General features: G+C 37.5%; 1 protein-coding gene across 2 annotated transcripts; it reads right to left on the reverse strand.

The window, feature by feature from the left end:
• Positions 1–24,256: 24,256 nt before the first annotated feature.
• LOC107092418 (cadherin-2-like) lies at positions 24,257–107,508 on the reverse strand. Of its 2 annotated transcripts, XM_015386899.1 has the most exons (21): positions 107,190–107,508; positions 105,034–105,142; positions 61,309–61,517; positions 54,911–55,078; positions 54,056–54,211; positions 52,952–53,096; positions 52,599–52,771; positions 51,433–51,570; positions 50,193–50,360; positions 45,739–45,894; positions 45,032–45,176; positions 44,679–44,851; positions 43,566–43,703; positions 42,946–43,131; positions 40,852–41,105; positions 39,300–39,442; positions 37,945–38,181; positions 36,801–37,034; positions 36,439–36,578; positions 28,094–28,258; positions 24,257–24,521 (listed from the first exon to the last, which is right to left on the reverse strand). In XM_015386899.1, exons 1-21 carry the CDS (start codon positions 107,247–107,249, stop codon positions 24,315–24,317), a joined length of 3,504 nt encoding a protein of 1,167 aa, XP_015242385.1. In that variant the 5' UTR covers positions 107,250–107,508; the 3' UTR covers positions 24,257–24,314. The 2 variants fall into 2 exon arrangements, with proteins under 2 accessions (XP_015242385.1, XP_015242386.1); XM_015386900.1 differs by lacking the exons at positions 51,433–51,570; positions 52,599–52,771; positions 52,952–53,096; positions 54,056–54,211; positions 54,911–55,078 and having other exon boundaries at positions 107,190–107,507.
• Between the last annotated feature and the right edge of the window lie 3,540 nt (positions 107,509–111,048).

Raw genomic sequence — 111,048 nt, forward strand, 5'->3', positions numbered from 1 at the left:
CTGCGCGATCCCAGAACCATTTTTGCATGGTATTTAGAAGCACAATTGCACTGCTTTGTTTAACTGATGTACTGAGGTTCTCTATTGAATTTTGGCTTTTAATCTAAGGAGTGTGGGTTATTATAAGACTAACTGTATCCCAGGACAAATGTATTGTGAATAACCTGATTGATTTTTACAGTAAACAGTCTTGTAATGAGTTTCATTATTATAGCAATAAATACCATTGTAATAAAGTTTTACGCACAAGTCTTCTTTACTTCATAGCTAATGTTCCAGACAATGAACCCTTTCATGGAAGCCGTTTACTTTAATGGCTTTTTTCACGGGATATTTTGAACTACCAATATTAAATAATATAGTAATGTTTGAGTATAGTAATGGGACTAAGGTTTCTCTTGACCTTAATTCATAGTTTTCAGTACAACTGATTATCTTTTAAACGTTATGGAAAAATTCTAAACCATGGATGCCCACATCCCAGGTTACAGGGCCTAAAAGATCTGCTGCTAACATATTTGTGTTGGATACCATAGTCCACAAATTGACTTGTCATGGCTATTTAGGGAGTAGGAGGAGGACCACACACTATCATGCACTATTGTTATATTAGCTTATTTTAATTAATCACAAAGCTCTACTTTTGTGCATAGGCTTTACAAATAAGGAAGCCCCATCAGATATTCATCAGGGTTAGGGAGGGTTAGGATCTAGCCTTAATAAGGCTGTGCTAAATGGTGTGCTTCACTGTAGCTCAGCAACAATGGAAGTTTACCCTCTACTAATGTGCCATGGAGGCTAGAAACATTAACAGTATCTGTTAGCATCGAGTGGTGTATGTTTGTAAGGTTTTTGACCTGATAGGAATACGTGACGGCACGATCTATAAAGTCAAACTCAATATGCCTTCCTGTTCTTGATTATTTGTTGGAAAATTTTAGAAACACTCGTGTAGTCTTTTATTAAATGTCATATCCAGTGTATTTTAAGGGGTTTCCCAGCCTGCATCAGGTTGGAGATAAGATTATCCTTGGTGGGTACAATGGCTCATTTTACAGCTAGTAGAGATATTGTCAAATGAGATTATATATGTAATCCCTTTTCCGACTCTCTTCTCCTGTAAGATACACAGAATATACACCGTGTGCTGAAATAAAAGAGCAAATATCTTTTTTTTTTTTTTTTAGGCTAAGCATCTTAAATGAGAATATACTACATGCTTACATGCACTTTCCTATGTGTATAAAATCTTCATAAGAAAGCGGATTCTATGCTCTTGTTATCTTCCTTTCTTGGTGTATCTTCTTGCTTTTTTAAATGAAAATGCTGAGTGACATCTTCCCTCAGGCTCTGACATAAAATGGACCTGCTGTGAAACTACACTGGGCTTCAAAAGCTGTACAGTGACAGGTCTTGGTTGCTAAAATGACATTAGCAACACAGAGAACCTCTATTTGCAAAAAATCTAGTCCAAAATGAAGCAACTGTAAGGACTTTTAGCACATGCAGGACAGCAGACAGATAACCCCACCCAACACATCTCAAAGTGGGAGAGCCAAACATGAAGTCTTTTGTATTCTGTGCTGTGTTTGGTTTCCTGTTTATCCCAATAGCAGAATTGGAGCCTAGATCAAGAAATGTAGCAAACAATGTGATCTCCTGCACAACTCAGCTGCATGACAGTTGGAAACATATAGTGTTGTGAAAAAGTATTTTCTGCCTTACAGATCGATCTAAGTCCAGGCTTTAAACAGGGCACTTCTAAGCTAATTTCATTTTTTGCAGTGTGTTTAAATCTGCTTTTATTTTCGAATTCCCAACTAATCTAATTTATCTACATGGTTAACAGCAGACACGGTTCCTAAAAACCGTCACTGGAAAATCAGAAATTCATGCCTTCACTCATCCAGTTATTGATTAATGTTATCTAATGATGTCTCCCTCTTCACTAAAATATCAGTGGATAGCAGCAGAGCTCAAGAAGTGGCTTGTTATATCTAAGAAAGATCATCTCAACCACATGTGCAGCTAGTATTTATTTCATTAGGTTTTTTGCTTTTGTTGTATTTTTAATCCAAGGCAGTCTTCAGAAAATCAGTCTGTGTAGCTTAAAATGCAGGTTTGTAATTGATACATAAATTAATCAAATCAAAAGGTTGCATCAATGATGTAGATGAGCTGCTAAATCCAATCCATCTCTGTTATAGTTATTGTGCAGCCTCCCAGTGAACAAAAAATTGTGTATCTGAAGAAATTCACAAGGCGAAGCAGCTTTTCCTGACATCTGTAATTTAAAGTTAACTGATCTTCACATAAATAAATGGCCACCTCTTTTCATTTAGCGCTTTGGCTTCCCACTGAGGAGCTGACCCAGTTGGCATGTCTGCACTCACTGTACTTCATCACTGTATGTTCACGCTACAGGGAAAATAGCATTGAAAGTGACTGGGCCCACTGCAGGCTTCATCTTTTCTTTGACTTGTTATATCGTTATTGTTTGTATCCACGAACGCTCCGAGTATGTAGCAAACGCCAATAATAAAGCCGCTTCGGATGTCTGAGCTCTGTGTTTGGGGCTTTGAAAGCATGAAGATAAATTATCCATTTTGGCAGGCGTGCATTTCTGCTTGTTTAAAAACTGAAGAGTTTATGGGCTTCTTAGTTTTGGCACCTCTATCCTTATCTGTGTTTTTTTTTTGTTCTTCTTTTCTTTTTCACAGATGAACTGATGTCTATATGAAGGGAAACCTCACAGCAGAATGCCTGGGTGTTTAGGGAAACATTTGATATACCATAAAAAAGCAGATAAATTCAGTGTTGGTGTTTCGCTCTAACAAGACAGCATTATAGAGAAAATGAGAATGCACACATAACTTATAAGCAATAAAAAACAAACTTTTCTGCAAAGCCATGTACATAGGTGTCACAGGGAGTTGGAGACAGGTCTGCAAAACCAAATCCTTGTGACATATTATGCTGTCATGCATCCTGCCTCTTATGGATGCTGTTAGTTGCTCACAAAACAGCATTTGCTCTGGCATCAGATACTGCTGTAGTCAGTGAATCAGTTTTTGCACAGGACACCTTGTACATACCTCAGAGACGCTAGCTACCAGCTGTGAGGGAACAGCCGTATTTATGCCCTTGGGAATGAAAACAAGTTGGCCTTTAAATGTCTGGAAAAATATGTGAAACAAACGCTGCAGCTTTGGAAGCTTCTGACAGGCTCATCAGCATCATTTGAGTCAACCCACCCTGACCTACATAAGTCTGGTTCAACTTTGAAAAACAGTTTACGAATGTCTTGAGGAACTATGTTTATCTTTGCAAACTGCACTCTATATACCACACAACTGTCACCTTAAAGCACATCTTGATAAAAAATGTTTGAATACATTTAAAATATTAAGATAAAGTAGCATTTGTAGGGGAAAAAGAAAACAAGAGGATTTACAATGATTAGATTTATACAGCTTAAACACAATGTCAGCAAGAAAATGTGATTTTGCTCCAAAGCTGGAACAAAAAGCATATTTTGATTCAGATAGGAGCTTGCAGATAGAATTATTAAATACTGTAAATCTTTGTCAATGATGAGTGCAGAGCTAATTGAACTGTTCTGATAATAATGACCATGATGAGGCATGCAGAGCGTGGCATCTAAGCTATGAAGTACATTACGTATAATGTTGTGGGGTAAGCTTAAAACTGGCAAGATTAAACATTAATTAAATAAAAATAATTTACAAATGTTAATTCTAGACACCAATAAGGAATAAGCTGAAAGAAGGTTGAAGAGGTCTTTTTTAAATTGGATGGTTATCCCTTATACCGTATTAGATGTGTTGCAAGATAAGCTGAAGATACTATGGTCAAGGTACTGGAGAAAACCTTTAAAAGCCCTGACCCAAGCCCAAATAAAAATCTCTGGTGACATCTCGGAAAAAAAAACAAACAGCTGCTTACGTTTCATCCATTCTAGCTGCAGGAATGCACCAAAGAGAGATGCTTTTGAAATGCTAATTTAAAAAAAAATTAAACACTGATGGAGTATTAAACGTTTAAAGGGCAATTGCACCAAGTAGCATTTATGATTCACTTAACATCCAGGACCTTTTATATATTATTACATATATTCAATATTTTTTTCATTCGTACATTGTAGGTGTTATATTACTTGTTTACACTTTACTAAATGTACAGGTTTCAGATGTTCATGAATCATGTTTCATACTTACCGCACCTGTCTCCAGCAGTCTACGCAGACATCTTAGGGAAATATAAGGACATCAATTAAGCTAATGGTCATGATTTTGAATGGGAGGAACCTGGAGTACCGAAAGAGAATCCATGCAAACATGGGAAGAACATGCAAAATCCATATAGGAAGATAATAGGTCATGGTTAATCTATTTTCAAAATCATCCTATCATCATCCAATCATCTGAATAGACATCTTATATCTTGAATTCAAATTAGTGTTTACATATATATCTTATATATCAGACTTAAATCTTTAACAAAATATATATGCAAATCAACCTTTTATGACCATATACCATTCAAATATAGATACTCCTATATACATTTAGGTATAATATTTCAAAAGAGAATTAACATTTATATGTAGCCTTTTTTCTATAGCTGTTAGGACAACAAGCACTAATTGAGAGGAAGGTACAAAATAATTCAATTTGTGGCAGTGAAATGTTTTTGTTAAATTTTTATATTTGGTGCTCCATACTGCATTTTGATTACAGTTGCTTCTGCCAAAGGCACAGCTAATTATTAGGTTCGACAAGGAATTCATGTTTTCGCTTTAGGCCAAATCAGTTTTGATAAGGATGCAACTAACAATGAATTTTGCAAACCGATAAATCTGTTGATTATTTTTTGAGTTATTAGTTCATAATCAGATAGCAAAAGGTGTCTTAAACAAGATACTGAGCAAAATTTAAAACAGGTGAAGCTAAAGCTTTTCTACTTAACAGAGCTTATTCATAGTGAAACGGTTTTTAATCTTAAAAGCTGTTCACATATATATGTTTTTAACTATTTTGGCATAATTACTGCCCTGAGTGGGCTGTTTTTTCAGCTGATGGCATGCATACTTCAGAAAATGATTAATCGATTAGTAAAATAGTCAACGAGTATTTCAATAATTGATTGAATACCAGTAATCTGATTAATGTATCATAAGTAAGTTTAAGTAAGTTTAGATAGCCTTTTTCTTGATAAATGACAAATACTCATTACAGAGTTTAACTACTCAGGTCTGATTTTTAGGAAGTCCATGCATCATACAGATGTCTTTTAACATTTTATTCTCTCTCTCTCTTATCGAAGACACCTTGAAAACTACAAAAATAAAGAATATAAAACATTTTAATCACGCATTCACTAAATTAAATGTCTCTAATTACACAGATTTTAATGGAAATTGCTCAAACTAGATTAAACAAGAGATGGATCCTGCATACTAAATTATCAATATAAAGCACTCAAAAATAAACACAATTTACCGAGTGTGCCTTTTAGACCAGAACAGAATAGTCTTTTTTCTCTTGTGTGGATCAGTAACGTTGATGCAATGTTGGCATGTGTCTCTGCAGCCATATTGGATTACCCACAATTCAGTTCAAATCCACTAACTGCACAAGTCATGTGACCTTTATTTACATTTAACTGAAAAACAGTAAATTAACTTTACTAATAATAATTAAATGAAATATTTATAAATTATATAACTATCCTACCCAAAGACAAAATGTTTAACCCTTAACTATAGAGCTCTATGTTTGTATAATGAAATTCTTGAAATACTATTAAAATTTTCAAACATGACCTTTTATTAAACAGTTAAATTTTCATAGATAATGACATCTGCTTTTATGTTACTCTTTAATGAGTTTAATGATACCAAGGTGATCCACAAGTAAGTGAGGTTGACCCTGGAGTGATTAACCTGCATTTCCCAACAGAGGAGTAAAAAATAATTGCATTCTTTACTTGAGTTTAAGTACAGATATCTATGTTAAGAGACTTGTAAAAGTAAAGGTACCAGCTGAACTTCTTATGATACAAAACAACTTTAAAAACTATTTTCTTGTTAAAAAAAAAAAAAAAAACAGTATTATGCACAGAACATTGCTAAAGTTTTTCCAGTTATCAATGAATAGTGTGTACACAGGTATACCTCAGTAAAGTGGAATTTGCAATCTGCTAAGGCCTGTATGTCAGAGTAGAAGTACTCTTTAAGTGGAAGATAAAATACATATTTTGATTATTTTCCTCTTTAGTTTCCTGTGTTGGAAGAGAATGCATTAAAAATACAGATTTTATTTTTGTTTTAAGTTAAATCTTTAGACAGGATAATATAGACTTAACAGCATAAGTCCCACATTAGCAGCTGAACACTTTTACAGTTCTGATATTCAAATTGTTTAGGTTTCAAATAGCGTCAAAAGTAAAATGAAAAGTAAAGCATTATCACAACAAGCAAATATAAAAATTACATAAAAGATGAACGGATGGGGAAAGCCATGTATATCAGACTCTAATTCATCATTGCAATGTTTTCCAGACCCCGTCCTATTCTACATCCCAATCTGTGCTTTAGTATAAACAAACTGTGCTCCAAATAGAGAGTATCTCTTTGCTATATCAGAACTTATCTTTGAGATTACAGATACTGAAAAAAACAACTTTAGCACAGTAACAAAGTACTTAATCATAATTACTTGACACCTCTGTATCAAAATAAATTGCTCCCTGAGCTTGTGTTTGTTTAGCTTTTTTGCTTTGTTTAAATATTAATGATGTTTCAGATGAAAATCAAAAATAAAGTTTTTTTCTGTTTAAAGTTAGAGAGACTTCCTGGTTCAAATAACCTTCACAGGATAATAAAGATGAATTGGAAAATAATCATCAGGTTTTATTTTCTATGTATTTAGTTATTTTTTGATAGAAGTTCAAAGTTATTTTGCTGCCTGTAAAGAGCAGTTTGGATCTGTTAATCTTACCTTTTTCTTTTATTCATATGGATGTAGATTGGTCTAATTTTTTAAGCAAATGTCCACTGCTTTGTAGCAAGTCCAGTGAAATAATAAGATTATAGATTATATATGTTTTTTTTTAATTAACAGCAAGCCTAGTCAGTTTATGAAAGCAAATTGTGGAAATCAATAGAAATCAGCCAACCTTAAAATGTGTCCTGCAATTGCCCTTGTCAGTGTGCATTTCTTTTACATAGTTTTATTTTATTTTAGGTTTTACTTTACACGGTAAGTTGATAGGCAAACATTTTTCAGGTTTGCATAAATTCAGCTGCAGGCACATGCAGCAAACCTTCCACAGCACAGCTGTACAAGGCAGCAGCTGGTCTTTCTGCCTGTGTGTGTGTTTGTTTGCCCATAATGTAATCTTTCCGTGAAATAAATAACTTTAGTGGGGGGAGTCCTTTCACTATTTCAGCTGAGCTTTTTCATTTGTTCTGCACATCACTCTTGTTCTGTTTGTTGTGCTAAAAATACACGCTTGGTCAAAAAATGGGAAAGAAGGAAATGCAAAAATCAAGTTTATTCTGCTAAAATGTGAGACATTTTTGAGAGGAAAATTCCAAAAGGGTTGAGCCATACTGTAAATTTAAGGTTTCTTACAGTCATAAAAAAGACAGAAAGTAGGTTTGCGCTTAAATGTTTTACGATTTTCAAGTTAATAAGTAGCTTGTATACAGAAAAAATCTCAGGAGATTTCTCTCAGGAGTAAGTGATGCAATGACTTTTGTTTTTGTTTTTTAGAATTGGTTTACAGTTTGAAGTGGAAGGTAAAAGAAACATTAATTTTAAAATTCTTCACAAATAAAAATCTTAAAACCTTAACATTTACTGCAGCTTCTCCAGATACCATCTTATATGTCTTCTGAATTTTACCTCCATCCAGCCTGTAGCTAGTTTCAGGGAGTAGCCATATCTCAAAAAGTTTAAAATTGCTCCACACTCATTCAGTTTTTAGAAGGATTAAGCAGTGCTCTGCAGATGTTCAAAGGCTTAATTTTTGCTTTAAAGCAAATCCGTGCTTAAATCTTCCCCGCAAACCAATGGCTGACCTGTCTTGTGTGTTCTTCTGTCTTCAGTAAACTATTTCATCACTATTTTGCTCTTACAATCCTTCAATGAAAAGCATCATTTTAAATTAATATAACATTAAAGCCTTAATTTGGAGGCATTACATGCATACATTACATACATACAATTGCACATCACAATTTATAGAGCTTTACTTGGGAACCAAAATAAAAAAGAAACCCATGTATTGTTTTTCTTCCACTTTACTATAATACATTGCATTGTTTAGGTCTATGGCATGGAAATTTAAATGAAATGCTCTAAAATTTATAAGTTTAATGTTACAAAATCTGGAGAGTTCGGGAAGGGAACCAAAAATGTTTGCAAGGTCCTGTAATTAATAAATCTACATTTGCATGGTTCTGTTTAGGAGTTCAAAAGGACACCAATGCGGGGTGAAGCTGCCACCACTGTGAGCCACACTGCTTTTGAAGCTTGTCCCTATTTAGCACTGAGGGCAAAGAGTGAAATCAAAAGGAAGCAGGCATTGATGAAAAGGTTGATCATGGAGGGAATTAGCCTATACAGAGTGAAAACCAATTTGATTTCATGCAGTCAGAAAAAAAAATTGCTTTACACCTTCTAAGGGCTATGGATGCAACTTTGGCAGAGAAAAATAACAGTTAGAGCTATTCAATAAATTATAGGAATTTGTTGAATTACATTTTAAAGAAGTAAATCAGACAAAAGGGATGTATAATTACCCATTTATGGCTGCTTAATGTTTTACCAGTTGACATTTGTCAGAGCCAACTGATGATTATTAGTTGCTGCTTTACAGTAATGAGCTGTTATTCATCCAATGAAAGACATTTTACAGATGTCAAACAAATAATAGGGTGATTAATACTCAGCTAAACTGATGCATGTCCCTGCATATCTTTGACAATATGTGACTAAAAACTAATTCTTTGAACCAACTGAGCTTTGGAGTTTTGTTCTCCACTTGGCTGATGACTTGTCACTCCAGCTCCAAGGCATCCACACATATGGCTGACTACAATGGAGTCAGCAGAAGGGAAAGAGAAAGGCCAGCCCTGTGGCCTCCTTTTTTGCTCCATACTGACAGTTATCTAGCAACCACCCTGTATAATCAGCTGCACATTGATCTGAAAGCTATATACCCTTCAGCACATTTATAAATCACTGATCATAGAAGTACTTTGCTGCAGTGTGCACAATACCACAGTAGCCCATTTGTTACTGGTTGGAGGAAATTATCTGGTAATAGTGCATATTTGACCAGAGGGGACCAAAAATTGTAACAAGGGCAGGGTGAAGAGATGTAAAGTGTTTAAAAGCATGAATACATCTTAAGACTTTCTTGCTTTTCCCACCCTGCTTTGACTTTCTTTTAGCATATTCAATTTCACAGGAGAATAGAAATATAAAAGTATTTCTCAGGATAGAACAGCTGCTTAATGTGAATGCTTGTCTTAGCCATTTCCAGCTTTGATAAAGAAAGGTTAGCCAGTTTGTGTGTGAGTAAAAAAGAAATGAGGAATAGAGATACACTCGGTGTCTTTAAATGTGTCTGCATGGTTTATGATTACATGTCCTTTTGTGGTGCAGATCAGCCATTCATGCAAGAGAAACCACAGCGAAATGAGAAATGCCTCGTGAGCACTCATGGGCGGCAGAAAGTGACATTGAACGTTGGTGTACAAGCTGAAAATCTCCTGCTTGGCTGATATGCATCTTCCAAGAGAAAGGGCGATCATCATTTTTTGTCTCTACACTCCTCACACCACCACTCTAGCCTCACTGCAAGCTCTGTGACCACAGCGTCAGGGGTTGTGTGCGGATGAAGACTAATAGCAAAGATGGGAGGGCCCTGATAAACGGGAGCTGATGAATCAGAGGGAGAACAATATCTACTGGAACAGAAGGTGAGCTCCTGGAGAGATATACGGCTGAAATCCACTGCAAAGCAAGCTGGGAGGTGGGATTATACAGGGCCTTGAAAAAGCATTGGTCTACTAAAGATTGATGGTTTAGTTTGTTTGTTAGTGTTTTAGGCAATTGAACAATACTAAGATTAAATGCAAAAACTAGATTTCAATAAATGATTTTAAGTATACGGAGAATAAAGCCATGCCAACCTTAATCACCCACATGAAAAAGTAAATGCCGCTCATTTTTAATTTCATATTGATATCATTTTTTATGTCATACAGTATATTAATCTACACTGCAAAAAAATAAAATCTAAGTAAGTCAGTTTCTCAAAATAAATGCCTTTTTTTTTTTACATTAAGTTGGTCAGTGAGTCACTTTGCCAAATAAAGAAATCAATTTATATCTAAAACAAGAAAAAAATGTATTGTCTTATTGAAAGTGCATAATATCTAATAATCTTATTTTATGAGTAAAACACACTCAACTTAAGGGTAAATATATTAATTTTAAGAATTTTTTTACTTATCTTTGGATAGTTTTTGAGGTGAATTCTCTCCGCCCACATATTGAGGTAGAGACAAGAATTTATTGATTTAACAGTTGTGATTTAGAAAAGCAGGCCCAGATCATCACACCATCTCCACCATGTCTGACACTTTTTACATTTTTTTTTTGTGGGATCCTATTGTTTTGGATAAAAAGAAGCATACATTAACCTTTTCCCTCCATTCTAGATTTTATTTTGGAGATAATACCTTTTAATGTAGAACACTGAGTTCCCAAAGCCTTAGAACAGGCTTTGCACTTTCAAGACTCATAGAACTCAGTTTATCTGTGTTTAAACTCACAACATATTATCAAATAACAACTATTTAGGTGATTCTTTAATTTTGTAGTAATCAGATTGCTGGCTAGTTGGGTGTTTTTTGTAAATTAGGTTCAGTTATTAAGAACATTAATCACAAGGGCTGCAATTGTATTTCAAATAGAAAGCTTTAAATAAACATATTTTTATACAAAGAAAATTTTTTTTAACCCAAACAGATAAGCATGAAATTTAAAAAATACTTTTGTACTCAAAGATTATTTGTGTGATATTAACACTGTGCGAAAAGGAAATAAAGAAAGACTTTTGTCAGGGGCAAAAAGCTTATTTGCAGTAAAGTAGACGGATCAAAACTGGATGGAATAAAAAAAAACTGATTTTAGAGCAAGTCTCCTTTCACTCCTTGTGTAGGGGAAATACAAACACACTGATCTAAAATTACTCTTGAGGACAGCCGTGTGGAAATCAAGTTGATTGATTTTACACAAGTGACTGGGTCTGCACACAAATGCATTAAGGAGTGCATGTGCCACGGTAAGCACTCGCTGTCATCTAGACTACTTACTTATTCATTCAAAAGTAGCATGCAGGGGCTGGGAATTCATATGAAATATGCTCTCGCTGCTCAGGGCCAGAAATTTCTATCGATGGCCTGGGCGACATCCATCTTTTCAAAGTCCACCAAAGGTCACACGCAGCATAACTCAGGAGGTGGTTTGCATTAGATCTGGTTTGTATTCTGCATGTTTACCGACATGCAGAATACATGCCTCCCCCTCCTCACACCCCCTAGAGAGAGCTAGGTGGCTCTGTCTGTAGCACTTGCTCAACCATCCACACGATCACACATTCTCACATACACACAGACTGGGAAGCTGAGGATGGCTGTCTTGTAAATCTGCTGTGGTGAGGAGTCACTGGTGGAAGCATTGTTTCACAGTCAATAAAAGCAGCCCTGGGGTGCTTGTAAGAACAGGCAATCTGCAGCCATTTTTCCCTGGAGAGCATCTCTGGAGTGCTCAGAGCATTACAAGTCGACTTTCTCCTCACATTTAAAGTTAATATCTTGAATGAAACCTGAAAAATAATGATGGTAAAAAATATCTGCCAGCACATATTGCAGCAACTAATGAAAAGATAGAGTAGTGAGCATCAGAGCCAGATTCCACTCTAGGAGAGACAACAAAGCCCATGGAGAGAGCTGGCAGCTGATAACACATTTATTATTTATTCATCGTTTTGTATCACCGAGGTGTTCACTTTCTTCTTTTTTTCCTTTTTTATTGTGCAGTTTGTATGTCGAAGTTATTCACAGATATTGGCAGAACAAAATGGTGTCATTCCTACCCCACTTAATTAGCCTGGCAAATAATTTTCTGCTTATTTAAACACGCATGACGTTCACTATTTTTATCCATTCTTCAGTGAACTGAAATGTGTAAATGAGACACCGTTTTGTGCAATTATATCACCCGACCTCACTGCACCATCTTGCAAATACATGACGAAAACGTGCTTCTCACACAATGGTCATTAATTACTGCTCAGGCTGTCAATTTCAGTGATTATTATCCTCAAAACATTTCACATTGTACTTTAATTCTCCATGTAATCTTTTCAAGCAGCTCTCTTGACTGAAGCAGCATCCATCCGTGCATTATTACAGCCTTTGCCAGTACATACCTATAAAGGGTAGAAAGCTGTATGTTTTAGTGTGGATATGGGGGAAGGTGTGCAGCAGTTGCCTTTATATGCTGGGCTCTCTTAGATTGCCAGAGTACCTTTGGGGATAATCCATGTTGTGAAATTGAAGTGGGGTGCTGGAATATCAACTCTTCCTCCACCTGCTGAGGTTGGAGAAAAAGAAGTAGAAAGAAAAAAAGACTTTCCTGTTAGGTGGATTTGAACAAGCTGGAGTGATTTCTACATTGTGGTGACAATGCAGCAGTGTAGGAGATGCTAGGGGCGAGTTTAAACCCAGGAAGATGAAGTTTTAACTATGTAGTATTTTGATGCAACAATAAGGCTGTGGCTCTTTTATGTTTTCAAGACAATGTTTAGCATTCAAACCTAAGTTAAACACAGATATGAGTTTTTAGAGCTTTCCTGTAAAAGCCACCACATTGGTCGGCCATTTGCTGGGGTAGGATATGCAAATTAACCTGACATTTTTGTAGCATTTTAAGAACATCTATAGCCTTTTCTATTGGTTAGCAGGCATTTGTAACAAGTGTTATACCAAACCTTTTTGGTATTGGACTGCAGCATATTAACTAAAAGCTTCCTTTCAAATAGATAAAAATTTGCACAACAGCCTTTGTGCAAATTATGAGATTTTCTACCTGTTTTTAAATAGTAAGTCATCAAATATCGAACAACTGCTGTTTTTAAAGCAAATCCATTTCAAGAAAGGCCGGAACTTAATACTGTGATTTTAACAAGGACAAAGGCAGCATAGGGAGTTGAAGTTAACCCCCCACTGTAAGCCAACAGGGGAGATTTATGGCCGAAGTGTTTGGTGCCACATTATATCCATCAACAGCAGCATTTGTGTAAACATGTATTTTCGGGGGATGTGGGTGATCTCAGTTCTTGGCTACTGAAATAGAAGCATATCTTTGCCACCACTCTGCAGACTCCAAATGTTGTCTACCGCATGATGAGTAACCAGTAATAAGTGATATGTTTTATGTTAGAAATTATACCCACTGGCACCTTTACTGGGTACACCTTGCTATTAATGAGTTGGGCCCAATTCTGTTTTTAGAATCTGCCTTAAGTTTTTGTGGCTTCAGTTAAACAATGTGTCTGAGTCAATTCTCAGAGTCTCTTTCTGTACTAAGATAAAAGCAATGTTCCACAAAATAATCTATTCAGTGAAATCTGGTGACTTTGGAGGACAGAGAACATCTACTATGCCATAAAAAAAAAAAAAAAAAAAAAAAAAAAAAAAAAACGGTTTGGGATGAGCTTTGTGACATGGTGCATTTTCCAGCTGCAAGTAGCAAGAATTGGATAAACACCCCATGCTTATAAAGGAATAGACATGGTGAACACCAATATGTATGTATGTATACTTGGAGTATGTATATAGTTAAAGTTGTTTTTCTAATTAGTACTATTGTTCTCAAAGAAAATGTCTCTACAGAATTACTAGACCCAGTAACATCAGCCTGGACCACTGATAAAAGGCAGGGTGGATCGACAGTTGGGCATAAAATATTTAGTTAGCCATTGATTTTTCAAGTTCTCCTACTTGGAGAGATGAGTGAGGTCTTTGATTTTTATTATTAATAATAATTTTGCTTTATTGATCTCACATTGGAGAATTTTACCTCTGCAGTCTGGGGTTAAGGATTATTAGAGTTGTACTTCAACTATGAGGTACAAAGTTAGCAAAAATAAGTCCAGGAAATTCCATTGTAGGAGTTTGTTAATTATAGTGGAAAATAAGTATTTGCTCACCTACACATAAGCATGATGTCTGGCCCTCATAGAACTTTAACTTCTATAAGAAGGTCAACCCGTCACTTGTAATAATGGCACCTGTTTGAACTCATCTGTATAAAATACCCCTGTCCACTTCCTCAGTCAGACTCCAAACTAATCAATGGCCAAGACCAAAGAGCAGTCAAAGGACACCAGGAAGAAAATTGCTGACTTGCAGCAGGCTGGGAGGAATGAATCTACAACAAATAAGCTCTTTAGTGTGAATAAGTCAACTGTGGGAACAATTGTAAGAAAATGGAAGACATACAAGACCACAATAATAATCCCCCTCAATCTGGGGCCCCTTGCAAGATCTGATCCCACGAGATCAAAGCAATCATAAAGACGGAGAGCAAAAATCAGAGAACTGCACAAAGGAACCTGATGAATGACCTTCAGAGAGCTGGGACCAAAGTAATAAAGTCTACCATCAGTAACACAGTACCTTGAGACTCACATCCTGAGGTGCTAGGCATGTCTGAAGTCTGAAGTTTGCTAGAGAGAGAAACCATGAGATCTTAGCCAGAACCAGCTTCAATTAAAGAGAGCAATGAAGATGGAATGCGGCTTGGTCTACCAGCATGACTAGGATTTCTAAAATACCACACAGACCATGAATGAGTGGCTCTGTTAAAAGCCTTTCAACGTCTTGGAGTGTCATAGCCAATCTCAAGACCTCAACCTCACAGAAAATTTGTGGATACAAAACACTGCTCTAGACGAGATCTACATGGAGGAATGGAACAAATTATCAGCAACTGGGAGAGCAGCTGAAGACTTACAGGCAGGCCAGCTGACAGCTTTTCTAGACCCCCTCTATACACCCACAAACATATACAAACACAAGCCAACTTAACTACATACTCCATTCATCCATCCAAGTCTTACACACTTATCCCAAGTAGGTCGCCTGTCTCCTGCAGTCATTGGGCAAGAGGCAGGGTACACCTTGGACAGGTCGCCAGTCCATCGCAGGGCAAAACAGACACGACAAACAACCATTCACAGACACACCTAAGGGGACTTTAGAGAAGCCAATTAATCTTTGGACTGTGGGAGGAAACCAGAGTACCCAGAGAGAACCCACACATGCTCAGGGAGAACATGCAAACTCCATGCAGAAAGACCCCGGGCCGGGAATCGAACCCAGAACCTTCTTGCTGCAAGGTGCAGTGCTACCCATAATACTTCATTCTCCTTTGCCAAATATTTTATTCAATAATCTGCTGTTTACAGAAATATGTTTTTGTCCTCCAAACAAGTCTTAGATGTCTTTACTTCATACATGTGGTTAGACATGGTCTCCAAACAGTGAACTTTTTGGTGGAAAAGTCTAATTTCATGGCAAGCTGATGCTCTACAGCATTGCCAGACCATTGAACCTTTCCTGGGACATCCTATAGCACAGGTAATATTTTATTATCTTCATTTTACTAAAGGCCTGCACACCTCCAGCCAGTCACAGGTACACTTAAAAAAATTCTAGATGACCTAAAAAGGCAACTTAGATAAAATTTTAAGTTGGGCAATTAAAATAAATATCTTAAGTTTTGCTTTAGAGTTTGCTCAACTCTGCATCAAACTTTTATCAACTGAACTGTGAGTTGTACTAACTTCTAACTTTACATTGTAATAACTTTAAATTCTTTATTCTACAAACTCTCCCATAAGTCTGATTTTAAATTGTAATATTTTTAACTTAATTATTCTAGTAATTATCCTGTAAGTCGTACTTACTTATCATATCTGAATAATTACAGAAATGTGTAAATTATTTTTTCATTTTTTTTCCAGCACGTGGTTAAATTTTTGGACACAGGCTGACAGGAAAGGGGGTATGAGCAATGGTGTAACAACACAACAATAGGTCTGTAAGGAACATTATCTGGGTGGGCCCCATATGAAGTACAACACGTGATAAAGGTTCAAGGTACGGCAACAGTTCCATTATTGGGCCAAGAAGATACAATTATGCAATTCTCAGTAGTATATGATCACAGAAATATAGTGACTGCGCACCTTGAATGGAAACACTGGTGACAGCGTACCACCACATGTTACAGACATCCCAAGTTCCAAAAACTCATTTCAGGGAGATGCTTATTGAACCCTGCTGCCCGGTTTGATACATATTATATGAGTGTATTTTTTTTACCAACCGTCTAATGAACTATACACAGTTATTAACATAGTAGTTTAAAGTACTACTGTCTGCTTTGCTGTTGGTGTCGTGTTTAAACAGCTCACTATCATGTAGAAAGCAACTGCAGTCTCTGCTTACCGATATTTACGCCATTGGGTATGAGAGGGGGAGAGACATGCGGTAAAGGACCATATGTCAGATTCAAACCTGGGTCGCCTGCATCGAGGACTAAGGCCTCCATACATGGGTCCTGTGCACCGACCACTGCACCACTAAAGCACCAGAAATGTATGAAATGAACTGTACCAGGATCAAAGCCCTTCCAACAGGGCCATGTAAATGCAGACTAATGAGACCAATTGTCCCAGTCAACTTGTGCTACATTGTGTTGGTAGTTCTTTTGTCATCTCGAAGAAACACTTCCTTTTTGCCATTGAACCCACAACATTTAGTCGATCACAGTCATTTTTGTTGGACATAGCACAGGATCATTGAAAATAAAGGTGCCGTCTCTGAGCCACTATGCTCAGACTCTCCCTGGTCGTGCAGCAGGCCCCTCCACCTGCACTGTCTCTCGGTAGGGATGGCTCGCTGTCTCCTCCTCAAACACACGCTCCCTCCGGCCCCCAAAGCTGCGACGCTTCAGTTGGCTCTCTCTGTCTTTCACACTGCACCTACAGTAGACCTCTGCAATCTTTCTGCTCTTTTGGTTATAAGCTCAAGGATTTCTGTAAAAGAAAATGTGTTTCCCCCCTTACACTAGCTAGCGGATGCTAAACTTTAAAATCACATTGATAAACACTTTGCTTCTTAACTGGCTCTGAATGTGCATCATTCTTCTACATTTCCATTCCTGGACCTGTTCCAGACTCATCCTGAGTTTATTTTAAATATTTACTCCTAAAATCTCTCAAGCCTTTTTGTGTCATCTTCCCTTTTTCAGTTTTTTTGTCTGTTTTGTTTTTTAAATCTGTGCTGGACTTCTGAAAATCTGACATTCTTAGTTTGCAGCGAAATGAACTTTAAAAGTTGCAGCCCGTCGTTGTCCTGGTCAAACCATTTTACATTGGGTTGGAGAAGTTCTAATGGCCCCTTATTTAAAGAAAACATATTAGATAAACGTAATGCAGATACATTTATATAATTAGTTACTCTAATATCAGATATTTTCTGAAAAAATAATTCTGCCTGTATTTTTATTGGTGAGAGTATCAATTTTGGGCCCCTCTCTGTCCTTGCCCTGGGACAATTGACCCCCTTGCTATTCCATTATTAAATACTGAAATGTAAAAAAGTATTTTCTAAATAAAGATTTAAAAACCAACAAACCAAAACTAACATAAATCTGATTATAAATATCTTCCCTAATCCTTTTTAAATTTGAATTTTCTTTTTGCTTTGCCCTTACCATTGACCTTTTCCTTGACCCTTTTGGTCCCAGGGCAAACCCCAAAACAAGTTAAACTCTCTCATTGGTTAGACTGCCACACTTTGTTCAGAAAATAACCAATAAAAGACCTGGTTTTATCTAAGGAGCAACTATGATTGGTTTAACTAGTTTTCAGTGTGCTCAGGGACTAGAAGGATCATGGAAAAGGTGAATTGAGAGAGGAAAGTAAAAATAAAATGCAATTTCAAAAATGATTTGAAAATAGAAGTTGGAAAAAGAAAATAGAAATGGATTAAGGAATTATCTTTTTGAATGTTTTATTTGGAAAGGTATTTATAATCAAAGTGATTAATTCTGGTCTTTCAATCTTCGTTTTTTCAAATAGATTTTAGATTTAGATTGCATGATTGAAATGTTGCATTTGGAATGACTGTCTTTTTCTGTGACTCCATGCATCCTCCATCCACTGTATGTGCCCTTTCATCTCATTTACATTAACTTTAAACCCTACCATCTAAATGCCAGCACTGAAATGGTGACCAATCAGATCAGGGGTTCTTTATTTGTTTATTTTTCATTCTGTTTAATTGCAGTTTTGGTGAACTTGTGTGTTTTACAGAGATGTCAAGTAACAAAGCGCAAATACTTAGTTACTCTACTTAAGTACACTTTATAGGTATCTATACCTTACTCCATTACTTATTTTTCTTCCTACTTCTGACTTCTACTCATTACATTTTCACACAAGTAATTGTACTTTCTATTCCTTACATCTTGAAAAGAAACGTTACTCGTTACTCTTGGCTTTGGTTTTATGTTTATAAATATTTATTTCACGTCATGTGCTCCATCCAGTGCAGATCATTGGCGCCATCCACATCTAGTGAAAACTAGTGTAATGATGAGTCATATAACGCAAACACTCATCGGTTAGCTAAAGGAGATCATCAGAAGCAAGCAGGTGTTCTTCAAACTGCAAACGTGAATTGTCTATGCCATGCTACAATCAGGGGCGGATTTAGGAAATTTGGGGCCCTAGGCAAAGACAGGCAGGGGGCCCTCTGAATTGAGAAGACAACACATAAAACAGACCCATTATCCAGATAGAGAAATGTTAATAGAATAGACATCAATTATTCGTTCTAGCATTTGTCCCTCTCTTCTTGTCCCTTTTCTTCTTGTTTTCCTCTCTATGTTTTGTTCTCAGCTGACTTTTCATGCTGTCTCTAAAGGAATTAAAGATTTTTTCAAGCACTAAGCTCACTTAGCTGATTGCTCCTTCCTGTGTTTCCAAAAAGGCGAAAGTAAATAACCCAGTCCTCCTTTTCACTGTAGACAAGCCATGATCGGCTTCTCTGTTCTCCATTTTTCATTTGGATGAAATAATAGCTGCATGAATCATGACAGCAGACAAGATAGAGGAGAACAGGAGGCGGGGTTACCAATCTACTCGCTCTGGAGAGCAGAGTTCGCTGCTTTTAGGTGTTGTCTCCAAAGTCTCCAGTAGCAGAAAAAAGTCACTAGATTTGGCGCTAGGCGCTTTTTTGAAATCAAAGTTCTAGAGGGGTCTGAAAAGTCGCTAAATGTAGCGACAAAAGCGCTAAGTTGACATCACAGCTCTTTGCATCGTTTGTTTTCAAATGGTTTGCTGCTGTCTGTTTGAACCTTTCTGAACATGTGCAGCAAATGGACTGATCCAATATGGTGGACACTGAAGGGGGGGCTGATATTATAAGCGTTCTGATGGAATTTTTGCCAAAGGATTTTATCTAAAACATAATTAATGTGCGCAAAAAAGTAATAGCTGTAATAGCCATACATGTAAACAGAGTTTTATGGGGCCCCCAGGAACTTGGGGCCCTAGGCAGCTGCCTAGTATTGCCTAATGGTAAATCCCCCTCTGGCTACAATGTAGGATTCCGAAAAAGACGTCGAAATGTCTGAAAGGTCGGAAACAGGCGAGAGCGTATCGGAAGATGGAGACCAACAAGACCTCCCTCATCCTTGGTCCTATCTCAAAGAATTTTTCAAAATAGTCGGAAAATTGAGCTTTCAATTCATATAGTGGCCTCTGGCTGTTTTTGTTAAAGGTTACTTTATACTTTAATACTTTAAGTAATTTTTGGAGCACATACTTTTTAACTTTTATTTGAGTAAAGAGGTGTGTTTTTAAACTGCAGTATCTATACTTCTACTTAAGCAACAAATGTGTGTAATTTTGACACCACTGGTGTTTTAAGGCTCTAGTTCCCTTTATCCTCCAGTGTGGATTTCCGCTTTACTTATCAGATCTGTTATTTAGTGTTTTGTGGGTTTAGTGATGGTTACATAGTGAGCTTTTATTTTCCTCCACAACACTGCCACTTCAGATATGTGATATACAGTATATTTGTGGCCATCCACTTGAAACGTGAAGAGAAGCTTGAGGATGGTATTGTGTGAAACTAATAGTAGAACAGCAGCTTCTGAAACATTTGAACCAACAGCCATGTCAGGTTAAATGTCATTAAAAGTGAAACTAACCCCAGGGTTAGTTTCCCTTACCCCTCAACCAGACAAATTTTGAAAAATTGCTACAAAAGGAGTCAGAACCAAGAGAGCCTGAGGGGCAGGGGTCTGGCTTCTCATTTTGAGGTGGAGGACTTTCACCCCCCTCTTCATCAGAGGTTGAAGGAGGCTTTGTGAAGCCAGTGGCTGGAGCCTTATCAGCTGCAGACGGTGATTCAGCAATACCTAAAGCCGGCACCGCAGAGGAGGACAGGATGACTTGTTACGGGGGCGTGTGTATTTATACCAGACTTTGGGGCTCTACTGAAGAAAGAACATTCAACTGCAATAGCCTCCCTGTAACCAAAAAAGGCCAGCACTAAAAAAGTTTTAAGACAAATTCTGCTAAACAATAAAAGCCCACATAATGTAAAAAAGAAATAAATGCAGTGTAACATTATAGTAGCACCCCATAAGTCTAGTTTATACAGTTCATCTATAAAACCTGTTGGTGCAGCAGGCTGATAGATTTCTATTCTGCTGAGGACTTTGAGAAAGTAATATCTAACTGCATATCTATTTTGACTGCTTGGTTAGCAGTTAGAATCTAAGTAACACTTGACCACACAGTTGATGGAAAAAGGTCCTACCACATCCATTACCTCTTTAAATTGAAGATTCTCATCCAGGTAACAATCCACTGGACTTTGTTTCTAAGTTTGAAGACGTTTAGCTTCCCATCTAGGAAGCTTTCTCAATTGAAAATGTCTAGGGTAGCATTGAGTTTCCAGCTTTCAGAGTGGCCCAAAGGCTTTGCTATGGCCTAGGAAACATGCAAGTTGAACCAAAAAAAAAAAAAAGGTCCAGCCATTAGTAATGGAGAGTCATTGTTGGCCTGCAAAACCACAATACTGGCCCATTACCTCTTTAGATTTGGGCTCTGACTTGTGGCATAGATTCAGTTGAAGCAGGTTAAAAGAGAAACAGATGTTACTAAACAGTCAAACCTTCAAGGTTTATGTTTTCTTTGTGAACGTAGACAGTTTTATTAAACATGGAACAACATTAGCATCAAAAAGTGTCAGGGATACATTTTGTTTGCTTCACAGTCAGCTTTGCTTCATCTCAGATGCTTCTTACTGATAACATCCTGTATAACCTTTCAGACATCAGGGAAGGTTCTCCTGCTCTCCATTTCAAAAAGAAAAAAAAAGGAAATTGTGGAGCAATGTTTTTTTATTATTTGACCAGAGCAGATGCTGTAAACAAGAATATCTCATAAAAAAAGATACTGCTAAACTAATAACTCTGGTTCAGAGATTTCTAGCTCTGATTTGAAGGTATTGGAAATGTGATTCTGTAATTTTTTCCTTTCCATTTCTGCACTCTGTGTGTGTTCTCCAGCTGGTGCCTATTGTTCTAAAGCAGACAGATGTGTGTATTTTAATAGCCTAAATTCACTCATCTTAGCCTTAAAAAGCAAACAAGAAGATGTCTAAAATGTCAAAGTACTTCTTTAATGGTGCAGAATCTCCTCAAAGCATTCTCTGCTTCAGTGCAAACACTGGAAACTTCTAAGCTTTAAAATGAAGCCCTTTTTTAAACGTTGAATCACTAAACACATGTCTGCTGGCTCAAGATCAAAGTCAGCAAGACGGGTTAGTCAAAAGTTAACCCCTTCCATTAGGGGGCAGAGACAAAAGGAAAGAGAAAATGAATTGCTTCTGTTTGGAAACCTCAAGGTAAAATGGAAGTAGCTCATTCCAGCAAACATGAATTAGTTGCAGTTGGAACAAAACCTGGAGGTCAGACTTTTTTTTTTTTCACTTTAAATTTGGCTCTGTAGTGTAATATTTTGTGTCAACTCTGGTAAATGGAGTGCAGAGCTGTGCACACTCAGAGATAAGCTCTGCACTCCACAAGGTCACTTGAAAACAAGGGCTCATTGGCTCTCCAAGGAGCAGGTTGAGAAATTTCAACAAAAACACCAGCGAACCAGACTTTAAGTCCAGTTTTACTCTGTCTTTATCGTGTCGACTTGGCTAAATGTTAAATACCCGGCTTTAAAACTGAGAAGAAGCAGGTGATGTCTGGAATGTTTACGACTGATTTTAACAACCAAAAAATAAAAAGTAACTTATGTCTTCAACCTGGAGCAAAAACAAAAGGGAGTCTCTTAAGAATAAGAAGCAGTGTTGGGATTAGCAGGAAATCTTCATCTCGAGGTCAAGTCTAATCTGACAGTGCAGCACTCAACTGAACAAATCCCTAAAAGCAGACCGGTGGGGGATGAATCTGTTTTCTGGAAGTTTCCTCCCTTCACTTGCGGCACAGATAGTGTTACATCCTGATTTTACTGTTTAGTTTTAAGCTCAAAAAGCAGCAAAACCTTAATGGATAAGGGTTTAAATATTGTTCTGTACAATCTCTATAAACAAAAAATAAAAGCATAAATGATGACACCTTTGACAAAATGGTCCAAGGAGTGCTATTTTATGCAAAAGCTATTGTTCTCAGAGAGTACAGAATTCACATTGTAATTAAGCCTCTGAAGTTATGCTGAGCAGGAAGAAATAAAGAAACGGGGGCTTTTAGCTCCAAAATCAGCCTTTTATTTGGATGATTGGGGGTCAGAGATGTATAATTTGTGTTCCAGTACACACCGTTATCCACAAGGCTCAAGTTCAAAACCCTTTCTAGTCTTAAAGCTGAATCAGTCAGTTCCCGTTAGCATTTTACCAAGCCCACTCTCCCTCTTTTTGGTACAAATTCAAATGTTGTGCGGACAAGATCACTACTTCTCAATGTTTTTCTTCATTTTATTTTTTTTTATTTCTTTTTTTATACAAAAAAACTTTAACTTCTACACATGTAATCTTACCAAGAATTGTATTTTCTTGTTGCTGTCACTAAATAAATTTGGGGAACAATTTTTTTTTTCTCAAATTTTTGTCATTATGAAAAGATAAAAACATGCAAAAAACTTTTAATTTGTCGTCCAAATTATACATGTACAAGTTTGGGACTTTTGCACTGTTTCATAATACCACATCAAAAAAAAGGAGAAAGGAAAAGATAACAGTATGTACACATCTTTTTTACAGCGAAATAAAAGTTGAAAACATCAGATAATAACTAAGGCAAATTAAGTGTACATAGATTAGACCAAAACAGTTTATTTTTCATTTTTTTGTAAAATACTACATCACCTCAAAAAAAAAAAAGAAAAAAAAAAAACTAAAGAAAATATTGCTACAAAAAGTGTGATTTATAACTCCCTTTATTTGCAACCAGCTGCATAATTTTAATTTTTTAGTGAGTAACTAAAAGTCTAGCATACTGTACAGTGCTGCTTTAAATCGCTTTTCCTTCCATCAGAGATTTATTTAAATATTATTTAAACAGGAGCATTGTGTAACCAAAAAAAAAAAGAAAAAAAAAGCACGTAGAAGCATAGTGTAACATACTTTGTTTGAAATCACTCCAAAAGTCAGTACCATTAAAGCCTTGAACATAAAACTAATCATTTAGATCCAAAAAAATGTACAAAAAGGCACATTATATCCCAGTGCTTCTGTACTGTGAAATTCAAGTTTAACTGAGCGCATTCAATACCGACAATCTGAGTGGTGACAGTCCGCCGAATGTTATCTCCCCACGTCCTTCACACTTGGAGCACAGGCTATGCCTAAGCTTTCAACAAGCATATGTATGCGTAGACTACAACAATAAGCCTAGGTTGGTTGTTTTTGTGTGTTTCCTTTTGAGAAAAGAAAAAAAAAAATAATTCTGAATCATTGTTTATCATTTGTATTTTTTCAGTCACGGTTCTATCACTCTCAGGGAATATCAGAAGCTGTCTGTGTCCTTCATTGGGAAATCTTTCCTTCTCTTCATTTTTTTTTTCTTCTTAAAAATCTTAACTTTTCATCCGTCGCGGTGTGCCTGTGCATCCTAGTCATCGCTTCCGCCGTACATGTCCGCCAGTTTTCTGAAACGAGGGCCCCAGTCGTTGAGATAATCGTAGTCCTGGTCGCCCCCGCTGCTGGAGGAATTGAGCGAGCTTAGGGAGCCGGCCGTGGAACCGCTGCCCTCGTAATCGAACACAAGCAGGGAGTCGTAGGGAGGAGCAGTGGGGTCGTTGTCGGCTGCCTTCAGGCCCTGTGCAGGACAAACAGAAAAAGAAAAAAAAAAATCATCACTTTTAGGCGGAGTTGTCAAATAAAGGTTACTTGGACTATTTAATATCCACAAAACTTGAACCCCAAAAGCTTTCTAATATCATATATAACTAAACATTTCCTCTTTTATGCCAGTAAGGATTTGTTTTGTACTTTCAAATGACTTATCTTCATATAAACATGTTTTCATACCTTTCATACAATTAAGCTCTTGAACATTGTGAGTTTTATTTCAGGTAATGATATTCCTCTCAGGCCATATTGGTACAGGGCTAATTTCACCACAGATAATGACACTTTACTGTTTTTTGTGCAGTTACTGCACATAATGTGCAGAGAGCAGGTTGGTCTCTGGGATACAACTACTCGATAGTGTAATGTCTGGAGACTCGCCATGTTTATTTTGTTTTTATCATATACTTGTATATAACTCAACAGATGAATGTGATACCTTCAGGCATCTGGAAATTGAGCTTTCATGAAACCCTGATGCACTCAACTGTAGGGGGGTTTTAACTCCTAGCCTACAGCGCTGTGGTGTTAAAGGCAGATTAGACAGTTTGTATTCAATAAGAAAAATATTTTTGCAATATTTGAGACTTTCAAGAGGTTTGACTTGTGAAGATTTCTGCTTCTGCTTTACACAAAAAAAGGCATGGACTGAGGATTGAGCCACATAAACATTGCTTCTCTCAACGTGCTGCTTCTAACAAACAAGCCAATTTACCGTAAAACCTTTCAGAGAATATCTCTCCACTTATTTAAGAAATGCGGTTCTTGTCCATATTCATCAGGCTCTCCTGCTCCTTTGAGGTTTCTCTGCTTTTAGTCAGATCTTCCCTATGTTTCTAGGATACAGAATTATCCACTTCTTGATCAGAAGTGGATTTTAAGCATGACTGGCAGCCTTAGATGCCCAGTAGAAACTCCTCTCCTCTCAACCCTTGTGACCGAGCCCCTTGCTCTCCCCTGCCATGCTAGTGCAGCTCTGATAGGATGTCGTCTGCCAGATAGCTCAAAACATCTTTAATATTTTATAGATATCCAGCTCAGTAAACCATACACCCCACGCAGGATGAGGGGTAGTGGCTTGTTTGCAGGCGCATGCGTATCGTCGTCATCACCAGCACGCTGCTTGGGAGTGGTTCTACTCTGAAGATTGTACTTGACATTCCCAGAATCCTCATAGCAGCACCAGAGGTCCTTATGGATTGTTATTGATTTCCAGCCTCATTCACTAACAGGACTCTGGAGACTTGATGGATTGCTAATCTAGGAGTTGAGATGTGCTTTGGCCATGAATCACTTTTGGAACCGAGCCTGGTTTCTCCCTCTTACCGCTGGAACTGAGGACACTCAACAAATAATATGTGAATTAAAAGAAGTACATGAACATAGCAGAGAAATGAGACTTCAGTTTGCTGAAACTCGTCAAAGATTTATGGTTTCTCTATATAGCCACTATAGTGTTGAAACGCTCTCAAACAAAGATAGCGTATTAAAGTGGCTGGGCACTTAGCCATTATTTTCCACTTGTTAGATTTTGCAAAGTATTTCCTCAGGGTTGTGACGCTGATCATTTTGTGGAAAATATGACAGATGGATAGTTCATTTCAATTACAACCATAATGGCTCTGCTGGAGATGGCCCTCTCCATCTAAGAGTGGCAGTTTCATAAAGTTAGTCAATAACTGAACTGGGCGTTGTAATAAAAGATTTCATTATAACAGAGTTATTCACTGTTGTAGAAACAATCACAGCCCGTAAGTATGAAATTATTAACTGCCTCCACTTTTTGGAGCCTCTCTGTCCCGCAGATAAAAAGAAGTGTAATCAAAGTGGCTGCTATCACAGAAAGCATGAGGGCTGAAAAGAGCCACTGTGCAAAACACTGAGTGCAATCACTTCAACTTTTGTCTTCTGCGTCCACCTGTGAGCCACAGTGATTTGGTCAGGTTGGTGCCAATGTTTTTAACTCTGCTGCTTTCCGTGAGAACAGGCCAAAGTTGATTAATGGAGCGCCGTTTGTCCAAATAAGGAGTTGAAATGCTTATGGTAGGCGTATGCTGGACTTTTTTTTTTTTTGTCCTTCTAATTTAATTAAGAGCTCCGAGGGAATGTGCACGATTCAGGATGGTGATGAGACACTCTCCCCCTTCCTCCCTCCCCTTCCCTACTCCTCTTTGTCTCCCCTCTCTGTTGGCAGCCAGCCCCATCAGTTAGGTCATTCCAGCTCAGTGGGTGTGCTGCAGCTACCATGACTTCGCTTTAGGTGCAGTCAATTTTAAGACTATGATCAGACCTACACTAGCTAGTTCGAGAGGAAACTTCGATCACATCAATAAGCTCTGATTTAAATCATTTTGTTGCATCTCTGGCTGTATGGTTAGGGTTGCTGTCTTCCTAGATGGTAAACATCTGCCAGTTTCCCCCTTCCTTTTTTTTTTCCAGACTCCATTTGGTAAGTCTTAAGTGTTGACCTATAATGAAGTCACATGTAATTTCTTGTACTGGTTCTAACCAGCTTCCCTCTCTAGGTTTGGAGAACTACTACTATAGGTAGTAGCCAGACTTTACAGTTTAGGCTGTTTTGAATTTTTCTAAGGAGAGTAAGAACACAGAAGGAAGTTTAAAAACGTCCATCACACTTTTGTGATTTATATTTGTAAAAAATTAAAATCAATGTAAAAGGAGAAGAAATTATGCATGACCTACTACTTTCTACTTAGATAACACATAAAACCCCAATGACCTTAAAAGCTGGTACACAATACAAAGTATGAAAAAAGTCCACGCCGTTTTTTTAACCACAAAATATTCCTCTTTATACTGGCGTTTGAGACAAGTTCATAACGTTTCTTTTGTGATTCATGATGTGAGAGGGTTGTGAATTGTACCCGGTTAAAAGGAAGCGAGAGATAAATGGCGGGGTAGCAGAGTCAAAAAGAGCTGGCTCTAATCTAAAAACATGGGCGCCGTCCAAAAACTAGGAGCGAACTTCATTTGTAATGCAGTGAAACTCCTGTCAGTGGGGGCTTGTGAAAAATATATGACTCCTCTTTTTATTTTACATTCTCCCTTCATGCCGGAGTCAATGATGGCCCCAGGCAAACGAGGGCACTCTGAGAAGTGCATGTGGAGAGAAAGCCAATGCACTGCTGCTCTCATCTTCTATTATTATGCTGACACATCTCTATCTCTACTTTACAGACAGAGGAAAACAATTATCTCTGAGCAAGTTAGTATCATATACATTTCTGGGTTTATACGAGTTACAGCAGATATGTGTGAAATTAGAAAGGGTTCTTCATCCCTACTGGTAAAACATTGAAACCCCCCCAAAAATAATAAATGAAAATGTTTTTCAGCTAAAAAGCAGTCCTTGATGCGTACTCATAAAAATAACACTGTTTAGCTTGATAGAATTGGGAAACTGATTCAACTTCAAAATAAAATGTTGGATTTTTTATTTGCATCGAGTCTCTCATGTTTAGTCTCTTCCTAGGATTTTATTCCAGCATGCAGTAACAGTTTCAGTAACTATGTTTTTACCTCATTGATGAAGTCTCCGATGTCTCCAGGATGGGGTGCTGCTGACCTTATTGGATACTGTGGCTCGGGGTGGAGGGGTCTCTCGTCTAGACGGCGGATTGCAAGTGGCTTGATGGCATCGGGCTCTAATGTGTCTGGCTGCTGAAGCTGACTCAGGTCATAATCCTGGGGAACATGCAAACAGATGGAGCTTAGCTGAGCTGTGTGACAAGACCCAGAACTGAGTGAGATTATTAAAACAGATAAACACATCCTGTGCTGTAAAGAGCGTGAAGAAGTTCAACTGAGGGAGGGAAGATTTTAAAGTTAAATTGCAGCAAGGAGAGTCGAGTGAACATGAGGGGGGACTTTAATCTTCTTTCCTGTAAAGGAACACACCAAGGAACAACTTGACACATAAAAAGAGCCAGAACTGAAGGGGTTCAAGCTGAGGAGCACATCATATGCTGCATACTTTCTGTACTTGTGCACGGTAAAGCAGGAAGGATGTGCAGCAACTATTTCGCTCTAATCAATGCCCAGACACGGGATGGTGGATATGCATAAGCCACCGCTAATCCTATTAACATTACCAAGGCAACCTGAATGGCTGGTGGTTTGTGCAAAGTCATGTGCGAGGGAGAGAGGACGAGAAGAGAGGGAGGAGGGGAAAGAACTGAAGAAAGAAGCTGTGATGGAGAGTGGAGCGAGTGAGCTGAATGACGGCTGGATGGCATCAGGGTGACGGCAGATATGATAAAGATAATACCATTTGAGAGGCAGTGTGTGCCTAATAGGCGTGCATGATGGATTGTCCCTCTTTAAGAGATTTTCAGTAATCCATCCATCTCTAATATCCCTCTTCAAAATTATCTTTGCTCAGTTGCAGATGTATATTCTAACACAGGCACTCTCAACAGGAACAGGGATGTTAAAATAAACATGAGGGCATGTAAATGCAGAAGGAAACCCAAACACAGGGAGGAAAGTATGCATGCTGTTATGCTGTTACAGGAGATTTACTGAACAATTATTGTATCAAAGAATGTAACCATTACAGTTATAAAATGTGTGATTGTTTATACAGTTTGTCTTTTTAACTTGTCACCAGCTGCTCTGATTTGTGAGTACCTAACAAACAGGCAAGAGTTTGCTTTTACTCAGCAGGACAGCCAAAATTACAGCAGGATGAATGCCTGAAGCATATAAATAGGGGCCTTATTAGTCTAAACAGCAAGTTTGGCCGATAAGCAAAGACAAAATTCTTTAAACCTTAACATTAAAAACCTTAAACAAACATGAGTTGATAATTTTCCCTTTAATGAACAAAGTGAGACTGCACCAGGAGAGGCCCATCCTGCGGCTATCAGTGTTAGAACGAAGCATGTGGCTAAGCATGAAATGTACCAGCATCCCTGAATTTAGCATATTATAATTTAGTCTATTTAAATGCTTGGTGAGTTATCATTATGGGCATGCTGTGTTTAATAATTGTGTTAAGAAACAGTTTTGAATGTGACCTAACCCTGTGTTTTAGTTTGACACATCATTCCCAGATAAAAATCCTCTACCTGGTGAACTAAGTTTACGTATTTTTTCACAAACTGTAGCCATTACATATGTGCTGCCCTACATCCGGTTTCAGTAGGTATTTTTTACACATGTATCACTCCTGTGAGCAACTGGTTAAGTCTCAAATTCATTAATCCGTCTTCTAGGTACCAGATCTGTTCATACTGACCCACACAGGCCAATAGACGATGATATTGGTGATATGCCCTGAACACACCGAATCCAATTTAGCATCTGATCCGATAGAATCATGTCAGACGAGGTTGTGGCGTTTAGCTCTCATTAGAAGCTAGTGGGGATGATCACACCCAACACGATTTTCTGCACGGGGTCTTGCAAAGCTCCGATTGAGGTATATGTTTTTCGGACCACACAGCAATTCAGCGGCAAATTCAGGGGCTGTTACAAAGTAAAACACTTCCGCTTTGGGGGAAAAACACAAAATAAAATATGTCAAAGGCAAGAGAAAACATGTTCGGAATTTCACGGACTATATAGAGCAGGCAGGACCGACTGGTGCATAAATGATTAATGAAACATTTCTGGTAAAAAGAATACTTTATCAATTTCTGTCCTCCTGAACTCCTATCTAAGATAAAGTAGTGATCATCTTAGGGCCTCGAAAAAGCAATCAGGGACACAAGAAAATACAGCTTATCACTCTCCTTGAGGAACAAAAAAAAACTTTGACAAACTTTAGGAGGACAAAAAACAGATATAGTAAATAGTAACCCTCTTAGAACCTCACAAAAACAAAACAACACGGGGCAGACAGTGCAGGTAAGCGCAGCTACTCTCTCTGCCCTATTGATGAAAAAATGAAATAAAATATTTGACAAACGTTCCTTGTTTTTTCCTTTTTATTTATTTATTTTTTTTAATTTTTTTTTTAATAACTTTTCATAATCTTTCCCAGTCAAATGTGGGAAATTGTTTCAATTTGGGTGGCACAGAGAAAGAAGTGAAAAAATTCTGCAATGATCTGCTCGCCCTGAGTAGTTGGAGCCTCTCTATATGCAGTCAGTGTGACATGAAAAAAAAATTATAATAAATTGGTTTGAAGATTAAAATAGTAGTACAGGCTTTAGTTATATACTTATAGTTCCTAGGTGGAATATTGTGGAAGTATTATTTAGTTTTTATTAAATAAAATAATGAATTTTTTAATAGCCAATACAACATCAACGCTGCTCTGAAAAATATAATTTCTGCAGCAATGTGGTTTCAACTGCAAATATGTCAAAACTAAAGTAAAACATCTTCTCTGCTCATAAAACAGAATAATTCATGTAATTCGTGGGTGATATAATTTAATACAGGTTAGTTGTCAGTTGTCATATTATTTGTTGCTTGTAAAAACAACCCTAATGCTATGGGTGGATCATGAGTAATGCTCAGCAGATGGACATTAGGCAGTTACTATGGCTTTGATGACATCTCTTGGTAAAAGATTCCACATTATTACATGAGTTTTATTGCAAAGCTTCATTTAGTAGCTGTCAGCATGTGAGTTTCTCTGGTAAATTAAGTCTAAGTGATTATTAAGGGCCCTGGCTATGAAGAAACATCTTTAAAGCTCAGCTTATTTTAAAATAAGGGAAGGAAGCAGCTTCTGCTTTGCCCTGCTGTGTAGACACCATCTGATCCTAAACTCTGAGATGACTGCAAGAAAACATTGACTAAACCTACCATTAGCCACTCACTGCACTAAATATGGCGTGTTCACCTTCCATGGTGCACTGAAGGGCCGTATTTTAAATGCATGGAACAGCAATTGTTATAGTCTTGGTATAATCTGAAGTTATTTGATACAACATAAATTGGTTAATTCCAGATCCCATCTTATCTGATCTTGTTCCTCCAATCTTCTATTACCTCATGGGCTGGAAATGGCATCATAACCATAGTGTTTCCATATTTGTTTATTTTTCAGTAGTAGTTGAATTCCTTGTAGATATTTCACAAAAAAAGTCATGTTTTTCACAAAAGTCTCTCATGCTGGTGGTAGATTTATTTCAGTTCATTAATTTCATTCCTCGTTAAAACCTTTTCATATTTTAACTGAATAATCCCTTGCTTGTAAAGCAACCCTAATGCTATAGGTACACCATGGGTAATGCTCAGCAGACAGAAATTAGGCAGTTATTATGGCTTTGACGAGATCTCTTGGCACACGATCCCACATTATTACACGAGTTTTATTACAAAGCTCTGTTTAGTTGCTGTCAGCATGTTAGTTCCTCTGTAAAAAATCAGTCCAATCAATTATTACTGACTACACCCCACCGACCCCCAATCAGCCTGTATGGCACGCTTAGAGCCCCCATGTGCATTTAGCTGTAAGGGACATATTATGAAAATAAATCCAATCTTTTGAACCAAGGCTAGGAGAAGCAGTTAAAAAGGTTAATGCTAAATGAAAGATATTTTGTGTGTTGGGGAACATTGACTAGATGTAAACTAATTGTAATAGTAATAATTTAGGGAATTTTGGGAGGAATGTTTTCACCGCAAAGCTTTAATTGTATTAATAGCCATAATTAAATATTTAATGTTACAGAAGCGTTATTTTAACATGATAGAAATTTCAAAGCTCATAAGAAAGGTTATAAAGTTTTAACCCATAATTTTCATAAACCAGAGGCTTCAGTTGGCATCTTTCTGACGTTATCCTAAATCAAATATAAGCAAATACATATATCTAAAACCAAATAACTTAAGGTGCCATTTTTAATATCTAAATTCTTTTGAAAATATCAATTTAAAATTTGAACCAAATCAAAACCATGCAGGCTCAATTCAATTTTCACCGGAAAGAGAATAATTGAAGCCAAGTTAGGAAATCCATTTGTGTGAATTTCTGTAAGGAGCTGGATGTCAAAGGAGCCCAATCCACCAAACCATAAATGACATAATGACATAGCAGCTCTAAGTGGTGAAGTGGCGTCTCCCTCGTATTCTGAAATGGTTGCCCATGGCATTCATAACCACGTTCAAACATAAGCATCTAAACATTCACATTCTATACACATCATTTGTGGTGAGTCAAATTCAAAAATGTCTTACCAAGTTAAGTGTTAAAGGCTGTGGTGATAACAGGATGAGATTAGTTTCAATAGTAAATTAAAATTGAAGCAAACTGCAGGACAAGAAAATTCAATCCAATTTGTCACTTTAATTTTGTCATGTTTAAATGTGCACAAGAATACAAATAATAAGAACAATGACTGAGGTCATTTTTGAATAAGTGCATACAAAAGACTTTAATGCTAATAGAGGAGAAGATGTCGCCATAATCATTTTGGATTAATAGCTTTTTTAAATATTCCAACTTTTCATATTATAGCACAGTAAAATAAGAAAACAAAAAGAGAAAAAGAGAAAGAAAAAGAACTAAATATTTTACATTGCTGCCGATTAGTGAGATTTTATAGTTCAATTTTCATCGTTTGCCAATTATTAGTTCAGAAATACATGTTTTAGAAACTATTCTAAACTGATTTTAACAGACTTTTTTTTTTACGTAAGGAAAGTAACGTTCATTTCAATTCGTGGAGTTAAATCTACCAATAGAGAGCAGTGCGTGAGGAGAACGAAGGATGACTGAGAAAGTAAAAGACTATTCGCCCATACGGTGATAAAGTGAAAGAACCTTCTTTCAGCAGAACAGACAACTGTTCATTCATGTCTTGATCAGTTTAATTTGCAGAAAAGTGAGTAAATGTTCAATTGTGCAACTTTTAATTTACTCCCTGCCCTGATTTGCTGTTAGGCTTTCCTTGTTTATCAACAATCATTAAGCGCAACTTCAGCATGACGAAGCCTCGCTATGCTCGATTCATTCACCAGTGCAAACAACAAACAAGTACGGTCAGATAGAGACTTAGAGGTTTCTTTATGGAGGATTTTTAAATGATGGGGTCAAAATCAAGTAGGGGAACTAAACCGCATCTCACATAAGCCCAATGCTAACATCTACATTAAACTATCATCGTCATACAACGGAGTATTCAATGTTTTATTGAAAATAAATCTAGTTATTTTATCATATTTTTCTTTCTTTTCATGTATGACCTAAAGGATCTTAACATTTCTCAAATATCCATGAGTGAAAGATAAGGGTGTGCACTCTGGTTGCTAGGCATTACCAGATTGGATGTCTTTAAGCAAGTTTTCCCCTCCTCCTTCCCCCTCTCCCTATTTTAAGGTTAAGTAGCTTAACTATGCAGTTCCACCTTTCTCATTTAAGTTTCAGTAATAACATTTGGATGTGGACAAGGCAATTACTCCCTTTGGTTCAGTGTTATTAGAATTAAAGTCACCACGACTGCAAAAATAGCTAATCTTGTTCTAAAACAAAATTAAAACAAATTCCTTTTAAATCGCTGTGAATGGAATGACATTTCAGTCTTCCCTTTAAAGGAAGAAAAAAAACTTTCAGAAAAGACTGATTGTTAAGCTGAAAGATTGGGGGAAAAAAAATAAAATATTGCCTTTTCTCACAGCTCGTCTCTCATCGCACTATTAAAAGGTAAATCTAAATCAAATCAGTCTAAGGTCGTTCTAAAGAGACAAACCTGCTTCCTCCTTTTCCCTTGCTCTAAGGAGAATCGTCAAACAACCACTTCTCAATTTTCTATTATTTCTGGTGGGTTTAGTTTTTTTTCTTTTGCCCAATTTACAGGGAACGAAAGCAGATCACCAGTCTAGCTTTGATGAAATGAAGCCTATTCAAATCCGTACAAACCAGGAAGATGACAGCAGCAACTAAAATCAAATTCAGTGAGAGCACCCAATGGTCTGACACTTCAATTTCCTCCTCAGTGGGAGATAGGGAGAACAGAGGTGAGCATTATAAAGACTACATCACTGGGAAAGTCAGGCCCATTTTTTACCCAACACGGACTGCTTCCCATTCCACAGACAAGACCATTTTCTCCTGATGCGGTGGCCTTTCTCCGCCAAACGGGAAGCTTGTTTTCCCTCAATAAATCGCTGCACCCACACGTTTGCCTTTGAGGGGTGTTATGTGCCACAGTCTCCCTTTTCAACATGTTCTGGTCCACAGGTCTGTGCATTTTATGAGTGAGACTGAGAATGTTAATAGACAAATGGATGTTCTCCCTCCTGCCTAATCACCAGCAGATGTGTAATGGCTTTCCAGTCATATTGTTACCTTAGACTGGGCTTCATTATTGCACCCCAGCAGATGTCTGTCTCTAAATGACATCAGCTCACCAATTACACGTCTCCGAGGCTAATTTGGCACTGCAATGGGTCAGGCTGGGGTCTGCCTCACATTTCTGTTATACCTAAGCCACCAAAGCACTTCAGCCAGCAGCAGGAAAATAGCCCATTTGCTATAATCCTGCCTTTTTTATGAAATGATTCCATCCTGCTAACAAGGGTTATTAGGACAATTGAATTCTGTGTGTGTCTGATCAGGATACCGAGATGGGGGCATTATTGATGCCTGTGGCATTGCGTTTCTATTGCTGCTGTGTGCATTAGAGCTGTGAAAGAGGAGGATGTTCCAGTTGACAAACCGTTTCCAATACTTTCAGAACCAATTGGATCAAAACGTATTTGCCTTATTGATTCCAGTCTTTGATTCCCAGCTTTTTTTGAGAGGGGTTGGGGGGGAAATCATCTTCCATTTTCAATCTAAACTTAGAATATGATTATTCTCTTCAAGGTGGATGACTCAGAGCAAAACAACAAGTAGTAATACTACAAGAAAGAAACAACAAAATGTACATATGCTTGCAGAAAGTTATTAAGAGGTATCCTTTGTTCCGATGTTGACTCAGCCAAACTGTGTGTGCATCAGAGATGGGACTCTTCAACAACGAGAGAACATTAGCCTTTTATTATCTTTTCAATGGCAGTCCTCAGCTTTGTTAGAAGGGCTGTATGTTCAACATAGAAATAAGCCTTTGGAAATCATTTTTAAAGTCCATTATGATAAATTGCTGGTTGAAATCAATACAAGAACTCCATTAAACCTCTCAACCCCCCCACCATAAAAAAGGTTTCTGATTAAAGGCCAAATTAATCTTACTTCTGATACAAAACCATTTGTCTACTCCTTGTTAGGATCTTCTAGTTTCTTGGCTGTGCTTACATAGTGTAAATGATAATATGTCAACCCAATGTTTCTTTTTTCCTGAAGGAATCATGTGTAGTAGTTAACGCCATAACATTGTTGCACCATTTTTTATTTTTTTCTTATAAACAAAGATAGCACTGTAGATACAGGTGGTGTGAACAAACAGAAGCCTGTTGTCAGGTGCTGGAGGCTCCCAAAATGCAGTGTGGTTGTTACATCACTCTTTCAAGCCCCATTAGGTTTTGCATTCTATAGAACTAAAATGACAAAAAGTCCTACCAAGAAGAGTTTAATCAGAATGATTCAAACTAAGCAGCTCAATTAGCTGCCTCCATCTCATCTGCTTCTCTTCATTTCCAGATCAAAGGACTTTTGCATCCTTTCTGGAAAACGAAGATAATGGGCATGAATGTTTCGGCAGTAATAATAAACCTTTACCCCCAGCTTACTATTGAGGGGAATAAAACTGCTTCAATATGAGTGAGGCATGTTGTACATGAAGAAAGTGGGCTGTATATACTGAGGCTATTTGTCCTCCACACATCCACACACACTCTCCTCTCTGAAAACCTACTGGATATTGGAAATAAATGCCACCAGTGCACAAATACACAACAAAAAAACCCTGATCTAGAAAGTTTCAACAGAGAAGGGAAATTAGTTAAAATAGTTTAGTAACCCTTACCTGATCCTCTTCTCCGCCTCCTTCCTCATCATACTTGAGAATATTGTCCCTCACATCATCTTCGGGGTCGATGAGAAGCTGTTTAGCCTGACGCTCTTTGTCCCGCCGCTTCATCCACACCACAAACATCAGCACTAGAACTGAGTGATGAAGCAACAAAGACGTCTCGTGTTACAAATAAGCAACTTGCACATTTTCCTTTGTTAAATGTAATCAAATCTGAAGTTCAAAAGCATGGATGTGGGCCTGATTATGGCTATCTTTTGGTAATCCGACAGTAATCTATTGATATCTCTGATAGTTTCTCTTATAATTCCTGCTTTAAAGCTGTGGTGTGCAGGTTAGGAGTAAGTGATACTCACTGAGAAGGATGATGATGCAGAGGAGGATCGAAATAATGGCTCCTGTGCCCAGACCAGCGGCCATGATGTGCTGCTGGTCAGTGCAGTCTCCATTCATGTCACACTGGCACACTTTAACCCGTAGGTAGGAGGTATTGGACATGGGTAAGTTGCCCGAGTCTGTGATTATGATGGGGACCTCATAGATTCCACTCTCAAGGAAGCCAATCCTTAGGCTCACCTGAGCATAGTCACCTAAAAAACGAGAGAGGAGCAAAGAAATAAAAAAAGAGTTTTATATAATTCTAAATGCATCCTTTGTCAGAGGAAATACATGTGGAAAGGTGACTAAAGATGAAGCGGCTCTGTGTGTTTTATTATAAACTAATATATTTGTTTCGGAGATCAGGTTTCTCAGAGGGGATTTATTCCTAGACTCGGAAGTCTTTTGTAAAGATGCTGTTCACATCGTGATTACACTCCTTTTTTCGAAAATATGCAGCATAAATTCCTACCTGGAAGTTGCATCAGCATATCTAATCCAAAACATAGTCAGGATTTGAAGCTTATAAATCTTCTGGATACCTTCTGATAATGCTGCTTAGGCTAAATTCCCGGCTGCGATAATCCACATGCCATTATCCTATTAAGATTTATTCACTGCGTTTCATCTCCCACTATCTAATAGCTAAACACATAACAAATTAGTTCCTCTGCTTGTGGTTTTGTTTGAAATTAGCATAAATAATTAAAGCGTATTTGGTAAGATTAATAGATTAGTATATAGGTCTTACACCTTCATGGTACGCTTTTAACAAACAGTTAAATGTGTTTCCTAAGTTTTTTTTTTTTTTTTGGATTAATTGAAGATTAAACTCTAAAAGCCCTAATGACTTAACATGTTGAGAAATCAACCTTGTTTTGGTTTGAAACTTTTATGGCTTTAAAATGCCACTAAATGAAAGAAAAGAAAATCAACAGTATTTTCTGTTTTATTGTAAAAACCACAAAGATTAAAAGTAAAAAAAAAAAAAAAAAAAAAACTGACTCATCATCTGTGACATTCTGGGAACAGCCAATTCAATCTTATTATCCCATGAGGCTTCATACCAGCACTAATTGGCCCTGTATGAATCTGGCGATTTAAAACTGCTCCGTATCTCACCGCTTATTCTTGTTATGGTCCAGTTCCTCTTGACCTCTGAAGGCCGGTGGGCCAACTCGAATGCAAAGGGGCCTGCATTGTGGCTCAGGTCCCCATCGTAGGCGGTGATGTTGATGGAGTTTGGCTGCGGCTTTTCGCATATCTCTGCCTCAGGGGGGGACACTCTTGGTGCATTGTCATTGATATCCGACAGGAAGATCTGTAGAGTGCCTGTGCCACTTGCTGGATGGGTTTTGTCTGGATGGAAAAGCACATTCTTAATGAAATACAGCGAGGATTTTTAGAAATAAATTAAATGTAAAAAATACATTTTGAAAGCTACTGGCGACCCTGTCCAGGATCCTTCGCCACCCCACTTGGGGTAAGCATGACGGAAAATGGATGGAATGATGGAATTTGAAAGAAATATACTGTACAGATTTGTCTTGCTATGTGATCACTATAGAGTCAGCAGAGGAACTAAAGTAAAGAGTTTCTTTGCTGGCTATCTTAATCCGTATTTACTTTAGTAGGAGCAGTCCTGTACAAAATGCTTATTGATCTAAGAGTCTAATCTCAAGTGAGAAGGTGCAAAGAAAGAGGTAGAAATCTGAACTTTGCTGTGTGTGTGTTTGTATTCCCAAAGAACATCTTCCTGATGAAGGACACGGGACAGGAATACTAAAGCAGACAAACAGAGCCCACTGTCGCTCCTCTCAGGCTCCTCTATGTATTCACCCAGCTAAGAGGCTTTTTTTTAACCATTCAGGCCACGCTCAAAGGAGCTAGTCATCCAATCCTGACCCATTAATGCTGAGAAACCTCTTTATTGGTAGAGTTTTTAAGCCTATTGGCCTAAGCTATGCCCCATAGAACAGGGTAAACCTGAACAGTGATAAATCCGAACAGAGGTAAATCCTACTGGTGCAAATAGAAGGTGAAAACATCCACATGCTGGATGATTGTGGGGATTGCTGACATATTAACCTTCAGCTAACAGAGTCATTGCTGCCAATACGCCAAATGCCACATTCACAGCAATGCTTCAAGTTCAGAGAACATCAACGTTGCCTGTAAACAAGGCGGATGCTTCAGGTGAAGACCATGACAAAAGCAGTCAAAAGAATGCTAGGTGCAAGATTGACCCTTGAGAACTGGGCTACATTAGACATCCCTTGGGCCTTTGTCTGAAAAAAAGGAGCCATTAAATTCCCCTGAACACTCTGGCAGTAATGGCCTTAAAAAAGAGAGAGAAAAAAAAAAAAAGGTGCTTGTGTAACAGTCTGACTAAAACATCCAGACCATGAAACCTGTGCATCACATAAGCTCAACAAGGTATTTTTGGAAACTACTGAAGCACTTGAATGCTTACATACCGCTGTCAGTTGCCAGGAATGTTGCATTGTATATGCTGTTCTTCACTTCGGGCGACTCGCGGTCCAAAATGGCAATTGTTGTAATCCGGCCTGTGTTTGGGTCAATCCTAAGCCAGTTGGCCGGATCTGAGAGCTTGGAATATCTGAAGCAAGAAAAGATTACCCCGGAAAAAATTTTGTTCAGTTTTCTCTCAGTGTAACAGAGATCATCTTTAGAATTTCTCCCATAAATTGTGCATAAGATGGCTGAAATTTTATATATATATACCGTATATATATATATACATATACTGGCAGTTAATACTTGAAAAGAAGGGTTGTTTGAGAAGAAGACCTGCTGTCTGTTCAGCATCATCTTAAAAACAAATATAACTATTGAGAACAAATCTCTTAATCTATAAAGTCTCAGACATGAATGTGTGCGTCGGGAGATTACTGCCATTCTATCGACTTTAAGGGCAGCAAACAGTTATTAAAAAATATGGGAAAAATAAACTTATTTCATCAGGTTGCCTGATAACACAAATTAGAAGCAAAGAGAAGTCCACAGATTTTGAATTGTTTCTGGTACGAGTTTGGGTACTCTGTTCTAAGGAACAGTGTCTGAGAAGATGAGAAAGATTATTCAGCATTGACCATAATAACCATTAGTCACTGATAGAAGAAGATGGTATGCGCTTTAAGCCTCCTATGTGGTCTTAACCAAAGGGTTTTAAAAAAAAAAAAAAAAGGCTAAACATGTCTGGCCTAATTTTAACTTATTAGCTTGTGATTGTGCTACTTTGAAAAACAAAAAAGGGAACTAGGCAATGTTTTGATTTCATTAATAAGCCGATGTGTTCAATACAATCCTACTATTTCATCTAGTCCTTTTGAACAACAATCTGATATTTTTTTTTTACCACATATAAAATGTAAAAAGAATGTTTTTCTGAATGATACTTATCCTTTAAAAACAAAAAAACAAAATAGTTTTGAGCACTGAACTAATGTACTTGCTTTAACTAAAAAAGAAAATTTTATCTAATCAAAAAAGATATTTAATTGTGAAAGGAGATCAATGTTCTCCACCAATGAACTTCTACTCTTGAATTAATTAAAGACAAATGCATAATGTCAAATATTTGGCAAATTTACAAAAAGGCTGAACTTTTACTGTGGAGCAGTTTTTTAAAGGGAAGAAAAGGGATTCTAAAAAAGCCGACATGAATTAGAATTAAATTGCATTACTGATTAATGGTTTGTACGGAACAAAAGAGCAGTTTTATTATGAACATTGAATTAAAAGATAGCTGTACTGCAACTAAGCTTTACTTTCCAACTCCCATTTTTTTTTTTCTAAGAAAAATATTAATTCATCATAAATGGTGTCAAGCTGGTAAAAACTGAAGAGTAGCATTTCTGTTGGTTTAAGTTTGGAGCTATATAGAAACCTCCAGTCCTGGATATGGAAATATTAAGCAATGCCACAGTCAATTAAAACATAAATTGCTGGGAAAGCCAAATATGTGAACAAAAATCTTTAACATTTCATGGAAACTGCAGTGCCTACCTGATAGTTTGCTGCATGAATCTGTCGGGATCCTGTGCAGTGAAAGTAGTCAAAGGGGACTCGGGCATCAACCCCTCCTCAAGCTTGATAAGTTTAGGGTTAGGGTCAAAGAAAGGACTCTCGTTGACATCCCTTACTCTGATGGAGACAGTGGCAGTGGACTGTCTGGGAGAGTGAATCCCTCTGGCCAGGGGAACTTCATTTTTTGCTTCCACTGTCAACAAATACAACCTGTTGGTTTCATAGTCAATGGGCTGGAAAACAGAGAGGAGCAGGAAAAAAAAAAAGATAAAAGTTATCAGATTAGAATTTCATTTGTGTGATAGCAAGTACAAAGCAACCTACTAAATAGGATTTTTTTTTTTTTGATAGCCAAAAAATTTAACAGCCAAGAAATATGAACAGACTAAATATTTGCCACCATTTAAAACCCTTTGAAATCTGATGTAACATTCGAAACACAAGCTGGAGATTTTAGAAAGTCGATACAAATGGAAATTTTGATACTTGACCAGGAAAGAATCTTAATGATTAAAGCAAAGTATAATATATGTATTGCTTAATACACAGATTTATTAGTATGTTTATAGGGTTTTATGTTTATTCAGTAACATGGGCAAAAGAAACTGGTATTAAGAGTTCAGTACGGCTCCATGGAGCATAGCTGCTTCACTCCAGCCTTTCCTTCACTGGTTAGTGCACACACCAACAGTCATGATTCTTTTTCTTTTTTTTTCAAAGAGAGAACGTTGTCAGTTTGTGAAATCATTGAGTGGAAACTGTTATTAATGTTAACTTTTTGGAATGTACACTGGCAAGCTAACAGGGGAGCCAACATACGATTTTGACTTGTATGGAGATATATTCTCTGCTCAGTGGATGCATTTCATGTTTTTACTATCAACAGCATTCTATATCATTTCTGATAAAACATTAATATGTTTAAAAGTTCTCTTTTCCGTTTATATTTCAATCAGTTTTGTCATCAATGTGTGAGACTTTGGGCGATGCACGTTCCTGTGACGTAGGTAATTCTCGGCAGGCAGGTGTTTGACATTTATCTGTCCACCAAAACTCTCAATATTAGGACATCCATTCATAAGAAATATGAAAACATTAAGAATATGTTTAAAAGTCCCCTTTTCATTTATATTTCAATCTGTTTTCTCTTGATTGTGCGAGAGGGGAGGTAATTCTTGGCATACCAGCCTATTTCATTCATTTCATTTCTAGAGCTAGAGTGGTGATACATTTTTAAAAACCTCAGGATCTTCGCATCACAAGGGAAATTCAAAACACAGATTTTATATTATCCACAGATGCTATTAGCCCATGGTTGGATTTATGGAGACACTATATTGTTAAAGTGGGATATTTATAATTGGAATTGGGACATTTTTTTGCAGAAAAACACAGTAACAAAATAGTAAAAATAAAAGAAGAATTTAAAACTTTTTTTTTTTAAATTTTAAGTAAGAAGACAAATTTTCGAGTGGTTTTACCAAAAAAAAAAGAAGTTAACTTGTAATTTTAAATTCTGGAGGTAGCATGCACTTCATGAATGCCTTTGGCAGAATTCAATGAGCCATTTTATTGTAGATCAATTCCAAGGTTACAGTGATATTAATCTAGATAAAAAAAATGTATACATGCCCACCACACTTTTTTTTATTTATTTATTTATTTATTTTATATATATATATATATATATATATANACTTGTAATTTTAAATTCTGGAGGTAGCATGCACTTTTTAATGTAGATTAATTCCAAGGTTACAGTGATATTAATCTAGATATAAAAAAAAATGTATAAATGCCCACCACACATCTCTTTTATTTCATTTTCATTTATTAATTCCAATTAAACATTTTGCCAAAATTAAATGTTCACAGTTATAAATGCTTTTCACATTACTTGTATAATTTTACATATAATCAAAAAAAAAGGAAAAAAAAAAGAAAAAGTGATTGTTTAATTTTCTTCAGCTCAAATTCAAAATTTGCATTTGTTAAATGCAATATTCTTCAAACAAAATAATCAGTTAATCTCTACATGGGGTGAAAGATAAAGAGTTTGAAAATGTTGCATACCTTGACAACTGTTACCAGACCCTCATTAGTAGTTGGATCGGTGGGCACAGAGAACCTGCCGGTGGGGTCGCCCCCGGTGATTTTGTACACTGCATTCCAGGCAGGAGTATTGGGCTGGTCCTTGTCAGTCACGCTGAGGTTGGCCACTATTACATTCACGGCATTCTCATCCACATCCCCAGAAAACTGCATGAATAAACAATAAATGTAAGGCGCAGAAAGCTGTTAGAGAGACTGCTCTGTGCCACGACTCACAAAGCACAACAGTGGCAATCAAGGGTAAACAGACAACTAGGTAACTTATCAGGTCACAGTGTTTAAATTCCCTGTGCTTCCCAGATAGCATCCCAGCAGCATTACAAATTTCTGTGATCTGTGAGGCCGGTAAGTGCCTCTTTTACTGAGGCAGACATCCCTGAAGTTGTATGCGTCAACATTTGAAGGAGGATATAACACTTTACACACGGCTGGCGACTTGTGTGTGCATATAGTTACAGAAGTGCAGGGACAGCAAAACCTGGCAAGCGAACAGTGCTGAAAATTGAGTGGATAGACTCAACAGCTGGATTAAACTGGGAACCTCAAGTCTGTAGACACTTAGATAGGAGATTGTTTCTTACCTTGTCTTGGACAAACTCCGGTGGGTTGTCATTTATGTCTGTGATTGAGATGACAGCCGTGGCTGTGTTGGACAAGCCATACATAGGGTTTCCTTCCATGTCAGTCGCCTTGATTATCAAAGTGTATTGAGGCACTTTCTAAAAAGAGAAGGAGAAATAATTAAGTTGGAGGACAATGATTCCACATTTACCAGTTTACCTTTCAAAGTCAAAGTTTTTCAAATGACTTCATTAAAATTTTCATACATTTCTATCTCTAATAATATGTTATTGAAATGTACATTTGCACTGTGTTTAACTATTTTATAAAGTTGAAACAAATGTAACTCGTCCAGCATCTTTAATTATGATAAATAAGTTTTTCACATAATTTAACTTCATCCTAAGGGGCTAATTAGTGTTTGTGTGCGTGCATGAGACACATATTGAGCCATCATAAAGAGGACAAATGATTCTTTTCACATTAAAATCCGCTCAGGTGATGGACCAGTTGCTAGGTAATGAGAGCCAGGCAAATTACTTTCATGGTGGCGACTTGCAGACATAAAACGGTGGCCCCAGGGTGGAAGTGATTGAGCAGCCACCTCAGCCAGATTGCCCTCACAAGGATTCAACTACCAAGCTCCAGCTGTATACATCTTAGTATTTATTTCCTCAAACAGCCTTCAATATAGCAATCCCAATTTATAAAGAGTGCTACCTTTGCAGTATGAATAATCGAAAGAAAAAAAATTTTAAATAGATTTTTTTAGGGGAAAAAATAGGTAGGAAGAGAAACATTTGGTTGCTAAGTGACACATCTCACCTCCTTGTAAGTGTAGTAAGTGTGAAACAAGCAAGCCAACTTCAACTTCTCACTTAGGTGGCAATAAGCTAAATTTGCTGCGGCTAATTATTTCTGAGACACTTGGAATATTAACAGTTAACCTTACAAGCTTTAAACATTCTGTCTGTTTAGGTAAATATAGAAATATATTTCTGTATTAAAGAGCAAAAAGCCAGTGGAGAAAAATTCTGTCTATGGGTAAATCAGGTCACACGATTTGTGTAAATAGAAATATTAATGACCACCCCCATCCCTCCAAAAAAAAAAAAGGTAAAACATGTAAATACCTCTCTGTCCAGGCCTGCAGCCACTGTAATGATGCCTCCAGTTTTGTTGTTGATCGTAAACATATTAGAGGATGGGCTCTCTGGGTTCTGGGACATGATCATGTATCGAAGCATTCCATTCGCTGTTTTGGGGTCGTCTTTGTCAACAGATGTTACAGTCATGACAAATGATCCTTTTAGACAAAAGTAAAGAATACCAATTAATGTCACATTAGTTTGTCAATCATAATCCAGTGATCATCTTTCTAAGCATAAAATAACAAGTAGCACAGATTGTTCTGCTAATATTATAGTAACACTGTATCTGGAAGCACAAACATCAATAAAGATATAGAACTATGCAAAAGCCTTACCTGGTTTGGAACCCTCTGGAACACTTCCATTCCAGATCTGGTGAGTGAACTCAGGTCGGTTGTCATTCATGTCAATAACGTTGATCACAATATCTATGGGGTTTTCCACTTGGTTGCCATTCAGGTCTACAGCATGAGCTCTCAACTGGAGGGGAAAATATAAAAGATTAAATAAATGTTGGTCGTTGAATGGTTCCAAAAAAAGAAATTTTTTAAAAGTAAATATGATGATAATCAATGTAAAAATGAAATTTAAGATTATTTAATTGAAGGAATTTTAGGAATGTAAGACCCAGCATAAACCTGCAGACTATTGGACATTAAAATGTAAATTAAAAAATAAATGTTGGTTGTCGAATGGTTCAAAAGAAGAGTCTGCCAATGTGGTCTCCCTTTAGTGAATGGTTTTAAAACTGGATGCTGAGATCAACCAGTTTCTGCTGGTGCCGCCCTGTGCTGCTCTGAAAGCAGTGTAATTGCTCTCGATTATAATAGCTGCATATCTGCTGCAGAGTTCACAGCTGGGAGGAGAGGAGCCGGAAGAAGTTAAAATAGGGGGTTAGGCTACACATGACCCTTAAGCACAAAATACAGCGTGCAAGAGAACACATTTCACTAGTAAAAACAGTCTGGAATTAATTTTTTTTTTAATATATACACACGGTTGAAATTCTCAAAGCCTTAATAAGATGCCGTGTCTGGCTTACATGGAAACTGTTAATGTGCTCTCGATCAAGAGGCTTGTTGACAGATAATTCTCCAGAAATGGGGTCGATGGTGAAGATTCCAGTCGGGGGCTGGTCAGCACCTGGACCCGTCACACTGTATCTCAGGGATCGGTTTTTATCATGATCTGAACGAATCTGTGGGAAGAAGAAAAAAAAAGTTTAAGTTTCGGCACTTGGGTATCATTCCTATATACTCAAACTGTTCACTAATATAGTGTCTACTTATTTTGAATGTCAATATTCCATATCAAAAAATTGGAGGATTTTAAACGGATCGGATTGTCTGTTTGCAGCTCTTTTTCTTTTCTTTTTTTTTTTTTGAACAACCTTAAAGCTCATCTATTACTATATCTGTTTTAACCAGATCCAGTTTAAGAAGCACAGTTCCTTTTTAAACTGGTATAATTTTAACAAATAACGTAAACTTAAATTTGAAAAAATTTAATTGCGGGAACAAAATAAAAAAAAAAAAAAGGAAAACTGTTTGTAAAACCAAAGCATATTTATACTTTCCCAGACCTCAAAATTGATAGAAACAAACTCCTGTTTTTGACTGCATGCAAAGCTAGTTAAGATGGATTAAACTAAAAAAAGAATAACATCTAAACCAAAAGCTTTTTTACTAGTTCAATTTAAAATGTAACTGCAGTAAAGAAACATCGGGGATGTGCACAGACAGTCTGAACAAACACAAGTCCCATATAGGGGGAAAAGAAATTGCAATACATCAGATAGATGAAAGTTATTACATTTGCTATAATGGTCCCTGATGACTTCCATTCGATTCGTGTCTTTTTCTATAACAAATACAGTTTAAAGGCTACCTCTGTGAAACATTTTATTTAAATAGAATCATAAGGCCAAATGAGCTGGGTAACATTACAAGTCATATTTTTTAACAAAAATAAAATTCTGATTGGAAGTGGGACGTGTGGATAAGTTTGTTTTCACCATTTTTGTATGTGTGTATTATAATGTGAAAATCATATGGTCAATATCTTCTTTTCCTGTCCTCTGGACTTTTAGTTAATCTTGTTAATCTTAGTCTGTGCTGGGTTTTCATTTTAAAGCCACGTGGAGGCATATAAACATAGGGTAAAAGGACACTTTGCTATTAGAAAAATATTGTAGTTTACTTTGTAGAATAACTACTGCAATTTAGGAATATTGTATTCATTTTTGTAAGCACACAAACTTTACTTGTACTCAAAATAAACATTGTACTGCTACAACTCTTCAAAACTTTTTTGAGTATAACTGAATTAAGTTGTAGAATTTTCATTTTTAATCTCAAGTTAATGAAAATCGTATCTGGTACGTTTGCAACAGTAGCCTGTTTTATTAGATATAGTCACTTGGTGCAGAGGATTATTTTGTCATAAAAGTACAAAGTGATGTGGACACATTGTGCTCTGTGTGTATAAAAAAAAAAAAGTGTAACAATTTTAAAATTCAACTCAGTTTAGCTTAAAGGTTGGTTGTAAGACAATTTTCCACTCTCATATCAATCTAAAATTATTTTGTTGCTTTATTAAAGCAGAACAAAGTTTTTCTCTAATGGTGTTTCCCCTACAGCATCTTTTGAAAACATCACTATCCTAAACACTGCTCATACTCACTAACAGTCACAGCATGCTGTCACTATTTGCCATTTTTTTTGCTGGTTTGCCCCACGTTAAAGACCTCAAAAGTATGCTATGGTTACCTACAAGTGTTGCAGCAAGGGCCCTGATTTTGATGCTGATGGAATTACATTGGGCTGCCATGAAGCTATTTGCCTTTATAGGTTACTGCCAGGGGGGAGATGGCATGAAAAATTCCAAGTTTGGTTTTTTCAGCCAGAGACAGTAGGGGGAGATGACAGATCCCTGAGTGGTCTCAAAAACACTTACATCACCAACACAAGGACTTGAGGGCTGGTTATACTCCCACAGCAGTGGGTGCCCAATATTGAAGCGTGGTCTGCACTGTTATTTCACGGCAAACGCAAGAGGGACAATCACGGATTAGCCGTCGGTCTAGATATGGCCAAGGTGGTGAGAAAGTGGGGGCAAGTTTGTACGACAACGGATGGACATTAAGGCGAATCAGAGCAGTGGATCCAGGTGGAAAAAGGGTCCCAGCATTCTCACGCACCTCGCTTTTCTAGCTGGTACCTCTTCATGAGTCGTTTTCTACGATGGTGATCATACAAACAAAACAAGCTGGTAAGGTACCAAACAGGAAACCTTTATAGTGTAGAGCGGATGTAGATTTTATCAATCAGATCCCTCCTGTCTGCGGCACTGTCTGCAGTCGCCTACAATTTCGGAGATGTGCGCCAGAGTGTCTGCGGAAGGGGCGGGGACACATTTGCACACTGGAAAAAAAAATCTAAATCTAGATAAGCCATTTTTTCTTAAAATAAGTGCACTTGTTCTTGAATTGAGGAGGTAAAAGAGACATTTTGCCAATGGAACAAGACAATTTAGATTTAAAATAAGAAAAAACAATTGCATTATCTTATTTCAAGTGCATATTATCTAATTATCTTATTTTAAGAGTAAAAATACTAATTCCATTGAGAAATGATTTCATTTACCTACTCAACTCATAGGTAAATATACTTAATTTATGAAATTATTGCTTATTTCTAGATCGTTTTTCAAGTGTATTCATTGCAACACACACGCAGACGAACTGGGTTCTAGGTATAAACCAGCCTTTAGAAGAGGATACAAAAGGGTAAAAATGTTACTTGGTGCCGTTTTATTCTTTAAAAAATATCAAATGCACTTTAAATTCATGCTTGCATTTAGTTTATTTTTCCCCTAAGTGGTCATATCTCTAGATGGTTCAGGACAGCTGCTCACTATCACATTGAACTTTGCCATTAGCAGATGTTGGCAAGGGGTGCAAGCTTCTGATATTTTGTGTCAATCACATCAAGCATAGTGAGGTTGTCAGAATCTTCAAAGACATGGCACCAAGGAGGAAGCTCTTTTAAAGCAGGAGAAAGAAAATGATGATGCTGAATGTCTTAAATGTCTTTGGGCAAAAGACAGACTGGGTCAAGTCTCTGGTCTTTGAACCAGTCAATGTCCCCCCCCCCCGAAGTTTGTTTCCAATTTCGTTAAATTGACACTGCTGTTCTAAGGATGTTAAGGTAGCACTGGTACCCTCTGTTCTGTTGTTGCCAGTTTGATTGTTAGAGATACTCAGCTGTAGAGTGTTGAACATTATTAAAAATCTGCATATAGAGCATTGATTTAAAAGGCTTATATGAATATACAGATGCTGTTTAAGCTTTGCCTTTAATAAATCCCACTAGCAACACAGGAGTCTGTTCCCATGTGGCGCATAAGATGCACCTTTTCCTTTTTCCCCAAATTGAGCGCCTGTCATCCCAAATGTCTTTGAAAGCAGGTGACAAGTGGAGATGCAATGCGTCACTACAGTGTAAAGAAGTTCTGTCATATTTGGACTTTCATTTCCATTTTATATGTCACCTGAGACCTTTTGTGCAAAGACCCTTGATCCATCCAGAAACAAATATACAATTTCCTCCTGTAATCAGCAACTGAATCACAGAAACTTTTACCTCATATAGCCAGAATAAGAAAAAGTACATATGCCAATCTGAGAATTTTTCACTTTGTACAAATTTAAATTGGTTGAAAAAGGTTCCTGCATCCAAGTTGTCACAAGAATTATTTGTGTAACAGCTAACACTCACTGAGGACTGAATTGTTGAAGAGAAATTTTGCAACTCCCGTCCTTGAGAGGTAAAAAGTGCATTTCGTGTTCACCTGACAATTATAATTTTCAGCACTTCAGACTAAGAAGGCCAGAATGCACTACAGGCTGGTCAGTGTACCAGTGAGTAAACACTAGGGGAACACTGATTAAAGGTTCCTGGCAGGTCACAATTCCCAGTCTTTAAAAAGCCTGACATGTTGATTTTGAATGATACAGATTTCTTTTTATAACCAACAGTGTCAGCTGTTATAAGATCATAAGATATTTCAATCTTATCTTATTTCTATCTTAGAGAGAAAACAAAAACAAAAAAACAATCACTGCCAGCGAAAATTAAAACCTACTGAAATAACTGCTCTCAAATCTACATTAAAGTGTGAGGCATTTACAGTGGTTGTTTTTTTTTTAATCTTTACAGAGGTGGATCAGATTGGTGGAAAAGATCAGTTTCACATTTAAGTATCGGCCGGTCACCAAAATTAAGAAAACTTTCCAATTGAAGGGCTGGCCAATAAATCGGCATTCTAATAAATACTGCAATCAAAAAGGTGATAAAGCTTCAGAAATACGTTGCAAGCGTTGATCTATGGAATCTGCAAATAAAATGTGTACTAATGTACTGATATATATATATAAAATATATATAGATATACCGGTGATTGTGTGCATGCATTCGGTAAAGTCAAATACATTACCCGGACAAGCTCCTGTGGGAATGGGCCTCTGGAGTTCTCAGGCACATTGATTGGAGGGATGACCCAGTCTCTTTTTCTCCGTTTCAGTGTGCTGTCTGCATTTTGCGATGGAAACAGTATTTCCTTTAAATTTTTGGACATGCCTGAAGGGACAGCGAGTTCCTGGACCTGCAAAAAGCAAATGATTTAATGATTATAGTAATGCAGTGAAGTGCGAGTAGAGGTGTTTTAAACGCCAAGGAGGAATAGCTAGGGGGTTAGTAGTATCTATCTCTGGGTTGGCTTGCAACAGACATACAGCTGAAGAATATTTTCACACCTGACAAAAGAATTCCTGAATACTTTGTTAATTCAGTAACTTGGTTACCCAGATGGATCATATGTATTTTTCAGCTTTAGTTCTACACATTATTCATCTGAAATGCTTCAGTTAAAACTGTGCAGGAAAACGATTGACAATCAGCAGAACTTTACGAGTTGATTGGATGAGGTGACACTTAAACGGCAACTACCCAAGATTGGTTTAACCAATCATGGTACTAAATCAAATGGCAGCGGATGGCATGCGAAAGCACACAACTTGTGCTTTTACCTCTTTTGGGTTCTCTTTCATAGATGAAATAGCACTTTCTGACAAACCATAAGCGATAGCTTTGTCTGTCGCGAAAGGTTGAAAGGGGAGCAGTAAGAATTGGATATACAATAGCTGTTATGTGAACGCATAAATAGCATGACAACTCAGCTTGCATGCAAGGTTAGTGATCCAGTAGCTAATGTTACTTCTTGCACCACAATTTTTGTAGCCTGTACACTAACTGAACAACACCTTCTTGCACACAGACATATTCACATGTAGATATGGGTTATGGATGTTAAATCTTAATATACATCTTAAATTAAATTTTATTGAAAAAAAACTTAAGTGTAAATCATAACCTAAGACCTAAATCTTAGTAGATAAGATAACTGACCACATCTCTTTATCATTTCAACTCAAGGCCACAGTCCCAAATCAAAAGCCTGTTCATGGGAACAGGAGGAATCCTGTTTAGTAGAAGCCAGTCCACTTCCCCCTACTCATGCACTTTCCTATGCATTGGGGTGTGGTCATGAGTCGAGATGAGTGGGTGCAGTTAATTATCATATCTCCTAAAGATTTAAGTGGGTCTTAACAGAACACAACAGAAACAAGTCTTTTAAATAACATGTTCTTTACATGTGAGAAGAGCTTGCTTTTTACCATCTCAGGTGCAAACTCTGATGGACTGCCATTGATGCCAGTGATGCTTATGACAGCAGTGGCTGTGTTGGATAGGCCGTACATAGGGTTTCCTTCCATGTCAGTCACTTTGATGATCAAAGTGTACTGAGGCACTTTCTAAAAAAAAAGGGAAAAAAAGAAAAGAAAAAAGAAGAAATAATGAGATAATTGAAGAGTCAATGCATAATAATTCCAAATGAATCTGTACCTAAAACTTTATAAAGACATTATTTTCACATTACCTCACTAAAATGTTATTCTGCTTCACAGCCAGCACTTATGAGATAATACTACATTGTACATTTGCACTTTGTTTAATCATTTCTACAAAAAATATGACTAGTCTAACAACCTGTTTGTCATAAATTACAAGTTTTTCACATGAATTTAATTTGATCTTAAGGGGCTAATCAGTGATTGTGTGCGTGCATGAGACACGCATATCGAATCACCATGAAGGGGACAAATGATTCTTTTCACATTAAAAACCGCTCAGGTGATGGACCAGTTGCTAGGTAATGAGAGCCAGGCAAATTACTTTCATGGTGGCGACTTGCAGACATAAAACGGTGGCCCCAGGGTGGAAGTGATTGAGCAGCCACCTCAGCCAGATTGCCCTCACAAGGATTCAACTACCAAGCTCCAGCTGTATACATCTTAGTATTTATTTCCTCAAACAGCCTTCAATTTAGCAGTCCCAATTTATAAAGAGTGCTAACCTTCGCGGCATAAATACTGAAAAGAGAGAAAACAATAAAATGTTCTTTTTTGAAAAAAAAAGAAAAAAAGCAGTATTGGTGCGAAGAGAAACATTTAGCTGATTAGTAATGCATGGTGCCTCCTAAGAGTAATGAGTGCAAAACAAGCAAGCCAACTTCTACTTCTCACTTAGGTGGCAATAAGCTAAATTTGCTGCGGCTCATTATTGCTGAGACACTTGGAATATTAACAGTTAAACTTCCAAGTCCCCGTTTAAAAACTCAGCCCATTTAGGCAAATATAGAAACACGTTTCTGTATTAAACAGCAAGAAACCAGAGGAGAAAAATATTGTCTATGGGTAAATCAGGTCATACAACTTGAAAAAAAAAATACAATGTCACCCCTCGAAAAAATTAATATATATATTTATATGTATGTAAATACCTCTCTGTCCAGGCCTGCAGCCACTGTAATGATTTCTCCGTTGTTGTTGTTGATCGTAAACATATTAGAGGATGGGCTCTCTGGGTTCTGGGACATGATCATGTATCGAAGCATTCCATTTGACGTTTTGGGGTCGTCTTTGTCAATAGATGTTACAGTCATGACAAATGTTCCTTTGAGACAGATCAAAAAATTATATATTAATGCCACATTCTTTTTTCAATCAAAATCCAGTGATCATCTTTCTAAGCATAAAATAACAAGTAGCACAGATTGTTCTGCTAATATTATAGTAAGACTGAATCTGGAAGCACAAACATCCATAAATAAATAGAACTTTGCAAAAGCCTTACCTGGTTTGGAACCCTCTGGAACACTTCCATTCCAGATCTGGTGAGTGAACTCAGGTCGGTTGTCATTCATGTCAATAACGTTGATCACAATATCTATGGGGTTTTCCACTTGGTTGCCATTCAGGTCTACAGCATGAGCTCTCAACTGGAGGGGAAAAAAAAAAAGATTAAATAAATGTTGGTTGTTGAATGGTTCCAAAAAAAGAAATTTTTTAAAAGTAAATATGATTAAAGAAAAATGATGATGGAAAACAACATAAAACATTCATCAAATAATGAAAAAAATATTAAATAGCTTTTTAATTTTAAAATTAAGATTATTTAATTGAAGGGATTTTTTGAATTTTTGAGACCCAGCATAAACCTGCAGACTACTGGATATCAACTCTTCATGCAGAAATATGCAATTTTAAATTAAATGGATTGGTTTCTTGAAGAAATAAAACCTTTTCAGAACATCTTTTTAATAAACCTTTATAGCGATGAGTAAATTTGTAAGAAATAACTTCAAATTGCTGAAAAATAAATTGTTTAACCAGACATAAGGAATAACAGAAGGGGTCTTTTGTTATTCCATCTGCTCTGCATTCACATGGCATAAGATTATATATATATACAGAAACCCTGTGTTCACCTCTCTGGCATTTGTGCAACTATCTATACACAGAAAATCAAGAAAACAATTTCCCTTCATTATGTAACATCAGTCTTTTTATGTTCTTAAAAAAGGGCTTGAAAAGAAAATAAACTGTCTAAACTGGATAAGTATTCAAGAAACTACGTACATTTAGTTAAAGGAGACTAAGCAGAACATGGGAAAAAGGTCCTGGTAAATACAGCTGAAGGTCATGTTAAGCATCTGACAAAGTATTTTCTCATAATCCTTTAAATTCTCAGACGGATAAGAAAGATTTCCCTGAAAGTCTGTTTTTTATCGAGTCTGAGGAGATTGTTTAGGCTACACATGACCTCTGAGCACATGCCAACTAGCTGGAATGTACTGGTGCAAGAGAACACAATTCTTTAGCCAAAGCAGTTAACAGACATTTTTTTGGGTTAAATTCAAATTCTTCTAGCTTTATAAAAACGCAGTGTCTGACTTACATGATAACTGGAAATGTGCTCTCGATCAAGACCCTTGTTGACGAATAATACTCCAGAAATGGGGTCAATGGTGAAGATTCCAGTAGGGGGCTGGTCAGCCCCTGAACCCGTCACAGTATATCTCAGGGGTCGGTTTTTATCAAAATCTGAATGAATCTGTGGGGAGGGGGGAGAAAAAGACTTCAGCATATCGTTTTTACACATTGTAAATGTCAGAATTCCATATCTAGGAACACTGTTTCTCCCTCAATCTTAAAAATGTAGCTGCAGTAAAACAAGAACAAGTTCCTGCATAGCAGGGAAGTTGTTGTATTTGGACTTTAATTCCCATTTTCCATGTAAGCTGAGACCTGTGGCTGTATCATTGTCCGTGCAACGTACCGTTTCCTTCTCTCAAAACCAGCAACTGAAGCTGAGAAACATACACTCCATAAAGCCAGATTATAATTAAAGAAAAATACACATGGCAATCTCTGAATTTTGCACTTTAAATGTAAATTTCAGCTGGTTGAAAAGGTTTCTGCTGTCCAAAGAGTTGTTTGTGCAATAGCTAACATAAAGGACTGTATTATTGCTAAGTAATTGGGTTGCACCTTTGCCTGGGACTTCAGATTCTTAGCGGTCACCCAACAATTATTTTCATCGCTTCAGACAACAAAAGCTTTGAAAAAAAACCCATGCTGCACTACTACAGACTGCTCTGTGAAATTTAAAGGTAAAACAAAATGTCAGAAAAAAAGCTGGAACTTGCAACTCACAAAATCATCGTATCAAGAAAAACAAAGGGAGTAGACTGTTTCAAAGCTGATAGACTGGTGATTGTGTGCATGCATCCGGTGGAGTCAAATACATTACCCGGGCGAGCTCCTGTGGGAATGGGCCTCTGGAGTTCTCAGGCACATTGATTGGAGGGATGGCCCACTCTCGTTTGCTGCGTTTCAGCGTGCCGTCTGCATTTTGTGATGGAAACACTATTTCCTTTAACCTTTTGGCCATGCCTGAAGGGACGGCGAGTTCCTGGACCTGCCAAAAGGAAATGATTTAATGATCATAGTAATGTAGTGAAGTGTGAGTAAAGATGTTTTAAACACCACAGAGGAATAACTGAGGTTGGTAGTGTCTATCTACCAGTTGTTTTGCAGTAGACATAAATAGCTCAACAACAATTTCACACTTGACCAAAGAATTCCTAAAGACTTTAGTAATCCAATGACTAATGTCACTTCTAACACCACAATGTTTGTGGTCTGTACACTGACTGCATTACACCTTACAGTATATACACAATTAGCAGTGTGTCAATAGATATCAGGAGCACTGTCTCTATTAAGCAAATTTTCATAATTCTGACCTTCTTGAACTTTCAACTTCTGCCATGGAACATGCTGGATTTTGAAATATTTAGAGACTTTTAAAATCTCAGAGTTGAGACTAGGGTCTACATTATTTGGGGCAGAGTTTCTAGAACTAGGGATGCAATAAATTTAATTTGCAGATATCACCAGACAAACGGAAATGTTTGTTGCTTTGTTAGTGTGTCATATTGTTAAATAAAACAGAGTGCTAATATTCACAAGCACTTAATAGTTGATTTAAAGATTATTTAAATTAAGATAACATTTTTACTTAAAATTTGAGATACTAATACTAAAAATAACAGTAAAATCAACATATTTAATAGAGAATTACAGCAAGAAAAGTAATGACCATAATAAAATCATTATAAAAGTAGTTTTGATCATTTAAAATGTTTCAACTAAATTATATGTATATTTTTAATGCTTGGAACTAAATATGGAAAAATAAATTGATATTGGCCTATAAATGCTTTTACTTGTTGTCTTATCGCATGTTGGCAAACAAGTCAGCAAATTTGAAAGGTTTTTGAACTTTGAACAGATACAGTGATGTTTGCTAATGCTTAATTTATGCTTGGCATGGATAAAAATACCCCATTTGAGCCTTTCCGCATGGCGTCGCACAAAGAGATTTTCCACCCTGCAGACCTTGGAAAATCTGTAACCACGTAGACATCTTCATTTGAAAAACATGGTGGACAAGCAACAGCTCCCTCTGGCGGGTGTTTGTATACAAACATTAAGATCTTGTGATTTAGCCCATAAATATCATCGTAGTCAACAAATTATTAAATAAATCTTCAAAAGATATTACTCACCCTACTTTTGCATGTAGTATGGTGTTGTAAGTTTGCGGTTTGTGCTTTACACAACTTCATGGGGTTGGCGGGAATATCAGGTATAGGAGGCAAAGCTGCACCAAGTATAAAAGCTGCACTCATTTTGTCTACCCATCTCATTTCCATACGGAACCTTACATGCCTTTCCTATTTCTGACTATAAATGTGAATGGATTAGCCAGCCACCATCTTGGCTACTGTTTCACTATCATCCAATCATTGGTATATTAGAAGTTTTTGCAGGAAATAGTCTCTCATTGCCACGGTTTGAGACATTGCAGATAAAGCCAATACGTTTTTGAAACATCTGTGGCTGTAGGTGCCTATGTATCCCTATTTGTAGTTTTATTTCAGTTACAGGTAGATATAGATAGGGAATAAATACATGGGGAGAATCTTACGTACAGCTAGAATGCGTTCATACCAAAAGCGTTTTGGGCATCAAGGTTCAGTTTAAATGCAAAGTGGTTGACGATGTAAAGGGCCATCAAGAGGTCCTGTGGCATGATTTGAGCATTAAAAGCAAAAGCCCTACCAGTGTTGGGAGCTGTGCATTTGTTTTATGTCACAGCATACAAAGTGATAAATGCCACCTATGAACGGCAATGGGAAACCCCCCGCCTGAGGTTTCATTGGAGACTACCCACACTTTCAAAAGGTAGGTAAGTGGGGGGCATGCCCTGATCATACACCCCTTGGGTGTATGATCCCTCTTTTAAATACTGTTACGGCAAACATGATGTTTTGAGGTTTACTTTCCCTTTTAAAGTGATGTTAAAATATCCCCCATCATCAAAACAAGTGAAGCCAAGCCAGTCTCTCGCTTGTGTCAGCCTTAGTATAAGAGACGGGTAAAGAAAAAAGAACAGAGCAGCTCAACGCTCGTGACGGCCATCAGGAGCATCAAGCATCCAAAGCGTCAAAGCTCTTTATGTGCATCTACTTCAGTGTGGACTATTGTCCAAGTTGAAGTGTTGGGTGCCTTTTTGACACTCAAAACACATTCCGTGTGAATGTACCATTATGAATACTAATAATGCTTTACAGCAACTGTATATCAGATATGGTGTGTCCTGTGCTCTTTAAATGAATGACTGCTTACTTCAGCTACGGTAGAAAACCTTTTAATGCTATTAATTATAGTTACATAAAAACACTTGGAATTAGTTAAAGTTAGTAATGGCAATGGACAGTTTTGCAAAAACTGAAGATCAGAAACTGGCTATAAAACTCACTGGTGCAAGTGTTGGTGTTTACTAACATTTGTTGTGCAGTTTGATGTAGAGTGTAAGCTAATTAGCATACATATTTTATGCTATGTAGGTAAAAGAAATGAATCCCACTTCACAAACCAAGGGCTTGTATTTCAAGACTAAAACCACAAATTCGGCTTGGATGAAAAGAAATCCTGACCTTAGTGCAAAGACTGACACTGGCCCTTTCTGGAAAGGTTAATAAGAAAGAAACTATAAAACAAACAGGCTTCCAGTTTAAATGTTATTCAATGTCTATTTCAATCCTCGTCTAATCAGACGAGACCATCTGTTCTGGTTGTCTTTGAAGCTTTAAATTCAAAGAGTACATATGTGTGGGTATGCCTTGAAACTAGAAATTGCTTCTGTAGCCTCAGTCCTGCAATACCGGATTGTTTTAAATGGCAGAGCTCTTCTTTATGTGCTGATAAAACACACCCACACAGATATACCGGCTTCCATAATGGATCTGCCATCCTCCCTCAGCAGTAATGAAAAAGATTTGAAACAAAGGAGGGTGGTACCTGAGAGCCAGACACTATGCACGCACATGGCTCAAATTGCCTATACTATTCCAGAGTCTAAGGCTGAAGTACTGCCAGAGACTGTTAAAACACCCTCGAATTGAATAAAATCGCAAGGAAAACAGAAAAGAACTTCATATGAAAAGTCTGTCAATGTTATTAAATAAAATATAAGATTTTTTTCTTCAAGCTGCCACTCCCTTTCAGCAGCCTTACTTAGCAGTGTCTGTTGATATCTGAACACTGACGGCTTGTTAGGTAGTCAAGTATTCCAAACTACAATGTAGCGCCTCGTGCAAACACAGAAATTAATTACCACTTTTTCACCTTATAACATGACTCACATCCCACACTCCCCCTCCTCCAACATCTGGGGAGATGTCACAGAGCTTTCACTAATCATGTTTGAAATCCGATTATACTGCTTTCACACACTGAAAATGCAGAGAAGGCATGAGGACAGATAGCGAAGGAGCATGCCTCAGAAATATCTATTACCCTATTAAATTGGCTTCGAGTGAGACCAGTAATTATTTGGAACTTGCATCTGGAATGATGAATGGCATGGTGGATGTGTTCAGCCCAACACAGAGCAGATCCATCTCTGGTGCACTGGAGGTCTGTACCCATCCACACTTAGCCCCTGTTTTCCATCTCCAGATTAAAAGTCTACTTCAGAGTCCCAGAGAGTGTTGGGCTGAGTGATGGCCTGAGTGTTTGTGAGTGTGTTGGAAGGATTATGTGTGCGTAGTTGCCCTTTTGGAAAGAGGGAAAAAAAAAAAAAAAAAAAAAAAGATCCATCTTCCATTTCCCAACACTGTTTTCTCAAAGTGTGGTAGAACTGAAGTGATGGAGAAAGAGGGCAAGAAGGAATGTAGTAATATGAGGATATTATTTGGTTGCGACTGATTAAAATGTTTCCCTCAGGCTGGTACATTAATTGCGCAGTTAAAAAAAAATGAAATTGCTGATGTGATTAAAAGTTTTGTTATGATTTATGACAATAACAGAGCTTGGAGGGAGGGGTTATCGATGAGACACATGGAAAAGTTGTTCCCTAATCTCATTTTGAAGCTGAGAAAATTCAAAGCTTTAGACATCCAAGTGAGTTAATAATTATGTCTACATGTAACAACCAATCTTTAAAATAGTTGACTCGCATTAAAGTAGTAAGTACATGTATAAATGTTCCAGAAAGCTTATGAGGATGAGCCAAATTTCTCTCAATTTGATTCTAATTTGTCTGCAAGATAATAAAAATTCCCTCATGATAGAATAGATCAAAACAGAACTCCAGTAAATTCTTCAGTTAACAGGCCCACAATACAAGGACAAATGCTTGGGTGCATACTCATATCTGAATTCCATTATTTTGTGTGGGATAGAGCCTTTATCAAACTGACATGGAGCATATTTTTTTGTTTGTAGTCCTTAGAAAAAAGTAAACAAGAATTCAATTAAATCAGAATAAACAGGTTTAGACTTTAAAGAAAACCAGCACATGTTATCAGCCAAAAGTTGACCGGTGTGTTGTAGTGTTGCCGCCCACGCTGTTCATTCTTAGGCGCAGCTTCATTGGTATTTGCAAGTGATGCCAGAGCAGAGGCATGTTAGTGCAGAGACGTGAATCGATTGATCGGTCGGGGATTATTTACACAGTTTAATGGGGACAAAGATGCAGAATGCACCTTTTGTGGTTCTGTTTGCAAAGTCTAAATGAACTCCATCAGTTCAGGCACAAAGTCAAAACCTCTGCTGTGCTCCGAGGTCAAAGATGTGTTGATAGAAAAGCGGAGGGCATTACACAAAACATGTACAACATGGTAGAAAAGGAATTGTAACATTTTTTTTTTTTTTGTTTCTGTTTTGTTTTTACTCCGTGTAATTGGAAAAATTTTTTTTAGCTTTTTGTGTTATGGAAATAACTTGCTGATACAAGAGAAAATATTTCTTTAGAAAAGGCTGTTTAAGATTTTAGTTTTTTTTTTTTTTTTTTTTTTTAGATTTTATCGATTGAATGTTTATTTATTAACCATCAAATACTAGTTAAGATTCTCAGTCATCCAGGAGACCAATTGAAATTTGGTTTTGTATTTCATCCTTCATCCAAAGAGCTTTCTTAATTGCAAGCTAGTAAGAGAAAACCAGGCTTCTAAACTTTTTTGGGGATGGTTATTATTTAATAGTTAGGTTTGTATGGAACTGCACATTACACACAAACCTAAATGAGTGGTACTTCTCTCTCACTGGCATTGAATTAAGAAAGTCCTTCTAATGAAGGAAAAAATGTTTTTAACTACAAAAACTAGGTCCAGCTTTTGCAGCCTGAACATGTTTAGATTTTTGCTGAACAGGCTGGTGTAATGGAAACCCTTCTTCTCGTTTTATTTTTGCATCAATGCAAATTTGGCACCAACATTTCCTGTGATTATTTCTTGGAAATCGCGGGGAAAAAAAATCCACATTTTAAAGTAATTTAACAGGCTGAAATAAAAAGCACATTGGACTTTGTAAAAGCCAGATTAGTGCATTTGGGATTGTTCATTAAGAAAACACAAGGCCTGTAATTTAAGACCTAACAACAATAATTACCAACTTATGCAAATACATTCCTACTCTTGTCCCTTTAGAAAGTGTAAGAATACCTTAATACTCCAATGAAAACAGCCTGGCTGTATTCTTTTCTTTTCTATTTCTATTCTATGCACCATCATTTAATGAGGGTAAATGTCTGGAAGCAGAGCAGCCCTTTAGCTTATAGGCTTCAGCTCACAGAAACATGACATTAGCTCTGCTTTTTTTCTTTTTGGTCAAATTCCACACATCTTCTGCCAAATCCAATTCGGACACATGAAATGCATGGTCATACAAACCATTAAATTAGAAGATTTCTCCAGCTCACACAGATGCATCCAATATTCCACTGCTTCAAAAAAAAAAAAAGTGTTCCCTCCTCCGGAAGAAGAAGCTGTGACCTCAGAGTTAAACTTCACCTAAAGCTTTTCTGCATCAGATCTTACCCTCCACTGACCATGCCAGTATAACATTTGTGCTGCTGCTAAATTGACACATTCAGTTCTAATTAAGCAAGCATCCATCCTGTCTCATGGAACACCTGCTGCAATTCAGAGAAGCAGTCATCTGTGAATGTACAGCAGGCATAAAATGCATTATTTATCTGCTGAAAGGGCAGAGATGATCGTTTTGCATTTCATGAGCATTAATACTAGACACAAATATAAACACGTAAGCATTACAGAGAAGCTTAAGATTATTCACCTGTGTGGGAGGCATCATCTTGACTTGTGTCACCCATTGCTGCTGAGTGGTTGTGTCCACAGCCTTGATCAGCAAGGGCGATGCAGGGGCTTGAGTGCGCTGAAGAGTCCTTGCAGCATAAACTACACCATCGTTTTCTATCCGATAGTCAGATGGATTGCTGCATTCAAACCGCACCAGACCACCTCGGCCACAGCTGACAAATTTCACTGCAAGAGAAAGTGGCAGAAGGATTTTGGTTTAAAATTACACAAACTGAGGAAAAAGCTGGGAATGTAGACTAAAGAACTGAAAGACTCCGAGAGACAGAAAGCCCACAAAGGTTTTCTGATTCTTCTTCTTGCTTATACATTATTCACTTCAAGCTGTTGCCCAAAGGCACAGCTCCAAACAGAGAAAGTGGATGAAAAAAGGAAGAGGAGCAACTTCAACTAAAACAGAAAGTACTCCTTATGGGCTTTTAAATGTATATGAGAAAGTCAATATAATACACTTAAAATGTGATGTTGAAAACGCCGAATGCCTTGCAGTTTTAAACGCTGCAAAGAAAGAACATAGTTTGAATGTTATGACACGTTAAATGCTTAAAAGATTTTTTTTTTTTCTTTGCTTCAGCAAAGGCCATTCCATGCTAGTTTTGTCCCCCATGACATGCAGGGATGTTTTCTGCAGATGACAACAGTCCTTGTCTCCTTGAGATACGAGATTGGAGTTTGATGTTTATTTCATAAGAGCGCACAGAAATCCAAAACTCGGGGAGCGTACATCCCGACGCGGCAGACAGGTGGCTCGTGGGGGCTCGTGTCCCACAGGTGCCACAGCAGCAGGGGTACAACATCGTTTTATGTTACGGCTGATTGACAGTGCAACACAAGCTGTGTATCTCCTGCATATGCGTACAGCATCAAACGCACATAAACACCTCAGCAGCAAAGGGCTTCATTGCAACTTACAATATATAATTAATGTGAAGCTACAATGAAGTGGTTATGAATTAATAAAGCAAATGTGAAACTAGTTAAAAAATAAAATATAAAAAAAAGCTGTGAATAAGGGCAGTTTGTCTGCTTTGAGCCAATACCTTTGGGACATGCTGATGTCTAGAGAGTATCATCTGAACTTTGAGAGCATAAAGTTCCTTTGAGCTCAAGGTAAAGTTACAGACGACCAGTTTGGGGTCTGAAGCAAACCACAAGTACACCACATCCTGGAAGTATTACATTTTTCAGGGATGTGGGCAACTTTGAAGAATTTCCTACATAACAACCTGCAGGTTACACGGAACTGCCTTTCAGCCACAAATATTGCCTCACAGCACAAAGATAGAGGGTTATAAAGCTCATGTTTCAACAATGAAAGTGAAAGATGGCAGCATATTTATTGAAGACCATTACACCTTTTATACAAGCCACCTCCTTTCTTTTTTTTTTTCTTCATTTTGGTTCAATTACCCTTGACCAATTAACTTCTCCCCCTTCTTTTAACCTGACAATGCTGTCATCGGATACACTGCTCTCTTTCTGAGGGTTTGCCTTTAAAACCAGGTGCCTGTAAGCTCAAAGCCCTCAGGCAATCACCAGCCATCTCAAGTCAGCAGCAGATCCTCCGACGGATGTAGAATACAGAGTAAGGGACTGTCAAAATAACTCACAATGCAGCAGAAGGCTGTCAGGAAATTTAGGAAGCTTCACAATTTTCAAAGCTGGGATAGTCTTCAGAAAATTTCACTGCATCTTTAAGAAAAGGATTTTCTGCAAAAAAAAAAAGTGAAGCTCACAAATATATAATCATAACATCCAAGAGAAAGATTTAAACATATAAAACTGTTTAAAAAAAAGCCAAGAGCATTGTGTTCTTATTTATTATAACATTGATCAGCCAGCTCAGTTTGAAGTTGTTTATAGTTTTTAAAACAAAAAAATAAAGAGTAAACACCCCAGCATGTTTTATAACAAAGGCTGAAAGCTAAAAACCTCTTTCATGTTTAGCTTAAGCACCGTTAACATTCCAACCAACCGTACCAATGCCTGGCACCTGGGAGTCTTGTCTTCTCATATCTTCCTTATTTTTCATATTTTGGAAAGTGAAGCCCTCCTCTCAAGAACTTTTTATTAGACATGGTTTATTTGCTATAGGAGCTGCTTCTGACATCATCACGCCCTTGACCGTGCAATGCTGTGTTCTTGTCCAGCATGGGAGATTGACCACTATTCTAGTCCCTTTCTCTCACAATAGCTATGTTTACATGGACACAAATGATCAGATTAAAAATGTGTCATAAAAACATGTCAAACTGAAGATTTTAATCCAGTTTGGTCCGATTGTAAAGAAATGTCATTCCTATTGAGAGAGGGGGTTTGTACAAACCATGTTGTATCTTTGAAGTAAAAGCATGTCCTCTGTGCACGTGTGCATCATCAGTGTCACATTTTCCCCTCTACTGGCCTTCATCCACTGGCTCATTGGTGAAGGAGATTGCTCTAAATGTAATGTCTGGATGAGCATAAGAAACCGCTTAACCGACTTAACTAAAATGACCACCAAAACAAAAGTATGGTGTGACAAAGATCCATAGTGAACCAAAAAAAAACTGAAGGGCTGAAGAAAAACAATAGCGAGGGGCGGGCATAAAGATGAGTTAAAGTTGAGGATGAGCAGCTTTGTTTACAAAACAGTCAGCTTCTTCTACTACTTAAGGGTTTTCGGAAATTAGACAGTTCTGCGCATGCTCAAATGATTTATTCTGATCGAAATGATTGGTACATGTATATACACATTATGATCGGATCATTTTACTTAGTGTCTATGTTAACATATTTTGAACTTGTGATCATCCAAGATTTAGATTGGATCGGGGAAATTTAACGCAAGTAAATGTCGCTAATGATGCCTTTTCCTTGTCTGTATCAAATTCTTATGTATTTATTTACACATATTTTTGTTTTTGTTTCTTTTTTGGGATCCTTCTGATTTATTATTTAGAAAAGATTATACCAGCCAACTTGTAGTCTTTATCCCACAGTAACATTTTTAAAAAAGGACTGTTGCTATTACTCCAAACATTAGCATTAATATATTGTACATTCCTTGATTAGAAAAACTTTCTTTTCACTACTAGTAAAAAATTGTCTGGATTCACCCACCAGACTTTCTCCAATGCAAAAAAATAAGGGTTTACTTCGCCACCGTTATGTGATTAAATATTTAACAAATCATATGTCTACTGGTCCTAAATAGGTCAATTGGAAAATGGCTTGGTTTCTGTTCTAGTAGTTATAAGCTTTTGCAATGTGCCCATATATGAAGCTGTCTTAAAGCCAGTTTTAGCCGCCATCACAAGCTGTCAGAAGCTACAATGATAATATATAGGGATGTCTTGCATGCATCTATTCATTTCACAGATAGGCTCTAGTGGCTTATAAAACCACAGCAATGTTAAGTGTGGCTGGCTGCAGGTTATCCATCTCCAGATAAATAGATTCCCCAAGGTAACGACTGGAAAGTTATCTTGGTTGCCACACCCTATCACACATGTCACCATGGGCAGGAGGATAAAGGCTTGATTTGGGCAGAAATGCCGATGCAGCACAGAGAAGAGCTGGGGGTTGGAGTTAAAAAAAAGGGAGCAAGAGATGGGGAACAGGCATGTCAGCAGAAAGAACTGTCCAACTGATGCCCTGAACCAGAGCCCAAAATTACCTCCGACTCAATGATCCTATTCACAGCTTGGACGCCCCACCCCCTCTTGCTGGACAACACAAAAAAACCCTGTAACCTCTCCATAGTCCAAGGGTGCCTCCCTTTTGTCTGCACATCACGTGATAACTCTAACTCAGACAGACACAAATAGTTTGGAGAGAAAAGGGGAGAGGGGGAAGACATTTAATTTGGGGCAGAGAATGTGGACTCTTTGACTCCACGGAGGCAAAGAAAATGTTCCAGAATCTCATCTTTAATGCCTGCCTGCCAACTGCTCTCGCTGGAAGCCAGCACAGTGCACTTCCTCTAATGTGCCGTTAATGTGACACGACTGAAACCTCTCATGTGAGATCATTCCAGTATGCCATCATTTCTTCTGAAAAGTGAGGTCACTGACAGTTGAGAAATGCCCAGCCTAGGTGTTTCATCAGCACCGGCAGATAAACGCACACTGGTGCAAATTCTCAGGTGTCAATCTCCTAACCTAAGCCTTGCAAATCACTCTACACCCCTGGACTGTATGCATAATTTACAAACGAATTTGACCGGGGTTAGCAGAACCTGGCAATGATACAACGCAATATGAAGCAGAGGCTCAAACTGCATGACATTCAGGCCAGCGTCACTGTTTATACAATCCTGTTGAGCCCCGATGGAGCTTGCTCTGTGGTATCTCAATTTGAAATGCTGTGATATGGAATTCTAAGCCAGTTCAAAACTGGGTAGGACACAGCAAATTAAGGTCAGCATTCTCTAACTGTGCAGAGACCTTCACTGCAAACCAGAAAAAAAATAAAATAAAATTTCCCAAAAGCATATTTTGTAATCGGCCAATTATTGCATGAACTGCTAAAAGCAAAATGTGATAATGGAACACAAAGTAAGATTGCTGCTTGCTATGCGTAATTGCTCATGCATATGTTCCTTTTTTTTCTAAGGCTATCATTATGAAAGCATATTTTACAGCTTCAGGGCTGGTAAATAAGACCATTGTGTAACATAATTTTTTCCTATTCCTCTTAATTAAAGACACTTTTCTTACAGCGCCTTAAGTGTGTTTTTTTAATGAAGAACAATTTATCAGAAATATACTGGAGAAACTCATGACAACTAAATGTACCCCACTAAACAATGAGTACTGGACAAAGATACTATGAAGGTATGGTGCTTTCCATAAATAGCAATTTATACAGAGATGGTGAACAGTTTGTAGTGCAATCTTTAATCTGCTGAGGATGATTGTTAATTTTGGCAGCTTGAAATACTTGAAAGCAATACATTTCAAGTGCATGCTTTATAGAGAGACATGCAATATGTAGGGGGATTTGCATGAAAAAATATGTAGTATCTGTTCTGCCAATTAAGAAAGCTAAAAAATATATAAAAAGGAATAGCATCAGTGTTCACAAACCCCCAAAACAAAAAGCTGCTTTTTTTTCTGTGGTTGTAGCAACCACTTCCTGAGCACTTTGTTTTGTCCATAAAGCTGCAGATCAGATGGAACCTTCTGGAGAGGCTCTAAAAAAATTTTTTTTCTTTTTTTTTTACATACACTGCTTTTATGACACAAATTGATGAGGATAAGTACCATAAACAGTTTTACTCTCTTTTCTCTGGTCTTTAATTCTTTTTCTTTAAGAGAAAGGCAAACAGACTAAAGAAAAAAAATCCTAATTTGCATGACAGATACTTCTGCAAGTAAAAAAAAAACCTCTTCTCTCAATTCTGCTACAATAATCTTCCCATAAGTTAATTTCATTGCTGCTGCAAAACAGGGCTCGCTTAACAGAAAATGAGTTTTGTTTTTCTACATTAGCAGTAGTTGTCTTTTAGAAATTAGTAGCCTCTCTGGGTCACAGTATATATATAAATTGAACAGCATGAGAAACAATTATTCAAAGGCTTTGTTTAGGAAACAAAATTATTCTGTTTTTTCTATCACACTGATGTTCAGGCATTGTGTGGAGCCAAGAACAGAAAGTAAAGTTAGATCCTTCCACAGTTATCAGTATGTTGCTCCTAGGAATGTGCTCTGAAGGTTATTGAGATAGCAACTTTTTACATGGCCTGTAGAGAATCATCATATTGGCCATGCTGTTAGGATGATTACCACTCAGCAAATGTCAGTCCTTTTTTACCCCTCAGTCAATAATCCATCACCCGAATGTACTGAATGGGGTAAAAAAAAACAAAAAAACAATAAGGGATACAAACATGATGTCGATTAATTTATTATGACTACTTGATATCAACTTAAGACGTTTGCATTAGTGTTCCAGTGCTACCTCCGTCAATTAGAGGGCAGCACTATTTATTCTTTGGCAAAGTCTCATTGGTATTTGCAAGAGAAGTAATGTAAGAGCAGGGGCAAGCTACTGCAGTGTCATTACCCGATCTGTACGAGTAGCTTGAGCCGTACCATCACCTCATTTGCACATGCATGAACAGATATGCATCCTAAACTATTTTTTCCATCCCTAAAAACAGTATGCATACTAAATTAAAATGCATCAGAGGTCAATAGTTTAATTTCTGAGAAAATAAATGCATTTAAATCCTGTTTTATCACTCGTCTGTGTCTTATGTGTGTCAGAAATGGGATCTACTTCCGATAGCTAACTTTTTCGGCTTTGGATTTAGACAAATCTAGTCCATTTTGGGTTTTTTTTTTGTGTGTCTTTTTTTACATTATGGTACATAGTGGATAATCTAAATAAATAAGCAACTAAAATGCAGATATACGTGGTCTAATCATATTTTGCCAGGCACCTCTGAGCATGTCCCATGATGACGTCAGAAAAGCGGCTTCACAGAGAAAATGTAAAAAACATCAAATTTTCTCAGAAAAGTCATTAAATAATGTAAAGATGCAGTTTAGCATTCTTTCATGATTCAAGTATAGAAATAGGTACATTTAGTACTTTTGACTGCAGATGGTAAATGATGCAGGGAAATGACACCACATTGCATCATAATTTCTCCCAGACACTGAAATTAAATTCAGATGATAATTTAATCATCGATCGACTATCGAATCTTAAAGCACAGTTACAGAAATGAAAAGTTACTAAACCAACTTGAAAATGGAAGTCTGCATAATATTTAAAAACACTAATTCCTCTCCCCAGTGGGGGAAGTCGTATCACAGATTAATAAATACATGTAACAATGAATGCACAAAGGTTCGTGCAGCAGTCAGTTTATCATCATCATCATTGTTATTATTTTAAGACGGACAGCCAGAAAAGTCATAATCCCAAATAATTTAAGATGCATTACTTTTGTTTTAACAAAAAGCATAAAACCCTTACATGAGTTATAATATTGGTACAAATTATCCAGAATCCTGAGCTAATTTGTTCTGTTTCAATAGTGTAAAGTGAATGAGACATTAAAAGGAATGCTTTTGCCTACATTAGATGACAGAGCAGGTGTTACCTTCCTTGATCCTTTATTTGGAGGTTAATACTAAAAGAGCTAAAGACAAGTCTTCGAGAAAAGTAGCCAACTGGTTATTAGCTTGTCACCATGAGCTGCCATGCCTGTGGTTTCAAGCTGAGCTGATGCTTTCTGAAGAGGCTGATCACGAGGGCCAGGCACTAAACGTGCCTCCATGCAACCTGTAATGTGGCATTATTGGAGTCTTTTGATCTCCAAAGCATAGACTCAAAGCTATTTAGTGCATCCCCTTGATCATTTGTGTCAAAATACCATCATGAAAATCAAAGAGGCAGAAAATAACACCAGTGACCAGAGATGAGATAACCTCTAACAGTATTTTCACTGGGTCTTATAAGACTTTTTAAATTGCAGCTGCAGAGGTATTCAAGTCTCCAAACTTGTTATTTGAGGCACAGATTGTATGTCTATGCCTACTGTAAAAAGTTTTCCAGGAGTATAATTTAAAGGAGTGTGTGCCTGTTGCAGTATTTACAGTCTACTGACAAATATCTTCAAATAAAGGACCACTCTTGATTTGGAGTATAATATCGGGTGAGAATGAAATGAATGAGGTTGTTTTTCTGGCATCATCATGTAAGCCCTGTGCTCCACTGCCTGGGCACCACGGAGCTTGGACGCCCAGACAACATCGGAGTTGGCAGGTCGGCTTTAGCGCTTTGTTCTTTTCGCAGAAGAGCAGGATGACTCTGAGCTTGTGTGAAAGATGTGAGAAGCTGTGGTGATTTTGGTTGCCATGATTGGTTTGGTGGTAGGTCAGTGCAGAGCAGAGGAAACATCACTAGAGGGATAGACAAAAAATAAACTCAATAGGCTAAATTATGATAATCTCTGATCTGCCATAAGGTATGGCCATGAGGATGAAATTATTAAATCCATCTTTACACCTTCTTTTGTCACACTTTGTTCTGGGTTCCTCTTGGTGCAGGAAAGCGCCCAACCTAATGTGGTAACGGTGTCCTGGAGGGTGACGAAATTGATACCATGGATTGGCCTCCAAGCTCCCCTGACCTAAATCTGATAAAACAACTCTGGGACCTCATATTTAGGTCCTTCCAACACCACTAAGTTGTGAAATAGAAGCAGGAGATCAGCAATACCCAGGTCAGGATCTGGGAGAAGTTTGCCGAGGACTTAAACCCTTAATGTTGTCAGGAATGTATAAAAGCACACGGTTGTGTGTGTGGATAAAAAGGATGTGAGTTTGTGCAATGACACTTTGGCAAACAGGACTAAGCTTCCCCATCAGATTTCTTTATTTGCTCTTTTCCAGGTTACTTAGGATTAAAGTCCTGTGATTTATTTTTTTAAACAATTGATGTGATACCCTTTCGTTTGAAACACATTACCCATTCCATATCAGCTTGAATACCCAACATGATTTCCTTCCAGTCGAGATCTGATGCGTTTTCAAAGTTTCCCTTTATATTTTTGAGCCACATTGGGGTCAGTGTGGTGGCTGAAAGACAGATGTGTGTGCAAAAAGCATTACAGGGTTTTAACAGAAGCTGGGAACATATTGTATCAATCAAATCCTGACCACTAACACATTGGCTGTTCATGCAGCAAAGAATTAACAAATGGCCTCATTTTGGGATTAGGCAGCATGAAAAGCTGATGATGAATTATTCTACAGGAGTGGGTTAGGACAATGTGAAAAACCTGATATGACTGTCGAAGATGTGAAGAAGCAGACTGCAATTTTTTTTTTCCTACTTTCAATGTAAAGAAGAAATTTTTCAAACTAACAATTTAAGCTATTGAAGGACATTTCTGTGAGTCCATTTTTTTCTTTCGACTAAATCAGCCTGAGCTGTTTGTCTGAGAGACATTGTCTAAATAAGACTGACTTTGAATACAATCGACATGCACTGTATCTCTGTATATGCACATATTAAATATTTTACACAGAACACGTTCCAAGACGGTTAACAGACAGACAGGACCTTTAGGAGGAGACAACAAACCACATACTTAATTAAAACTTTGATTTGCACTGGACAAAGGTTCTGCAAATGAACGTTCAAGAAGACAAAGCCATTTCCCAGGAGACTGACCACAGAGGAACCCATTTGTACATTATCAGTTTTGATAAGATTAGCACAGTTGTTTATTAGCATGTGATTAAATTCTGACAAATTGCCTAACCTCTTGTGTCAGCACTTGACAAGGAGTTCATTTAATGCTGAAAGGAAGCACATTCAGCCGATGTGAGTAATGACCATCCTACATGTTGGGTGCAAGTGGCCTTTCTTCAAATAAGACACCCTCCCATAACATGTCATATTATTCTGACACCTTTACTCTTTCATAACATTAGGTTTAATACCAAAACATAAGAACAGTTAGAATTAAAGAGATGGCGAAGATACGCAAGAGTCAATTTAGTCAAAATGGGATAATATCTAGATTTATATCCCCCATTTCTAAGTCTGTTTAATAAGATGTTCACAGATGAGTGAACGTTATGAAGGCCTGCATAACTAGGCACAGAAATGAGTAAAGCAGACCCTATTTAGTAAGAAGAATAAAACTAGACAGAAGAGGAAGTTCTGTTCCATTTATAGATCAACAGCATTCTGATTCAAAGTGTTTAAAATATCATTTGAACAATTGCCAAGTAAGATTTATTTGATGGTGAGATGCAAGCTAGATTACCTCAGGACACCATTCTTTTACAAGAGGAAGAAGTCATTGCTAACCCTTATAAACAACTTGCACTCATAACAGTTTAAAGAGGGAGTTGCACTAAAATCCAGCCTGCAAGAGGTCTGAAAATGGAAAACAGACATACTGATAAAGTGCTTACAATAAAAACTCCAGGCTGTTCCAGATGCAATTTTCTTTTTTGAAAGAAAGACATCAACAGTTTGAAAATAATAATAAAAAGGATAGTTAAAAAAGAAAGAGTATAGTCTTAGAACATTGGTCATTCTCTCTTTGCAAATGCTGTTTTTAGCAGAACTCATTCAATCAGCTGCAAACCAAATTTAGGTCAACCAATTTCTGCTTCTGAGCAAAAAATAAATAAATAAATAAATCACTGGATGGAGCTGGTTATATTCACTATAAAATAAAATAGAACACAATCAGTTACAATACAAATACCTTAAAATATCCATTGCCGAAAAATTTTATTTGATCAGCAAAATGTGCTGGGCATATAAAGTCCCCATCTACATCAAACACGTTTGTGTCTGTGCACGTTTTAAAATAACACAGACAACTTCCAGCTGCTGCCTGAATAAATAAAAGGCAAGTAATTAAAAGAAATAAATAGAATCATTCAGGCGATCGCATATCATCCCCTGGCGAGATAAAGACGAGCTGGATCATAACCAGGGTTGGGCAACTCAAGTTGGAGGTCTGTGTGCTGCAACTTTTGAGATCTTAAAATCCATCGGGTCACCGGACCTTAAGTGGGGATAATAATTCAAAATGCATAAAATTCCACCAGTAAAATCTTTACCAGCAGGTGGAGCCATTGCGTGCAGCTCCAAACTGACAACAAAAGTTCCAAACCCCACAGCTCTGGAACTGTTATAGCTAGAGGTCTGAAATTTTCTGCATTTGTAGTCGACATGATGTAGAATACATAATACAATAAAACCTGCATTTTCTGAAGAATGTCTTTATTACTGCCGTTTTAAAAAGACCTATCATTTCCGAGAATAAAAAAACTACTTCGAGTCATGTACTGATGCAGGTTGATCTGTGTTCTAGTCACCCAATTTTATATTTTGGGGAACTAGAGGGTTTTAGCTTTGAAATAATGTATTACACATGTAATTTGGGCTTACAGTTCCTAAGTTATTTGCTTTTCCATTTGGCTATGCAGAATAGGTGAGGATTACCCAAAATGAGGTGAATGTTAAAAGGTTAAGATTTCTAAAAGTTTCATGGCCCTTGATCTAAAAAAAAAAGAAGAATTACATTTTGTCAAAAAATGCTTTAAATGATTTAAATATATAAATGTAGAAAACAACTAAATATGAAATAACTAATTCTTTTTATCTAAAGCAAATTCAAACGTCTAAGAACTTCAACTTATCATATTCATTCTTTTACTTAGAGATGTGTTAAATGATCAGAAAAAAATAAATACAAAAGTTATTTAATCACTGCCCAGAGGTCTTGGTGGTTTGATTCCCTTTTTTATTTCATTTACCATAATCATTTTACAATGCAATGTTAAAATTTATAAAATAAACCATTGAATTATTATTTTTAATTACCAAATTGCCTCATGAAAGCTGCAGAATAATCTACTGTGTGGAAAAACTACCTGTACATTGCATGTTAAATCTCCTGGTTTATGAGCCACATAATAGCTCTCCATTTTATCTCCACACTCTTCAATTTCATACGTGTTAAAACTATTTTGTACTCATCCTAAACAATCCAGCATCGATTTATTTGCATGGTAGCATTTGTCAGCAATTATGCAGCTACATATTTTTATCCAACTGTACACTATTCTGAAGGAGTTCAATTATTACACCCAATGCTATAGATTCCTCTACTGAAACTGTAATAAAAATAATTCTAGGATAATTTTAAAAGCTAAGGGAAGCACCTTTTAGCACATAACTCGGCCCTTCTTCCAATTCGCTTATTAAATGTTGCAGTGTTAATTTTTAATGCAGAGCATTCAGGAAATGCATTTTAAGAAAACTCTAGGCTTCAACACTCCAGCAACTGAGATCTTCCATAAGCAAAAATGTACACACTTTGGGCAATGGTCATTGGTTGAATGCGACAAACATATGTTTATATTTATAGCAACCATATCCCAATCAAAGAGGAGTCTATACTAATGCACTTGCAAGTGACTGCTAATGAAAAAGGCCTGATGTTTACCTTGTGCTTTAATAGGAAAGGAAACTCTGCCCATTTTGCATAGCTCTGTTGTCAGTCAAGCACAAATGCAAATTAGGAGCTCAGGTAAAGACTGACACAGTTCACTGCATCCAATCAAAAACCTAACCATGCACACACACACATACACACACACAAACATCCTATTTTTGGTCATTTTTCACTTGTTTTTTCCCCCCAAAATAAATATGTGTTTTAACACATATCTAGATGCACCATACATGTAGTTAGCAAACAAGCCACATTAATATGTATATGTAAAAAGGGAGCTCATGGAATTTCTTCTCTGCTTTGGGCTTTATAGAAGTCCGGGCTTGGAAAGAAAAAAGGAGGAGGAATGTAATTCCTGCTTGGCCAGGAAACAAAAGCGGCAGACAAAGGAAGATGAGGCTGGCAGTCTCTGGAGGAGAGTTTAATGCAAGATCTATGCCGCTTTTGTGTCTCAAAAGAAAAAAAAAAAAAAAATAATTCAAAAAAAGACGACACAAAGAAGTCTGTTTATTTTTCTTACACCAAAAAAAAAAAAAAAAAATAATTCAAAAAAAGACGACACAAAGAAGTCTGTTTATTTTTCTTACACCAATCTATAAATTGTTCAAAATGCACAAGTGTTGACCGGTTTTCCTTCCAGATTTAAAGACAAAACAATACATCTTTATGTATTTTTAGAGTAAACCACTTTAAATAACGCCACATGAACTAATTTTTTGCCCTACACCATCTTACAAAGCACACCAGTCTCTCAACAACATCTTTAGAGGAGCAAAACAAACCAAACAATGGGTCACTGCTTTACTGGAATTAAAAAGATGGGAAAAAAAGTCAATAAAACAAATAATCTAAACAGTGGGTACCAGAAGAAGCTTTAAAAGGGGAGGATTAGACCAGCTGTCAATAGAAAAAGAATCTACGTCTGCAATTTAACATTTGAATCAATTTATGAGAGATTCAGCTTTCACTGCATTTATACAGTATTCAAGGACAAAATATGAAAAAAAAGAAATAAATAATAGAATGAAGATTAAAGATAAGTCCAATGTTCCACTTACAAGCGTTCACATCAGCACATGCATGGCTTTTTCAGACACGCTACAATCTTTTTTTAAATGAAAGAAGCGAACAAAGAAGCACGCAAGCTTTACAAGAACACAAAAAATATTAATATGTCAAGTAAACTGATTTTTTCCTTTCTCTGTACTTGTCTGATGCTTGAAAAGATAAAGCCATAGCTTAGATACATTTGACCACTAACTCACTTTGACCTTTGACCAAGTTTGTGCTCAAGCAGATAAGTAGACTAAAAACAGGGTTTACTCTTCAACTGCAAGAGTAAAATCAATCTGTGCAAAAGCAAATAATCTCTGTATCCCAAGGCTGAACATGAAACATCAAACGCAACAGGAATGAAAAAAGAACAGCTTTGCACATACTTTGCTGTTCAACTTTCAGAGCTTAACCCCCAACCCTGGATTTAAAATTATTTTCTTCCAACCCATTTAAAAGGTTTCTTTTTTTTTAATATAAGCCACAGCCCCCCCACATTTACTTTAAGCACTAAGGTTACCGTTAAACAGATAGTATTGTTCTATGTCATCTAGGGTATTACTTCACCACTCCGAACATTATTAGCCTTTAGAAATGTTCACGTTAAAGCCGAAGTTTGCAGGGCCTCTCTTTGGGTTTACAAGAACGTTTTAATCGCCCCAAAAAAAGTGCAGTAAATTTCACATTTCTATAAAATTATCTTTGAAATACAGAAACAAAAAAACTGTCACCCATTTAAATGCAATTAGATCATCTTTAACTGATTACTTTACTGTCCAACAGAATTCAACATTACATTTTTTTAATAGCTCTAAAAATGTATCATTTGTTCAATTAATCCCCCCCACCGCCTGTAATTACACTCTTGTTTTATATTGGCTTTAAAGTTTGGCTAAGGTGCTCAAAGTATTTTTATACAGAAATTTGTAGAAAACTTTGATTAAGGCTACATTAATATACATATAGATATACATGTATATACACTTACACCCCCCCACACACTCACACACACATCAGATACCATTTTCAGTACCACTGGGATGAAGAAAAAAAAAAAAAGAGGTATGAAAAAAAAATAGTGCTTTGAAAATCTCACCTTTCTCACTCATCATGGAACATGCGCTCTCAAAAGATCACAGATGCTTGATAAGTAGATGGGCAAAAATAAAAAACCCTGAAATCTAAAATTAACTGTAGGAAAACATGCAAACAACACCTGTCTTTAGTATTGATACCTGTTAACTTAGTACAGTATATGGATACAGGTATATACACACATATACAAACCCACACACACACACATGTATATACACCCATACATATATACACACATACATATATACACACACAACACATTTCAACTCAGAAAAGTGGTGCAGGAGTAGAACGTTTAACTGCTGAAACATAAATGAGCAGGATTTCTAAATTCTTTATGCATGAAAACACTGTTTGCATCATGAAGCTTCTCAGACTAAAGAAAACATCAGATGGGAAAGATTAATCTTGGCATTAGTCCAGCACAAGAATAGTCTGTCTCGCATGCATGTTATGTTGCTGAGCATTACCATGTGTGGAGTAAGGCTGTGAAAGTGGACTATATGAGTTGAGAGCCCTCTTACTCCGATGTAATCAGCTGAACTGAATGGCTTTAGAGTGGGGATCTGTGCAGCTGGGCTTTATTCGAGACACAATGACTCCCAGATTAAGGAAACTGGAAGGAGGGAAGAAGGGAATAAACGATCACAGGGATGGAAGGAGTTGGTGGTGGGGGGGAGGGGAAGCAAAACACATCTGTCCTCAGTTTGTATGCCGCTATAACGCAAAACCACAAGTAGGCCCATGTACAAATCTGTCTCCGCTTGGAAAGGCCGCCTGCAGAAATGTTTCCAGACTGTGGCTTTTTAACACGAGGGCTTGTGGGAATACTCTGTCGCCTCTCAGTGATAGCACTGTTAGCCAGGGTCACACAAACACTGAGTGGTGGCACAAAGAAGCAGGTGGCGCAACATGTGAATCAAAGAAGGCAGTTTTTCATGCTACCGTGGGTCAGATTCAGTGCTTTTAGAAACACAATGGAAATAAATATGTGCTGCCATCCATTTTTGATACCTTAGAATGTAAAAAAAACAACATTGGGATCCTTCACAGAGCAATTGCAGTCCAAATATGTAACAGTTTCCTTTAAATCTTCCCTTTTGTATGTGTGTGGGCCTTTGATTTGGGATTTTAAACTTGTAAAGTGCAAACAATCATTGAACAGACAACCTGGAGGGTGAGGGGGGTGTTAGGTTTGCCTAGTGCCGTCTCATCATTCTGCCTTAGTGAAACATTTCAGGCAGACAAACTTGCAGGTTCTTAGCCTGTTATGCAAACAGAGCAGAGATTTAAAAGTAAGAGATGCTACTTAGACTGAAACTCAAGGGAGTTTCCACAGAATAGTGAGTAATTAAAGAATGACCCACACTATGTCACCCAAATACAACAAGTAGTTCTTGAACACCTCCAAACTTTTTCCTAGTTTTCATCCTTTATGTACATATGAAATTGGCAAATTGTCTACACTATGCAAAATAACTAAATAACACCCCTTTTACATTAGTACTCAGCTCAACATGATGCAGATCTTTTTTTCACCACAACTGACTGCCACCTCAATGTAGGTTGGATCTTTATAGGGAATCAGCGGTGGTAGGATGTTATTACTGTTTTCACAGGACTTCATTTCATGTCATCTATAGAGCTTCTGAATATCAAAATAACAGTTTACCTTCCTATGTAAACCTGCCCCCAGCTGTAAAACAATATGATAAAACTCCCAGTGACTTTGTGTGCTTACAAAAAAAGAGAAAAAAAAAAGCATTTTTTCTGTGGAAACTAGCTACCAGCTCAGAATATAGGAGTGTTTGGAAATAATTTTGGAGTTATCATACAAAAATATTCTTGTTGCCTTTCCAGCTCTAACCACAAACATGCATCAATGTATCTTAATGTAGATTTAGACTATTATCTTTCTTGATTTTTTAAAATCTCACCACTTTTGTCGGGATTTTTGACAGATCAATTGAAAAAATAGAAAAGATCATACTAATCCAACAAAGGGTTAGATCACATCTGGTTTGTTATGACTTTGTTAAAAGAATCATGAACCACGGAGTAATTAGTAAGTACAAATTAATTTACATTAAAAAGAAAAAAAAAAAAGCTCGAAATCAGAATATTTTGCACAGAATTTTTGAATATAAAAAGGGTCGTCATTAAAGGGTATAGTTCTGCTTCTGTAAATTAAGAAGGAGAAAGCTTAACCCAGGAAGAAAAATCAAGTTGTTGATGTTACCTGCCGTTAAGAAGGAGCCGTTAATGCACATAACTGTCAACAAGAAATGGTTTGGTTTTACATTACACTTCTTCCACCACTGCAGGTTATGAAAAATAGAAAATTATAATGGAGGCAAATAAGTAACTTTTTCTTTTTCTTTTTTGAAGAGGAGCAAAATAAAAGCCATTGACTATCAGCAAATAGGCAGCCAGCCTCTCCTACAACAGAGAGTGAGTAAACAAAGATATATGTATTTTTATATCCTTTAATAAAATTAAGAAAAACAAGCAATGGGTCAAATCTGGACATTTATGCATTGTGATGGTACAGAGCTGCAATAGAAAACCCAATAGAAATACTTTGGGAGGCACCTAGCATAAACCAATAGCACATAGTAAAAGGTTTTTGTTGGAAATAGTTTAAGGATTATGTTGAGAGTTTTCTGTATAACTCCTCTGCTTGGCCTACGGATATAAGAATGGCAGTTCGCAAGATTTCAATTTCATCCCATTTTTATAGTGCAAGGGGAATGATGGTGCCTGCATCTACAAGTCAGCAGCTTTTTTTTATTTTATTTCATTTTTTAACTTTCACTGCTTCTCATCCAAGGCTGTTCCCTTCGCTAATCCACCTTCCTTTGGCTCACTGGAGTCAGCGCATGAATTAAGTTATCTTTCCAGTCCTTTCCCCATCAGCCTAATCTCATTACTTTCATTGGCTCAGAAAACTCTGTACCAACAAGAAGGTTGTAATTTATGGTCTTAAAAGGAAACGTGTGTGTGGGTTGGTGGGTGGAACAGATGTGTGACCAGCTCAGATGAACCCAGGGAATTAGACAAGCTGACTAGAGGTGATAAAATCCAAAATGTATTTATTTATCAATTTCATATCTTCAGTGTTCAGGACACAGGTGCCTATGAGCTGATATTATCCTCGCTTCAACTTCCTTTTCCTTAAACCAAGGACGACCTATGTGGCAAAACAAAAAGACAATCAAGATGTACGACCTAATATCACATATTATACGAATTCAATAACATGCGTCTGCCGTGCTGCTTTGTTCTAGATGAGGGAAGTAAAACAAACTTTAATATCCCAGTGTGTTAGGAATGAGCAGTGAGGACAGTTAAGGCCATAACTAATTCTGTCCACATCACCGGTTGTGCGCTTTAATTCCCATGTTAACTTCGCACAAGGGTCTAAAACGGCTGACACAGCAACAATAAATAACATGCAGATGGCATTTTTTACAGCTTTGCTCACTGCCACCATGCAAGCAGAGAATTGAGGAATTTAGAATCTCCAATCCTTGCTGCAGCAAATAAGTTTTCTTTAAAGCAAAGCTTGACTGTAACCCATCTTGAAGGTTATTCCTCAGCATTAATAATTGTCAGGAGAGTTATGGCTTTGACAAGGCTGATGAAAGCAGCAAAACATGGCAAGCCTGTCATGGTATGAGATCATGGGCTGTTGGCCAGCTGTGCCTGTGGTGGGGTAAACTGCTACAGCCTATTCAGCATATGGTTTACATCAAGCACATATGAGACCTGGTGAGTTTTACAAACAAAAGTCTCATGTATTTGCAAATTTCTTATTAATTAGTGCAGCTAAATAAAATCTATCTAGAAACCTCATTTAAAGTGGGGGGGAAAGAGCTTCTAATTCCCTTTTATGGCAAAATGACTCAAATGGGTGTCATTTGCTTTAGACTGAGCAGCTGTTTTGACTTTACAATATAAACCACATACTAAAATCTGTACCCACTGCTGAACAGTCCTATGTAAATTATGTTGGTTATTCTAGGGCTTTAAGTAACGGCTATTTTGTTTATGTATTAATCTTGCCAATATTTGTTATTTGATTAATCAATTAATAATAACAACGTACACACACACACCCATACATATACTTAAACACACTTTTACTTTTTTGAGTCTTGTTTCTTCAGCTAATGGCATGTTTTAGAGGGTCTATACTCCAGTGAGCGATTAATAGGTTAAAAAGTTGATGATTCCAAAAATCTGTCTTAATTAATACAATTATTTCAGCCCTAATTTGCTCTATTTTATAATAACACACTTTTTGGGGGCTTGAAATCTACTCGTGATGCCTTAGGAAGTCCAGAAGGGACCTATACATCTTCAAGTCCATGATGGAAAAATTAGCAGAGCCCTGCCCCTCTTACATTTGTTGCTATGCACTCCAAATCCAGATGGCTGAAAGCAGAGAGCTAATTTTGGCTCTTTTAGGATAAAATGACTTAATTGGCCTCTTAGAAAGGTTTTAAGGTCTGCTGAACTAATAACTAAAGCAGCGCCAGATGTCACTCTTACTGATAAGTAATAATGTAGCTATGGAGCTGCCAAGGTACAAGGGGGCTATACATTAACGGAGGACAGTACAGATATTCTGAAGTTAGCAGTTATATTAGATTCTGTATTGCGGTGAGTTTAGAGGTCGGGAAATAAATTCTCTAAGCAGAAAAAGGCTAATAGCCAAACAGAGTCCCAGTTTTGGCTGATCTCAGCAATTTAAAACAAGTAAAACCATTTTTTATATCACAGGAACTAAAGTGCTTTCTAAGTGCATACTAACCTATAGGTTCTAAAGAAACGATTAAGTTTGTAGGCTCTTTCTTAGACAAACCACATCTGGCTTCGCTAAATGCCAGCATCTCAAAGGTTGACGTCTGACTCAATCAAACTGCCTCATCAACTGCAAATCAAGTCTGCCTGTCTTTGTTCAACAGCATTGAAGATAATATGTTCCTGGGCTTCTCCTGGTCCTAAAGCAGTTTAGAAGTAATCCCAGCACACTCATAACCTGATCGGGCCGACCCTTACAGCTACAGCATCAAACAATGACTTCATGTAGTAATGGAAAAGCTGTATGGCTTTTCCATAGGCAAATATAACAATGGTCTGGTGAAAGAATTTATCCTTAATAACCACTATTATAGTGCTGAATAAATATATACATAAAAATGTTTAATAAAAGCATAAGGATGCATTTAACTTGTTTTATTCAAACTCGTACCAATATGACATCTTTCAACGACCTGTCATGACCTTTTGTGAAATGCAAACCTGTGAAAATAAGGAAAATATACTATCAGTGTTATTCTATGGTGTGAAGAGTGCCAAAAGGGGATAACATTCTGCAGAGAACTTAAACAACGGATAGCAAACTTTTTAGTTATTCTTTGTAGACCGGTGTTAATTTTACTAAAGGTTATCACACTGCAATGATATTAAAGAATAACATGGGAGCAAAAGAGCCAAGTCAATTCTAATTAGAACACAAGTAATCTTACCCCACGTTCTTATGTAGCAAGACACTGCATTATATTGATCTCAAATTCACTTTGTAATTGCACATCTACACTATATTGATCAATGGATGCAAGGAAAACCACCTTAAAACCTTTTGTGACTCTCTATAAAATTAAAGGGTACTTATACCGTGGAGAAGCATAGTCATGCAAGAATTGAATTACATGAAGTGATTGCTTTGATTACCATGAGAAATAATATGTATAAATGTACAAATCAGTCAAGCTAAAACACAAACCCAACAGCTGCCAATCATACTGAGGTAAAAAGCTTTATTTTCTGAGTGTGAAGGCCATCCTTACCACTAAGAGCGTTACACTGTTTAAACCATTTGCAGAGAGCAAAAAGCAACATGTGAGCAGTAAAGAGGGGTGCTGAAGAAACCACTCAAAAGGTGAAAGCCATTAAGTTCAGCTGTCCAACCTCCATTACCAATGTGTCACAGAGGGTTCTGTTATGTTCATTAACGCGACACATAAAGACAGGGGGTCAGCTGATTAAAGGAAATAAATCAAAAACTTCAAAGTCTACTTGTTCGTCATGGAGGGAAAAAAAGAATCACGGTAAAACATTTACAAATACGTAGGCTGTAAATCTGAAATAAAAGCCATTTTAGCATTAGCTTTGAACTCCTTGTTGCCATAAATATTACACATTTTCTCTGTAATTTAACGCTAACCGTTCTTTAAGCTTTCATGTATACCACTAACAACCAGTTGAGAATATTTTTCTTTTTTTAAATGATGCCAAAAGGAAAATATGTTTTTTCAAATGAAAATGCAATTATCTATAAAATACATCAATAAAAAAAATGTGTTGCTGACAATAAGGATAAGAATGTAGTAAGTTATTACACAAATAATAACTAAATATAGAATATAAAAGGGCATCTACATAGTCAGATAAAGTCTGGGAAAGGGCGTTGTCCATGAACCTCAGTGTTATGCCTCATGTTACGATACACCCCCCCTCCCTCCAGCTTTTGTGCACAGAGACAAAGATTTTTTTTTGTGGGGGGGCTGACAGGTTGCATCTGGTTACCTTCTCAACCTCTGCTTTAGAAACCTATAGTGACATGCAAACTGGTTTATTTTCTTAGACGCAATGCATTACATGTTTATTAATGCATAAAAATACCGTTTGCAAACAGAAAATGCCTATTTGTAACCGAAATCCAAAACCACACAGCTTTAGTCTTAGTGTGTAGTTAAAAAAACAACAACAAATATTTGACTTTTTGTGTACTCATTTACATGATGTGGGCGTTAAGAGGTCAAAGATCATCCACATCACAAATCCCTTTGAGCTCAAGCTGTGCCACAACGGGCAGGAGCTAGATGCTTTTAGCCTAGCGGCAAAAGGGGAGGTGGGCTCCTCCCGTGGTCCTAGGTTACTCCATCCCAATTCCCCGCACATCAACAACATCCTGTTACTCACACTGGTTACCATTTGGAAAAAAAAAAAGAAATCTATGTGCACTGTAACCTGAAGCGGTCTGCCACATATCAGGCTTTCACCACCGCAGATGTGAAGGAATCGAAAGAGAAAAAAAAGAAAAAAAAAACAACAATGTAAAACAAAGACAAAGGGGAGGGGATAAAAAGCTGAGCTCAGCTTGTAGCCTTTTCATTGTCTTCTGGTCCATGACGGAAACTGCAGGGCTCCTTTTGGTTGTCACACTGAAAAGCCTCATCCGTTAAAAAAGAAAAAAAAGGCAAGTGCTATTCTAGCAAAGATTCAAAGAAGCGAAACGTTGCTTTGTCTTGTCTAATCTTATGAGAGTTGGCCAGCAAAACCCTTCACCCTTTGTTAGGTTAACAGTTAGCTCAGGGGTACTGTATGCAGAGGTGACCATTTTCAAGGTTTACATGCAATTCTAAAGTGCTGGTATTCAGGTTTTATCATCTTTAAATAAAATGCATCTAAAAGGCTTACGCAGATGGCAAACCGACAGGAACATTTAGTGACAACACTTGTACTTTGCCACATGTCCAAGAAAGGGACGTCAGCTGTTGATACAACGATCACTGCAAACACCTGTTGACCATGTAGATTCAAAAATGCAAAAACACTGGAGAACAACAGCACAAGTATTTCTAAAAAGCTGTTGCTTTTTTGGCTGAAAAATATAAGCAAAAAATAAAATAAAATCAGGCTGAGCACAACCATAAGCTTGCACAGTTTACCACTGTTCAGGTGGAACGTGCTAAAACATTTATCCATCTACAATAGGAGGCTGCTCAAACCTCATTACCTTAGAGCAGTGATGGCGCCGTTTCGTTGACCCAATAACATGCAAACACATGCCGGCGTGAAAGTAGTCACTGATAAGTCGTGTGTTTTTATTAAGAGCATCTCTGTAAAGCTTAAAATAAAAAACAGGCTTAAGAGTAGGCCTATTGCTAAAGGTTGCATTGTTCATATGTTGATTTTGATGAGTCAATATTTCTGGTTTTGACCTGATGTTAAGTTAGAGGTGCAGATTACAGGTATAAACTTAAATAGCCACTAGATAATGTCATTTCCTTAATCAAGGGAATCATTTTGTACCATGATCCTTCTAACGTGAACAGCGTTAATGGAAATAAAATTGACTCACATCCTTTTTTTTTTTGGCATCACATTGCCTCTCTTCAAGAAGGAAATAACCACTTGCTTCAGTGTTTGTTCTGCTGTAAATTGCATCAAAGGAATGTCTGGTGTTTCCTAATGCAGCCAATGACATGGTCCCATGAATCAGTAATTTGATTTCTTTGTTTGATGAAGACCCACAATCCAGCTCACAAAGCACAAAACTAGCAGTGTGAAGCCACAGCTGAAACATGGAGGTCATTGTTCTAAAAAAAGTCAAATGCCGACATGATGTGGCCAGCTGTGAGATTGGGGCAAATAACTTACAATGTTCTGGAAATATTTCCCAATTCTGATAAAAAAATAGGCATTGAAAAATCAACATAGAAGAAGCATTACCAGAACCTGTTATCTTAGGCAATTCTGCTTATTTCTCCTGTTAAAGTGTAAAAATGAGAGCTGAGTTTTTCCAGAGCAATGTAACACATGGAAAAAATATATATATATATTGAGAAAGCAAGCTCTGGATTTTAAAATAAGGACAGACGGTCGGTCTCATGAGGCGTGACAGTTTTTTATATAGAATTCAATACCATTTTTTTATGGCAGAAGAATGGTGGACAAATTGTGTGGCGCTTCTCTGGTAAAAACATTAAAGTTTTTTTTTTATGGCTCTGCTGGCAGAGAGCGAGTCCGTTTAATGAGAGTCGATGTCCAGACCTGCTCCTCCTCATTTTTTTACTGCCTCAAAGCACACGTTGGACCCTCGGCCACATTAGGCACATCTGGCCCCTCCATCTACAAACATGGCCTTTAATGGCCAATTACAAAGTCCAGAGGCAAGGACTATGCTTGGATTTATAGTTCCAATGTATCAGAACCAGGAATCCCCCGTCTATCAAAGTCACATTAGGTTATATTAGACAGGAGGCCACTCAGACCTAATAAGCCTTATCCTTTGCAGAGAATAGCCATTACACTTCCTCCTTTCCATTGTAGCTGAGCCATCATCTCCCAGTCTAGGAAATTAAACAAATGATTGTGATCCTCAACATTACAATTAAAGCATAGAATAACATGAATACTCTGAAGCTCGTTAAAACTTAACTCCATCGGCAATGAGAAACTGAATTATAAATCAATTATAATGCAGACATCTAATCTGTGTTTTGTTTCACCCTCTCAGACAGCAGCCATGAGTACAGTCTGACTGACTGTGTGAGGAAGCTTTCATTGTTTGCAAGGACTACATCGGTTGCCCCAGACAACCTAAAGCTTTAGCCAAGTTGAACCCATTTCATCTACTTTCATTTCACTCTCCCCTCTTGTTTGCAGTTGGGGATCCTGTTTTTCTTTTTTCCCCTTCATTCACTCCCCTCCCCCTTGGGTTTCAAACACAACCGTGTTATCTATGTCAAATCCATTGGCAACAGCCTGAGGGAGTCAATATGGAGCCACTTCTTCTGGAGAGTTCACAGGCGGAAATAGCTTGAATAATCAAAGAAGGGGGGGAAAAATTGAAGGAAAGGCAAAATATATGGTGAATAGAAAATAAAAAAACAACATCACATTTTCAGCCTGTAACAATTTTAGTAGAGATGGTCTAATCTAGTTTTTTGGATGCAATTCTAATATCTGATCACAGATAAAGTCTGATACCACTCTTTTCTGATCTGACCTTTTCACCAGTGTTTCTTTTAAGGTGTTAAATGGAAATAAGAACAATAAGAAACAGGCTATGTCTGCTACCAGCCTAGGGCTGCATCCAAATTCAAAGTGTTGCTCCTAGCTCCTATTCCTTAACCTTTTATGAGGACAATAGTAAGAACTAGACAGCAGATAGGAAATAACTACTGTGCTGATTGCAGACAGCCTTGTGGTGCTAGTCAAAGTGGGCCTACAGCTAAGTAACACCCCTACCTTTAGATGTGGTTTTATCTACAGAACTGGTCACCAAAAAGTTATCCTCATGGTAAGCATCTCCCATCGAAATAATGCTAAAAAAAAAGCTGTTGATTTGTACAAGAGAGCTGAGACTACAATGTGCCGAGTGGGCACTTTAAGACTTCTGCTGTATTTATGACCTATTAAACATGGTTAGCACCAGTATTGTTAACCATAAAAGACGCTGCTTTCTCTTTTCAAAAGACTTGAAATATTGTAGCCATCTGTGTAGGACTCGGCGATTAATCAGTCAAATTACTATATCAAATGTTCCATCAACTGGAAAATGTGGATTTTTTCCCCCTGCCCCACCAATGCACTCCTTGAAGTTCCACAGCTCAGAGTCACATCAGTTCATCACATTTGGACTTAAAAGTCTGATTATACCTGATAAACTAGCTGACAGCAAAAGCTGCAAACATTTAGTTTGTTAAATTTTCATTGTTGTGAAACAACTTTCCCCTCAAGTTTTGCTGCCCTGTAAAATAAGATCACAGCGGAAGATTGTAATAAAAGCTCATTTTTTTATATTAATGCATTTCATTTGTCATTTTTATTGTGAAACTAAAGACATTTAAAAGTTTAACCAACAAACTAAAACCTCTGAAATCTTTTAACTGACCAAATACTGCATCCAATCTGTCCTCTGAAACTGAAATATAGTACAAAATTAACAAATAATGACTTGCTGTCGATATACTTTGCAGCTCTAGTTAGAAGTTAAAACAAATGGAATAAAACTCAACGTTCAGCATTCCAGTTGGTACTCCTGCTGAAGCTACATGCTGCTCCTGCAAAGAGCTGCAGAATGTCTTCTTCTGCCATCATTAATATAACAGTTTGATATAACTACCAGTGCTCCAAGTTTCTAAACAAAGAGCTTTTTTTTTTGCGTTTTCTCATTTTCAACACTGATCCTGAACAGCTCAATATGCAGCAGCTTCTTTTACCGAGAGCTGACTTCCAACGAATCTAAAACAAACACGTAATGACCCAATTTAAGCATTTGTTCTCTGATTTAAATCTCTGGTATTTTAAGATTTCTTTTTTTTTTCTTGTCAGCTAAAACATTCCAAATATTGGTCTGTTACAATCACTGGAAATTACTTAAACTTTTGTGCAGATACCTTAAACTATGCTTTAAATAGAAACATTTAAAAAATGTAGGGAGAGGATGCTGCCAAGTACACACACCTCTACCTAATCTCGCCTTGCCGGGTTTTTTTTTTTATTATTCTAGCAATTAACACTTGCCAACAGCCTCTCACTCTCCCGTTCTAAGCTGCAGGTGTGAAGAGACCAACGTGTGACCTGATGCAAGACACTCTGCCAGAGCAGTACCTAACAGTCATTTCCCCACACTGATAGGCCCGCTATCTTTAGCATAGCCTAAGGAGGTATGCTTAACCACCGAACACACCAGCACACCCACAGTCAGACAGCCAAAAAAGTAAACCAGACCACCAGCACAGTGAATCAATTGGTTGCACATTAAACACAGAAAACCAGTCCTTTCCCAAATGACTTGATAGCAAGTCTCCGAATCGAACGCTGAAAGGAAAACAGGAGTGGAAAGGACAGTGCATAGCATCAGAGGTGAAAAGTATGAATCACCACCTGAACGGCGCTTTCTCCTCACTCTTTGGCTTTTGCCCCGGATGGTCTGGACTCTAGAAGTGACAGTGAATACTAACAATACGGGTTTGTGTCTCCTGTGGATCTGCAGGCACAGAGTGGAATCATAAATGAGCAGCACTGACAGAAAACATACAGGCTGATAGCAGGAAAAAAAAAAAAGAAAAAGTGGGGTGAAGGATGATCGGCAGAAGAGGCGATGAATTTAGAGGTTGGGGATTTTTGATATAACAGGGGGTAGTTTTTTTTGCTGGCAGCAGCAAGTCCTTTACCAACAAAGGGCCTTTCATATTTCCTGTGAACAGACACAGAGACTCCCATTAATCCCAGAGGGAGGCCTCATCTCAGGCTTCTCCCCCACACATAAATTACACTTCTTATGCCCTTCCTACCATTACTGCACCGTGTTTACGGCATAAAAAGGGGAGGAAAAAAAACAGGAATTAGGCAAACAGCTTTAATGTGTTAGGGCAGCCATAAAACAGTTATGTCAACACTAACTCATAACATGTGCCAACATTTGCTCTGTGCCACGACAGTTGGTGGCTACCCCAGTGTCGTTGTCACTCCTCCGACTCTTTCGTTCCATCTCATTTGAATGCGCCACCCTCACATAGGTGGAGTGGAAAAAGTATTACCCAGCTGTCACATTTTTGAGCAGATGAAATGGGCACAGGACATGCCAATCCCCACTTATCCTGCTGTGAGTGGAGTTTTACTGTGGTGCACAGCTGCCTGGGTATGCATACTTATACCCCTTTCGTGGTTTGGTGGAAAGCATAATGAGCGTCTGAGAAAGCATCACTGTGGTTATGAGGCATCTTGAAAATGGGATTGGGAGAAGTGGATGGAAAAGAGAATGAGAGGTCAAAAGAAAAAAAAGGAAAAGGAAAAAAAACAAGAGTCGTTTATTCATGTGCCCCGAGTCTGAACTGCGTTATTTCAAACAGGCATGAATCAATGCCGGTGGATCTGCTTTTTCTGAGCGCACTGTGGACAGAACAATAAATAAAAGTCAGAGATCACAGGATAAACTGAGGAGAGGATACACACTGCAATGTTTGTGGAGGGCATTTTTTTTTTATATGAAAATCTTTTCCAACTGTGCTGAACACCTGCTGCTGTACAAGCATGTGCATAAACACATGTGTCTAGAGGTATACAGAGAAACCAGATGGTGACACAGAGCAGCAAATATTCAGTTCCTGAGAGGATCAAAAATCTGATCATTGTTTTTTTCTTTAAATCAGGAAACCAAACACACCAAAGAGCTACCATTCAGGGAAAACCCACCTTCCAGTATTAAGATTGATACTTTGATAAATGCTCAATTTTAGCTGTATTTTGCATCATTTAGATGACTGGTTCAAATCCTATCTCCAATCATTTTGGTTTATTTGATTTCCTGAAACTTCCTCTCCCTGATGCACACAATGCATGACATGAAACAATATTATCACTATTTATTGTGATATTTTTCCCTGCAAACAAATTAAATGTGTAGAAAAAAACAAGTGCTGTTTATGTTCTTCAGAAGATATTGATCATTCAGTTTTTTACAGATATTACAGCACTACAGATAAGGTGCTGCGCCGCATAGCAAAAGCGTTCCACAGTGCTATCTGCCAGAGCGGCGGTGCAGAGGTAGCCTATTTTCCCCCTCATTGTTTTAGCTAAAATTGTTTTGTTTTTGTAAAAATCAATACTAGGAACTGAAAGATCAATATTAAATCGGGCTGTCCAAAATCACAATATATCGGCATATGGATTTTTTCCTCACACCCCTAAGCTATGTGAAATAAAAAATATAAAAACTAAAACACATCTATTCATGACAGAAAGGCTAGAAATTAATGGAGATGGGAATCGAAAATCGGTTCCCGTTTTCAGAACCGGTTCAGTGTGTTCCAAATCCATGGCACCGTTTGGCAGCTCGCTTAACGGTTCTCTTAGCGGTTCCAGGCAGCACCAGAGCCTAGCGCTGGGCAGCACGACTTACGTCACGTTTTTTACGCAAGTTATGCACAATGCATTCAGTAAGCAAGTACGACGTGATCAGGCGTAGGTCCAGAGAAGCTAAACAACAGAAATGGCGTCCCATCGGGTAAAGCGATCAAAAGTTTGGCTTCATTTTACGGAAGAGAAAGATGGCAACAAGGCGCCTTTGCAATCATTGTAAAGTGGCAATTACATCCGCGGGAGGAAATACATCCAACATGCAGAAAGACTTGCGCACACAATAAGGCATACATTTTAACGAATGCCGTGTTTTTGATGCTTCCGGAAAAAAGCTAAAGTTACGACCAGTATGGAAGGCAACTCTGGCGGTAAGTAGCTAGTTTTATATCACTGGCTGTGCTTAATGAAGTTCCTAGTGAATCATATGTCATTTCTGGAAATAAACCAATTTCCTACCTCTCTTTGGGGTTATCAAACATGCTACGAAGTTGCTCCGCAGTTCGGGGAGCGAGAGAAAGTTGATGCCCCTTTATTTAAATCAGGGGGAGATTAGTTTATTTCCTGAAATGGATTTTTCATTAAACCGATGGCTCCTACATTAGATTTAGATGACTCTGAAGAGATGAGTAGCCTGGCTGGCTCAGAGGCTGGCAGCTCTTGTTCACTGCCTTCCGTTTTCGCCGAGGCAGGCAGAAATAGAACGTCCCAGGCGAAGGTAGACAAATATCACCATGCACTTACCAGGTTTATTGTTTCAGAGAATCGATAAGAGAACCAATAAGAAATCGAATCGTTTCACAGAATCGATAAGGGAATCGGAATCGTGAAAATCTTATCAATTCCCAAACCTAGAAAGAAATTATTTAAAAGGAAGTTAATTTCACTCGATAAGAAATACCTTAAAGCTTTAGCTAGAAATTGGGCATTTGGTGATTGCCTCCAAAATCTGGATAGCTGCATATCCAAGCCATAGTTCATACGGAACTCTTCCTTTTCCTTCTTTAAAAAAAATTATTAAATGTAGAGAGACATTATTGCAAGACAAGCTCATTAAATTTCTACCATGGACAAAAAATTGGATGAATCATCCTCATAATTCACCAACTGCTCACTCAAGGATAGAGTTGACTCTGGAAACAAATTTACATAATTGTACTTCATGGCTGCATAAGTCAGAGCTATAAATAATTAGTCCAAGAAAGCAAAAAAAAAAAAAAAAAACTGTGACAATGTGGATTGCTTGCTTGGACTGTGCACATAATGAGAAAAGATCTTTTTAGAAACAAAAAGTAGCTTTCATTGTTCTTCAACTTGTATCATTAAATGTCCATCACTAAAAGACCATAAATCTCTTCTACAAATCAATATGCATCCTTGTTTGCTTCAAGGATCTCCGCCGCTTGGATTGTGTTAACGGGAAAAAAAAAGAAAACTTCCAGATGCATCACTGCAATATATTCTAATTATGAGGATGTGCGCGACTGTCTAGCTGTCAAAATTAAATAAAGCTAATACACAGCATGACAGCTCATGAATAAATGCTCTCCCTCAATCAAATCTGTAATCTTTCAACAGATGTGTAGATGAACAATGGGCGCCAGTGTTGCCCCATTGCAGTCGCTGTGCACAAAATTAAGCCTGGTGTAAGTGGAACAAAGCAGCATTTGTGTCTTTTGACCTCGGCTTTCCTTGACGACGCATTCCTCGTAAGACAGAGGGGAAACGGTCAACCAGGCTACGCAGATTTATTTCTTCGTTCTCTATATTTATCAAAAAAAAAAAAAGGATACAGCGTTTGGGGAGGCCTGGGGGGTTGCAACTGAAGCAAATGCTTCCCCTACTTATGCGATGATGTCAGAGTGCTGATTTATAATTAATTGAAATCTTACCCAACAAGCAGTGCATTAACATTATGGGTGAAAGAGATGAATTTTGCATAAAGAGAGACTAAAATCTCTTCAACTCTTAATAACTAATGGACTAAAGTGGCCCACCAGTGCTCCATGCTCATTTTTGATTGACAATTCTATCTGCCACTGACAGACATTTTAAATTACATACTACATCAAGCAGAGCATTTGGAGAGCAAACAGGTTAATGGGACTAATGCCTTGATCCATTACCAACACTATAACCACAGCAATGTTGGAGGGGGGGACAAAGAAAATGTTTGCAGTTGTATGAAATTTTTGAGCAAATAACCAAAATGAGTTTGTCCAAGTAACTTCCTGTCCTTTCACCCCCCATTTCTGACAAATGTAGGCCTTTCAATGGAAGTGCTGCCGCGTGAAGTACAGCATTTGATTTCAGATCACAAAATGACCCTGGCTGTACAGAGCGCAGGAGGAAAAGTCAGTGCCTGGACTGAAAATACATGACTTATGTTTACTGCCACCTTTCTGACCAAAATGTGAATAAACCAACAGAGGTATGCACAGTTCGGTGCAAGGCAATCACGTTATGATTACTTGGTAGAAATAGAAAGCTTTTTGGGAAACACAGAATTAAAACAAAATGAGTTATTTAAAACAATGCCCTGCTGTTCCTCATCTTCCACACCGTTTTTTTTTTTTACTGGAAGTATTTCTAAAAAACACAAGTTTGTCTTTGTTGTAGGAAAAGTAAAGTATATTAGCCTTTTTTGAGACGCCTAAATGGCAGTGTCCAACAAGAGGTGGGAGTATGAGAGAAACAACAATCTTATTCAGGGAATGGAAAGATTGATACAATTTCATTATGTCTTAAATAATACTCCAAATTAGCTTAAATCCCCAAGCCCAGTTTTTTATTATTCCTAGGATACAGTCCTATGTATATCTATTTTTAGTTGAATTTTAAATTTGCCAATATAACCAAGATGCATAATTTTGTAAACCCATGTGGTGGTAATTCTTTTATTTCTCATGTTCTTACAGCCCGAGGTGTAAGCTTTTTCAAAAGGGGATTTTCAGGATCAATATAAGTACTCCTACTCATATCCAACCTTGTTACCCAACAGCCTCATATATTTGTTGTTTTTTTCTTATTTTGGTAAAGACTGTACATTTTAATAAGCAGCCTATGCAAGTGAGCAAGTAAGTTTACCATACAAAAAATGCACCTATGTAACAATCAGAACAGCAAATCACAGGATATTTCAAATGTACTCCTCTTATCATCATCTAGTTTTTTTAGATGTAAAAAATAAACATTTGAAAAATCAAACCGTTGTGGCTGAAGGAGTTAGTAATTCCTTTTCCCACCTCTGCTCTCCAAATATAAGTGTAAAAAAAAATCTTGCAATATCTGAGGTACATGTATTAAAAGACGGAATATATCATATTGATGCCTACATTACAGCCACAAAAGAAAAAGTGGCATTAGAACCGTAACATTTATGGTAGAAGTGGTTTGTTTTCATCCATTCCTTATTTCTGTTGTGATGGGACGATGATCCCGTCTTCAAACCTAAAACAGCCTTTCTTTCTCAGTACATCAGCCAGAGATTACTTTCTCCAGAGTCAATAAAAATGGTTTTAGTTGCAACCCATAGGGGACTGGGTATGATTATGAAAACAAGAGACAGAGCAGGAAAAATACCATCATAGTATGTTGATCCAATATAAATGCATGCCTCCCACCAGGATTTACAGGCTGGGAGCTCTGGGGGAGGACAGAGCTGAAATAACATGGTGCTCAATCTTCTCTGTCTATGACTCTGTTTCTCCGCACTGGACTTGGTTTTCAAGATTTGAAGACGTTTCGCCACCTCTCCCTGGAGAGGTGGCGAAACGTCTTCAAATCTGGACCAAGTCCAGTGGATATTTTTTGAATTTTTACGGAAGTCCTGAAACAACTTTTTAATTTTTGATACCAATACTGACACAATAAGATATCAGGTCATACATATTGTTATTTATTTTCTAGTGTAAAATGTTAGAAAAGGTTTGACTAAGCGATACATTACTCAAACCAATAACTAAAGACAACAACAATAGGTAGGAGAACAACTGACCCATCCATTAATGGTTTGCAGAAACTTTAGACAGTAGCGTGGTGTTTCTATCAGAATGCAGGCCAATATAATGTGATATGATATCTGACTGATACCCAGTATTGATCTTTCCTCGGCTAATCCCTAATATAAAGGTGAAAAGATGTTTACATAATGCACTTTAAAGAGGAGAAGAATCTTGACCAAAAACAAAATTCAGCTTAAGCCAACTGTAGTTTAGTAGGAGAGGAAATGTACATTAAGAAGTGCAAGTATTACATCCAAATTAACCCAGACACAATGTTTAATTCAGACTTCCCTTTCATATTTAAGCTTTCAGTCTCCATCTTTGAACAAGCTGGATTTAGAAAACAATAGCACCCTCTTAAAGAAATCTAATTTATGGAAAGTAAAGATCTGAATATTTACTTTATTCATTTTTACTGTCTTAGCTGCTGTTTCCTGAATCAAAGACTCTATCAATCTTTTTCCATCATGGCTTCAAACCTCTGCAACCAACTACCTCTGACCACAGAGTGGCTATATTTGTACCATGTCTGATTTTGTTTTAATCTCTATCTAGTTAATTTGAGCTTTTGTGTAGCACTTTGGTCAATATATTGTCTTCAATTGCAAAATGCTACATAAATAAATAATATATAGTAATACAAGTCAACAAGATTGAACAGATCAGAGCATCATAGCAATTGAAATATTCAGCTCCAATGTAAGAACAGAGAAAAAAAGCATTTTAAAAATGGGGGAAGAGTGTAAGCTAAAGATGAGAGTTAATATAGTGTGAAAACAAATAATGGTTCTATTTAAAACCAGCCTAATCTTTGTAGAACACAAAAGATAATCAAAGCCAGATAAATTTAGCCAGTTATTCATTTTAAATATGTTCCATTTAAAGTGGTATGTTCCTGCTTGTATGCTATCTGGTCCCATGATGTTCAAGAATAGGGAAACTACTCTTGAGCAGCTTATCCTTCACGATACATCATGGCAGAAGACAAAAAAAGTAGATCAAAGTTCAATCAGCCCATTTGAGTGCACGAGTTAACCCTGACAAATAAACGAACCTCCTTGACAAACACTGGAAGTATTTAAAAGTACTTGTTGGCAAAGATGCATGAGCTCACTTCCTAAATCCATCCAGTGGGTCGTCCACTTCAACCCCCCCCCAGGCTTTTTGCTTAGCCATCGTCAATGCATAAACACTGCCTTTCCACTGTAACAAGAAAGCAGCTGGTGGCGGTACAAATTGAGGAGTTTTATGCATCTCAAGGTGTTGGATTATTCCTTCAAACATTGATGGGAAAGAAACCCCCTCTTAAGATATAGATTCATCCTTCAGGCAGTCTGTAAAATGTACCCTGATGTCTCCCAGAAGCATTTCTGATTAAATGCAACTCCATCTGCACAGTTTGTGCTCAAGGAAAGCTGGTCTAACATTGCTGAAAAGTAATTACTTAAATAAGGAAGAAATGTCGAGAATAGAGTCGCCGCCTGGGTTTTTTTATTCAAAAAGTCCAGTTCCTTAATAAGCACAATTCATTTTCCCTCCAGGGTCTGGTTCTCTCTATCACTAGTGACAGGCGTGAAAGGTCAATAACCTTGGCTCATAGCCCTCATATGGTTAGCAATGCCATGAATTACTGGTTGAGGCCATTGTTCCGAAGTCTTCAAGTCAGATGAAGGAGGCTTATAGTTTCTAAAGGTCACCGTGTTTAGATCACTTAGTGCAACAAGTGAAGAACTGAGACAGGACCTATACAAAATTGAAAGAATTGTGTGTAGAAATCATTTAAATAGCTACAATTGTGGTTATAAATTTGTCACTGGTGTAAGCAGATGACACAAATATAAACTGAGAATACATTTTCATATTTTTAAGGTAAACATTATTTGTTAAGTAGATTAAAATAGTTACTAAAACATTCAGATTTTTCTGGATTAGATTTAAGCCATACCTTCAATCCGAGCCGGTAGAGGAAAAATCTGTTAGTTCTGATCTTGGGTTGACTGACTAGTGAAGCGCAATGGATGCAATTAAGGAATGAGAAACCACATATTTCTTTCTTTAATACAGTTACATTATTCAGATAATGTACAGCAAGGAGAAACGGCAACAAAATAAAAAGGATTTTAAAAAATTGTTCCACCATTAAACAAATTAATGTTGAGGTAGTCATGTTTAATTTTCATTTTATTAATTTTTTTAAATCAAAATTTATGGCTTTAATTACTGCATCTTAAAAACGTGAAAGATTGCTAAGAATTTTAGCCATGTGAAAGTTTAAAACTTAATTTGAGCTTAAAATTTAAGTTGGACATTGCTTCCATATGAAGGCCAATATGTTCCAATCAATTAAAACGTTTTTTTTTTTGTTTTTTTTTTAATCAAAACAAGTCATAGTAAAGATATTTATTTATATATAAAAATGTCTTAAGGAGTTAAGCACTCCTATTTCTTGAACAAAAAAAAAAAAAATCTAGTCACTCATTACCAGTAAGTGGAACAATTTGATTAAATCTGCAACGCTGTTTATTGTGCTGAAAGCATAAGGCAGAAAGTCGTTAACAAAAGCAACTCCAATCATACAAACATTATGCCATCTGCACTGTATTTATCCGCTAAACTCATCAACTTTTTGTTGCATGAAATAAACATGTTCAGGAGTAAAAGCTTTGAGTCCTTTTCAACCATCACCCTCCTTTGCTGGGGGGGCTACTGGAAATAAATTGTACATGTAGTGCACTGCCTTTGATGCCCCAGTAAATATAAAGGAAGAGGCTATATGAACATAGAGTGCAATTTAGCTCACTCCCATAGATCGCAGGATAGGAATTGCTGTAGGTCAACCATACCTGGTGATGGCACACAACTGTATCATTGCAGTCTGGCAACCATCGCTCACTTGGGACAAGCAATCAGGAGGGCTTTATAAGCTTGAGTTATCCGTTTGAGAGCAACACCAGAATACAACGGTGCCGGTCATCAATCCACTGCAAGGCTAAACCTAAACACTTTGTTTTATTCACTACTAATCTTTAACTTTATATCTCAGAGATTTTAAATGTATTTCAGCGAGGCAGTTATAAACATTCTGACAGGGCAGAAATGTTATGATCAAGTATTGTGCTAAAATGCTACAGATCTTTTACAAACTGAGAGAACTTAATGTTCTTTCACAATCAGAACTACACTTCCCGTACATGTCCAAAGGACTACAAAAACAATTGGGGTGGTGTTTATTTTCTAAATCTATAACTCATTTCAAACAGTTCGCTCATTTAGGAATTAAAACTATGTTTACTCCAACTTTCTGAAAAATTACTTGCATGTCATAGCAATTAATTATGCTTACATTTTACAGTATTATATTAGATACTGTAATTTCTTTACCTTTATACTTTAACCAATGACATTAACTAGCCTTGCCCATTTTTTATCATAAAGCACAAGCTCTTCAAAACCTCAGGCAGCCATGCAACAAAAGTAGAACCCTCAAAAGTAAATCTGAACTTCGCACGCATGAGTGAAGCCATGAAGCAATCAAGGTCACTGTAGGAAACAAGTTCAGTTGTGGGAGAAAAAGGGAAAATGCTACAGTATTGTCCTTGAATTACCCAATTACAGTACATCAATCTTTGTTCAGACCCAAGGGGGAGCCACCCCCCCCTCGACCACCACCACCGTTTGCAAGCTCACATCAAAAAGAGAGAAAGGACAAGGCAGTAAAGTACAGAAGCTGATAGAGGACTGAATTAAAGATCAAGAATGTGTAAAGATTAGCGACATCAGAGGCTACAGTCCAAAAGAAAAAAAAAAATGCTGTTGCATTGAAATTGAAGCCTGGACTGAAACACAATAGTCGACGTGGCCTTCAGAAGGTAGACATCTCTTCCCAGGCAGGATATTGGCCTTTGTGAACATGGTTACAGTATCTGGGTCAATTAACATGTCCCTGCATCAAATTTCTTTTCTATAGACAGGGGAATAATGCCGTTTAAATTTATGCAGACTTCTGAACACAGCCCAGCCTTATAAAAAAAAAAAAAAGGAAATAAAATTGACTGCGTTTGTCACTTGCATACAGAAAAAGGTTAAACACACAAGGCTAGTGCTGTCTCCATTTTCTTCACTGGCACAAAAAACCCTCATTAATATGTTCATTGGAGTATTGGCTTGTCTGACACAACACACAAAGACACTGTTGTCTGGCGCTGGCTGTCGTTCACAGCTACATGGAACAGGTACCGCTGTTGAAGCTACATCTGTTGGGCTAAAGAATGCTCACTTGTCTGTTTAGCAGCAACTAAGTGCACTGTTACATAAACAAAACATCGCAATGTAAGGAAAAAATAAAGAGTGGGTGACTCCCTTTTTAAAATGGCTTCCAATTAAACACTTGGGGATATAGCTCACTTCACACTTATGCAGCCTAACATGTATCCCTTTCACACTGGCTGGAAAATCTGTTCAAACCTTGGAGAAAAAAAAAAAAAAGGCTTTAAGTGGCAATGGGAATGGCTCACTGACCCGTTTCGACCAGGGTCAAACAAGTCGGCAAGCAACCCAGGTTAAAATAGCCTTGAAGCGGCTCGGCTCCAATCGGCCTACGGTGAGTACATCAGACCCTGATGGCCCTGCAAATTTATGTGATGCCATTGAATCCACCGTTCGGACGTCAATGCACCGCGATAGTCGCGTCTGATCTAAGAAGCTGAAACAACTATGCTTACATTGGACAAGCATATTGAGGGAAAAGTAGGTGCGCCAAAAACAGTTAAAGAAACAAGCACGGCGTATTAGAGACAAAATTCTGGGAGTTGTTGCGTTCACAGAATCTGGGTTAATTCTTGAAGCCAATATTTCTTCTTCATTCTCAAATTCTTTTAAACACAGTTATTCTCATGACTACTGTTGTCATTCTCTACCTTAGTGATATCACTTGATCTAGAATCTGCTAATATTTCACAAAACAAAATAAGTTAAAAAAAATTATACTCAATGTCAATAAGTCTATATTAAAACCTGCGATATGGTTACTGCATCAGAATGACGAGGTTGTATCAAGAAATCCCTAATGTAAATTATTCATTCGTTTCACTGGCCTCTATACTAGAGGATTTTTATGTTTCTAATGTCACAATAGGCCACGATAGCCTTGGTAATTAAGGTAAGTGTGCAAAAAATAAATAAATAAAAAACTTTTAAAAAGAAAAAAACTCTGGTCATGTTTTAATAGTGTAAATATTTGAACTACAGATGATCAAAGGCAGTGTAGTTCAGCTTTATTTTTGCAACCTGATTTTTATTTTAGATGGTGACATTTTTCTTTAACTGTACTGCGATGACAACATTCCTGTAATCAAAATACTCTGAGATGCATAAAAAAAACAAAAACAACAACACTTAAAAACATAAAAAGGAAGCATTTTAAAGCAATAGTCATAGAAAAGTGCAGTTTTTATTTCAAGGAGGATATTGTGAATGAAATCAATGACTTTTTATTAGGATATATAATCTACCAACTTCCTTTCAGACCTCTACAACTTTAACAAACTGGAAATAATGCTCTCCAACACAAGAGCTCAGATGAGTATTTTAATCTTTGGTAAATAGTTATCACAACAGTGCAATGCAAGACCCATTTATTTTCCTACTTTAAAATAAGAGCCTAAAAAAAACACACAAAAAAACAGACATATCCTGCCATCTTTAGGGTTCAAACTGAAACTAGCACTTTATTTTTTGAGCATAAACAAAAAGAAAAATATATATAATTGTAATCTCTATATACATCAGTTGTCTATTATATTGCAGTTACAGAGGCATGTGGTTGCAGAAAGTCTTTGTCATCAAAATATTTGTCTACAGCATCAAGAGCTCTTTGAACAGAGTAAGCTAATTATATACCAAGGACAAACGCCCAACAAACAACCTCTTAGGCACAGGAGAGGAAAACCTCCACAACGGCGCCTTGTCAGTGGCATATGGTCAGGTGCCCCTGGCAAAGGCCGCGGCCTTTAGCTGATAAGAGTGATATGAGCAAAAATGATGACAAGGTGTGATAAAGATAGCCGACCTTAACAAAATACTTGGACAGTTGGGCATTGTACCAACACCTCTGTCTCCAAATATGGGGTGATAATTGCCAGACCAAGGAACAGTCAGCCAAAAGGTGAGATAACTGTATACTTTTTGTGCTGCTATGCAGGTTAAAGAATGCACTGCTTAGCAAATGATTATTCATTCATAGTGCAAAAATATTTTAAGATGACATAGGGTCATTTATACAGCAAAGAAACATTAAAAAAAGGACCAAAACGAAAACTTTCAAACAATAACACATCTCTGCTTCCTTGCTAAACTGAAGTCGACCTGCCTAAGGTTACTTTCCAAATGTGCACAGTGCCAAGATGCAATCTGTCATCACAATATGTGCTAGTTATCCCGGCCAATGTGTTCCGAAGAGGAAAAAGGCAGAGCGACAGTACGATGAAATCAAATTTTTGTAATCTGATTACAGTAAAACATAAAACAAATTCTACCCCACCATGACAGTGATACCTTAGCTGGGAATGGGAGCACAGCCTTCATTACAACATATTGATCCGAGCAAACAAAGACCCTGGATTCATTGATCCCCTTTCAGGAAAAAAGAAATATAAGGGTGGGGATGGGGAGCTTGGCTGCTATTGGAAACAAACTTGCACTCAAACTGCTGCCTAAGCCTAAGAAATAAAAATAACGCTCTAGTATGAAGTAGCATAAAAAGAAGGAAATAAGAATGACCATGGGGGTCGCTAATAATGTCCCATCGTGACAACGGAAATATGCGAGACATGCAGCAGCTGCTGGATCCTCACTGTGACTCACACCACTCTCCAACATTATTCATGTGTGGCACCAGTGATCCAAAGTATGTCAAGGATACCCTCTAAAAAGGAATTTTAACATTAAAAGAGGTTGGTTTGCAATTCGTTTAGAAGCACTGGTGCACAGGTTCAAAAATATTTAATAAGCGAAAGGATTGACAGCAGGTCATCCCTTTTCTGCATATTCCCTTCAAAAGGAGAAAACTTTACCACAGCAGAAATACTAATAAACCTCATAAACCGTGTCGGAAAAAAATGTTATTCTTCCATTTTCATTTTTTTGCTTTCTTTTCTTTCTGTAGGTTACATGCAATGGAGCCTGCGGGTCACAATAACTTTAGGTAACATAAGGTCATGTTTATGTGGCCTCCCTGTTGATGCATTGGGACCTCTGTCGATGGTCTCTCACTCATCCATACTTCACCAGGAAATAATCCCAACGGCTTTAATGCTAGACTAGGAACAGGGGGGGTTGGTGAGTTTGTTGCAGGGTACTCGTCCCAGTTTACAAGACTAGGTCAAGCAGGGTCATGTCTCACCAAATGCTGGGGCCTCTTTAAAAAAAACAAATGTGCGTGGGGCTCCAGCTTCAGTCAGAATAACAGATTTCCTAACAGAGTAGAATTAAATAAGAAAAACTATAAATGCTGGATATTATCTTTCTATTAATCTTTATAGATCCCCATGTTGATGTTCACACTGCTGACACTAACACTAATTGTTTCAATTACATTATTAAACTGGTCAACTGTAAATCTCCCGCAGCGACACCCCGAATCACACTCATATGCAGAGCTACATAACTAGGCCCTCTTTCCACAGTCACATTTAAAGCATTTGAACCAAGGCCAAAGCTGACGACAAGCACGCTTCCGTCATGGCCAGAGCCTGCATAATTGTCAGCAAAAGATGTAGAGGGGGGAAAAAAAATGAAGTGAGAACAGAAAATTGGGGATAGAGATGGCAGAACGGCGGAATAAGAGGGCGTATTAGGCTCAATTAAGCTTTCGGGCTTTCATTAACCTAGATTTAGGGAGGGGGGAAAAGCCACGGCTGAATAATGCGGCGAATCTGACTTGCTTCTCTGCTTTGTGAGCTTTATCAAGACTGGAGAGAGAAAGAGAGAGGCGGGGGGCAAAATGTGTGTCAGCTCTCAAAAGCCACCAAGAATTTCATTAGACACCCAGGGGCAAACCCCCCCGCAGCCACAGCATACCTTATATTAAATGAAATCTAGTAAAACAAGTCACTGTAATCAAATGGCTTAACTCCATAAAAGGAACTACTGTGCTGATGTGGGAAATGTTTGGCTTCTTTCAAGCCCATAACTATAAAAATATGTTTGGTTAGATCTCATCATTCATTATTAGTGAAGTGGTCAGAGAGAAAGAAAAAAATCAGCCTTCCATTTAAAAAATATATATATATATATTTCTTCCGATATGCCTCCAGTCAACAGTTAATCTTAGAGTGAATTTAAAAACTATTGAGAAGGAAAATTATTTTTTATAAAGTCTCTTTATAGTGGTCGATGGTCCACTGAAGCCATGAGAGAGCGAGACATTCAGCAGAAAACAGGAAGGCTGAATGAAATACTGACAATCTGCATCGTTTCTCAACCAATGTCATAAAACATGGTGGATTTAGAAAAACTGACAGAGTTTGGGGGATTTTTAACGACTATACACAGAGAGTATCAATCCGTTATGCTAGTTTCACTAATCACAAACGAAATGCTGATCCACTTAAAAATCTCAGACATCGCTTACCCTCTCAGACAGGAGTTTTGCATCTAGGGCTTATTCATCAAATGATGAATTCATCCTAAAATTCATCAAGGCAAATTATCTGCCTGGAGCCTTCATTTAATATCTCACACACCGCGTTCTGGGTGGGTGGCTACCACCGATTGTGTCCTATCCTGCTGATACGTGAATGCCAAATGCAGTTATTGGCAATGATGAGAGACAGCAATGGGCAAAAACGAGCAAAGGGAAAGAGATGAAGTTTTAAAGGTGTAGGATGCCTAAACTTTACAAAAGGTAGTCGGCTGCAATCATCTGATGCAGCTTCGGTCGCAGCAGCTTAGCTCTCAGCGCTACTTAAACATCTCTGCTCACCCCCCCACCTTTGCTGTTGGCAGGACTTTGTTTTGATTGGTCAGCATTGGAAAAAAAAAATAAAAGTATCACGTGGGTATAGAGGATCAAACCATTATTTGAGAACAGAGAGGGGGGCAAATGGGTGCAGCTGTAAGGAGAATTTTTAATCATGCCTCAATTTACCATAAAGGGAAAGCTTTTACTGATGTTTATTTCATTTTTTTTCTGGCTACAGATACCCAACTTCTGTTTTCTCATTTGAAAAAGGTACAAAAAAACTTTACATTTATTCCCTCTAGTCCTATTAGTGTTAAAATTAACATTGTTAATGTGGTGGACAATCTGAAGAATACGAATTTTGCTTTTGTCCGTTTACTAAAATTGTCTTTTACAGCAACATTGTCTGCTCCATTTCATACAATCGATTGCCAATAACAAAAACAGGGTTCTCATTTCTAGTTATAATAATTCTAAAGATAAAAAAATTGATTTTTTTTAACAAAGTTAAAAAATAAATAAAAACTATATAAAAACAGGAACCTAAAGTAAATAGAACTGTTCTGATGGGTACATTAATGATGGTAACGACCACAGACAGCATCCTTTGAAGTGGTTTTTCATGTCCAAACAATGAGCTCGACTGCTCTTTGTTAGCTGGGCAGAAAAAGATTATTTGGGATTTACTTTTTTTTTTTTTTTTTTTTTTTTTTAAAGGTTCAACATGTTGAATAAAAACCAGCAGGGCCACAATCCAGCAAGCCAATAGTAAAAGTTTAGATTCCATCCACCAGAATGTGATTACCTCTGCTAACTGGCAGCCCACAATTACCATTATCTAATCAACAGGATGTCTTCAATTTAGCACATACAATGTCTGCTGTTTACATGCTAACTACAACCATTTCCAGGCCACCGGATGTGTATTCCCTTAATTAGCCGGAAAAAAAAAAGAGAAAGACGGCTGCAATGAAATGGTGGAAAGATTTTTAAACAGGTATCCCCCCCACCACTTTGATTGTATATCTTGGATGAAATGCAATCTAATATGAGCTGGAATCATGTTACTGACGTCTTACGCAACCTTTAGATAGCATTACAGACACTCAGACGGGCCCCATTTGACAAGGAAAAAAAGAAAAGCAGACTGAATCAGCAAGGACTACTCATCAATAACCAAAGGAGATGTATGCATTCTGAATTTAGCCGAGAATGTTATTTATAACATGATAGAAACTCAACGTCAGACTCTGATCTATTTTGGTTTGCAGACACGTTTAAGGTTCTAGCTGACTCGTAATTCAGTATTCAGGAAATGGCGCAGCTAATTGAAAGCTGACCGAATGCTGCTGCGTGTTTTTAAAAAAGCATTATAAAAAAAAAAAAATGATAATTCAAGATTAAAACAGCCTGGAGCGACTGGTCAAAAACGACAACCAAAAACAGCATGGTGGAAATAAAAAAAAGGGGGGAACTTTGGAGATTACTCCGGACACTGTGGGGGCTTTGTCTTTTAAAACATGCCACAGGAGATCCTCATTAGAGAATGGAGTTTCATTAACATCAGCCCACGCTGCTGTGCCCTGCTGCATTACAATGACACAGGAGTGCCCCTCACTGTCAGGGAAATCTCCTCACAGCAACAGCTCGCTGGGGGAGGGGAAAGAAGAGAAAAGACAGAAGGGGTGGCAAACAAAAGAGAACCTGATTACTGCTGGTCACGGCTCATCCAAGCCAACACAGGGAAATCCATCACCTGCAGGATCAAATGCAAACTTGTGCACTAGGTAGAGCTCAGTGAAAGCAGAATCCACCCATTCAAACCACTCTCTTTCCTCCCTCCTTTATTCTCTAGTCACTACCACATCCCTCCCGCCCCTCCCTCCATCACTCTGACTCACAATGACGACGGCATGCAAGTTTTAGGCTCACACTGTGAAACTCAACACAACCGGGAATGTTTTCTGGTCCAAATGACCTCAAGGCCCTAACCCCTCTAATGACACACTGGTGAGATATTCCAGCTTTTATTACGTCTGCAGACCTTCGCACTATTTCAAGTAGTTGCATCCCTATATGGCAAACATTAGACTAAACAGGAGTAGAAGGTCATATCCAATGTATCCATTGCCTTTATTCAAACAAATATGCAGTTTTTGTATATCTTGTTTCTGACAACAGCAAAACTGTTTTATTTTAGCATTTTACTGTTGAAGTTAGCGGTGTGAAATGCCGTTGGGCACCAAAGGATTAAAGCTGAATCTTCAGGCCAAAAAGTGGTGGAGTATGATAGAATACTTCATATTTAAATCTGCAGAAATGCAACCTTTAATTGGGATAAAAAAAATATGGAAAAAAAACAACGGGGCAACCTAATTAAAGCAAACCAGTCTGCCAGCAAAAGGCATGTTATGTTTAATAACTAGATTTTTTTGTTTAATTACAATCACAACAGTATTCAAATGTGTATTGTACTTCATGTCATTGCAACATGCTGCATCTAACCAAAGTATAAGGGAAGTTTTATTCTTTTAATCAATGCTAGAAGCTAATGTTCATCTAAAATGCTAACAATGCTGCAAAAAAAGGGTAAGCAACCCCAAAGTGTAGGCCAACATTTAACAACCTACATTCTTTCCCCCTGCTGGGGCAAAAAAAAAATGGGGAGGGAAGCAAAAGAAGGTGCAGACGTTGTTAAGTTGAACCCCGTTTGAGCTGTTTTACAAGGCAAACAACATGGGTTGCAGCACCACACAACTGCACTGAGGCTAATTGTTTAAATATGTCAGCCTTGTTCAGATCCTCCCCCTGAAATATAACACACGGAGGCAGGCACCGTTGACGGGAATGCCAAGACAAATACACACTCAAACCCAGATGCAACCATCATCCGACATGAAACAGAACCAAGATTATTTCGCCACTCACCGTTGAAGAGAGGCCATCCTTCCTCTGTGATATCTGGCACCACCACCGTGTAGAGATCTTCAGAGAAGCCCGGCCTGCATGGTGGGGCACCCCTGGCCTCTGCTGCAATCTGTTGAAGAAAGGGGTAAATAGGGTTGCAAAAATGAGTCATAAATCAGCCTTTAAAAAAATACTCCTTCTCCAAAACCTCCTGGTCATATCCTGAACTCTTCGCACTTGTACAAAGCATCTGTTGTTTTTATAACGGGGGCCGCAATTAGGATAATGAGGGCAAAGGGGTTAAGCATTACCCAAAGAGCATGGCTAGGAAAGAACAAGCCCCATTTGTCCCACAGAACAGGGGCCCAGGAACAGGGTAGTGGTCTGCCAGCCCCTGCGATCAAAACATTACGTCTGGACAAACATTCTTTGCTTTGAAGTACAGGAACGAAGGAATAAAAGCAAACGGTAGCAACATAGGGAGTGGGAAATAAACATACATGTGTGAATGTCTGAGCAAACGCTAGAAAACCACTGCATTTTTTCCTTTATTTCAAAGAGACTGCTGGATAATCACCAATCAATATACTCCGTTATGCGTTTCTCTTCTCGGCTTTTTCTTAATATCGTCCTTACAAAGCATTTTGAGCTGTAGCAGAAAATTAAAGCCAAACATGGGTAAAACTCAGTATTTCGTGAAGAAAGAATTCAGCACAGACTACCAGGGCATGACTAAAAAGCATGCTTTGATGTTTACATAACCTCAGCATTAGAGAAGCACTGGTCAGTGTTTTTTCTGGCCAATACACATTTCCGATTTTACTTTGGGAGGAACTGCTGATTCGGATATTTTCCCCCAGTAACTAGAACACAATAAAGTTCAAAAATCATAATATCTAAAATAAATGCTCTGGATTCTTTTGATGGAGGGAGCAGTTTGGAATCACTGCTTTGTGTGTTAAAAGCCAAACTCCCAAACAATTATCTTTTTTTTTTAGAAAAATGAAAAAACGTACAAAATGCATGAAATTGGTTAATATATTTATAATCCAAAAATGCTGAGAGTTCTTAAAATAGTGAAATAGGGGGGAAGAAGAAGAAAGCTAGTAATCAGTATTACATGAAAACAAATTATCCAAGTATCACCTACTGGGCCCTAAAGCTATAAGATTAATTTGCACTAATACAAACACAAGCACACACATTTGTTCACAAAATAAATAATCCAGAGACAACGAGCAGAATTCACTTAAATGATGATTTAAAAATAAAAAATATATAATGATAAGGGGAAAAAAAACATTATTTGAGGGAGCCATTAAGGGGAGTGTTCGCAAATTCCAATAATTATCTTTTTTTTTTTTTGTATTTTTGCCTACAGTGATCAGTGGATCTGTAGCCAACATTCTTTTTAGCTCTGATATACAAATCTTGCCCCTTTTTTCACTCTTTTTAAGGAGTTTAAAACGGGCTTTAAGAAAAGGGTGGGGGTGGGGGGAGCAGATCTGGGCTCCCAGCCAATCAGTCATGGCAGCAGGTTGCATTTTTTTCAGGATTTAAATGTTAATACACGTCGGACCTTAGAGAGAAGCGGATTTTAGAAGCAATAAAGGCAGAAATTAAACCACCATCTTTGTATTCTCCTTTTATATAAGACGCATTCTAGATGCTTCATCCGTTAAGTAAAAAAAAAATCTGTCCTTTTCACAAAGCATCACATTAAGGCCGGTTTTGAACTCATAAATCCGATTCTGTGTCCTTTACATTCAGCAGCAGCACCGAGGCGCTTTTCCAACGTATCCAAAGATGAAAGCTAACCGGCGGATATTCTGTGGCTTTACTCCGGGCCTATGGCATCAACTTCCAAGGCAACCGGATCCAACCGCAGAAAAACTCCTAAACGAGGCTGTAAATTAGGAGTCGGTTAGCTGAAATAATTAATTCAAACGCTCTCCTCCTTTCGGCGTCTAGCGAACAATCAATAAAGCCGGAGTAACTGCCGCTAAAAGCCAGATAATGGCGAATTTATTGGAAATGTTAGGTTTTTTTCCACATTGAAACTGGCTACAAATCCGTCCCAAAAGCAGCATGATGGAGGCAGAGGGAAGGGAAGGGAGGAGGGGAACAAAAGCGACTAAAAGTGTCCGGTTTATAACTCCGCTAGAAAATGACATTACCTGCAGTCCTGCTGCGAGCAGGAGCAGAAGCAGCCCGCTACCCTCGTGTAACGAGAACATTGGTGCACCCGACACTCCTTTTTTTATTCCCCTCGGCTTCGGAATCCGTTAAAAAAAGAAATACAGGAAAAAATATAGATGTTGGTAAATAAATAAAAAAAAATAAGAATATCCCGCTGGATTAACAATGGCCTCGAAAACGCTTTCCGTGAGAGAATGAGAGGAGCAGCAGCAGGAGAAACGGTGTCGGAAGCATGTAGGAGCCTCCTCCTCCTGTGTGTTCGTGCTGAGGGAGAGCTGTGCCTGGTACTGAAGCTGCTCCCTCCCTCCCATCCAGCCCCACCGACACAAAAACAAACCGAGCTGCGGCCACTAGGCTTTAAATCCTCCATCTCACTGTCTCTCCCTGCTGGTGGCACAGCCAATTTCTTTTTTTTTCTTTTTTGGGTTGGATTGAGAGGCCAGGAGGTCTTCTCAACTATATATTTTTATTTTATTCATGTTTTGCGCTTGTTTTTGCCTTGTGGACATTTTTTGATACATACCAAATGTAAAGTCAGCGTGAAACACAAGAGAGAGAAAAAAACTGCTGATAAGGATTTAGCACCCTGATTATATCAATTGAGACCAATTATGATGCTATCTTAGCAGAAATGAAATGTCCAGTGGCGGTTCTAGACCTGAATGTACCAGGGGGCCAGGAGGGGGCCAGTGTGTTTTCATGGGGGGAAAGGGCAAGGGATTCAAATATATTAAGAGAGCTACAAGAAGTGAACTTTCTATTCAATTGGGTTAAATAAAAATTCCATTTAGCAGATGAAAATTGCAATCCCATCTCAATACCACTGAAGATAACACCTTATTGTTTTTAATTAATTAGTAAAACATAATTTGTAAAGAAAAGGAAATGAAATAGATCAAAAGGACCTATCAGTAACCATGTCTGTTCCAGCACATATCATCATTAGAATTTCTTTTAAGTATTATTTCTTCAGTACAGGGGCCACAACAGGGGCCAGGACATGATTTACAGGGGCACTGGCCCCCGTTAGCCCCTGTTTAGAACCGCCCATGGCGTATCCAGAAAATCCTAATAGGGGTGGCCAGTCAATAACCAATGAGCATTGAGAGGTGGCCCAAAGGCACCAGAACCTCAGGGTCAATCTACTGTTCCAACAGGAACGAGCACAACATCCATTTTTTCTAAATAAAGACAAACTATACTTTCCTGCAGCATTTTGCTAACAAATAGACGCATATATTTAAACATCTATGCTGTGCAGAAATGTCAAGTAACAAAGTACAAATATTTCGTTACTGTACTTAAGTAGCAGAAGCAAGCAGGAGTTCTTTAAACTGCAAATATGAATCGTCTATGCCATGCTACAGTGTCAGATAAAAAAAAGATGTTGAAATGTCTGAAAGGTCGGACACAGGCGAGAGCGTATCGGGAGATGGAGACAGAGACCAACAAGACCTCCCTCATCCTTGGCCCTATCTCAAAGAATTTTTCGAAATACTCAAAAAATTTAGCTCTCAATTCATATAGTGGCTTCTGGCTGTTTTTTTTTTTAAAGGTTACTGTATACTTTTATACTTTAAATGGCTTTTGGAGCACATACTTTTTAACTTTTGCTTGAGTAAAGAGGTCAAGTTGATACTTAAACTTTTACTAGAGTGTTTTTAAACTAATTCTATTTAAGTAACAAATGTGTTTACTTTTGACACCACTGATGCTGTGTAAATAAAAGGTGGACAAAATTCTTTCAGGTTTGAGTTCTGGGGCGAACACATTTCAATGTCATTACCTACATTTATCAATAATCATTCTGCAAAAAAAAATATATTTAAATCTATTAATATCCACATTCAATTAATTTTTATGTCCTAGATTACTTGCAGAGGTACATAATTTTATCTTTACCCCAAATAATTCCAAATTTAGTTCTGAAAAGAGCATGAATTCTGTATCTATCATCTTTAATGTTGGTATATTGATGTGCATAATTAACCACAGTGTTTCTGTTGTCAAGTAGTTGTTAATATATGAAAAATGTAAATGTTTAATAAGTTTGAACATTCCCCTTCAGAGTATTATGCTGCCACAGTTTGTATTAGAGGGAAAAAATGGTAGGGGTGTTCAATGATTGGCTAAGGGTGGCCATGGCCACCCCTGGTCCCCCATCTAGCTCCGCCCCTGCTGTGGCTGACTAGCACACGCAGCATCACAGAATGAACCGCCCTGTCTGTGTTTTAATGCTATTCTGAGGCTCCATGCACGCTTCTTTTTGCATATTTTATTTAGTTTCCCTAACAGCATTACTTTTTAATGAACGTACCAGACTCATGTGAAGATACAAAGAGAAAACAAAAATCAAAACAAGAAGAAAAAAAAAAAAAGCAAATGTCTTAACACATCTCACATGTGATTTATTTACCTTTCTGAAAACATTTGAAAATCATAGCATACAATTGTGCAGCATTTTACTCTATATTGTTTTTCATTAAAATTCCATCCATCAGCTCTGGGCTCCTCTGAGGAAAACATGTGTTTTGAATGTCACAGGCATCAGTAATTCGGGATTCAGTCAGTTGTCTGCCAGCCTGCATAGAAAAGAGCTGAGGCTTTATTGATCATTAAGCATGAGATTCTGATCACAACCTCCCCTAGGGAATTGCTGTTTACCACATGTTTGATCTCAAGGATTATTAATTATCGATGATTTGGAGCTAAATTCTTTCTTTGTGCTACTCCTTCTCCCCCCCCTCCCCTCTGTTTCCAAGTACAGGCACAGTGTTCTGCCAGACAGGCTGTCTGTTTCAGTGACAAATCAATCACTTTGGAGTTTCTAAATTTGCATTGCATTAATTCCAGTTCACCTAGCCTCGGAATTTATAAGTAAACCTGTTTTTTTTTTCATGTTTACCTAAAAGAGTCAATGAATGATTCCTTTTCATGTGATGCAGCTCAATGAAGGTTAAATTGCCATCTTGTTCCGACACTTAATTACCCCTCATCAGATGGCTCTATGGAATAGATCACGTTTGTGACAGGAAAATAGTTCTGTTCAGCAAATGAGACAAATTCTACAAAATAACCAAACAGTAAAACAAAAAGCTCACTTGTGCCTCACCCCCTAGGTAAGTCTATTGTTGTCAGATGTAGGCATATTGAGATACAAGCATGTGTGAGTGATGAGAACCATGCTGCACTCTTCATGCAACAAATCCCACTTTCTGCCTCTGGAAGCCTCATTTAGCACTAAACATACAACAAATGCCTCCCTAGTAAATTTTACAATTACCAAAAACATGCATACACAGAGGCCCCTATGCTGATATTAATTTGGGGTCCACTTCCTGTTAATCCTCCCTGCTGCTATAGAGCCACTGACCCCTTTTATATTACACATGCTTTGATATTTTTTTTCTTTAGGCATCCTTGTGTTTTGCATTGTGGATTTAATAGCCTAGTTATAGTTGTGGAATCTTTAATAAGTCCGCAGCTATGGAAAAAAAAAAGGATACTACGTATATAAATGCTGCTTATGTTTAAGTGTGTTTTAGACTGTTACTCTGTTAAGATAACTTGCAGGCTGAGAGCAATTTTTTTTCACTATGACTGCAGCTGAAATAATTTTCTATTATATTTCTGAATAATGTAGAAGTTGTCCATAGCAGTCAAGCTTAAAACCTTTTTATGTTTATTTAAAGTCCAGATTTTGATATCTTTTTTGTTTATATTTGTAAGCATGAGGCAAACTGGGAAAATAAGCTAAAAATCCAGATCATCTTAGCTACCAGATACATATTTTCCATCCATCCATCCATCCATCCATCCATCCATCCATCCATCCAT

This window comes from Cyprinodon variegatus, unplaced genomic scaffold, assembly GCF_000732505.1.
Source record: "Cyprinodon variegatus isolate N-32 unplaced genomic scaffold, C_variegatus-1.0 Scaffold380, whole genome shotgun sequence".
Taxonomy (NCBI): Eukaryota; Metazoa; Chordata; class Actinopteri; order Cyprinodontiformes; family Cyprinodontidae; genus Cyprinodon; species Cyprinodon variegatus.

What these genes read in the sequence shown, in the direction of transcription:
- LOC107092418 (XM_015386899.1), bottom strand. Translation starts at nt 107,249, where the DNA reads ATGTTCTCGTTACACGAGGGTAGCGGGCTGCTTCTGCTCCTGCTCGCA. An exon ending in AGATGATGCCTCCCACACAG is followed by an intron (nt 55,079 to 61,308) that starts GTGAATAATCTT and finishes TCCTTTTGGCAG; the next exon opens with GTCCAGGAACTCGCCGTCCC. An exon ending in TCCCACAGGAGCTTGTCCGG is followed by an intron (nt 45,895 to 50,192) that starts GTAATGTATTTG and finishes TTCTTCCCACAG; the next exon opens with ATTCGTTCAGATCATGATAA.